Source organism: Passer montanus, unplaced genomic scaffold, assembly GCF_014805655.1.
Source record: "Passer montanus isolate IOZ18808 unplaced genomic scaffold, ASM1480565v1 scaffold32, whole genome shotgun sequence".
Taxonomy (NCBI): Eukaryota; Metazoa; Chordata; class Aves; order Passeriformes; family Passeridae; genus Passer; species Passer montanus.
The window spans coordinates 2889906-3029551 of NW_024367930.1; the positions used below are offsets into that span (position 1 = coordinate 2889906).

A 139646-nucleotide genomic window follows, 5' to 3' on the forward strand; every position below is an offset into this window, starting at 1 on the left:
TGGGGATTTTTTTGTTAGTTTGGCGTGTTTTGCTTATTTCTCAACTTGCTTGGTGATGGGAAATTCTCTACCTGATGGCACAGTCAAAATCTCTCGTTGTAGTCAGAGGAGAAGACGGCAGTGCCTTCATCTGTTCTGCACCCTCCTGAGTGTTTTTTTCCCTAAATGTCCTCTCCAGAACTTGTCAGACAGTGCTGGTGTGAAGCAGTGGCTTCTTCAGTGTGAGCAGCAAGTCTCTTCCTGGAATTCCTAAGCTGAGTGGCCTCAGCTATCTCATGAGCTTTGTAATGATAACTGTGAGGGTCCAAATCTACCTCATAAGTGAAGTCAAGGGTGCTGCTGCTGAGCTTCATCTTTGCTACTTCATCCTTCCTGATTTAGGCAATACCTTGTTGAGAATTGGGGGTGAAACTGAGGCAGTAAGTCTTCTCAAAGCTTTGAGAAGCTGACTTGCCCTGACTTTGGTCTGCCACTGTAAAACAAAGGTCAGATTCCTGGCAGTTTGTTTATTTATTTCAAATTCATAATACCAGCACACACAGGGCATAACACATGACTTCTCTGCAACAGCAACTCTTTTGCAAGATATTTATTTTAGGCTTCTGTTAAACACGTGAATAAACCAGCAAAAGAAAGAAATTACAACTACAACAATAATGAGGTAAATCTTAGAGAGAAAATTGTCTTGAGAGCACCCGCTTAAGTGAAACTGTCACTTGTAACAACTGTGTACATTCACAGCCACAGCAGGATGCAATCGATTAATGGCTCCTTTGGCTCAATGGGAGGTGGAGATGCAGCTGTCCCTGATTTTTAGCTTTCTTGCACACCAATGCTTCCCTCTGAAGAGTGGTAAACGGGAATATTCTGACCATCCCGCAGTTTCAAGGTGACATCCTGAAGGCACCAGCTGACATAAACCAAAGAAGATTTTTAACTTGTAGCAATCACTTTTAACATGGTCAAGTCAGTATAAAAACAGCTGGCTCAGAGAAACAAATAATTCCACACATTCAGTACTTTTAAAAATTCTCTCAAGTGTTTTAAAACTTTGTTTGTGAGCGCCAACTTCTGAAAGCTGTTCTCCCTAATATTGTGGCATAGCCCAGATTTAAAGATCTGGTATGCATGTTTCTATTTGTTGCAATTCAAATAAAAACCTGCCAGCTCTTCTTAGGACATTCCTTCCCTGACCCGGTGCCTTTTTTCCTCTCCATCCTGCGGGTGCATTCCTTGCTCCACTCCTCTCCAGCCTTGGAGCCAGACAGTGTTGCTAAGGAATTATTCTGGCTTGGAAGAGTTTGAACACTGTGTGATCGCTCAATGTGACTGCTGGAAAACCTGACAGGGTACGACAGTGGTTACTCTAAGAAGGAAAATTGCATTTGTTGGAGACTGAGGGGGAGCCTGTTCCTTCCTCTAAGCTCTGCTCCAAACCCACTTCTGAGAAACTGCTCATGCTGCTTTTCCAGCTGGAAAGGACTATTATTTTGGGGTACTAAAATAGGATTTTTTCAAATACTCCTGGCACTGGCCCAGCTCTGCTCTTGCTGGAGTCAGTGCTGAGTACATACAATTAGGTAATTAGGCTGCTGCACCTCTTTGCAATGGGTCTGCAGCAAGGCTCTGCTCAGCAGTCCTCTGCTCCCAACCCCAACCCAGCTCAAGCAACCAGGCTTGGGGGTGACCTGTTCATTCCCCACAGTGTGGCCTGGGGGCTCAACCCTTCTCTTGGTCACTTCAGGGCAGGCAAGAGGAATTTTGTCGTGCCTTGGCTGCCCTTGCCTCTGGGCACCCTCCCCATCCCTGCACTGCCTGCCTCTGAGTGAATGCCACTTCCTCCTGGACCAAACGAGCTCACAGACTCCAAATTTTCTTTTTTCAGTTGTCTTCTCTTTTACAAAATAAATAAAACACTAGGACAGTCTGCACACTCAGAGTGAGATGCATTGCAGTAGCTCTGGTGCCTCAGCTACTCTTGCACAGAGCACTCAAATCCTGGTGCTATTTAGCGCTGTCTGTATCAGTGTGAGAGCTGCCCCGGGAAAGCACCCATGAATTCTGCAGCATCCCACCAGGATGACCTGCTTACCTGCTCCTTACTCCCAGCCATTTTGCTGTTAGTTCCTCAGTGGAATGCAAGGGCACCAAGTCCTGTCTCAGCCCCAAGTTAAGCTATGCACAGGACCCTGCACCTGGGTGGATTTGGTGGAGTCTGACAGATTTATCTGCCACAAATCCTTTTACAAGCAGATGCCTTTTTCTTTTTTTCTTAGATTTGCAGAAATGTAAAAAGAGCTAACTTTAAAACAAAACTCCAAGAGATGTGTATGCACTGCTGTAGTTTTAACATTTTGCAATCTTCAGTTAACTTCACAGTAACTGTGAACGAGGGAATTGTCTGTAAGGAGGGGCTAAGGAGGAGTGAGGAGATCAGAGCTCAGGCAACAGGAAAGTGAGGTGTACAAGAAATGGGGCTGAGGACCCTTGGGGTTATGCCTGTTTATTAGGGAAGAGGCTAGGTCCAGTATTGAGTTTCTCAAGTCCCAGCCTAGTGCCTTTCTCTTCCTTCCCATACTTACTCAGAAGAGAAATCCAGTAAGTCATGCTCATCTAATTATTAATAGAAAACATCACCAAATGGCTGGGGGCAGCTGAGTAAAAGTTTTGTAGCTTTCAGTTTCTAAACAGAGCTAACAGAAATAACTAACAAGAGATTTGCATCTATCTAGTAAATCTTTTGAGTTCATGTAGTAATTATTTGCTCAGTTCCAGAAACCAGTTTACTGTTGACAAAGGAGGTTTTCAGGCTTCAGTATACTATGAAAATGTAAAGTCAATTCTATATGATATGGTATCAGAGTATACTTCTACTATAATGCATCTGTTCTAGCACCTTTTTTTAACTATAAGGATACTTCTTGGATATCTCAGAAAAACAAATCTTGTTTTTAGCTCATCTCATACAGCTGTGATATAATGTGTGATTCCCTTACTGCAATCTCTAATACCAGACCAGAATTAGGACTGCTGTTCAACAGCCTCTGCACCTCTATGGGGAGGTGGGGTGGGAGGGAGCCTCGCTTTACCTTGGCTCACAGTATTTGGATATGTACTGAGCTACAGTTTGCAGAACACACTTAACACAAAGAAATGGCTCATGTTCCTCTTCTATTCACATTCAGAAAGACGGATTCAGAATATTTCTCAGCTAACTTACATTTTTGTTCTAATGAAAATAATAACCTTTCACCAGGCCTTCAGATGGCAGTTTCTGTTCGATCTGTGTGCATGACCTCAGCATCACACATGACTAAAGCAAATACCCTGCTCTACTCTTTTCTCCTACCACTTCTTTCCCATTTCACCTGTAACCTCCCCAAGTACGCACCACTGACGGGAGTGGTCCATCTCCGAGTCAATGTAGAGGTAGCCTGCCGATTTTGTTCCAGAGACCGGTAACTTTATCTGCAAATGGAAAAGCACACTAAAGATTCAGCAAAGCTTATGAAACAGACATTTATTCCTTCTAGTCAAAGAGCTCACACCTTTTTAACTTTTAACACTATAATTTACTTTCTTACTGTGTTTCAGAATTGGACTGATCTATTCTAACAGCTAACACATGCGTGGCTACACAAGTATGTCTGCTCTGCCATGCATTAATCTCTCTCTGCCTAAAGAATGTACTGTGTTACAACTGCAACCCCTGGGGAAAACCACTGGCTCCCTGAAATATTTATGAGCAAACACCTTTCCTTACCAGAATGTATGGTCATCCAGAGGTGACCTGAACTGTCAGAGCTTCCCATAACCATTACAAGCCTATATGTTGAGATCCTCTGCATATCAGTCCCTTAACACACACTGAGGCAATGAGATATTCAGTGATTCTTTTTTTTCACTGTCACAAATTTTATCATTTATCTGTTTAACAAACAAAGCTGAAGCTGCAGCAGCAACCACGACCAATTGCACTGGGTTTAATATCTGAATAAAAGAAATGTTTCAGGTGTAGCATTTGCTGGTGATGATGCAAACACAGAGAAACTGCCAGGTGTTCACCAACAGACCCAGCAGCTGGGAATGTTGAGAAGTCATTAAATCAACCTGTGGTATAATGACGATTAACCAGTTTATTTCATGAGAACATTAATACTTAGGAGCATGAAAAAGTAGAGAAGAAAGTTGGTGATTTGTGTCTTGGGTGAGGTCAGTAGAAGGCAGGGTTTGACTTCACCCTGAGTCACCCAAGCGATCAGCATTCTTAAACAGTGACATAGGAAAACACCCGTGGGAAAGGTTATCTCCTCTTCAGTCAGTATATGACATTGTGTGGGGTTTTGCACGACTTTTTTCCTTAGATATGTTCCCTGGTGAAATCTATAAAACACGGAAAATGTTTTGCTCCAGGGTATCATGTAAGTGCAGCCTGGCTGAAGTGAAATCGAAATTAATTTTATGTGAGCTGGTCAAAGGTTGGGGTTTTTTAATCTTACCCTGATAGTCATATCCCTTCATTGTATTATCTGACCCATTCCTTAATGCACTTTCTTGGTCCCTGGCATTCATAACTACTCACCAGTAAAAACAAAATTATTCCAATGTGACGAGTACCGTAGTGAAGGACCTGGAGAGGTCGCTAGGGGCAATCGGTGTTAGCAAAACAAGTGAAGGGCAGCCAGTTGTGGGAGTAAAAACTCTGATGGAAAGTACTCTTGAGGCATCAATGCCAAGTGGAAGTGGACTTGTTTTTGCAAGGTTTTGCCTGGGCCCAGCCCTCAGCTGATACAAGGCAGCCTTGTGCAATACTTCAGCAGCCAGCACAGCATTCTCCAGTCACTGAGTAACCCTCACACTCAGTCTCAGGCTGGGGAGCTGTTCTCAATGACACAAGCTTACAGGTGCTCTTAAAAACCACACCATTTATGCTGTACCACAGCATAGCCTGTAAGAAGCTGTAAAACTGCTCTGAATAAAGCCCTAAAAACTAGCATGGGACATATCTGGGGGGTAAAGAAAGACAGGTGTTATTTTAAAGCTGCATCTGATACGTCTCTGAAAATGATTTTGTGGCTTACAGTGTGAGGGGGGAACTGATCGTCTTGAGACTTTCCTTGACATTGTGTGATGGGCCCATACAGCACAACATGGAGATGCTGCTCTTCTGTTTCTAGGCTAGTAGATTTACTCTCTGGAAATCCAATCCATTTCTAGATCAACCGGTATTCCATCCTGCTGCCTTCCAGTGCCCCCAGGTGACTCATGACCCGCTGAAAATCCCCTGGCTGATCTCTTGTCACCTGACATCTCAGGACGCCATCCTGTGACGCTGCCCGCCCAGAGTTACCCGCGCTCTTTCTGTGTCCACGCGATTGCTCCCATCTGTCAGGTGGATGTTGTGAACCTTAAGAGGGGGGGCACCCAGGGCTGCCAGGGCATCAGGATTGCTGTTCAGTTGCTCCAAAGCTTGCTGGTAATACTGCGTCCTGGCAAAACTTTCTAGTTTTGAGAGAAACAGGTTAGTGAGGAGACTGTTCACTTAAAATCAAAACATAAGCTTAAAAAAAAAAAAAGACATTTATCCAGACTACCACACCCTCCCTGAAATACAGTCCAAAACTATTAATTAGGAGAAATTTGGCTAAAGGAGGAAACACACCCTTACATCAGAGAAGAAAATGTTATTCAGCTCATTTAAATGAAGAAGGCTCTGAACATAGCCTGTTCCATTCTACAGGAATGATCTACAGCTCAGCTTACGGCTGTGTCTCCCCACTTTTCATGCATTTGTAGGTTATCTAAAAGGAAGAGGAAAAAAGGTACAAGGACGAATATCTGAAATGTTCTGATAAAAATTCTATTTTTTTTGTTTTTTTTCTATTTGAGGCACATAAAATACTTTAAGAATGGAGAATATCTTGGGAGACATTGAGAGGGGAACAGCTGCTGCTGTGGTACTCTAGCTGTGGTCTTGGTACAGCTTTCCAAGTGGCAGCCATGAAGTTACAACTCTGCTGACGGATGCCTTAGAAGGGAGGTGCTCAGGAGCACCACTCGAGTTACAGGTCAAGCAGCCACAACAGCACTGCACATGCATGCAGCAGTGCAGGCACATGCAGGACAGCTGCTGCTCTGTATGGCTGTGAAACGCTGTACCCTGGTTACAAATGGACAGGGCACAGCTGAGGAGCTGGACACTTCCTGACCCTCCTTATGGAGACAGAGCTTTCCTTATTAACAGCTTTATGGCTGTCTTGCTGGGGTTACTAGATCAGCTTAACTTACTCTTTCGACATCAAGAAGGGCAGAGTTAAGCTAAGAGTGTGTAATTGTTAAATACTACTCTGGCAACTTTGCCTTCACCTTTCAAAGGGTTTAAAACAAGGTTTAAGGTTTGTTTCTTGGTCTCTTAGCTGTCAGTATTAATCTTGGAGCATGAGGCAGAAAGGTGCTGCCCTCTCTCCCCAATTAAAGGCATCCCCTGTAAGCAGGGAGCATCCAGTTGGCATAGAAACAGCTTTGCTAGGCTGTCACCTGTGTTGGTCCTCCTGTGTCCCTCTGGTGCATGCTAAGAAGCTCCAGCTAAAGGGGCTGCAGCATGCCTGCCCCTTCAGTACCTATAAATCATGGCAAACAGCCACTCACACCATGTGAAAAGTATGTTGTGGTCATCCTGCAGGTTGGAGGAGAAATGGATTCTAATTTCCTGGTGCTCCTTCTCAGCTGTTCCTTGTTAGCATCTCATGCATTAGACATTAAATGCCCAACTAATCCATTTGTCCTCACATCTTTTGGTAGGGGAGCTGAAAGCATGCTGGAGTTGGCTGAGCAGACTGCTTCCACGAGAAGGGTGTGGAGGTGATGAGAGTAAGTAGAAATAGGATTACCTGAGTATTTGTACAAGCTTGCACAAAGACCACGTGCATGCAAACTTTCCTTCAGCCTAAAGGAAGGGAAGGGAAAGAATCCTTTCCCACTGCTCCCACAACTATGGAGGCCACTCGCTCCTCACTAGTCCATGTATGGGCCGGTTCTGTGCACCGGGCAGAAGGCACTGGGATAGCCCCAGGCATGAGCCAAAGGAGAAAGGCTCTAAGTGTGGCCCCTGTGTCTGTTTAGAGGATAGAGAAGGACACATTTGGCTGCAGAAAATGTCCTCTCAGCAGCCTGGCTGAGTTACCAGGCAGCTGCTCAGTGGCCACTGAAATCACAAGAGGGCCCGAAGTGGCCATTGCAATGTGCCACCTGACTGCACAGCCAAGGCATGTGGGGAACCAGCCCTGGGGCTTGCTGTGTAGCACAGGGGGTGACTAACAGTGCTGAAGCTGAAAATTAAAAAATGCTAATGTCCTTGTTAAAGCCAGATTCAATATTTTAAAGCATAAGGATCATATTTCTGTCATGTACTCCAGAGCTTGGGGGCATGAGCTGCCTAAAATTAAAGTCTGCTTTCCAGCCCTGTCTGATTTGTTATTAATATGTGTAAAATGAAGGGGAGGATTCAGAGCTTATCTGAGGGCTTGAGAAACAGGCTTGGCTACACTTTTTTCTGGCAGTATCCTCTGGTATCAGGGTAGGTGAAAAGTAATACCATTTGATAGCACCAACAAGGGAGAGGCATAGGGCCAAGAGGCCTATGGCACCCCCTGAGAGAGAGCCAAAGCTTATTTCTGCTCTGATGCTAACTATCTAAAAGCAGTTTTAGAAAAAATAAATGTATAATTTGGACTAATAATATGGATTCTTGGCCAAAGACACATAGCAACTAGAGATAAACAACTAGATATAAACAGCAACATCACCTGTCTAGCTTTTGTCTTTGTCCTGATCTTCTCAGTACTGACTGCTCTTACCTGTACTTCACTGGGGAGAATGCTCATGATTTCTTAGCACTTCACAGGTGTGCTGTGTTTAAGGGCCAGCACTATACAGAGATTTACAGATAAAACTGCTAGACTTTAACACCTTCTCACAGATGGTCCTCTTTTACTGCCCAGTTACAAAACCTCAATTAAGAAATGAAACCTGCATTACAGCAGGTGAAGCTTTCACTTCACCATCACCCTCAGGAAACCCCCAAAAACCAGACTTTCTTCTGACCACAACAGCCTGCTCCCTATGCAATATGTGCCTCTGGAAATGCACACAGCAGCTCTTGGGAGAGCAAAAGCCCTGAGGATGAAAAAAGTGGAGCCCACAGAGGCAGAACCCAGAAGCTCTTCCCTTAATTTCATCTGCTTTTCACAACTTGCATGCTGCTATTTTCCCCACTAGACAAAAGCCAGTGAAAGGGGCAGAGGAGAAATAAGGTTGCTAACAACACCAAGACTTACTTTGCATAAGATTATACATCACGATGCATCCCCCGCCGCTGAACAGTCCCATGAAAACAGCCATTTGCTGCAGTTTTCTCAGAGAAGCTGGCATTTTTACTCCCTGAAAAGAAAGAGAAGACAGTTGTTGTAAAAGAAGAAAGCCAAAGGGTTACTTCCCCCCTCCTCCTCTTTCCTAAAAGCCCTTTCCAACCAGGCCTGAATGAAAGCGTAGCGCACAGGCACCGAGCTTGCTGGGGCCCCACCATGCGCCCAGAAGGAAGAGTGGTGAGAACACAGCAAACCGGGAACCCAGCTGGGTTGAATGTGTTTATTCAACTTCTTTTAGTGATGCCACCACTTCACTAATTGCCGAGAAGAAAATGACCTCCCTGGCGTGGCCGGGGGCCAGTGCTGCGGCACTGCGGCGGGGGCTCCCGGTGCCCGAGTGTTTGCTCGCACACTGCGCGCATTCAGGCTCCGGGCACTGCATTTCTCTCTCGAGTAAACTCCTCTAAAGTAAACACGCTCGCGGCAGGGATGGATTTGGCCTTGAGTGGTAAGGGACAGAGCCAGGCCAGCACTGTGCCAGCAAAGATAATGGAGCCAGGGTGTGTGTATTCTCTTGTGTCAATTTTTTTCCCAAGCTGTGGATAAACAGGAAGTCTCTTCCAAGCTGTTTTCTTCCTTCCCGTAACCCCCCACCCTCCCAAACTTGCCCTTTTAATGAGTCATAATTTTGACACTTGAATGCATGACCCAGCAGAATAAGAAACACTTCCACAGTTTGTGTAAGAGGGGGACTGAAGAACTGAGCTAATGCTCCTGCCCACAGCAGGTTAGCAGGAGTCAAGCTGAGTTGTCAGTGGGGGCGTAGCACTATGCTTCAGGCTGTGGCAAGATAGGACTTGAACAAGCATCTAAGTACTGGCTTCTGCTCTTGATTCTCTTGGAGCTGGGATGGGAGGGAGGAATGGTCTTGACAGCAATTAAAAAAAAATAGCAGAAAGCCTTTCTTTTTCAATAGGCACCATAGGCATATGAGTAATTGGGGAAGCTGTATGGGATTTCTAATCCCAAAGGCTTCACACCCCAATACTTGTCACACGACACTGTGACTTAAGTGCTACGCTCAATGAGAGCTGATTAATAAACCAAGGCCCAAACCAAAATGTAACCAGAAATGTGACCTGGGCAAGACTGTTTGAGCCCTGTTGTGGAAACCACCTCTATAGGCATCCCTCAGGTATGTCTTAGTCAGGTATTGTTCAGCTGACAACCACAGTTGAGCAAGGGTGGAGACAAGTGTCAGAACTTCTTCCCGTGGTGGCCAGGTCAGGGTGATAGGGGCAGCCTCCCTCTGCTCACCTCTCTGCTGACATGTCCTCATGCTGACGCTTGCATGCTCTAAACTGAGGGAAACTCAGACTGCTCAGGGAAGAGGTCACAGCACCAAGCCTGTCTGAGCTCAAGAGAAGTATGGACAATGCTCTTGGGCACCTGGTATGATTTTTAGGGTGTTCTGTGCAGGGACAGAAATTGGACTCCATGATCATTGTGGGTCCCTTTTAACTCAACATATTCTATGATTCTACAAAACTGTGAATGCAATTCAGGTATAAATTTCATCTCCTGCCCTGTTGGCATTAGCACTCAGTTGTAATGCATGCTATTCCTAGGCTGAATGCTTTCCTTATTTCCTTGATTTTTAAGAACCCTTAGTATTTCAGTTTACTATTTAAATAATTTCAGATTTGTGGATGGCTAGTAGTGATGGCAACCCAGAGAGGCATGTGGCTGTTATACCTATTTTATGCCCCAAAATGCCATTAGTATTGTCAGCTATCATCTCTCTCACTCCTGATCTGTTTCTGTGATGAGTTTTTCTTCTCACTTCCCCTGGGGAACTTGAATGGCATGAGAAGTTACAGCAGAGGAAATGTGCAAGTGGTTTTACAAAGAAACAGCGTTAGTCATTTCACAAGGACAGTGAGAACTTCCTGCTCGCCTGCTTGTGTTTGCAACTTTCCTTAAATCCCCACAAAATCTGATTAATAACCAAGTTTCTTATAAGATTCATCTGGCCAGGAGGAGGCTCTGACACCAACACCACATAACAGGGATGGGGAAAAAAACTCCGTGGTAAATCTGGAGGAAGGATCAGATATAACAGTTTGTGACCTGAGGCATTTGTTTTTGCCCCTTTTAAAGTTGTGGCCAGGCAAAATGTGCTTTCTGTGATTAAATTCAGGGTAATTGAATGCAAATGTCTGGAGGTGGGGGGTGCTGCTGGCACTTCCCACCCTTACTCAGTTTGCTGAGTAAGGGTGGGAAGACAGGGAGCTCTTGCAGCAGCAAGGTTTTGACTGGGGCTCAGAGGACCTGCCTGGTAAACAGCGGAAATTAGAGGCTCTGCAAACTTGCTGTCAGTGGGTTTGAGGTTTGTTAGGTCTCACGGTCTGCTCACACCCCGACACGGGAAATGCATGGAAAGTAAGAAAAGCTTATTGCTGATCAGTCACATGCTCACACACACTCTCATCACCACCTCCGCTCCAGTCTGCAGTGTAGAGACGGTGCCATCTGGCAAGGGAGCTTGGCAGCTGAGCAGTGGTGATCCCATTAAGCATGCAGCACGCCTGGCTGCTCCTAAGGTGCTGCCCCTGCCCACAGCTGTCTTCTGCTGCTGCTCCTGCTGAGGCAGAGATGTGGAGAGCTGAGGTGCACCCAAGTTGTGCACCGAGGTCTGCATTGCTCATTTTCAGTCACAGTTGGAAGCCCATGGGCTGGACCACCCCACCCCTGTCTATCTTTTGATGCTCTGGTCCCACTTGTTTCTTAGCTGTTTTCCCAACCCAATCCTATAACAGCACACTGTGGGAAAAGGTTCAGAGCTACACATTTTAACAAGCCTCTCAATCCCACAATTCCATGCCAGCCTCCACAACCAAGGACAGAATTGACTTTGGAGCCTACAGCATGCCCCACAGAGGGGCTGCTGCTTCCTTTCCCAGCCATCGTGGTCCCTTGTGGAATGGATGTTTGAATATTGCAGCCTTGAGCATCCTTTGGCACACAGCTGCTAGTGACTTCAGAATGGTGACAGCTTGCAGAAGACCAAAACGTATTAAGGATCTGTTGTCTGCAAAGACTCGCCAGTTGGATTTCTGTCCTGTGGCCAACTGTGTTTGCTGCTCTGTTGGCTGCTCTGCTGAAGTGCCATGGGAGTGGCTCACTAAGGAAGGGAAGCAGAGTCATGCCCAAGGTGTGCCTCCTGTCCTGAGCCTTTATGAACATGACACACGGCTTGCAAACTGCAGGGGCTCTCCCAGGGAAGGACCAAACCCCCTCCACTTTGTTGGCCACAAAGGGATCAACTCTAAGTATTTGAGAGAATTTTATAGATACAACATGCAATTGCCTCCTAAGCAGGAAGTTCATGCTGCTATCTGTGGTGATCTCCCCTGAGAACTGTTATATCTCTAAAAGAGTACGCAAGTCAGTTGGGGGAAAACCAGACTTTTACACAGCCAGTAATGAAAAAAACACAATTTCCAAGCTATGCTGTTCTGCAAAGACATCTTTTCCTCCATGTTATTTGCAGTGGTAAGAAAGATTAAGTGGAGATTAGAACTCACAAAAACACTGAAGCCACAGTTATCAATAAGAGACCTTAAATTGTTGTAAGTAGTGTTCTCAAAACATAACTGTTAAAGAGCAAAACACCCTAATAATGGTGATGTTCACTTTGTGCCCTCAAAAATAGCAGGATATGGAGGAGAAGGCTTGAGTTTGAAGCTAAGTGGGACACAGACTGTTAACAAGATTTAACAAACTCCCAGGGTCACATGTGAAATGGTGAGTTACTGCAACAGTAAAGTCTGGTTTAAATTAGACTTTGTTTTCTTCACAGAGGATCTTCTAAAAATAGGCTGGCTTAAGAGAGTCTCCTTTATTTTGGCAAATTTGGGTTTTCTGTTTGGTCTCTGAAATTTGTGTGGCAGAAGTTTGTGTTGGGCACCTCCACCAAAGGTAGGTATTGGAGAAGAAGGGCATTTTCACCATAAACATCAATTTTGTTTACCCTGGAATTGAGCAAGGGAGCTGGGGCTAGGAGTAGGTTCTATGGGGAAGGCATTTCCTCCTCCTTCTCCTTGTCCTTGTCTTCCTCCTGGTGCTACAAAACTCCACCAGCATCTCCAGCCTCTTGGTGCTACTACAGACCAAACAGCAAACAGTAATACTGCTCTGAAGCAAGAGAGAAGCAACTTGATCAATGCAAACTCGGTGTGATCATGGCTGCCTGTCTCAATCTGGGCCACTGCCTACCCACCTGGCCAGGACAATATAGTGCCAGGCCACGTCCACAAGCAACTGTGAGCCTTTAAACCACCTTGAACAACTGCAGTCCTGAGGTGTTGGACTGACACACTAAATAGGTGCAGCAAAAGACTACTATTAAATTAAATTAAAATTTATCAGTGGACCTGAACACAGACCTGAGCATCTAACTTCAAGGCTGGAATTGCTGCTGACCCTTCTGCAGTAGAACTCTCCCTGGGCTGGTGGGTTTTTAATTGGCCTTGGACACAGCTTTTCAGCAAACCACCCAGGAAGTCACAGAAGATAAAGTGAATGTCAGGCAAACCACACACGAGCACACACTTGTATTTCATATTCTTGCTTTCTTGCCCATCCATTGATCTCCTAAGATCCATAAGGCAGGCATCTGGGTGCAAACCAATTTCTATACTAATAAGATACTAGGACAACATTTTAGACACATTTTTTTGACACTCACTGTCTACAACATCCCTTCATCATCAGTACTCTCACCAAAAACAGGACAGTACAGCAGAAGTGTTCTGACAGGATCTCAGCATATTATTTTTCCCTTCTTTTCTGGAAATAGCCTCAACATAATATTTACCTCATTTATGAGAGGTAAAAGCACAAATTTTTGACCCTGCCAGCATGTTCAGAAGCATCAAAGACTTTGCATGTACAGAGTGCCTTCAACAAGACCTCAGAAACTTGTAGTCTGCTTTTCTTCTTTTTCCCCCTTGGTTCAGATGCACCGAAAGCACATATTCTGGCATTTAGACAGGTACAACATCTTTTTAGACAGCTTTGAAATAGTCTCTTCCAGGATCTCCTTGTGAATCAATTCCTAGATTTGTGTAGCTGGTCCTGGTGAGAATGCTTTAAGGGGCCCACTCTACATATGAGAAAGACTACTGGCAAGAAAGCCAAGAAAGACTGTTAAGTTTATTTTCTGCCTTTGCTACTAACTAATTAACAATCAAGAGAAAGTAGTCAATAAAGTGATTAAGGACTCTAAACAGTCACCTCATTCTTGTACCACTTCTGCAGTACACACTACAAAGCAGCTGGTCTTCTCAGTCAGCACAAAACGTGCATGATGCCTTCAGATATCTGAGTTTCATTTCATTTTTCTCCTCTCTTGGGCACTCTTATTTTCATGTTTCTATTCTATTTACAGAATAAAATTTCTGTTCTGCTGTCACAGACAACTTCTCTTTGTGCTCTTAAGCTGCACTGTCTCATCTGGTTTGCTCACCTGCACTGCATTTCTCTTCCTCCTGCCCACCCACCTTCACCCCTCTATGTGCCCTCTTCCCTGAAGAATATTGCACCACCACCGTGGTGCTGAGCAGACAGAAGCAGTGGGGCCACCATTCCTATTCTCCAAGGAGTCCTATTGTCTCCTGCTGTCCCTCAGTTTATCTCTCTGTGAATAGAGCCTGTCCTCCTAATTGTGGGTAACAAAGGTGGGTGCCAAAATCCTTCACCGGTTTTCTCTAAGTTGGAAAGATGCTACAGCCTAGCTTTTTCAGTCGTTTTGAAGGCCAGGCCCATGTGCCAGCAGTTCAACATCCTGCTCCAGATCACTCTCCAACACAACTAGAGCTGCCCCTACTTTGTACTGAAATACAAGGGATATATCGCAGAAAAAAGGCACAAACAGGGCTTATTATTAGAGAACCAGGATAATTATACCTACAGTGTGACCCATTTTTGCTGCTATTGGAGGATGGCATTATAGGTTAATGCCTAATAATCTGTCATTAACATCTCTAATTGCATGTTTCTGTAATTGGACACCATGGAGTTGGGAAGAAGGTGTCAATGTTCATCTTTCACATTTTAGAGGTGAATTGCAAAGGATTTAAGAGTAAGAATTCGTAAGTAGGGTAAATGAAAAGTTGCATCCAAGGTGCAAGAAGAAAAGATCAGTGGTGTTTACAATGAGTGGTTTACCTGAGAAAGCTGTGGGACAGCTTCTTGGCTTCCTTGCTGCTGGGAGTGAGGTCATGAATTCTGCAATCCAAAGTTCAAAAGAATTGCTTTATGCTGTCCCTGTGCCTCTGCACAGCCTGCAACACAGGCCAGCTTCCAAATGGGCATGTTAAAACAAAAGAATCGTATAGAGTCCTTTGACTGCCTCATGCTGTCATGATGAGAGGGAATAACACTCTGTGCTTGGCAGAAAGGGACTGTCAAGCCAGTGAGATTCTCAGTTTGATGTGTGTTTCCCATATATAATTGCCTAGAATAAGCTCACTGAACCTGCAAGGTAAGGGAGCATGGAAGAGTACAAAATCATTTCTCATGGAAAGAGTTTGCAATTCTTTCTATGCAGTGGTAATTACTTCTGTTTCTTAGCAGTTTGTGGGCATTTATCTATGTCCAATACACTCATTATGCTGAAGACATTGACAAAATCTCAAAGCCAAAACCAATATCCAATCTAGCTTTAAGTCAACTTACTAAATCCTGATACGTGTGAAAGAATCAAAAAACACCACGAATCTGTGATAACTTTCTTGGCCAACAGGTGACATTTTATCTTGTAAAAGGAAAAGAAAATGGTCTCAGAACTTCACCCAAGTACTGCAGATGTCATTGGGCTAGGAACTCTATGTGGTTATGTTAAAAACCTGGAAGTTTACCAATCCAATTGTGATAAGGATTATGCTTGTTTGTAGTTTTTCTGACTTCAATAATATCATCCACATGCCCACATTAAACAGGCATGCAGTAGACAGTGATCTACAGGTACTGAATGCCAGGGGGTGCAGTCATAGGGGAAAAATTTTTAAAGCAGGAACATAGTGTACATCACATGATGCTTGCTCCCTTATTTGCCTCCAGGAATGGTGGGGTAAAAGATGTGATGTGGTCTGCTCTGCTGTGGTCAGCAAGAGCCTCATTTACAAAGCTTTTAAAAATATTGGTGGAAGTGGGAAGGTCTGCAGTCTTGTGCCCAAACACCTTGTTGATCTAATGCTTTTTATTATACGGTATTACAGCAGTACATACTTTTGGCACTTAACAAACACCCCACTCCTATTCTTACTTCCTACTGAAAACCAAAACTTTAAAAAAATGCTACCCTAATTCCTCTCAGATGGGGTAAGTTTATTTCAAGTGCTCTTTTTTACACCCTTGTTTTTATACAACATGGCCTCTCCTTCAGAAAAGAAGGACTCTACTCTTCTGAAAGTCAAGTCCCTTTTAAATGTGTGTGATCAACACTTACAGCCCAAAGCTTTAAAGAAAACTAATTACTTTCGAACATCTTGGACACCTGGATCAGTTCCAGAAGTTGGTCCTTGCCCATATGAACAGAACTGGTTCAGTATCAGCTAAATCTATTAACACAAATTAGGATCTGGGGAAAAGCTCACCTCAAAACTCGTGACTTTTTAATAAGCATTGGGGACCAAAATCAGCACAAGATCAGCTGGGATTCTGACCTAGAAACATTCTATTATCAGAAAGACAGAAAAGGGAAAAAATAATTATGATGGGAACCATAAAAGAAAGAAAAGAAGTTCCCATAGTACTTGAGGTTTTCTGTTCAGACAGATCCAGCTTGTTAACTTGTGCACAGAGCTGTGCAAGATGGAGAGTGCAAAAGGGAAAGAGAAGTGATGGAACCTGCCACACTGCACATGCAGCTTCTGGAGTCAGGTCTTTAACTTCATCTGGGGAGTAGCTACTGAATTATTCATCCACCCTTGGAAAAAGGAAAAGTTATATTGGATGATCACAAAATAGTTGGACATGAATCAAATTCCCTTCCAAATATGAGTCAGGACAAGAGGAATTTCAGAGAACAGCTGATTGCAATCCATATTTTTGTCTTCAGAATATGTGTGGGAAAGATTTTAAGGAATAAATATTTCTGTGTTTAATACTTTGAATATGATTTACTAAATCTTCAGTCCTTCAATAGCTCCTGTTAGGGAAGGCAGGGATTTTTTTTCATTTTGCAGAGCTGTGGCAGAAAAAGACTGAACAGCTTCACAGGAAGTCAGTACCAGGTCAGACACTTGATTCCCAGAGACCTGGGCTGTTCCCTGCCCATTCCCTCTCTAAGGCTAAAACATGCCAGACTAGACAGATTTGGCAGAACTCCAGAGCTCTTTCCTACAGCAAACCTACCTTTAGAGATATGGGGACAAACTTTCCTTTATGGAGCTACAGCACAGGGCTTTGTCCAGCAAGGAGGCGTGATTGTCCAAGAGCTGGACAAAAGCACAGACCACACCTTTTTGTACTGTTGATGGGTGAGATTTTTCAAAATGTTGTGTGCTTTATGTGTGCTCAATAGATGATACCTTTACAGGATCATTGCCTTAAAAAAGATCTTTGAAAATTCAGCATCTGCTTTATAGCATTTTAAAGACACTAGCAGCTTTCAAACAGGGCTGCTGACAACATACACTATTTCCTCAGAAAATGGTAATCTTCAAATACCTGTTGTGGGGTTTGTTGATTAAACACTAGATTACCAAAAGCTCAATACAATGAAATTTCACATATGTGGCATATGTGAGACACATAGGTGGGCTGTGATCCATTTCTATTTGTTTGCGTTTTATTTTCCCATCACATGCTACTCAGCTCTGTGGTGGTGGGAATAGGAACAATGATGGATACCACTTTTGTACAATATTACTCCTAGGGACCTCTGCTTACACAGAAAAAGCCCCTGCTTAATGTTACCTCCAACCTATCCATGATTTTTGCAGTTTGTATGATACCAGCACAAACAAAGCAGAAGACAGAGCTCCCGGGTTTCACAAGCAGCCCAGGGACCGACTCACTATCACTGTGGCTAAAACTATAAAATTCGGGTGTCTCAATTCACACATGCAAAAATAAGTGACTAAACACTTCCTGGTTCCAACTTTGCTGGAAGATATCAATATTTCATGGCTGTAAAGTGCTCTAACAGCCTAAAATGTAATTTTACTTAGGCATGCAATTGCCCATGTGCAGTACACATGTTAAGAGCACGACAGTGTGTTTCAGACAAAAACAATAAAATATTTTGTAGTCTGGCAGAGGGCATGTTGTAGGACCAGCAGAATAATTATAGCAGCTGCAGTTGGCACTTATTAGAAAATTAAAGAAGCTGTTAACAGGTCATTAATAATCTGTGACTACCTGCCTTAACAGTATTCAGTCAACAGGCACAAAGGTGAGGGGGTGGAGGAAACACTCACACCTTCCTCTAAGCCACTGTAGAAGACCAATACCCTCATTTATCATCACTTTGTAATCTGCTTGTTTACTTCCCTCCTGGCGTCTCTTCCCACTGGCTCTTCTCTCACTGCTGACTCTCACACCAAAGGACAGCAAGGCTCTTGGCCAGGGAAGACACCTGCAACAGCCAGTCCCAGGGGAAAGCCAGCCCACTCTGCAGTGTCTCAGCCTGGTAGCTGTCTCCCTGCTCTCAGAGCTGCCTGCAAACACCTCTCCTGAGTGTACTGTCCTACTTTTAAAGACTATTTTGTATGTAAGGTATCCCTGTCCACCTACAGCACATTAGGATTTGTTCTCTTGTGTCTTGGTCCTTGCCTCCCTTGTGTAGGCAGATGGCTGGAAGAGGGGGAAAAGCAACTTGTCCCCTGCTTCTTCAGACAAATACACACTCTCCAGAGCAGACAGATGCCCTAAAGTCAGATTGAGGGCATCAATTCATCTTTTGGGTTCAGCTGTAGAGTATAAAACATTTGCGGGCTCTGGTCTAATGCTTTTTGACATTGTCAGGCCCCCTTCAGTGAACCACTGCCTTGTAACCAACTTGACAGCAAGTATTGTTCTACATTTATTAATACTGTACATGTTATCTTCAAACTGACAGGTTCCAAGGCCAGGAATCAGCTGGGCTCAGCTCTGACTTAGAAAAAAAAAATTCAGACAATAGCACAGACCTCCTGCTGCTAAAGATGCCTTCACCATGCTGCTGCCACATGGTTTTATCCTTTCAATCTCAATTTTGCAGTAATTTTTCTTTTGCTTGAAGTCTTAAAATATGAAGTACCTGCTTCCCTGCACCCTCCTCTTCTTGGCTTCTTTAGGAAAAGATTTTGGTTTTGCTGTTTTGTTTTTGTTTTGTTTTTTTGGTTTTTTTCCCTGAGTCTTCTTTTAACTTATTCCTTCCTCTTTCATTTGGATGCAAACCTATATTGCAGAAACTTGAATCTACATAAAAGTTAATTAACTTCAGAAACTGTTTCTCCTCTCTTCTCCTTTCTGTTTTTTTGTTTGCTTATTTTTTTCTGGGTTTTTTTTGTGTGTGTGTGTGTTTTGTTGTTTTTTTTTTTTTTTAACTAAAGCCACTATAATTTTCTATTATTTTTTAAATGTTCAGCTTAATGGGTTACATTTACTTAGTCAATAAGCTGATGATGCCCATGACAGGACAAGAAGTGTTTAGCTAGCAGCAGGGATAAAAAAAAAAAATCAATAACTCCAAGCATTTGGCAGCTTTGTGGGCAGGAAATAATTTGTATTCTCTGGTTTAAATCAATGACCTTCTTTTCTTTGCTGTTCCAACAGGAAATTATAAACTCTGTGAACACTATTTGCATAGTGCCTTCTGCAATACACTTGTATATGCCTGGGAAAACAGTATGTTAACCCTAGCAGTGCTCCTCTGAGCTACCTATGAAAGAAACCAGGTACTTTAGCACAGAGCTTTTCAGCAGGCACTTGTATTCATTAGAAGCAGAAATAGTCTAGAGAAAGATGTAAAAAGAGCTTCTCCTCCACTTCCAACAGCACCACCCTGTTTGATAACAGCATTGTCTACTGCAAGTAGTACGAAAAAATGCCTTCTCTGGCATTTTTGGAAATTTTAACTTGGCAAGATGTTGTATTTTCAGACATAAACTTGCTACTTCTACGTTAAAGCTGCATTTGCCCCTCTGTACCTTGCCCATCAGGGTTACCTTAATGTGCAGGTATGATTTGAAAGTGCTGCATTTTTGCTTGAGTTCAGCATTACAAAGTTCATGGTTTTGAAAGTTTCAGCCTCCTTGGTGCTGTCCTTTTGCAATGTTCACTAAAGAAGAAAAACAAATAGCTCCCTTGTCTTGCCATGCTTATGGGAAGCTGTACTAGGAAGGTGATGATCCAAGAATATGATCCAGTGTTTAACCTGGTACTGAACTTGCCTTCCAACTTTTTCAACTGCCCTACCCTGCATTAAGTCCAGTTCAGATATTTTTTTAACAGCTAGGAGAGCTGGCATGCAAGAAGACAAGCTAGTCACAGGAGATGGAGGAGGTGTGTGACCCTTTTTACTGTGTGAACAGTGTGAACATAGTACAGCCCCGAAGTCTGGGATTCTTGCCTAGGGCCAGAGCTAAGCGATGCAGCACCAGCAACTGGCACTATGTAGGTCCTGGACTTAAGCACCCCTTGATGTGCTTAGCTTCATCCTGCGCAGGAGAATGATATGGTAAATCAGTCTGGGAAATGTGATTATAGCCCCAGAAACTACCAAGGTCTCAGTTGTCTGCACTGAAATCAAATGTCATAAAATTCAGGCATCCAGATTTCTCTTCTTTGCTTTTGTACATGACAAGTCCTTTCACAGTAGTTCTTAATGTTCCTCCTGTGCTCCCAAATCCCCTAGCAAAAAGTTGTAGTCATCAGGTGACACTTGATGTATATTTATTAGTTACATCACAGTTCCCTCTCTGAAACAAAAAGGATGGGAATGTTTCTCAGAGTGACTGGAATGGAATTAATATGCAATTCTTGCTCTCCTGTTTTGTTTCTATTAATTTGGCAGATGTGAAGTTGCCTATCCAGACCCTACAAGCATTCCACTCCTTCCCACTGCAAACTCTACATGCTTATTGGGGTCTCTTCCAGATCTCCTGGCTACTGGAACACTCTGCATTTCTGAAATTTGGTGCTCCTTACTGAAGGGAGCCAACCAAGAAAATGAGCTGCCTCCCTTTCTCCCTGGCAATAGACCAAAGCAGCATGACATGTCACAGCAGGGCTGAGGTCAGAAGGGATCTCTGGAGGTCACTTTGCCCAGTATCCCTGCTCAAATGTGGTTGCCTACAGGTGGTTGTCTAGGATAATGTTCAGACAGCTTTTGAGTATCTCCAAGGATGGGGACTCCACAACCTCCCTGGGCAACCTGTGCCAGCTCTTTGTCAACATCCTAGTGAATTCCCTGATGTTCAGACTGCATCTCTGCACAGCTTGTGCCCATCACCTCTGGTCCCATCCTTGGGCATTGCTGCACAGAACCTGGCTCCATCTTCTTCACGTATTGACATACACTGATGAGATCATGCTTGCGCCTCCTCTACCCTGAATAATTCCAGAAATAAATCACAGGATAAATTGGGTAGGTATTGCTCAATTTACTTTCCTCTATTAAGATGGTCATAAGCAAATTTTCCTTTCTCTTCCTGTTGTTTTCCCACTTTCCTTTTTTAACTCATGCATACATCTTCTAAAAGTCATGCTGTCACCTTTTTCCATTGAGTACCATGTACCGGGAATCTTCTTATATCCTAACAAGAAATGTTTAATCTGGAAAGGCATGCAAATAGAATAGCTCATGTGAGAAATATGAACTGGTTTGGTTAGTTTTAGGCTTTGGACTGATTTATGCTTCCATGTGAATAAAACATAATCAGAAACTGTGGAGTGATACCACTGTATATACAAAGAGGAGAACTGCTCCTGTTACTCATGGGAACGTATAAGCCATAATCTAATTTTTAGAGGTTGTGAAAGGTGTGCTAAGTGACTAATTCATTTCACTAATATCTGACAAGCCACTTTCATAATGGGAAAAATTGCCTTCCTAGATAATTTGGTTTTTAACAACTTATCATAGTTGTTATTCTCCTATGGGTGCATACTTTCCACTATGCAAAAAACTGGCATGGAATAAAAATGTCAATAAACTAAAAACCTGCATTTATCTTTAAAACAGAAGTTTATGGGTTGTTGGTTTTTTAATATGTGTAAACTATGGTCTTTGATATTTTTGCTCAGAAGATAACCACGTGTTTCATGTGGCTTCTGTTTACAAAAAGGAAAATGTATTTTCTGGGGAAAATAAACTAGATTACACTGCAGGAAAAGGAGGTTTAATGTTTCAATATTCAAGAATGCTCAGATGGAAATTCAGGTCCATAACCCTTTACTGAATTTAGGACATGGATTTTGCAGTTGTGTCTGTCCTTATATATACTGTTGTATTAATACTGAATTGCATGGGATTTGCTGTAGAAGTAAAAAGCAAGATTTTCTCTCTTTTGAGTCTAAAACCAGGTAATGACTTTGCTGACTTCAGTAGAATAATTCTATCCCTATTCCCACTATAAGCAGGGGCAAAGTCAGATTAGGAATGTATCTTGAAGTGAGTGTTCAGATGCATATTTAATCTTTGTTAAATGAAGCATTTGCAAAAATTGCACCATTCACTGCTCTTACTGTTTGCCTGCTAAATGCATTGTGAAACTGTTTGTGGTAGCTGTCTCAAATCTTTTTAAATTTAGTAGTGAGGACTCACAGCATCCAAAATGTTACTCTCCTCATGTGATGCCTCTTCAGTGTAAACTCAGTCCCATCTCCAAAATGGCAGAATTGGCTGACAGACCCACAGTGTACCAGTTTGGCTCCTCTGCCTAAATGTGGCACAGATGAGGGGCAATACCGCCTTTGCTGTCTTGGATATCTGGATCCATTGGACACACCCTCATTTGTTCTTTTCCATTTATGTTGGCCATTCCTTTCTAACAGACCATTCTCCTCCACCCAAGACAAGCAGCTAGGGGAGCAAATGATTGAAAAGGCTTGGAAACTCCTATAAGCATGGGATTTTCCCCTGGGCATGTTTTGTCTGAGTTGCTTTATGATGCAGAGGTCTTACTGGAAGAAAGAACTGGCCCTACAAGGTCTGGATACTTTGCTGAGAGATGAATACTGGTTAGCATACATAATTTCCAGTACTGCTGGGGAAAGTAAGAAGAAATCAGCCAATAATTTTGAGCTTATGCAACAAGCTGCACTCCTCTGACTGTGTTTTTTTTCCAGAATCTGCTTGTTAACTATGATGCGGTATGTGCCATTTGTGCTTTAGGGGACTAAGAGTCTAAGCCAGTTTATTGGTGAAAGCAACAACTTTCTCATTAAATGTTAATGGCAATGTTTTGATTAGTCCCAGGGTTCTGGGGGGGAATTAAGTCCTTCCTTCAATAACCAGCAGTTACAGATGCAGCAAGTGTTAATAACCTCATAGGAAGCAAACTAAGCAGGCATACATTCCATCACCCAGAAAATGGATCTCATGTAGCTTTTTGAGGGACTGTTCACACTTAAAACCAAAAAAGTGTTTGATTTTTAATACAGAGATTTAGGCTGTTTGCAGCACCCAAAGCTGCAGTCCCATGATGTTGTTTCCCATTTCTCTCAGACCTGATGTTTAATGTGCTCCCTTCCTTACAATTTAAAGCTTAAAATGTCATCTGGTTGAGGAGTGGAGAGGTGAAGAAATGCAAACAGGAGCAGCAACTGTTCTCACACTTTTAGCAACTGTGCTCAAATGTCAAAAGAATAAACATAAGGAATCATGAAAGATTTAAATAGCTTCATATCTGACATGAGCTTTTAAAGCCCCAAATGGACTTTTACAGGGAAACAAGAGTATGTATGTGGGTTTTGTGGGAATGGAAAAGGGCTTCACATGCGAGCGTGGCATGAGAGTTTTATCAATTGTTGGCCTAAAGGCTAACTGGAGCCTGGATTTCATCTCTGTGCCATATGAGAGCAGCCAGCTGCTCTGCTTCTCCTACCCCATCACTGCTGCCATCAAGTCTTAGCTGGGGGAAAGTTTCTGTTAAACTGAGCCCAGAAAATGACAGGGAAAATCCAAGTCGAGGCTTTTGACTGGTTTTCCCAGTAACCTTAAGAGATACTTTAGGGATACTGTATCCCAGTTGAAGGTATGGGTTTGTTTCTTTTTTTTTTCAGGTTACTTTTGAGAGGTCTCTTTAGATATATAGTAACCTTTCTGGAGACTGTGTTTTAGGAATAGTGGTTTTTTACTGTGATCAGTTAACAAGTATGATCCTTGCATTTTTTTACTTCAGTAAAAAAAAAGGTGAACTGAATAAAACCACTTATTCTCTTGAGTAACCGGTCAGCTTAGACGTCTGCTGCACTTTGCATTTTAGGAAATAAACTGAAGCTGCACAAAGAAATCTAGAACCTTTGTCATGGCCAAGAAGCATGTCTGTTTTTTGTAGTGGGAAGGGCTTTTCCAGTGGATCTACTGCAGTTTGCCAGCCTTAGCACTGCTGTAACTCAGGAAGCTCTTGACATGCAGTCCAACTTCAGCACAGCACTAGGGGGTACGAATAAGACATCATTTACTGTAGTTTTAGCACAACAGGGAGACATCTGGCAATATTAGTGACCTCTGCACATCATTGTGCTCTAGTAATTTTTTTCCCCTGGCTTCATTTTAAACAGTTGTATGATGGGCTGAAAACCATATTTTAAACTCAGTCATGCTTGATGCAGTCTTGACTTACCTTATTTGGATTGAAGGTCAGTATCTATGACTTGATTTTCAGGCAGCTGAGGAAGCAGGGAGTGCTACTTGTCCTGTAAAGCACTCAGTGTTAACAACAGGCCTTTTGGTGCCACTCCTCTAAAACTGTGGTTCAAGATTGCTATCACTCAGCCTCAAACTGGCTGGAAAGCTCTCCTGACAGCTCTTATCCAGACTCCACCTAAAACAAAAGAGAAAAATGCAGGAGTGGATATGTATCAGAGGCAGGGAAGAATATTCAAACATTCCTAAGGATTCAACATGGTCACTCAACCTCCCATTCCAAGACAGTCAGTCCTTCTGCCTTAGTTTCTTTACAACCAATTTACAGTAAAGAGAGAAGCTGACACATGATATTTTGACATGACAGCAGTGCCATCAAAAACACTAAGGATCTCCTGCAGCCTTCTCAAGCCTTATTCATAAAAACCTTATGAAAATAACCACACGCTCTTTTGCATGAAACCATGCCTGCTGGCTGCCTGAATGGTGCTAACAGTATTTGTAAAAGGCAGGTAACAGACCGTGTATGTCAGCCCTATAACTAAATATAATTTTCATAATAGACATTCTTCCTATACAGTTCTTTCTCTGTTGTAATGATGAATAAATCCACAACAGTCCATGAGCTGGGATTTCTTGTTTGGCAGTTTATCCAACTTTTATGAACTAACCTACCTGAAAATGGCACTCCTAATGACACTTTGTGTGTATCAGTCTTTGCACATGCGGTATTTTGCTCTATAATTACCACAAGGAACAAAATAGAGGAACCAGTGATTTTTAAGGTTCCAGTCTGCAATCAAGACCTTAAATTTTGTAAGCTGTGTAAGAAGTGGAATAGGAACACCTGATACACTCCAGATCTGGGCCTTTTGGAGTCTCCAAGGCTGACACAGAGCATAATTCCCTGCAGAGAAGATCTAGATGCTCTCCTATATCCAGCCACGTGCTGCCACAAAATTCTAATATTTTCATTATCTCTAAGGCCCTGTGTGTCTCTGTCAGGTCTGTGGTAACAGAGAGGGAGGTTCCCAAATTTTATGTATGCAGCTGTGGATACGCGCAGAACACATATGTTGAGAACAGTCATTTATGGAGGAAACCAGGGTGAAATATGAGCAAGTCAGTCAATAAAAAGTTGGGCAATTCTCAAGACAGCAGTTAAAAGATTGATAAACATTGGTAAAAGTCTATGAATGGGACTGAGCACTTGCTACAGAACTGTGTACCATGGCATCCCAACAGCAGCCTCTTGAGTACTGCCAGCCTGCATGGGTTAATCTTAGAGTATCACCAAGAACAGCCTCAACAGAAACGAGGCTTTCATTCAGTGGTCACTCAACCTTAATTAAAAGGACACTTTTCAATTAAACTTCAGTGACATCTTCTGAAAAGAAGTTTTACACCTACTATATTTCTTTTGGACAAAACAGTCTGCTCAGCTGTATTCCCAGCTGTACACTCTGTTTTTCCCAGCTTGCTGGCATCCACAGCTATTTAGAAAGAAACTTTGTTATGTCAACTGCTAGGATTTTCTACAGTACATATTACATCACCTTTCCTGAGAAACTTGTTTGAGCAGATCCCTTTTCTTACTTTCTTGTTTCATAATGTCCTTCACATTTCTCTTTCAATATTTGTTGTTCTCTCTGTGGAAGCTTAGTTGCTGGCATTTTAAGGAAAGGTTACATAGCAAAAAGGTCACTAATAGAGGTTTTTTTCTCCCTGCCCCATACTCCTAGAGAGAAGCTCTCTGTGTGTGGCACCTTTAGAGAAAGGTTTAGAGAAAGTTTTCCCTTAAGAAAAATCTACAGCATTCACTGCCAGTTTCAGAAGAAGGAAATAAATTTGGAGCATAAATTACCTTTAATTCTAAAGGTGAAGAAATAAGGAGAAGGGCAAGCAAGAGACAAAACCAAATTATGCTTATTTGGTATTAAAAGCAAACAAGTAAAGAGTGAGATCCCTAAATTTCATCCTCATCCCTGATACTTAGGTGACTGTGCCTCTGATCAATTTGCTATGCCTCTGCTTAATTCTTGTTGAGTCTTGGCCCGTATGAAACAGCCTTGGAAAGCAACACCCATACATCTTTCAAAATACCCTCAACATAAAGATGTACCAATTGAAGTTTGATCTGGAGAGAGCTGAAGGTATTGGGGGCCTTCAGTTCAGGTCCAAAGCCTTCAAAGTAGGCAAGGTAAGAACAAATTGTGCTAAGTCTGGGGACAGGATTTGGAATAAGCTGCGAATGAAGCATAGGGAAAAAGAAAAGATAGACATTTCTAACCTTAGGTGCATAAATTTGCGTGGCTTAATGCACATGCTCACTAGTGGGAATACACGCACACACACGTGTGCCGTGAGCTGGCACGGGAGCTGGCTGCTTGCTGGTTATTGATGCAGGCTCTTGTACAGCCCCTCCTTGCAGCACAGGGTGTGTGCAGGGGACACACACAGCCTGGTGTAGAGCTTCAGCTCAGAAACATGGTAAGGATGCTTATTTTGGCTACTGCTAAGTGGCTGAACATGAAGTTGGGAGGTATCTTTTATCCAAATGCAGCTCTTTCTTCTACAGTGGCTCCCACATGATCTTCTTGAATAGTTTGAGTTTTTCTATATAAACAATGGAGGAGGAAATCTGATTTCCAGCCTAGGAAAGGAAACACAGCTAAGTGAACACTGTTAGCAAGGGCAAGCATATTGTATCTGCCTGTTTGAGAACCCACTGAGTTGAACAAAATCTTTTCATCAGCTGCAATAGTCTTTATTACACTCCATTTGAATGATCTGTTTAGGATTAAACATCCTGAAAGATACACTGCTTTTAATACCAAAGCATTTTCCATTCCATTTGCTTCAATTTAGCGAAATGCGGAATGATCTGTGTCATGTTTGACATGAAGCGTAACTGAAGCACCCTGAATCCTGCAAAAATGCTTTGTGGACTACAGTGGACTTGTGTTTTTTAAGAGATCTCTGAAAAATCAAGATTAAAAAACACTAGCAAGCTATTTTGAACAACCAGGCATAAATTTAGTACAAATAAGCCCTCATCTTTACTGGAAAACCTTTAAAGAGGTCATAAAAACAAACAAACAAAACAATTCAAAACCACTGTGCTTCAACAGCAAAATCATCTAAAATTTAGCTTAATATTTTTAGGATCAAGAGCCTGGACAGATAACTAAAGCAAATGGATAATAAAATAGCCAAGCACTGGTATCCAGTTAATGTATCAGCATACTGATGATGGTATATAAACAATGCTAAAAGAACAGGAAAATTATTAAAGCAGAATACAATACTTCATTTACTGTTCTGCTGGAATTCCTGCTCAGGAAGTCACTAATACACATTTTTTATGAACACTAGAAGTGAGTACAGGCAGGAACTTGCCTGTTACCCAAATTAGTGTGACTAGTGCTGAATGAGTCTTTCACTAATCTTTTTTAGAGCCTGAACTTCACTTCCAGAAAGGCAAGATTATTTGCGAGGTTCCATTTTTCCACTTAAATGCAGAATCAGACACATAGAGTTCTTCCAAGAGGTCTTTGGGTTTTAATTTCTTCTGAGCAAAAAGAGTATCAGTGTAACAAAGCCCAAAGAACCTGCTTTGAACTTGGTTAGCCAACCTCCCAGTTGTATGTTGGTATGGGAATTTTATTCTCTTTTCTGGAAGAAAGGAAAGAAGAGGAGAAAAAAACCCCAAAGAAAATAAGTCCAAAGCAGTATTCTGTTCTTGTTCCAGCTGATCTGTTCAGGATCTTGTCCTTGGCCTTTGCAAGACCATGAAAGACTTCGGTGTATGAAAAACATCACCCTCCCATGGTACAGCGGGACCCCCATGCTCCTTTTTACAAACATCACTCACAAGACTACAAGTGCTTTCCCACATTTCCTGTCTTAGAAGTTTCAGGTGAAGAGACAGCTGCATCATGCCAACCTATTGGGAAACATTAGACATGAGGTGTGTCTTCCAAAAGGTCTGAATCAGGATTGCAGTGCCCAAATCAGATGCCTAAAGTAGGGAGGCGGTCTCAATCCAGACTATCCTTTCCCCTTCCTGAAATGCTGAAGTTGCTGATCTTCCCAACTTGCCTTTTCAGTTGCTAAGGATTTCTGTCAGAAAGAGGTAATACAGCAACTCAGTTTTTACAGCACCAAAAAATGCTGCAATGAGACATTCAGCTCATGGTACTGAGGAGCACTTCTGTCGCATACAGAAGCACTGTGTAGGACAGGCTGCTGTCACAGGTAAATCAGCTGGTTTAGTAACAGACTGAAAGCTATGGCTTCTACAGAGAAAAGGCAGACTCATGACAAACCAAGGGATGTGACATAGGAAGGGAACTTCTCCTTCCATTTTTACGTCTCCCTCCCTCCATATTTAATTCCTTGTCCTCCCACTCTATTGCAAAAATTAAAAATGGCCATGTTATAGCTACAGACCATGCCAAAGACTTGTCTTCTCTCTCTCTCTCTGTATGAGTTAATCATTCCCAGCAAGCTTTCTGGGGTGATGAGTCAGTAACACAAAGAAATTACAGATTAGATGTGATATTTATTTCCCTCTGCTTTTTTTTTAAGCACAGCTGTCCCCCCCACCTGAAAGAACGGAGGAAGCAGTAATCAAATGCTCTGTAGCTGGGAGCTCTAAGGATAACACCTCCAAACTCTGCAGCTTTCCATAAAAGGCTTGCAGTTTTGATATTTTTTTTTGCTGTATGTTTACTCAGCAACACTGTTTTAGAAGTTGCAACATTCATCTTTAAACATTAATTACTAAGGCATGATTGCTTCAAAAATCCACTGCCTGAGGCCAGGGCCTAGGAAGTGGAAAATGTAATTTCAGAAAGCGATGAGAACAAATGCTGAGCCTTTTAATTGCAGGTTGGTACAGATGACTAACAATAAAGCAAAGCTCATTTTGGACAAATTTGTTGTTCTGCACATCAAATTCAAAACTTAGCAGTGAGTTGCCTGGGGTTTGTTCTTTCCCCCTATTCACTTTGTAAAAGTCAAGAAACAGACGAATTTTGGAGGTACAGGAAGTACTTTTCTAAAAATTCAGTAAAAATTATTTACAAGAGAGAAAGAGAGAGCAGAAGAAAGCGAGGAAGAAAGCAAGAAAGAAAAGCAGGGTGAAAAGAAAGACTAAATGATGCATGCAAAGTCAGGCAACAGTCATTGGACAATTGCTGTGCTCTTTTGGAGCTTCATTTCAGGGTGAAGGCTGCAGTGATTCTCAGCATCTGTTTCCATCTCCCTCAGTTCTGCTGAAATTTACCTGGAATCACCAACAGTCTAACAATGGATCGGGCCTGCTTCATCATGTGTGGCAACACAAGATTAAATGCTGCTGTGACTCAACATTGCCACATCAGATGTCCCAGCCTGATGCCAACAGAACCACTGCAATAGCAATGGCATCTTCTCCGCCCTTCTGCCCTTGTTGCTGGCAGAATGGGGACAGCCCTGTGTGAGCACCTTTGCAGGGCATCAGAGGCACTTCTTTTCACACAGAGATAGAGAACTTGTTCATTCTAGCCCCACACTGCCACACCTGGGAAAACACATCTGATGGGAGATGTGACTCAAAGCTTGATGGATCTGAGGCTGGTTTCCTGCATGACCATAGGACAGACCCTACAAGTAGGCTCTGTGATGGTCCTAAAGTTGCATTTATGCACCAAAGTCTGGAGGCCAAAGAGACTAAAAATTGTGATAATCATCCGTTCTAATGCTCACGTTCCCTGGACAACTCCAGTTTGGTTTCTGGGTGCTCTCAGAAGCACTTCTGGCCTCATTGCACTGCACAGCTTGTGCCTGCCTCCCTGGGATTGAGAGATGTCATTGTCACTTCACTACCAAAAGGGCCTGAATCACTAGATATACCAAAAATCTGCCTAACCCCTCATGTTTCATCCAGAGAAGCGGAGAGGTGCCATTCATGATGATGAGCAATGCAGCCCACCTCCTCTCCCAGTTGCTCTTAACAGTTCCATACTGGAAGATGTTCCCCTGGGAAAATTTGTGACCTGGGAGATCTGCTTTCAACACACACTGAGTACATTCTCTTGCTCATTCAGTATGCACCTTTCTGTCAAATGGGGAACAAAAGACCTCCTTCACCTCATGGCTCTTCTCACCAGGCCTGTACTGCAGACCCTTATCCACAGGCCATTTCTGCAGGATGGCTCATGACCACACTGTTAAGAGTTTGGTCCCTACTGAGTGAACTGGCTGCAGCCACGCTTCACAGTGCTCAGCTCACATCTCTTCTCCTGACCCTGTAGTTAACAATTAGTATTTTCTGTTCATGGCCTTGGTGGGTTTTTTCAGTTTAAGTGTGAAGAGTACTAACTGGTGTATGTTGCAGGCAATCAGAGCAGTGCTGTGTCAAGAAACTATAATGCCAGAAAAAAAATTGTGCGCTCTAGAAAATGGATGGGTGAGGGTACAATTTACACTATTGCCTGACCTTGGATGATGACGAAACACTGTCCTCGCTGAAGGAAACACATTCGGTGTCTTTCACATCTATCCTATCTGTTTGAAGCAAAAATGGGAGTGCTCTACACAGCTGACAACATTCATATTTCCCATTGGGGATCCCAATGGATTTGTTCCAGAAGAGTGCTCTGACACTGATGGGTATCAGGCATACTGACTATGGGAAGTATGAATGACCAGCAAACCCACTGCTGGAGAAGAACAGCAGTGCACCAAGTTCAGCCACAGCATTTTTAAGCAATAGCTGTTCTACTTTGACAGGGTGCATGCAGTTCAGGAAAGGTGTCTCACTCTCCCAGACAGAGCACGAAGCACAACACCAAACCCAAGTGAAACACAGTGAGGTGGAGCAGCCCTCAGTTGGTGTGTAAATTGGTCAGTAAGGAAAGATGACACACATTTTCCACTGCTCTCTCAGACTTTCAGATAATCAAAATGAGTACTGCATTTGTAGGGTGATGTCTGGAAGTGTGCAGGAGAACACCAGGACTTGCAGTGTCTCCCGTCCTCCTCTCCTTTCCCAGAAATCCAGTGGCCAGTTTCAGCTCTGTTTTATCACAGGTATGACTTGGAGACTGAGATGAGTCTCCCATGGCTCTGCCCTTTTAAATGTCACTGCTGCTCTATGGAAACCCAGCTGCCACTATGTTTTCCTGACCGCTTCTAAAATGATTGTCAAGGACAGAAAATATTAATTAAAATTTAATTAATAAATTGAATACTGTGGGGTTAATTATAGCTATTTACAGGGAGTGTATGGGATTTGGAGGGCCTACCTTCTGGTGTTTTTGCACAAAGTGTTGACTCTTCCTTTAAGCTCTAATTAGCTAGCTTTTTTCTTTTTAATAGCCAGCCTTCAAATGACTGCTCACTAGCTCCCATTTTGTTCCTCATCAGCAGTCCTCCAGCACAGCTGCTACAGAAAGGAAGCAGCCCTGCAGTTTGCCTTGAAGGGAGCACGTGATAAAGAATCTATCAGAAGCTGTGTAAACTAACAAAATTAATTTAAAAAAAAAAAAAAAAAAAACCCAAAAAAAACCAAAAAAAAAACACAAAAAAAAAAACCTCAAACAAACAAACAAACCAAAAAAACCCCAAATAAACCCCCAACAACAACAAAAAAAACATGAGTCCCAATCCATAAACTACGGTAAACAGGGAAACTATATAAGAAACAAAGAACATGGGAAGCAATAAGAAGGAACTGCAACATCTGAAGCTGCTGCAAGGTCAAAAATGTTTTCTCTGTATGCAGCCCTCTTGTCCAGCTGCATATTCTGCCTTCCTGAATATGCAGAATGCCAAAAGCCATCAACAGTAGATAAGCACCTGGGAAAAAGCAAGCTGTTCCAGCACAATGTCGATTGTGAAACTTGAAATAATTTCTCCTCTGCTCCTTATTTTCAACCTACACATTTTCTCCCTAGAGGTAAAACCTTTTTAAAATTTAAATGGACCCTATTACCTGTACTTCTAGCTACTCAGTTTATACCTCTGAAGAAAAAGGGTCTTTTCAGGACACTGTTAAAGTGAAGGTACACAGTAACACACTGTGCCCAGATATGAGAGGAGTTTATTCCAGACAGTTTTTCAATCTCATGCCACTAGATGAAAACTAATAGTGCTTAAGGACCTGCACAGAAGACGACTTTGAAAGTTTGGGGATATTTTGGGTGTCGTTTTGTTGGGTTTTTTTGCAAAAGTGACCAGCATATTCAGTAGGCAGACCACTGTTTTCTCTCAATTATCTGTTCCTGCCTACTAAATGTTCACAACTGGACTGCTGCCACGGACGGGGCAGAGGGCAGTGGCTGGAAGATGAGGGCTGGCACAGGCACCGCAACCAGTAGCTGGCTTGGTGCCTGCCTTCTCCTTCCTACCACAGCAGTTGGCTCCAAGTGGTAGGCACAGGAGACTGGTTTGGGCTCCTGCTGAGGTGAGACAGGGTGAAGGGAAGAGGGAAGAAAATATGTTGGGTTTCTTTAATTTTGTAACCAAAAGCAATAATGCTAGTAAGAGAAAATGGGAATCGACTTACCAACATGGAGAGCAAGATAGCTCCAAAATTTCACATGGAACTGTGTGGTTTCTGAGGATGGAACACCATTGCCTAAATTAAGAAAGCTATCTTCCATCTCAAGAAAAGAAGCATAATAATCAGAATCACTTTCGCAGAAAAGCCTAACTTGTCTGACTCCTCAAGCATGCACGAAAATTTTATCTAGTCTCCTTCGTAGCAGAACAGCTTCACTAGCCAGGGATGCCGAGCTGAGAGCCCTCCAGCACCAAGGCATCTCCTCACCTCATGGTTTGGCTGAAGGTGTCAGATCATAGTGCAAAACCCCTGCTCCAGGTCTACCTTTCACATTCAGAGATTTCCCTAAAACAGAGAAAATAAAATATCATCTCTTCTAGTATTTAGAGTTGTGACACCTGAGAAATGGTAGCCAGCACGTGTAATAACACATCTGTTGCAAGACAGTTTTATTGTTGAAGTGGAGAAAAGCCTCTCTGGAAACACCATGCAGGGCTGGGGTTTTTTTTGGTGTTTTTTTTTTTTTTTTAACTAATTTTGTAATGAGGAGGTAAAGATCCAGCAGCTTAGAGCTTCAGCTCCTGCCAGCACTTAGCTGCTTATTCCAAGCCCCAAGATCCCAGTCGCACCGATGGCTGGTCACTCCTCAAGCCTGTCACCCGTGGGCTCAGAGGCCTGCAGCCAGGCAATGAGAGCACCGGCTTAGTTACAAGCTGAAAGGGCTGAGAGCCTTTAAGGAGGCCGAGACCCCGGATTAGCGAGGGTGTTTCCAAGCGGGGCGGCGGTGCCCGCCCGTCTGGGCCGGACGCGCAAGGGCGGCCGGCAGGCTCGGGCTGCCGCTGCCACCTTCTGGACACAGGCGCCATCCACCTTCCCCTCCGCGTGGAAGAGCACGACGGAAAGCGGCTTCATTTCACTCCCTAGTCCTGCTTTTGCGGGTTCCTCCCCGCCTCCCTTTGAACCCCTCAGTCATGTAGCACATAACTGAGGGGGAGCAGCCCCCACAGGGCAGCAGCAGAATCCAAGCCGGGTGCACGGTGCATCCAGCCTGCTGTGGAAAAGTATGTACCACAAGCTCACAAAAACGTTCCCGGTTTTAGCATTTTGTTTTCTTCAAGCACTTCTGTGAAACAGCCAAGCCTGGCAGAAGTAACACAAGACTCATTTAAGAAACACCTGTCCACTTTAGGGATGAAAAGCAGGGGTATGTAAGGGCACCCATGTAAATGCCAGAAGTGCCGTCTCAGGGGCTCAGAGTGTTTATTTGAGCAAGGACGAGCCTGTGGAGAGGGGTCTGACTTGCCTTGGGGGCTGGTTAGCTTTAGTGGCCATGTACGAGTGCAGATATGAAATCCTGCCATTTATGCCAACAGCAGTTGTGTTGTCGCAGAGAACTGTGGCCTTTAACATCCAAAACACAAACTGTTGCATGTGGTTACACCACAGGCATTTCTGAGAGCAAGGCTAAGGTTAGAGAGGCCACCTCATTCTGAAACAATCCAAAATTATATCTCACATGTACAGCAGCTGCAGTTCTTTCTATTTCTTATAGCTGCAGAGTGGGACTTGACTGCTGTCTTCCAAGAGGCAAATGGGATACATACACCCAACACAGTCCTCAAAACTGGCTTGCAGAATAAGCTTGGGAGCTGCTTTCAGTGCAGAGAAGATGTCTCCAAGGAATGGTTTAAAGAGCACAATTAGGAGTGGTAGGCCAGAAAAAAGCTGTGAGGTTGGAAAAAAATGTCTGAACCAGTAGAAAGCAAAGAGGAGCCAAAGAAGAAGCTATGGGGACAGTCAGGAAGCAGGCAGCAATAAAAAGCTGCAGGCTGCAGAGTGCAGTCTGCAGGGCACCACACTGAAGACCTGTTGTTTTGCCCCAAACTAAGATGGAACTTAAGAAATATGGACTTTGAACCTGTCAAATGCATGCAGCAGCTGCAAGCATGCAGCATGTAAAACAAAGGGCCTCAATTTAGTGGCAGCTTTTTTAGGGATTACTATAACATGAGACAGTGGCAGTAGAGGCAATGGGCCTTATGAAATGTACACATAATAAAATGTCATCTATAATGGGAACATGAACAATCTCAGTATTATATAAATGCTGCTGCACTTCTATATTGCAAATAACACACCTGTTTCCATTTCAGAGGATTGGGCTCAGAAGTAATGTGGAGTCGGGCTGAAGGACCCATAAAGCAAATGTGCAGCAACAGTAAGGCAATACATTTATTTCAGAATTAATTTCTTTTTAATTGAATTTATTCTTAAATATGCACATAGCAATATGATAAATACTACCTGTGTGGCAATTAAAGCCACACTGCAGATTTGATATTACCATGTTTCTGTAATGCATTCTAGTTTCAGATGCTGACCCATCCAGGTTGCCAGTTTTTACAGCTGGACTCTACCTGAGTTTAGATACTGCACAAAAGCCCCAAATAGATGTACTGTTTGTTTGTGCAATGGCTTCATTCAATTTCTTTTAATGTAGATTTATTAAATATAGCAATAAGCTATCTTCCACAATAGTGTAATCAGAGTAACTGATGATAACAGCAGTTTATTCATGTCAAGGCATCTAATTCCTACTGCTGTTAAGTCTCAGTTCCCATAGCCCTCCAGGACATGGAAGGATAAGGACAAATCCTGCCAGAAGTAAGTTTCAGGACAATCTGGGATTCTAAGCCCTGCAGAAAGGGATTTATAAATGCACTTCTCTCTAGGACTGCTATATACACTGTTGTATGATTTATAACAAAAGGCATCACCAAAGTACTTCCACTCTCATTGAACATCATCTCTATTTGTAAATTTTATAATTTCTGGTCTGTATAGATTTTTTAAGCATCTCTAGCATGCAAGCAGCTGTTTAATGCATTTCGACCCCAAAGCAGGGAATTTGCACAAGTGTTCCTACTAGAATGTTTGTCCTTTCGTGTCCATGCATTAGGGCTCTGTTTAAAATCTGTCCATGTCCCTAATCTCCCTGGGGAGATTTCTCTGAATATTCAATGCTAGTCCACAGTCTGTAACAAAAAGATGGAGGAAAAAAAAAAAAAGAGAGACAGAGAATAGTGTTTATGCATAAAATTCAAGAGCCTTTTCACATAAAAAAACATATGCACACACAAAAGCACCTCCACTACAGAGCCTGGCATTTCCACAGCAAAGATCTGACAGTGTGTTCAGTTTTTCAAGTTAACTAATTTACAATAAGGGCATCAGACATCTGAGCTCCAGATGCACTCATTCAGGCAGCCAAAGCCATAAATAAAATAGAAAAGAATCCTCTTACCCTAACACAGATTTTATAGAGATGTGTTGAAGGCTTAGCAGATGGGTTTTGCTGTCTCAGCTTTTACCTGTGTAACAAAATAAATGTTTAAAGCTGCTTACTGGCTTCTTCAATTCAAGACCTTTGCATTTGCTCCCATACGCTCCCATGAAGATACAGCTAATTTAAACAATAAGCAAAATCTTACTCACTGGGGACACTGATGGCAAAACTCCCATTGGCTCCAGCAGGCTCTGGGTGTTGCTCCACATAAATACAATTGGCTGAACTTGGCTAATAGCATAGCCAATACTATAATTGAATTTATATTCTTCAATCTACAGATTTGCCACCTTAATTCCACTCCTGCTTTCATCCTGTGGTCCAGTGGAAGAACAAAACCAATGACACAGCTACTGTCACCAAAACTGGGATTGCTGCAGCTTCAGCCCAGGCTGCCAATCAGCTCTCTCCCACGGAGAGGTGAGAAACTCTCTCTTGAATTAGGACAAGATATCAAAATATTTTGTCATACCCCTAACTTTGTTTTGCTCAATCTACATGGTGCTCTAACAGAGTAGAAAACTGGAATAACAAATTTGAAAAGATGGCATATCACATAGCAAGCATTTCTTAGTTTCAGAAAAGTTTGCAGTTGAGAGATATCATCATACTCATCTTCATCCTCATCCTCATCATTCAGTGTAGCTATTATAAACATCTGAGCATTCTTTTGCAGCCAGTGTGCTGTTTGGGCAGACAGCATGGAAATTTTAGTCCATTTCATCCCTGATGTTTGCACTGTTAATAATGGGATATACACACAGATACACAGATGAACACACATGTGTATACAGACATGCTAAGAGAAGAAAACACTTCTGACACTTCTTATAAGGAAATTAAATTGGTGAAGACAGATTTCTGAGCTCAGCACATGCTAGAAGTGCATCCTCAAAACTGTGTATTTGGCTGACTTTAGGAAACATTGTGCACTGTGAGCAACTGTGAACATCTGGGGATGGGGCAATGACAGGGAGAGGAATACACAGTCTGGGACCAAAGCCTGCAATAGGAGGAAGCAACAGGGTCAACTCCAGGTTTGAGAGGTGGAACAGCCAGTGCACAGAACAGTCACCAAGGAAGTTGCTGGACTAATGCATGGCTTGCATGGTGTCCATGGCTGGATACATCCTTCCAGAGCTATTTTTAAGAGGCAGCACTTGACTCAAGCAGTTCTTGCAAACTAGGCTCTGCTTGTCTCTCCGTGCCTTGGCTCAGCTCCTACCCACAGTCCCTATCCCTTTCTTCTTTCAGGACCACTCCCAGATAGTGCACCCCTGATTCCAGTCACAGCATTGCTTTATAATACAACTCAGGGAAAGACAGAGGAGGAAGAAGAGAGCAGATGATGATTGATAACTCACACTGAACTAGAGAATGTACTTAGACCAAGTTTGTTTCACCAACGGCAGTACTTTCCTGTTTGCTTTACCCCTTCCAGACTAGGCCATCCCAATTCCTTTTCTCCATTTAATGGTGACAATAACTAAGTATCCAGGAAGAAGCTGTGTCACCTATCATAAAAATACAGTACGCAGTAATCATAGGAGGCTACTGTTCAAGACAAAGCCATGACCTCCACATTTAAGAATTTGCTTGTCTGTAATTCTGAAGAACACATTTATTAGCAAAATCCTGTTTTTGTAAGCTGCAAATCAAGACACAGCTTCCTTCAGCATTTTACCAGATTTCTGAATCATGAGCCCTGTAATGCACAAGATTTTGCTTCAGAAATAAAATTGCTTGTTCAACTGCAGAACACTTCAGTTCTGTCTTTTTCTACAGCTACTGCTTAGTCTTAAACCAGAACTAAACAGCTCTGGAATTATACATGCACTTAAAGTCCTCTTAGTATCTACCAGACTCAGGATAAACACATAATGATGAGTTTCTAAGTCTGATATATCTGCTCAATTAGCAGCATTTTCAGTATCTGGCTACTCTGCAACACTTGGCAGCTAAGTAAAGCAGGTCTAGCACACAGTCAGACGTGGATTTTTTTTGTTCTGGGGGGTGGCAGTACCAGAAGTTTCCCAGCTATCCCTTATTTCAAAGCAGGAAAAAAACAACAATGGCCAGCTCTGTACCAAACCACAGGTCAACAGATTTCAATAGTCCAAGGTTAAAATTGGCCTCCAGCTAGCTGCACAGACTTATCCCATAGGTATTAAACAGGAAACTTTAAAACCTTAAAAATAGTTACAGTTATGTGACTTACCCTTGTAAAAGGATTTTTATCATGTACATTAAGACTAGAAGCTTTCCTCCTTTGAAATGTTTGTGTCTGACACTTTCCCTAAAGCACAGCAAGTCTGTGTTTTTCTCTCTTGCACAGGCTGTGGGTTGAGTTTTGTTTTGCTATTCTTTTTTCTTTCACAAATCAAGCTGTCAGCAGCACGGGAAGTAATTCTGTAACTGGGACACGTAAGAGTTCTGTTCTGAGACTGCAGCGCTGCCCCCACTAAAGTCACCCTTGGAAACAAGAGCACTTGAGACTATCTTAGCACACAGTGAAAGGCTTTTTGCTATGGTTTATTTAGCTGAAAAGGAAAAACATAATTCAAGGAAAAAGCTCCAGAGCTTAGAGATACTAAAAGTATGCAGTCTTTCCTGAGCTTCCGGCTACTGCAGAGCAGTGTGTTTGCATATCCATTTCTGTGGGGACAATGCTTTTGAGCTGGAAGATAAACCTAGTTTTCTTGGACTGATATAAAAGCTAAACAATAATACACACTCCTCTCCTACTACACAAACACTATCAAAACTAAGGGAGTCCAGTCCAATACCAAAGGGCCATGCTGTGCACAGCTGACTGCTACATTACTTACTTTAGCCTGCTATTAACTTCTTCCTCTGCTCCTTACTGACTGCCCCATCCCATAGCTCCTAGATGCTCTTCCACATGTCCAGGCTTCAACCCCAGCAGATCCATCCCATCTGCCCCCAGATGCCACATCTAGCCACCACAGCCCAGCTGGTCCAGTTTACCTAACCTCGATCTCCTGCGGGGCCCTGGAGCCTATCTCCACCATCAGATGCACTGTGCTTACCCAGCCCAGCCATGTAATCATCAGTGCAGCTGCACAGCCACCAACCTGCCAGCACACATGTGGCAGACCACTTCTTGGCAACTATTAATCACATATTGCATAAGAAACAGTCCCTTAATGCAGGCAAGTCTTTCCACTCCCAAATCATGTAAAAGACATAAAAGCTTTTGGCCATGCAGAAAAGTGAACAAAATGAGTGGTAATTAACTCTCATGACTACAAAGGCGAACAACTTCAGCACTTGCAAAGGGGATCAGAGGCAGCTGAGCTGAGAAGGAACTGTAGCAGAACAAGTATTTGCCTGGGAGCAAACACTGCCTGAGTGCTTATTTTAGAATGAATAGTCATGTTAGTTAACTAGAGCTAACTTTTGAACAAATAGCTCACGTTACAGCATACCGAGGTACACTAGATGCATCCTTTGATGTACTAACTGACAACTTACTACTGATTTTTTTCAGAAATTAAAAAAACCCCACAATTTATCCTTCATAGCTGATTCTGGGTTTTGGCACAGTCTTTTCACAGATTAATGGAAATGAACCTAAAATGGATTTAATCATTGCAGCATGAGATATTTTTCTTCAGCAAGAGCATGTGGTTTGCAAAGGAAAAAAAAAAAGAAGAACCAAACAAAGTTTTTCTGTAAAGTAACACATGTGACTGTTCCTCACTATCTCAGGACAGGCAAGTTTTGGTACACTACATGTCCTTGGTGCTTCTGACCTTTCAGGACAACTGCAGCCTCTAAGCAGTGAGGATTTGGTCTGCTGTTCAGCAGCATACTATGCAGCCTGACACACCCTTCATGCCAATTACTTAAAATACCAGTGTGGACAACTAATATGACTCCCACGGTTTTCAAGAAGTAGGGGAAGAGAGCTGGAATTTGGGGACTGATTTATAAAGCAGACAGAATTAATCCTAAAAATATTAAGTCAAATGTGTTCTGATCATTACCATGAAAATAAACACATCTCATCTGGAAACATGTGAATTCAGGAGTAAAAATTTCTTTTCTATAGGAACTACTTCACACTTGTCATAAACTTAAAGGATTTGACAGGGATTGAAGATTCACTTGTCAGCTGCTATGTCCTTTAATTAGCTTCCTAACATCCACACTGACTGAAGCAGTATGTTCCCAATTTAGCAAATCAGGCTCTGTCCACTGTAGATGTAGCTGTAGGTTTCACTGTAGCTCTGAAGACCTGAAAAAGAGCATTAAATGCAGTGATTCTTCTGCCCCCTAGTAGACATAACCTACTATATACATTTTCTTCCATCCTGGCTTCTGTGGAATGGACAACAAAAGTATTAACCTAAATTCCAGAAGCTGCATAAAGTGTGTCTGGCTCTTCACAATCTTTTGAGGAGAAATTCACATAACAAAACCCATAGCTCTGCTATGACCTGTTCTTGTATCTCCTATTTTATTTCAGGTCCACAGGAAACTTCACCACATACATTCATTCATAACTTCATATCCATACCAGAGTTAGGTATGGATAGCTTTGTTTGCAAAGCACTTGACAGAACTTTGGGGTTCACACACAACTCAGACCCCGACTGTTTAACGCAGCCAAAACTTCTTCACCCCTGTTTTGCACTCTCACCTGTAATGTGGAGATGATAAAATTCTTCAACCTTTCCAGCTAAATACTCTTCTACTTTTTACATGGTACACTCCTTAGGACAGAGGATCAACCACATACTCACCCAGAACCCAGCACAAATTACTCTTTAATTTAACTCTTTGAGATATCTGGGTAAGAATCAGCCCCTAAGATGTTAACCAGCTTTTGTTTAACAGCATTTTTAAAGTACAAACCAACTGTAAATCAGACCAGGCAGAATCTCACTTTGGGTCATTAGGTTTACCTCGTTTCTATCCTCCTGTCTTTCTATGCTCTGGGTGATTCCAGGCAAGTTTCTTGCTGCTCTCTTACACCTGTTTTTGCCGTCTTACACTTTTGGAGCCATGCAAGAAACTGTAATAACAATACTAACTGCTCAGCTTTGACAGGACACAGCTATTTTTACTGGATTACTTTTCTGGCACAGGATTTAAAGCACCAAATGATTTGACACCTGTAATTTTATACTTGGAATAACACAAGGTATTCATACTTCTTTTGTAATGTAAGATAAAAGCAAACTCTACATATGTTCTCATTCCAGTGCTGCTGTTGGACAGCTATTTGCCCAAGGAGAAAAAAGTACTGTTACATTACAGAATATGTGGAAAAGTAAAAGCTATGGAAAAGAAATCATTAAATAGCTAACTTATTCCCCCGCTAGCACTAGACTGTTCCCTGCAGCATGTTTCAGAGTGTTTTGTCCAGTCTGGTTTTACAAGTTTCACATTACTTTCATTTATATATTTAATATAGCATCAGGTTCAATGTGGCTTGGTGCTGCTTATTTTCCTTGTCTTTCAACTACAAGACTCAGCGCTAGACCAGCTGTTCATATAGACTCAGCTCCAAAACTACTGAAAAAATATCTGGACTCTTTCCACTGACTTCAACAGGCTTTGGATCAGGCTCAGGAAAAGACGATGAATACATTTCATGTAAGACTAAGCAGGTTACAATCAGCAAAGCAGAAAGAGGATTATCTGTGTACAATACACAGGCACGTTACCCTGCGTGCTGAAATGCCTGCCTAGCACACTTTCACTTTCATGGAGAGAAAGGGTCAGATTCCTTTCTGGTACTCTGCCATCAAGTCAAAGCTATCATGCAAGGAATGAGTGTGATCTGGAATCCACCCAGCTAACCTCATTATAACTGGGATTTTCCTAAACTAGAGGTGAGAAAATATATTTTCTAAAATTGCAAAACCAGTAAGCAAATCATAGAAAAATGGAATGGTCTGCATTGAAAAGGACCTTAAAGGTTGTCTAGTTACAATGCCTCCACTCACCCCCCATGGGCTTTTTGCTTTTCAGTGAAGTTTGGGTCTTTAGGGACTCTATGGAATGAGTATCAGGAAAAACACAATGGATCTTGTCTCTGTCAGGGAAGGATAAACTCTCTTTTACTTCAGAAACTAAAATAGGTCATATTTGGTTTAAGACTCACATATCTAGACCTTCACTTTCTGTAGCAGGCCCAGGGCCTGCAAGGCTTTCTTGGAGGCCTGAAGCCCAAGATAGGAGATGCCAAGTCAGCATGACTGGGCCTTAGAAGCCCCTCTTCCACCTTCAGACCCTTGCTTATCTCTCTGTAATACTATAGGTCACTTTCCCTTGACCCTTACTATTGTACAATTTCCAAAACCCCTGTACTCTATATAAACCCCTACTTCTGCCCAGTTCAGTAGAAGAGCTGTCACTGAGAACCTTCGTGGAAGACTCCAATAAAGAATTTCTTTGGAACCTCACATGGCCTTCTCCTCTCTCTCCCTGTGTCTGCTGTGGCACCTAGCAAGCTAAAGAGCTGAAACCACAAATGAGCTGATAATCAATAAGAGCTGATATCACTTGAGCTTGCTGAGGTTGCCTGCGCCTGGGAGCTGCTTGGGAACTCGGACAGGCTGTGCTGAGCAGGATTGAGCTATCCAGACCACTGCAGCCCACCAAGAATACCCTGGTGAAGCCGCCATTAACTTTCTGTCACCAAAACAGATGGACAATCCCAAATCAATTTGTGCATATTTTATGGAGCACTGATACTACAACATCTCCCCACTGTGTATGCTTTGAGAGCATGACTTCTGAAAGCTAGAACGCCTCTTATCAAGGATTATTCTACCAGGGATTTATTCTGAACAATACCTTCAAATGGAGATGGTGGTGAGCAGTTATTCTTCCCACCCTTTCTAAGTTCATAGTAAAATGCGTCAGTGTTAGGGATGTTCTCAGATGCCGAGAATGCTTTAATCAACCACTTTTTTTTCTGCTCCTTCTGTTCCCTAGGGACAGGGAACTTCATGGCAACGCGTTGTTGTACAATGTGTACAGTTATAACCTACACTAAAAGTATGCCATTAATGAACAAACACTGGGTGTGTGTGTGTCAAGCAGATGAGAATGTTCTTTTGATCTTCTGAGCTCCACCACTGTGGCAGACAGGTGTCTAAACTGCTTTATTAATGCACTGAAGTCTTCCATCATTTCCCAAACAATACTGAAGGAAAAACCAGAATTTCATCATAGTGTGAATTTATGTTCTAGTTCAAATCTAGCTAGAAGTAGGGGGAGAAAAATAAATTATTTCTTTAGCTCTTAATTTTCTAGGGGGTTGGGAGGAATTTTTAATGTGCTTGACACTCTGAGGCAGCCAACAGAAGCTTCTCAAATTTCTGTTTAATTTCAAAGCAGCTTCCACAAAACATGGGAAGTGTATTTAGGTAAAATTTTGAACTAATTCAACAGAGCAATATAATGGATTCAAAGAATTTTTGAGGATAACATAGAATCAGTAGAAGCATGTTTAAAAATCATAAAGGTTTATGGACACGATTATAGCAATGGTTTTAGCATCCAATATATGAACAGCAGTGAAAAACAACCCAACTGGTGTAAGGCCACTGAAACATATGGAAGAAAGTTTATATACAAATGCCTGTAGGAAAGCAATGTAGAAAATCCTTGATAACCCTTCCAAATATATTATTCTAATGTGGTGATGTGATGAAAAACTGAATCCACCCAAATTTTCCCAGACTGAATGGTATTTCCAAGGAGAAGAGAAAAAGAGTCAATGTAGGACCTCTATTCTGTAAAAGAAACAAACCAAATTACCCTTCATAGGCAGCTAAGCTGATCTATCAAGTCATTTGCAAAAGTGAGAGGTCAGGTCTCTCAATCTCTTTGCCATTCTCTCAGCTGCACTTGCACCATCTCAGTACTTCCCTGACCATAGAATCACAGAAATCATTTGGGTTGGAAGGGACTTCAAAGATCACCTAGTTCCAACCCCCCTGCCATGGCCAGGGATGCTACCCACTAGATCAGGATGCTCGAGCCCCATCCAATCTGGGCTTGAATACTTTCACAGATGGGGCATCTCTCTGGACAACCTGTTCAAATTTTTAACATACTCACAGTAAAGAATTTCTTCCTAATATCTAATGTAAACCTCCTCTCAGTTTAAAACTATCCCCCTTTGTCCTATCATCACAGGCCCTTGTAAAAAGTCTCTCTCCAGCTTTTTAAAGGTCCCCTTTAGGTACAGGAAAGCTGCTCTAAAGTCTCCCTGGAGTTTTATCTAGGCAGAACATCCCCAACTCTCTCAGCCTGTTGTCACAGGAGAGGTACTCCAGCCCTTTGAGCATCTTTATAGCCCTCCTCTGGATTTGTTCTAACAGGTCCATGTCCTTCTTATGTTGGACAAAGCATTTTACATAGGGCCTCATGACAACAGAGCAGAGGGGCAGAATCTCCACCCTGGCCCTGCTGGCCACACTGCTTTGGATGTAGCTCAGGACACAGTTGGATTTTTGGGCTGCAAGTGCACACTGGGTCATGTCCAGCTTCTTGTCCACCAACACCCCCAACTCCTTCTCCCCAGGGTTGCTCTCAATATATTTTCTGCCTGGCCTATTTGTGCTTGGGATTGCCCCAACCCATCTGCAACACCTTGCACTTGGCCTTGTTGGACTTCATGACATTCACAGAGGCTTACCTCTCAAGCCTGCCAAGTGTCATGGCTTCCCTCCACACCTCACAGCTTGGTATCAATAGCAAATTTGCTGATCCTTTACCTCATATCTGCCATTTAGTCAGCTATTTACCTCACTATGCCAGAGAAACCTACCCACCTTCCTGTTGTTTTTCTTCCAGGCTAATACGTCAAAGTGGCTAATGGAGAGATCCAACATGTTTCAGAACCAGGGCATGGTAAGCAGCAGAATTACCAAGACCAAGGACTCCTGAGAAGAGAAAAAGGAGTGGGGATTGTCTTTCTTCTGTGTGAACTGAAATTGTCTGAGGGTGTTTCATGGAAGAACTGTCTTATTGCAAGAACTTGTTATTAGAAGGGAAGTGGGAATTGACAGAAGTAGAACAAGTAAGGGTCCGGCTCTTTGGAGGAGTGTGTATACCAGGGTGCAAACTAGAATGGTAGAAATCCCACAGATCTACAGAGGATCTCATGGGTAGAAAAAACTGGATATATGCAGCAGCTGCAACACACAAGACTAGGAGATGCATAAAATTCATATGGAAATAACTATGTAGCTCCCCCGTGAAAGAGTGAGCCTGACTGCACAGCCATGCCTACATCAAGTCTGCTGTTTCTGATGTGTTGCACTTCATATGCACAGCTGGACAGCACAGCACGCACACAAAGCAGCTCCTGTGAGGGGCTTCATGTCCTGTAACTGCTGTGTGTGCTCACAGTGCTGACATCCAGAGTTCCCAGGCATGCAGCAACCAGCTCAGAAGAGTCTGCTCTCTTCAACCACCACACATCTGGAAAGCCCAGACAAATTTATGAAGCCCTCAAAATCTGCCTAAATATAATTTCCAGGTGCAAAGAGTAAATGTGCCTGGGAAAGGGAAGCCTGTAGCATCCAGGAAGTCCTTTGCTACCTGCACAAAAGCAAACATAGGACACCAAAAGTTTAGGAACACCTGTTCTAAAGAAGTGAAGGCAGGGCTGGAGCATAAGTCTCACATTCTTCCCGTCTTCTCTACTGACTTGATTTAGCACAATTACATTTGACAATGAATTTGAAAGGACATGCTTTCACATCATGGAAATACAAGAGACATCTTGAATTTCAGCTTCACAAATGTGCCTGTCACTGATGCCATTACAAAAGCTGCATAAGGAACTTACTTCAGGTCTAGACACCCAGGAAGAAAATAACTGTAAACGAGTAAGAGACTATTCACTAAGATGAGATTCCACCCTTCTCTCTCCTTTAAATGGCATTGGCTTACAAAATTAATTACTTACACGCCTCACAGAGACGCAGTATTTAATTAATATATGTTAACTGCTTTGCAATTCTGATGGAAGACATCATACTATTGTGCATAATGATTAATACAGTGTAAAAGTGATGGCATTTGGTGTTGCTCAAGCAGAATGCTGAAGGGATATCTAGTCAATTTCTGATTTAAAAAGGGGAATGGAGACAGAAAAGGTTTAGGAAAGCTATTTAAAACTCAGCCTAAAGAAAAAGGGAGAACTGGGAAGGAGAGGAACTAAAACATTTTTCAGAGGTATTTACTGTGTGATGTGCATTAACTCCTGCAAAACTGAAGTGTACGTGCCCACAGCAAAATCCTGGCTCAAATCAAGTACATGGAAAATGTTTCACTGACTTCAGTGAGGTGAAGATTGTTAGTTTTTGTCATAATTTCCAGCAGATGCATCCCATATGCAGGTCTGCAACTTTGCCCGGTTCCTTGTTTATAGTTTAGGTTCAGGAAATAACCTCATCAAGCTCAGGCATGCTCACCATGTAAAGGCAACTGCTCAGCTTTTAATCTTTCTACTACATCCTACACTTGGAGTAAACCTTTCCATACTCTTAATGAACTTGGACTTGAGCTACCTATTTATGTTGGTGGCAAAACTCCAATTAAATGGAAGCTCTGTGGAGATCACTGTAGATTTTGTAATAAATGTGGGAAGCAAACATCCTGTGTTTAACAGTGTATACCCCTGGAGTTAACTCATTTACTCAGAAACCTGTGGAATTTTGACTGCAAAAACATACCAAACCAAACAAAAAAATCCCCAAACTCTCAAAGTAACAGGAATTCAGGCAACTTATTTTTTTAAGCATTAGTCCTCATACCTAATAAGATTAATATTCAGAGAAACAAGTTCCTCACCACTTCTGGGTAAGGCAGAGTTAATTCAACTGAAAGCTTTGGACCTGTGAAACTCAAAGAAGAAAGGTTAAAAAGAGTAGTAAGGGAGAGGCGCCAAAATTTGAGAAGAGGTACCTGTGAGCTTCTAGTATTGAGAAGAGTAATTTTAAAGCAGAAGCCTACTACTACTTTAGACAGGAGACTAAGCGAAAATGTTCTAGGCTTCAAATTTTGATATATTTTTATGTCTGACAAGGATTGAAGACTGTTATGTGGCATATATGGGGCTCTTGGTAAGCTATTAGTTACCCTTTTCCAAGTGGTGTGTGATGGCTTCCATCTTCTTAATGTACTCCTATTCAGCACAGGAAATCTTAGAAGTACTATTTATTCTAAAGCACCTGTTAAGGTGGGCTCTCTAACCATGCTACGTGTAGAAATGTTGTGCTACAGCACTTGTAGAGCAGTTTTGTGTCTATGCAACTGCTAGACCAAATGTAATGATCAAGTTGCACATAGCAGCTCTCCCTTTCATTTGTGCTAGCATGCTATATGTTTTTAAATGTACTGCAGGCTCTGAAGCACGTAGGCTTGTAGTTTTCTCTCTCAGTGCTTGTACAGCTGTGTCCACAAGTGTATCTGTCCAGTAAAATCCAAGGAAATGTTCCTGGATGCCAGGATTAAGCTTAGATAGCTGCAGCTCTTAATAACTCACATGCAGCTCACATTGTAATTCTAAGTGCTGACAGTTGCTTTCCAGTCCTACTGGAATAAGCAACATCATTCTTCCATCTAAAACTCAGTAGTCAAAATGTGTTGGTGTATGAACTATATCATGATGCTGCTTTCAGGATCCTAAGAAGAGATGCTATTAAGGTGCCAAGGCAAAAATTCAAGCCTAAAGATTTTATTGACTAGAAGTTAAATGTGTGATAAGTCATGCAAAAACAGTGCTGTGTCACTTTTGTAAACAGGTAGGCTGTGTTTCCTTCCTCAGAATGCTCATCAGTAAGATACTTACTGGACAACCAGTACCACCAAGGCCACTGAAGGGATGCTAACCATGTATTTTGAAGAGGTTTTAATTTTGTGCAGGGGCCAGAAGAAAATTATACCAGAAATCAGAGTAAGCAAGGCTATATGTAAGACTTCGTGATGTCTGTATCATGCAGACAAGACATGAAGGATTTTCAAGATAATAGTATTCCTCATTTTTAGACCTCAAGAAAAACCACCCTCCTGTTAAGTAAGGTATTTCACGGCTTGTTTTCTTCACTGTGTGTCCATCTAAATTATCCTTGACTCTTTACCTGGCAAGGTCTGTATTTCCCCTACTGGCTTACACTTTTTCTCCCAGCAGGCTGAATAGCAGCCCAGCAGCAATCTCTAGTAAAACCACACCTGTATGGAAAGTATCTGAATTTTCTCTAAGCCTATCAAATGAATCATAATCACTCTTATCTCACATGCTTTCCAGACCAGGTTTTTGCAGTTCTCTAACGTTTTAACTTTTGTTTCTGTGCCTGGTTTTAATGTTAAAAAACTTCTTTCATGCTTCTCTCCTGCCATGACAGGACAAATCTAATTATTTTTATCTCTGGCAAGACTTGCATTCCTTCTACTTACTTACAACCTGCCAAACTGAACTATCTGTATCCATAAATGCCTCTGTACTCTGAGTTATCTTTTTATTTCAGCCTACCTCCCAGGTACCCAACATATATTTCCCAGCCTCAGGCAATGGATCCCTCATGTTACACCAAAATGAGTGTTGCTCAGATGACCGTGTCTTTTTGAGTAGTCCAGATCTTGGTGTATCACTCTGTTTACACCTTCAGTTTCTGGTGTTCACCAACACCACATAACCAGTTGCAGAGGCTCCTGTAGACTGCTAAAAGACTGAAAAGGAGTGGTGTGAAGTCTTTTGGGACTGTTTTAGACTTCTGTTGGATCTAATTTCCTTATGGATATTGCTACTTCTTATGGGTCTTCCTTCTGGAGGAGTTCAAGATGTCAATTTTAATTATTTTAATGCTAGACTGGATTCTTATAATTATTGCTGGCTATGTCTATAGCAGGAATACGCATGAGTCTGCAAATGAAAATACCCGATGCTGAGGATTGTGTTCCCACTATGGGTTCTGTGTGTGTGGTTGGTTTAGGTTAGTCCTTGCCTGCCCTCACGGACTTTACCACCATTGAGTTGTGGAGAGTGTTGAGCATTCACTGGTGGTGCAGCCTCTGAACTTCATGTTCAAGTCAAAGTGCAGTACATGGAAACAATCTGCTTCAAACCCACGCTCTTGGCTCTCACTCATTTCACATCATCAAAGCGAGAATCTGCACTAGTGCTGGTGCACAGATCAACACCTGTCAGACAGTCTGGGAGATTACTGTTGCCATTAATGAACTTAATCCACATCTGGAGAAGGCACACAGGGATGTGGAAGATTTCTATCTCTTTGTTAGTTAATGGGAGAAGCTTACAAAGCCAATCTTCAAAGCAGATACAGCTACAAATAGGAAAAAAAGAAAACATTCCCTCTTCACTTGCCTCCAGTTTGATCCATAAGAGGTCTAATGTCATGATGGCAGAATACATTTTGATGTAATGGATAATTGGGCTTACTGTGTTTATAGTGATCAAATTAACAGCAGGATTGACTTTTTATTTGGTGAAGGGAGGGGTAAGAAAGGCAGGGCAAAGACCCTATTACCTACTGTGTACCGAAGATATGTCGAGTACTTTCAGAGAGCTCTGGAAATGGGGCTATGTATTCTAGCTGGTGGTATGCTATGCAAACACTTAGTGAAAACACTTAAACACCAAGAAAAGCTAATTACTCTGCCCTGGAGGAAGGGGGTTGGGGTGGTTAAATTCAACTGCTATTACTGCTGTGCAGTTGTTAAAAATCCACCACTGCACCACAGCAGATTAAAGGGTTCTGTCACAACATTCTAATACCAGAAAAGATCCTCATAACATACTAAAAGACAAATGTCACAATAAAATACCTGGTGATGCTTTTTCAAGTTACTCACAACAGGGAAAAGACTGAACTATGCTGAACAGATAACTTGAAATTTTTCTAACATATTCCAATATTCTTGTGTATCAGGTAGCTTTTCAGAAGCATACTCTCAAGAACTTTCTATTCCTTACAATATGCTGAGTATAAAAAAGTAAAAACTGCATCTTCAAGAGGTTAGTTCCCACATTAGCCTGGTGGTCATTTAACTGCTCCTCCCAGAAACTGAGACATATTATAGCCTTTTTCTGCAACCTCCTCGGTTATGCAAAACCACAGCCCAAAACTGTAAACTGAGTCACTAACAGCAGTACAGAGAAATAGAAAAATCCAGCTAGTGCCTTTCTTCCCCCACTTCTCTCCCATTTGCTTGAATATGCAAGCATTTCAAGGCAGGTATTCACACACATCACTTGTTGAGTTCTCTTTTAGTGGCACTTGTACAGCTGGGACTTACGACAAGCAGAGAAGCCTGCACACAAAAGTTGTCTAGAGCTGATGCAGCCACCCTTCAGAACCGTGCCTAGAGCCTCCTCCTAACTCCCAGAACCACAAGTTGGGCTGCTACCAAACCGTGCTCCGAGGGCTGTGCTGCAGCCTGGGTAAGGCAGCACATGCAAATGGAGGAAGCTGCTGTGCGACAGCACTGCTCACACAGGGGAAGCTGGGCTGCTTAACAGAGAAGATGCAGTGCTGGCTAAAGCTCTAGAAGAAAAGCCAAGTGCTCTTCTAACAGCCACAGGGTGTGAGTGGGCCCATCTCTTTGTGTGAGCTCCAAATCTCAAGGTGCCTTCAGTGTAGTGAAAACAACCCCCAGCATCAGCTCTTCTTCCTGCTTGATTTTATGTTGTGGTCACAGCTGCAAAGGTAAGGATGTTATTTTGCTCCTCTGGCATTGAATCAAAACCCAGAAGTTTGTATTCAAAAAGTGGTCTAGAAAGTACTGTGATAGCAGACATGCAAAGCCTCTGACTTCTGGGGAATAACCAGCTTTGAAGTAAAATACATTCAGCAATAATCTATGCACACTTCATTAATTTCAGAAGTGCAACAGCAAAGTACTATTTAGAAAAAGCTGTAAGATAGTAATGAAGGCTTTGGGGTTTATTTTTATTTTTAATCCCAAAAGCTCCTTATCTCCCTTCTCCATGTTTTTTCATTCAATTTACAGTAGTCTAAGTTAAAACTCATCTAACAAAAAATGACACATTAAGTTTGGCTAACCTCCTCACCCCCTCTTGATGAGAATCCTTTCTTCCTTGGGGAGTAAATGCAACAACTTTACAACTGGTACCCTGCTTGTTTAAGATAACTTTCCTTTGCACTTTGTGTTTAATGGAATTTGGCTGATCTGGGATATTTCAGCACTAAAATAATTGAGATAGTGAGGGCAGCAATTTTGCCACGTCTTAAATAGCACAAGAACCTCTAGGCAGAAAGGCAGTATTTTGTTATCTTTCAACATGCACTCATCTTTCTCTACCACACCCCCAGTCAAGTTAGAGAACCCTTCACACAGGCTACTGCATGATATGAAACACCAGTTTACTGTTCAAATTTGAGTCAAAGCTTAGACTCAAAGAGTAGCTGCAGTTTAACACTGGATGATTTAAGTGCAGGTCTGAGGAGTTGTTGCTGGAATGGGGGAGCTCATGACACCCACCCTACTGCTGGGCTGTGCAGCTGCAGTGCATGCCGTGTCCAGAAAGCCTCGATGCATTGGAAAAACCAACTTTCAAAAAGCCAGCTGAACCCTAAGCCTGATGCAAGAGGTCTAGCACGATGTACAGTTGGGCGGGGGAACAGGGCCACCTTGCTGTCGCAGCCTGCTATTACTCCAGTCTTTGAGACTGTAGTACGGATTTCTGAAATTTGTTTCTGCACTTCAATTCATCAAAAAAATTGGCTCTAAAAGAAGAAACACAGGCCACTCTTCAAGTTACATGCTCTCTTCTTGCATTTAAAGAGTTCGTGTGAATGAGCAGAAAGAAAACAACTAGGCTGGAAAGCCGGAGCAACCAGCCTCACCGATAAGAAGGGATAGGGAAAATCATGTTTGCTTCAGTGATCAGAGCAGACTTAAACAGGGAAGTTTCAATTTTCATAAAGAATCAGAGTAATCCCTTTCCTTTGCAGTGTTTGAACATTAAACCTGCTCAAGACAACCTGCGTGCTTCACCAGCTATACCTGCATAACAAAGTAAATCTGACTGTAGATTCCTTACTGTGTGGATGAGTCACTGCAACCAACCTGCTTTATGTTCACCCTGCATCTTCACATTTCCGCTGGCTGTGCTCCTGCCACCGAGCTCCCCACAGTACAGGGCACCGTGGGCCCGGGCCTGTTTTAAACAACCAGAGATCTTTTCTGCCGCAGTTCTGATTACTGTCTGCATATCAGGCTTTCTTTGTAGCTTGCCTGACAAATCTGCCTCGCACTCCTCTTCTGAAGGCGGCCGAGAAGTGTCTTAAGTGCAAGTACCATTAACAGGGTCCGAGAGGAAACGTGCTCAGGCTCTCGGGGTCACTGAGCAAGCCCCCGCCCGCCTCACGGCTTAGCTGCCCGCGCCGCGATGCCACCGCTCAATGCCCCACATCTGATCCCCGCCGTCCTTGTGGGCGCCCGCCGCTCCCCGCAGTCGCCGCGGAGCTGCGGTGCTCGGGGCCCCGACGGGACTTCCCGGTACAAACCCACCCCCTCCCGCGCCTCTTCCCGCCCCCCCGTGGCCCCGACCGCCCCCCGGGGCCATTTTGCGCCGGGCCGAGCCCGCCGGCAGGGGCGGCGAGGCTCTCGTGGGTGCGGCGGTGCCGACGGGAGCGGCGGCCGGGCCCGCCCCGGCCGTGCCCCAGTCTCGGCTCCCGTCCCCACTCACGGCAGCCGCGGTCAGCGTCGGGCTCACGCGGGCGCCGCGGGCGCCGCCATTGTTGCGGTGCCGGCGGGGCGCGGCAGGGGGCGATGGCGGGAGGCGCTGCGAACGGCGGCGGGGAGGGCGGGGACGGTGCTGCGGGAACTCCTGACTCGGAAAGGACCCGCAGGGATCATCGAGTCCGACTCCTGTCTCTGCACAGGACAGCCCAAACAGTCCATATACCTGAGAGCGTTGTCCAGACGCTCCTTGAATTGTGCCAAGCTTGGCTGTGACCACTTCCCTGGGGAGCCTGTTCCAGTGCTCAGCCACCCTCTGGGGGAAGAACTTTATTCTTAAATCCAACCTAAACTGCTCCTGATACAATTCCAGGCCAGTCCCTCGGGTCGTGTCACCAGAGAAAAGACATCAGTGCCTGTCCTTCCTCTTCCCTTGACGAGGAAATTATAGACATTGATGAGGTCTCCCCTCAGTCTCCTCCAGGTTGGACAGAACCAAGTGACCTCAGGCACTTCTTGTATGGCTTCCCCTCACAACCCTTCGCCATCTTGCTTGCCCTCCTTTGGACACTCTTTAATAGCTTAATATTTTTGTTATATTGTGGTATAATGTCGTGGCAGTGCTGGGGCTGCCTGTGTCTCAAGCAGCATTTTACATGGGTCCCTCTGATCAATGGCAGGCTTGAGGGGTTTCTCAGTCTGTGCCTCACCCGAGGTGCCAGATGTCCCACAGCCGTGGCTTTGGCTGCAGAATGTGTTGTGGGAAGCCTGTGCAGAAACAGGTGCAGTCCCCAGCCAGCATTGCTGCACAGGCTTCCCCACAAATCACATCCCCTCAGCTCTGTGCTGGTCATCCAGACCACACCTGAGCTTGCTGCCCAGGATCCATTTTCTTTTGTGGTGCTTTATTATTATTTTTTCCAGGACAAGGGACACCATAAAACCACTCTTGTGCAGTCAAAATTGAAAAAAACAACAGTGTCTGTCCAGCAATCCCCAAAGAAAATTCTGGATCTAATCTGGCCATCTGATTCCACACAGTGATATTAATATTTAATTTAACCACTGCTGTCTTTAGCTCATCTTCTTCATTCCAGATTTATCCCCCTCCATTATTCTGCGTAAGCTGATGTCCCTTTTGGAGTTTAATTAAGCAAGCTATCCAGCGCTGTCTCTGAGCTCAGCACTTAGGCTCTGGTGTTTGTAAAGTGTGTGTGTGTTAGCAGTGCTGGATTACATGATCCCAAGCCTTGGCTCATGGTTTTGATTCATCTGAAATTAAATTATGAGTGTACCAATAACATCAGAGTGTGTTCTGCTGCTGTTCCTTAGTGCATCCTACCTGCTTTGATATTTATTGTACACGTTTCCTGGCTGAGTTGAGTCAGGCATTATTGTCAGTGCTCTTGCCAAGCCAGTTTGTTCTGTTATCCAAGTAGCTTCCAGCTTCTTATTTACACCTTTTGCCTTACTGTTGTGATTTAGTGGAATGCTATCTGCTATTTCATTCTCCAAAATAAAATTGTTTCTTCCCATGGCAAGCTTCTAGCAGTTTCCAGTCAACTTCTACCATCAGGAGCTGATTACATTATTGCATTGCTTTGTTGTTCCTGCAAAAAATTGAAAAGGGAGAGGTTTCTATATTGTAGCTGAATTAATTAATATATCTGCTTGCTAGGACTTGTAACACTGATGGAATTGTGGAAGGTGAGAGTAGGGAGAAACAGTATGGAAAGACAATCAGGAGAACAAAAGGACATGCAGATATGACCAAAAAAGAGACAATGAGATATACAGAACAAAAAAGGAGTGAATGGCCCAGCCTCTTACACACTCCTAAGAAGCCCTGTTAAGAGACTGTTTTGTATGCAAAACCGTGAGGTTTTTTTAATTCTTTCTCTCATCCTGCCTTTCCGCTACTGTCCCTTTTTTGTGGAAATCAGTTGCTGCCTTTACTTTCAGGGTGGTCTGACTCCTACATATCTAATTACTCTCTGAAAAATCTACTTCATACATTTCTGACCTGAAGAAAGATTTTGGGCCAGAAACTTGTCTTCAGTTCCCAGCTGTGCCTGTGTTGGCCTACCTACCCCTGCTGGCCCTTTTTCCTGGTAATTTTGCAATGATGAAAGCAGTGCAATACCCATCCAATATTGGTGAAGCTTTATTGGTACTGAAAGGTACTTATTATTTATAGATACCCCTTCTGCTATTTCTCCTCTGCTACTTCCACATGGAAAGAGAGACAGCCATTGTAAGACACCAGTATTACTATGGCCATGCTGGGGACTATTTGCTGTTGCTTCTTTCTGGGCTGGCAATTTCCCCTGCACACCTGTCACCACCCTAGGGGCCCAAGTCATGCTAGCCACTCATCTCACAGCCACAAAAGACTCTGGCCCCAGAGCACGAATGCCCCAGAGGGTGGCACCGGGCTGGCCACATGTCCCTGGCCAGCTGCCTCAGCCATGAGGGATGCAGAGCTGCAGGAGCCCACAGCTCTCTGCTGGGCTGCACACCAGAGCTCCCAGCTCCAGCTGGCAGGGCTTCAGCGCCTGCCCTGTGCCCTCTTGCCCCGACGGCCATGCCAGGCCCCGCTAGCTGCCCTGATGGTGGCAGTCCTGGCCCCCAGTGCTCTCCAAGGGCTTCTCCTGGAGCACCTTCCTGCAGCCTTTCAGTCCCTGCATGAGGCTCAGCGAGACTTGCAGAGGGGCTGCTTACAAGGGCCTGGAGGGACAGCACCAGGGGCAGAAGCTTCCCACTGACAGAGGGTGGGGTTAGGCTGGAGATGTGGAAGAAATTCTGGCCCCTGAGGCTGGTGAGGTGCTGGGCCATGCTGCCCACAGAAGTTGTGGCTGCCCCATCCCTGGCAGTGTTCCAGACCAGGTTGGATGGAGCTTGGAGCAACTTGGCCTGGTGGAAGGTGTCCCTGCCCTTGGCAGTAGGGTTGTAACAAGATGATTTCTAAGGACCCTTCCAAGCTGAGCCATTCTGTGATTCTGGGATCAGAGGGGCCAGGGACACCTGGGCTTAACTGCTGGTTAGAACCAATTCAGCAGTGTAAGTTTGGTTGAGTTCATGGAGACTGTTCACAAGCCCAGATTCCCAGTGTGTGACTTTTTCCAATACTATAGATCTGGCTGAGATCAAGGAAGTCTTGCATGCTCCAGATTCTGCAAGACTGCATTTTATTGAAAGAACAGCACAGCAGTTTCTTGTTTGCCAGTCATACGTACACTAACTGTGGAGCATTAATATGTGTCCAAACAGATATACATACTAACATGATATACATATTAAATTTATATTGTTCTATTATCATATTTATATTGTGATTATTTTTAATTATATAACACTGTACATATTTAATTATAATTTATTCTGTGTAATTATATAGGAATTAGATATAATGGTTATTTCATTTCCTTTTTATGTATTAAAATATTGTTTTGTATTAAATACAATATATGTATAATATATATTTTATAAATATATCTGTGTAATAAAAATCTTGCCTCTTATAAATGCAGTAACTACAGAGTATTAATACATATCACAGGTAGTGACATTATATATGTGCTATTTATTTTAATAAAATAACATTATAATTTATAAGCTATCACTGTAATATATATCTATTAAAACACAGCTGTTAATAAAAATATTGGTAGTTATATATACACACTGTAGTTATATATACATATATCTATCTCTCTGTGTATTCCATTCATTCCTGTCTTTGTCATGGCACTAAAAGCTGGTTCTCTGCCACCAGCTGCAAGCCCCACATGCATTCAAAGGAGAGCAACAAGGCTGGTGAAGGGCTGAGAACACAAGCCCTAAGACAAATGGAGCTGGAGTTGTTTAGCCTGGAGAAATGGAGACTCAGAGACAACCTTATCACTCTACAACTTCCTGAAAGGTTGTTGTAGTCAGGTGGAAGTTGGTCTCTCTCTCCAGGCAGCAACTGACAGAATGAGAGGATACAGTCTTAAGCTATGCCAAGGGAAATTTAGGTTGCATGTTAGGAAAAAGTTTTTTACTGAAAGTGTGATAAAGTACTGGAATCATCTGCCCAGAGGAGGTGGTGGAGTCACCATCCCTGGATGTGTTTAAAAAAAGATGGAATATGCCACTCAGTGTCATGGTATAGCTGAGGTAGTGTGAGGGCATGGTTTGGACTCGATGATCTTAAATGTCTCTTCAAACCTAGTGATTCTGTGATTCTCGGATTCTGTGATTCTATGGGCCCTGCTAACAGTGGCCATAGGCCAGCACTCTTGCCAGGCGATGGCGCAGATCAAAGTAGGCTTGCATCGCCTGGGAGTGGGCAGCTGGATCCTGCGCCAGGCTGTGGAAGAGGTTGAGTGGCTTAGCCCTTTGTACATCTGGGGGCAGCCTGATCTCCTCTGGAAGCCTCTGGTTGCCCACAATAAAATGCTTCAGGTGTTTCTCTTCCAAAGATAAGCGCAGCTGCTCCAGAGCATCCGACAGCTGAAGCAGGAAGTGTCTCCTGTGCCACCGTGACACTGGTACTGTGTGCAGCAGGTGCATGATGATGGTCTTGATGGTATGGATGGTAAAGTCCTTGCGTGCAAGAACACAGGCAAGAAGCTGCAGGCATTTAAGGTGCGAGCTGTCCTGCGGGGTCTGCCTGGCCATGTGCCTGAAGAACTTTGTCTCTGCCACGGCGTAGGTCTCAGGCCACATTGTGTTTGGGGTCTGGGCCCCTCGATGCCGGCTGCTGATATAGATGTCTGAGATGTATCGTTGCACTCCGAACAGCACCTTAACCTGGAAACTTTCTTGGCCATTGGTCAGCCTGAGGTTGCAGGAGCGTTTGGAGGGCAGCAGCACTAAATGCCAACTGCGTGACTGGGGCAAGCGCTGCCAGGTTGCTCCCACCAGTGCGCGGAACCAGTGGACAGTTTTCTTCACGTCGAGGTAGGAGCCGGTGCACAGCGTGTCTAGGAGGATGGGCTGCCCAGTCCTCCTCCTAATCACATCAGGGTGGTGCTGGAAGCACAGCATGTTCATACCCTGGTACTCCCTCGGGCACCTGCACTCCAGCTCCACACGGACACGGAAGTTCCTGCCAGGCTTCTGCTGGTCAGTGTCACGCTCCAGGTGGAAGATGTGGCCTAGGGGAGGAGTCAGGGGTACAAGTACCTGGTACAAAATTTCCTCCTCACGGGCAGTCCAGCCTTCAAAGGCACTGCCAAAACCAATGGCTTCTTGCAGCACCGGGTAGAAAGTTCCACTCAAGCTACGCTTGAGGACCGTTGTGAAATTGTTTATCAGGGCCATTGTCCTGTTGCAGCCTGTCTGCAGGTCTTGTACAGGCCACTGTATGCGCTCCTCTAGAAGCCATCTCAGATCATATGACCATGTCTCGTCCTCTTCCTCTTCCTCGTTTTCTTTCTCCTCCTCGCCACTGATCTCTGCCTCACAACTTCTTTTCCTCCACATGAACCATACAGCCAAGAGAAGAACCAACAGCCCAGCAAATGGCCAGACCCGCCAGGGCTGCAAGGCAGACCAGGGCAGGTCCCTCCAGGATGCACCACTCTGCATCAGCACGAACTGCTCCACCTCCTGCTCCAGCCAAATCCTCTCCTGTTCCTGGAACTTCGCACGCAGCTCCATTTGCAGACGCATCACCTCATCCAAAACATCATCCATGGGCTGCGGGTACTGGACTACACTTAGCAAGAACAACAACCACAATACCCAGGAATCCATGGTCTGCAGGAGGATGGAGAGAAGGCTTTGAGGGGAGGAGGGAGGGAGGCAGCTGGCAGTGGGGGCAGCAGGGATGGGAATTCCAGTGTTATGAGGGCAGGAAGGAAGGGCCCCAGAGAGCTGGGGGCAGGAAGTCCTGTCCCACTGCCCCAGCAGCAGCAGCAGCACTGTACCATGACCAAGGCTCTCCCATGAGGGGCTATCCCTGCATACAGAGGGAGAACCTGGGCCCTTGTCCCCAGCACGGCCTTCCCATCACATGTGCACTCACCGCTTGCCCAAGCAATACAGGCCCAGTCTTACATGCTGGGGCCTTTTCTAGCTGCCCCCATTGTGACACATCCCCATGATGTCACAGGTACCACAGCACATCACATCACAACGCAGCCAACTCCACTCTTTGTCCCCACCCCAGCTCAGCCACTCAGAATGGCCCCGATGTACTGGTTAGGGCTGCTTTTGAGTGAACCTTCTTCAAAGAACTTCCCTTGTTCTTTCTTTTGTCTTTCTTACCAGCTGCCTCCATTGGCAGTCTCATAGATATCCATGTTGGAAGGCACCCTTGGGGATCATTGAGTCTAAGCCTTGACTCCACACTGGTTGAGCTACCCTTAAATCTTTGCATCATTGAGGTTGAAAAAGTCCCTGAAGATCACACAGTTCAACTGCAAACTTAACACTGCCTATTCTACCAATCAATCAGGTCCCCAAATGCCATATGCACATGACTTCTAAACCTTTCTGAGGGTGGTGACTCAGCCCATTGCCCTAGGTAGCATGTTCCCAAGCTTGATATCCTTTTTGCTGAAGGAATATTTCCTAGAGATCCAATCTAAATCTCCTGTGGTGCAGCTTGAGATAATTTCCTCTGGTCATATTGTTTGTTCCCCGGGCCAATATAATAAACCCCACTTAGCTACAACTTCCCTTCAGGGACCATCTGCATCTGTCAAGTGCAGATGGTTGAGCTGTGAAACCAGCTCCTCCCAGAGGAGAGAAAGGTGCTACTTTTACACTGTGGTTCCCATGATCAAATGCCAGTGGGAAAAAATGGGTTATGGTGGTCAGAAGTTTCAGGCTGCCAGGAAATGTTTCCATGCAAGGAGAACCTTTCTGCCAACTGAGGGAATCCATACCCTTCCAAGCAGAAGGAAAAATCATAACTGTCCTTGTAGAAAATGTGAAGGTTTGGAGTGAAAGTCCAAAGTGCTGGAATGCTGAAAGTCCAAAGTGCCAGGATATCCTTGTGAATTTCACTAACCTGCAAGGCCAGACTGTGAAGATAGGATCCTGGAAGCCAAGAAATGCCCTCTTGCTCTGGGGCCTTCCATGCACTGGCAGTACAAGTGAGAGCCCTTCCTCAGCCTTTGCCTTCAGGAAGGCCCTGGTTTGGGCAAAGCCTGAATTCCCCAGCTCTCCTGCTAATGACCCCAGGCTCACCAAGGCTGGTTGGTCTCAGCCCAGGCAAGAGCAGAAAGAAGCCCTTGCCTGGCTTCGTAGTGCCCTGAAACGAGCAACGACAAGAAGTGTGCAGAGAAGAGGCCATCAGCGCTGCACAGCAGCTTCTCTCAGCTGTAAAACACAGAAGATTTAAACACTAAAGTTATGGTTTGGGGTTTGAGTTGTGTTTTGTTTGGAGCCTTTTCCCCCACAGGAAATCCTGTTGAATTTTCCATGGTGCATACCTGGATTTGAATGGTCCATTCTCGGTGCTGCCTATATCAAACTCAGAATTGTTCCTTTGCCCCTCTCTTTCCTCTGTTATGAAACACCATTTCCAGGGGTTGATGGGTAACACCATTTCTCTTTTCTCATCTTGTGCTCAGGAACTGGGAGAGCCGCTGATCCCCCACCCCTGCCCCAGCCTGACCCTAAAATGTTTCTGCAGTAGGATAATGTGGTCATGTTGCCAGTGGCTCAGCTGCCAGCACCAGTGGCAGAGCCCAAATCTCATTCCACCATTGCAAGAGTTCTCCGCCCCTCATCTTGTTCAGATGTGGAGCTCATTTAAATGTTGGGGTTTTTATCTAGCTGCCTGAACAAATAATCCTATGGCAAAGGGAGCTTGAGGCTGTATTTTAGGGATCAAGCAGCAGGTAGAGACAAGACTGGTTTAAAGTAACCTAACTAAGGTAATGTAACTACAGGTGTCATGGAAAGAGGCAGTTGCCTCTATTTAGCTGTGTGTTGTGCCACTTCCATTAGTTTTGGGACCTAATTCAATTGGAAAGAAGGTGGGGTTTTCTTTTTTTTTAATTGACAAGATTAATTATGAGAGTGAACAGGTCCCACATCCTGTAGATCACGTGGCTGTACAAATAGGAGCATGGTTACTGAATCCAAGAGTTACATCTGCCTCTAATCACTCCCATATGCATTCATTTGCATGTTCTGCTACGCCTTACAGTTTCCTATCACGTGGTAATTGATTCATTACTTTGTGTTAAGCATACAGTCACGTGCTGTATGCACACATTAACTGTCCCATATGTTGAACTCATTATGTATATGTTTAAATATTGTATCTCCTGGTCTGCCAGTCCTCCTTTATGCAACACCACACATATGTTGGAGACCTTCAGACTTTAAACTTCCTGCTCGTTAGTTCTGTGTATGATTTGTCAGTTACTTTTTGGAGCTCCTCCTTATTTCAGTTGTGCAACAACTGTAATTAAAGCTGCTGAGGCATAATAAGTGCTTTAGCACTTATTAGAGGGGATGGAAAGAGTTATTCAAAACAACCAATGTCATCACAAACCCTATGTACAGTTGAAGTTATGTCAGACCACAGAAGTTTTGCAATAGTTAAAACTTCATAACTTGCTCAGAAAATGTCACTCTGGCAAAACAAAATGTAGCAGGGAGGGGGCTGAGTTCCTGTAATCTTTCTGCTGAGGAAGTTCACAGGTCAGAAATGAGAAAATATGGAAAGAAGGGTGTGTCACTCTCAAAATCCCAACCTGCAGAATTTTAGAATAAAGACTTTAAAGAATCCAGGGATGCACTGGAGTTTTAATTTCTACAGGAAGAAGATGGGCTTCTTTTTGTATGAATACTTTACACAGCACACTCTAAGATTTACCAGAAACAAGTTGACTTGAACACACTTGTGTGCAAAACAAAATAAAAAGGTTCTCCAGAGGTATTTCTACTGTATGTTTTGAGATGACAGGGTACAGAATTTTATCCTTTGTACCTGTAGTCCCAATGTAACACAGTTTTAAGTTCTACTATATGAATGCCCACCATCAACATGGTGTAGACAGATCTGTGGAATTCAGACCAGCCTCATTTCATACATTGTTCATTGTAGGAACTACTGGCCTGGGGAGAAATAGCTGTACCCTCACTGGCTTTTATCTTCCAAGCCCCAAAAGGAGCAGCTGAAAGTCGTGTTGCATGTAGATAAGAAATAGCCAGTAAAGAGGCTGGGAGTAAGATCTGAGTAAAAGGTGTCTCTCCTAGGAAAAGCTAGTGCTTATGCACAGTATGTTGTGTGCCAGGAAGCAATCCCACTAGAAAAGGAGGCAAATAGTCTTGAGTAAGAGCTTGTCAAACACCTGACCTGGGCTATCCTAGCGGCTGCTCTCTGCATGACTCCTGCTTGGGCAAAGCCAGGCACAGAGTGATTTCTTTCCCACTTGGCACTCTTGAAATTCCCAATTTCCTGAGCGCAGATTCGTCCTCTAGCGTAAACCCTACGGCTGCAGCTGGGCAGACACAAGCACTGCTGATGTACCAGTGTCTGCAAACCACTGCACAAGTGGGCTCTGGGTGTCTGGCTGTTGCCCCTAACATGGACTCCTTACCTGGTGTGCAATGCCAATTCACGCACAGAGGAGAGGAATCTCTATTTCTTTATTCTAGTTTGTGCAGAGTAAGGAGTTAGGTGGTAACCCACAAAACACTAGCTCCCTAGTCACCAAAACTTTACATAATTTATATGTTTTAGCAACAAAAGTATCAGTATTCATTGGCTAGAAGTTGCATAGCTCTCTCATTAATTAGTATGATATCTTCTTAGCTCAGTTTGGTCAGAGCATGGTGCTGATAACACCAGGGTTGTAGGCTCAATCCTCATATGGGTCATTCACTTCAGAATTGGACCTCTTGATCCTTGTGGGTCCCTTCCAATTCTGAATATTCTGTAATTCTAGTGGTTAAGTGTTCCTCTTGCTTATGTTAATTACTCCACATGTTCAGTCTCCTCCTCCTCTTGAGTCAGTGGGTTTCTAGACTTAGTGGCCTGTGAGTCAGTGTTTTCACTCTCCCCCTGCCAATATCACCTTTCACCCAGTTGGCACTTCAGACTGATGAGTTGCCACTGTTTATTCTTCCTTCTGGCCCTATCTTGGGCGTTCTGCCAAGCATCCTTGTGATCTGTTAGTTCACTATTCCATTGTGACCGTTTTCAATACATATATAATCCTAAGTTCCTTTTTTCCTACTCTTTCTCAATGGCTGCAGCTACTGAGGCATATTAAGTGTATAAACAGGGTTTATTGATAGGTAGTTAATCAGTCTGGAAACCCAACATCACAGGGACCACTGCGCCTAACCGGGGACGGGTCTTGCCCTTGCTAGCCCCATGCAGCTTTCTGGGTGTTCCCGAGAGGAAGCTCCCAGCCTCAGCGCCTGCACCAGCTGCCTCTGGCTTCAGCCCGCCCCGGCAGTGCCTTATTGGATTCCCGGCCGAGGGGGTGTTGCCGCCGCGACAGCGACAGGGCGTGCGGGCGCTGATATGCCGGGGCTGCGGAGCGTTGTATAAGAAGGAGCTGCAGGGAGCGGAAGAGAATTAAACGGAACCACGTTTCTCCTCTGTGAGCTGGAGAGGTTAGTGGCTGTTACTTAATCCCTGCTACCTGTAATTAGGATTTGGAAGCAGAGCTTTCGTTTTCTGCTCCTCGCCTCCGCAGGATTGCTCGTCACCGGCGGTTCCCCCTCGGTTGTGGACGATTGGGGGAGTCCTGCAAGTCACGTTGTCCTAGCTGCTCCAAAGACACCCTCCACACCAAAGGGGACGGGGAAGCAGAGGGAAAGGAAAAAAGGGGAAAACCCTTTGTTTGGAATAATGTCCAGGTTGCAGTGAAGCAGAGTACTAGCCTGTAAATTATGTGGAAGTAGCCAAGTAGCATCTTCGAGTGGCCAGGGCACTGCATGGTGAGAGTGTGAGAGGTCATATAAAGCCTTTCCTGCAAACTGGACTTCTTTTTAGAAGTGCTGAGGTTCCTTCCAGTCCTGTGAAAATCCACGTTTACTGTAGCTATTTGATGCTCCCTTCTGAAACAGCAGACCGTCAAGCCGGCTGTACCTCAGTTTACCCATGTGTAAAGTGAGAATGAGAATATTTTCGTTTCATAAAGGGACATGGTGGGACCATATTTCAGACAGCTTTTGGTGGGAGAAAGGTGATTCTTATGTTCTGAGATATAGTACAGACTCTGCATAAAACACATTGACAAGTACTTTATGTTCTAGTCACAGCTATCACTTATCTCTATGTAAAAAAATGAAAAAAGATGCATCAAGGGCTCAATCTACACACAGTCAGAAGACAAGCTCAGCCTTTATATAACTCTTGGCATCCTGCTGAAATTTTGTGTTGGAGCTTGTTAAAAACCCCCAAGCAACCAGTGTTAATTAGGGCAACAGTTTAATTAGCTGATTTTACCCCATTTTTTTTTTTTTAAATTCCTTGTATTGATTTGCCAAATCAACTTTTGTGGAATAAAGATAGTCTTTCAGCTGCTGGATCTATGGTTACAGATGTGAACACAGAATGATATTGTGCAAAAAATCAACAACAGAGTGTTTCAACATCTTTCTGTCATTTGTGTCAATAAATGAGAAAATGAAGACAAATATGTTTCAATAATGTGAATCTAACTTGAAGTTTAATCTTAATAATATAAAGAGCAATGGGTTAATATTTTAAATTATTTTCAGCATATATGATAAGGTTTTACTAAAAACTATCACAGGCAGTGCATACCACTTAGAGAGTAATTATTAATACTTAAATATTATTAGTGTAATAATAATTTATAGTAAAATACTTTACATTGTCTTACTACTGGATCAGGAAACTTCCCTCATTCTCAAATGCTGATTTTTCTGGACTCGTCTCCTTGGGTTTACATCCACATGGTCAAGAACTTTTTTTGCTGATAGAAATCTCTCAAAGAGTGAACTGAGTTAGTGTTTGTGAAGTGCTGGAGTTTTATTCAATGAAGTATGGTTTGTGTTATTCTTAAAGGACTGGCAGTGCTTATTTTGTCAAGCTAGAAAGGAGACTTAACTTGTGTTGTTTTCAACTTCTTATTCTTAGTGACCTCATTATTTTCCCAGTTCTGCTAACTGGATGTTTCAACACCCATTCCTCACCCCGCAAACCCAATGAGCCAAAAAGACCACCACATTAAGGTCTAAGCAACTTCATTTTAAATGTCAAAGGGCAGACTTGTTTTTTTTTTCTTTTGTCATGAAGAATATCTGCTGTATCCACAGACTCTGAAAACTAAGCTCAGCAGAAGAACAGGACCGCTTTGCTTGCTGGACTAAAAATTAACTGGCATTGTCAAAACTACTGAAGATAAATGGAAAAATTAACGGTCCAGTTTTCAAATTAAAATAGTAATCTATCTTGCACCATGGTGTCAGGACTTCTGTAAGATGCAGGACTAGAATGCACATTGGCATTTTTGCTTTTTAATGATGACTCTAAAGTCACTCGAGTATGATCCACCTTGTAATGTTGTACTCTTATGTTGTGCAGATTAGTTGCAGGGAGCTTCTGAGTGTTTGCCATTATCACTGCTGTGGTCTATTGAAGCTGTCTCTGCACTGCCATCCTTAACTAGGTAAGCAACAGGAGATAAGCCTAAACAAAGTTGAGAAGAAGTGGAAAAACTTAACAGAGTTTGGATGGATGTGGTAGTGGGACAATAATGCCCTGAGAAAGGAGTTGCTGTGTTTTACACAGCAGTACAGCAACATCAATGTATGCAGGACTGTGGTTACATTTCTCCTCAAATTTTCAGGCAACCACAGATTTTTCTGAAACTTGAAGGTAGAGCTCAGTGTGTTAAAATAATATACTTTATGCTCATAGTGCAGCTTATCAAGTGAGGCATTAAAAAGGTTTCTTCACTGAGTGGGGAAGCAGTGGGGCTTAGGAGAGAAAAACAGTCTGAAAGCCAAGGCACTCTTGCAGTTTAATCCTGTAGTAAAAAAAAACAACCCAAAAACCAAAACCAAAACCAAAACAAAAAATCAACAAAACCCGACTCTGGATAATCCATACTCTGTTGTAACTTAGCAGAACAAAGGTTGCTGAGCAGCTGTCTCATGCCTCTGGAACTGGCCTTGAACCTTGACAAGTATTCTCTTGCCAAAGTGTGGGACTTACATCTTAAAACTTTATAAAATGGGTGCAACTATAATAAAAAGATAAATATACATATGACTTGTTTCTTCTCTAATCTCTAAGCAAAAAGAGCTTTGGTTTCTTGTCTAACTGAATTTATGTGTTCCTTAGACTAATGTTTGCAACTGAGACAGAGATCTACTGTGGTAGTTAGAAAACATTGCAGAAAACCCACCTGACTGGGAAAGATAATGAAATGCATTTGCTAATCCTGTTCCTCCAGATGAGTACAACCCACCACTTTAACAACATGAGTTGAACAATTAGCATAAAATAGATTTCTACCTTTTTTTAAAGTATTTTTTTCCTTATCATGAAAAAAGAGTTAAAAAGAGCCTGTTTGTGGCAGCTAATGTTCCTGTTATATAAATACTAAGTTAAAGGCTAAACAACACTGGCTAATAAAATGAGAAGTTCTCATGGCTCGAATAGTGTTTACTGTGTTTATTAACTTTCTCTTTCAGTGAAATGTGTAGGTACAAAGTCATCTTTATCATCTAGTCATTATCTCTGTTTTGTGAATGAGAGGACAGAAAAGCTGTCAGAAAAACACGGATTATTGAATAGTCCCCAAATAACAAAGGAAGTAGTAGTACAGGATGTGAGGGGTAAGTTGAGACCACAGTCATTCTAGTTAAAACGTCACGGGTGATTCTTTGCTATGCTATAAGCGATACAGCTTTGTGACCCTTTCTGTTGCTAGGGAAAGCAGACCTTAGTCGGTGTTTACTGTCTTTTGCAGGCTCTGACACGGATTAGCAACAGACTGGTTAGTCTGTTATTTGGTTATTTGATGAGCATAGCGATCTTGGTGGCTTGCTCATACTTGTCTTTGGAGTAATTAGCTGATTTTTCTCATGCAGCACAATTGTGTGCAACTGGAACTGGGATCAACATGTTAGTAGAGATCTCTCTGTGCTTAGTGTTTGGTCTTGGTGATAGGAGATACAAACGTATGTGAAGGATTGAGGTGGGGGGGCGTTGCGGTTTGTTTGTTTTGGTTTTGCTTTTGCCATTAAACCAAATTCATAATATCTTAATGGAGATGGCAGATTAATTTCTGGTTTTCGTCTTCCTCCAAAGCTTTGATTCTTTAGTAGCAAAAATCTGTGAAGTACTCAGATACTCAGATTGGAACATGGATAAGGAGGAATTCAGTACTATTGGTAATTCACTGTTAAGTGATGAGGCTATAAACCAGGGTGGTACACTTCTGGCATTGGAGGGCATCATGGGCTTAGTCTACTTTCATTCTTGTTCAGTGTAAGACAGAGGTAGGCCTGTTTTTGGTGAGTACGGAGTACTTGGATTTGCAGCCCTGGAGTGCAGTATCTGTTAAAAACAGTCCCAAGGCATCTGAGATGTGTCAGGTTTGTCATCCAGAAGTCAGGATAACCAATTCCAGCAGGGTTTCTTTGCCCTAGGAAATGTGTTTTTCATTTGGAATTTTTTTAAGTCTATTTTACGTTTTACTTACTTGCTTAGAGAAGTGACATAGCTGTCCATGCATTTAGCCCAATATTTGCCAATTAATATGTACTGCCTGTTCTTATATGCCTGGCATCTGAAATTAGACCTTAAGGCTGAGGGCTCTTGAATAAATATTTTCAAAATAAGTAGGTTGTTTGCCTGACTCTACTTACTATTTAAAAATAATAGTCTTCTGTGACATGCTTCCAACCCAGTCCTTTTTGAATAGGTCCTGGCAACAGCCTGACCTAGTAATATTCACAATAGAGATATAATGAAGATATAGCAAAAGAACCATGAAAATAGCTGTATTATATGATAATATAAAGGGAGCTCAAAGTGTCTGGTCATTTGTTTTAGTGTACATAAGAGCTTCTTTTTTCCTCTTGCCCTGCAAGCAGGGGATGTGGCCATGTAATTTTCTGGCTGCTCTGAGCCCAGTTTTTCTGATAAGGCTTCATAAGAAAGGGTACCGCTTTCAAGGACACAGCCTTAATTCCTTGGTGTCTTTGAAGAAGTCTGAATTTTACACCAGGGAGATGTATGTATGAGGCACCTTTTTTCCTTTTTTTTTTTTTTTTTTTTTTTTTTTTTTTTGTGTTCATGTACTCAGGCAGAGAGAGCATCCTTCAGAAACAACTGCTGTTCTGCTGCATGTTAAACCATCCCTGTTGCTTGGGATAGCCGGACCTTCCCACCATCAAATGGCCTGTAATATCAGAAACAAAACTTTCCTCTCTTTAAGCACAGGAGGGAAAGTCCTCCTATCCTAGGTGCTCTTAAGTTATCAACTCCTAAGGAAGTATGAAGGTGCAGATAACCCCAGAGTTCAAGTTTCTTTTGGTTAAATGAGTACTAAATGAGATGCCAGCTCTTTATCTTTTGCCCATGGGATCTCATACAGCCATACTGGCAGATGGCCTTTTTCATCAAGAGAATCATTATGAGCAGGAAGAACAGGTGAAGTTGCCAAGTCACTCTCCATCATATTTGGAAAGTCATGGCAATCAGGTGAAGGCTGCAGTGACTGGAAAAAGGGAAACATCACACTCGTGGCAGGGGGGCTGGACTAGATGATCTTTAAAGATTCCTTTCAACCCAAACCATTTTGCTGTTCTAAGTAAAAGAAGTGCAGAGTACATTCCTTTACTGCATGCTCATGATAATTATTTTTATTATACAGTTCCTGCATGATCTTATTTTAGCTTATATGCCTATCTAGAATAAACTTTCCTATTCCAGACTGCAGAACAAATCCATCAGGAGGAAAAGCCATCCAGCCTTATAGCAAGTGTAGTCAAATGACTTGTGATCCCTAAGTTTGACTCAAGCTGTTATTTGGCCCCACTGTTACATTCTTTGTCCAACTCAGTTTGATCCTAAACAAAACCAGTGGGATGGATTATGGCAGACAGTTGTCATTCACATTTTCTGAGCTGCTGAGGTTCTGCCTTTATGTACTCAGGTCTGACCATGAGAGGGGAGAACACAGATTTAGTATCTAATGTCTAAGATGGGCATCTGTAAAAGAGTGACAGCTTACAGATGCCCCCCTGTACTGTTAGTGTTTATCATATTAATGTAGGGTGCCTTCATTTTCCATTTCTAATGATAAATAAAGAAATTTTGTGTTTAAAACCGGTTTTGTGGAGGGGCCGCAGTCATGCCTGAGATGTGGATGGTGGCTTAAATAATAAATATTATGCTCACAGTCTTCTTTCCCAGAAGCTCAAGATGCTTTATTGAGTTTAATTAGCAGAAGGTAAGGAGGAAAGAAGGGATTTAGACAGACATTTTAAAAAGGAGCAAAGCTTAATAAAGTTATGAACAGGGTTGCTGTGACATTTTGGAATTGCATTTATGTTACTACTGGCAGCACAGGATGGTGGTAGCTCAGTAAAGCCACTCTTCAGAACTCAGTGGCCTGTTTGGGTGTTTAAAGAAGTGGTGCAGTTAAGGACATGAACTTGAGGTGGGGACAAAGCTCTTCTCTTACAAGAATAACTGTTAAATCATTTCACCAGAATGATTTTATTGAAGGTCTTTATTGAAGAAAAAAAACGAGATGGGTACAGTCTAGTAAAATCAGGGAAAAAAGAGGGAAATGTTTGCATTATGTTTCAGACGGAAGCACTCATTCCTGGCAGTCTTTTACTTCCATGATCCGATTCTTTTTCTGCCTCTTTTAAAAGGTGTATTTCCCTCTTCCAGTGCCCAGAGTATTGTCTGCTCCTGAACCTTCGCAAGAGCTGTTTTAGTTATTTCTAAATTAGGTGCTTGCACAGATCCTGCCTGTGAAAGGATATTATCCATTTTATAACAGCCACAGTTGTTATAAAGCAATAGTCCACATTGATTTAACAGAGGAAAGAAGAGTGATACTGGGTTCTCTTATCCCAGTTACATGGCCATGCTGGTTCTGAGTAAGTTGTGTATTTAAAATACTCCTCTGAACAGACAGCTTCACTAAAACCTTCTAGCTCACATCTTTAAAGGCAGACTGTAAGGAAATAAAGAAGGCAGGGGTGGTGTTTAAGTCTATCAACCAATTATAGTTATTTTTACACAGATTTTTGGAGAGTCTTTGAAGTTGCCAGCAACTTCACTGGTCCCAAACTGATGAGATTTAACAAAGCTATGATGCTGTTAATATCCTGGCACAATCCATCCTGGACCCTTCTTCAGCTAGTGGCAGTGTGTGTACTCAATCATCAAGTCAGTTAATAATTTTTTGAGTTTTGTATTAATTTTGAATTCAACTTCAGCAACTGAAATGTATGTTTATCTTTCTTTAGACATGTTTTAAATATAGGTAGCTTTGGAGCAGCTTTGGCTAAGTAGAATCTTCTACTTTGCTTGAAGTTGGACCAATTTGATGACAGTTTTTTGGGGTCCTTTTGGAGACTTTATGGAACAATAAATCTGGCGGTGGTGAATCTGTAAAGAGGCAAACAGTTGTAAATAGGAACCAATTTGTAGGTCGTTCTTTTGCTTGTTTATTAACCCTGAGCATGTCAGGTTCTACCTTGGCATGCTTAAAGGTTCAGGTTTTGGCATGCTCAGAGCTGACTGACTGTAGAGTCAAATGAAAATGAATGGTATTTTAGCTATCTTCTTGGCATATAAAACTACCTCTCTTCTTGCAGGAATTGCAGGGTTTGATGTGGGCAAACCTAGGCATTGGGAGATGGGGTTTGCTTTTGCATTGCATTCAGTTATACACAAGTAAAGCATTGTTCTTCCTAAAACACTTCACATGGAACCTAATGTGCGGTTGCTGTACTGTGGGAAGTATGCTTTTAGAGGTTTTCTGTAACCTTCATGAAATTTTTTTAAACTTTTTAATCAAGTTTTCGGTAAGATACCAAATACCCCCTCTAGTAGCTGATAACCTTGGAAAAGGTGTTTGCTTTCTTAGGACAAATTTAACAGATAAGTAGCACCTTGTGCTAAAGCACATTGAATTGCAGACTAACTCTTTATGAGAGAGAGGCTGGCCTTTGAGATTCTTAAGTGTTGTGTTGCCCATTAAGATGAAAAATACTGAGCTCTAAAGTTAGGAGGGAGTAACTGCAATCATTAGTCTTAATTCAAAACCTTCTGGTTTTCCCTTCTCTCAAGAAATTTATGACATGGATAGATTTCCAAAACGTAATGGGAATGGAGAACAACCGTTGCATTTTGCAGATCCTACTGCGTGGCAGATTGATAAAATGACAGAGGTGATAGGGCATCATTTTTAAGATTACAACATCATGCAAAAGTGTATCTATTTCATAACTTATCTCAATCTAGTTATTAATGAAAAAACAATTTTATATCACCCTGTATTTTAGAAGGGTGAACACTTTTTCTTTTTTTCTGGGCTAGGGGATGAGAAAACTAAAAAAAGTACACTTGTCTGACTAGCTAAATTCTGTGTTTATATTGTTTTCTTTGAAGAGAGTATGAGGCAGGCCTTCAGTGTTATGAGTTGCTGTCATGCTAGCAATGCAGGCAGAGGGTTTCATCAGCCATGGTAAGCAGTATCTTTATAGTGACTGCGGTGTGTAGTAGGAGTGCTTTTTTCATTTGGGGAATTCTCAAAATAGGTCAGCCTGTTAGAGATCTGAGATGCAGTGACCTTTCGTGGACCGGAAGATAGGTATCATCTATTGGGTTGAGTCCATAAGGATATTAAAAGAACATGCTTGTAGCTGGATGTGTTTTGTTCTTGTGCATACTAACATTACAGTCAACAGCAAGAGATCTTTCTTAATGGGCTTGTAGGAGTATTCTCATTGAGATCAATGGGATTACTTATGATTAAAGCTAGGCAAGCATATAATTTGGGTTTCAGATTAATTTAACAACAAGAGAAGGAAAAGAAGAAACCTATAGTTTTGTTGTTTGTTGTAGGGCATTGTTTTATATAGATATTTCAGTGCAAACTTTAGTTATAATAATATTTTCTAGATGTCTGATCTGTGTAGGATTTCCTGTCATGAAGAAGAGAGGTTGTAATAGTACCTACCTCTCACTTTGCACCTATTGTCAGTAGGTCTGAGAGTGCTTTACAGAAGAAAGAGGTTTTCACTGTTCTGGAACTGGGGACTGATAGGAAAGGGGGTGTGATTTGCTTGCCTTGGGTCAACCAGTGAACTTCTGTGAGAAAGTAAGAATACAGCCTGGAAATGCAGTTTTCCTGCTTCTGCCCAGCCGAACTCTGCATTCTTTATGTCCCCTGAAGAAGAAGGAGCTTGTAGAAAGGACTGCAGTAAATGGCAGGAAAATGCAGGAGCAGATGTAGAAAGTGAGAAAATATTTCAGAACATTTTTCTGTATTTGTTCATCATAATTTTCAGTTGTGTTGTAGCAAAAGGTTGGAAGCCTCTTCTGACGTCAGATTTTATCTGCAAAGCACTTGTCAGTCTATCAAGTGAGGTGGAGAAGCCTCTTCTCTCAGTAGGTGACACAGCAAAAACCAAATGAGCAACATAAGCGAGGGAAGGGAATGGGCTGAAATTCTTGGTATGTCTCATGGGCTGTCTTGTCACCTACACCTCTTGTGATTAGCTCTGAGCAGTTTTCCCAGAAATGAAGGTATGGGAAAGTAGTTCTCAAAATTTATTTAAAAAAAACAACCCAAAAAAACCAAACAAAAAAAAAACCCACAAGAAGCTCTCAATTTTAAATAGTGTTAAGAGTAAGCACAAAATAGCAGTTCCTTGGTATGAAATAGGTATTTAAGGAGAATCTCAGTACTTAGTGTTCAGACACTTAGCTCTGCAGAGACTACTCTGGGGGCTTTATTGCTCTGCAGGGAAGCTAGGGGACATGGTTCATAGTCCCCAGGGACCTGGCAGGGTTCAGCTTCGTGATAGCTTTAGTGTTTATGCAGATGTTAAGTTAAAAATGTAGTGAAGGATATTTCATGCTTTTCTCCCCACTTTTTTTACTTAGTACCATTTTTAGCTTTATTCAGGGTTATTTTCTCAGGCACAGATCAGTAGTATAGCAATACTGTTTTTTGGTCACCTGGAAAATTAGAATCTGTGAATCACTGATAGCTCCAAACCACTCCATTCTCCTGAATGGACTTCACTGCAAAGTAATTGACTTGCTGCTTGTTAAAATTCTTCTCTCTCTCTGTGTCAAATTCACTTTCAAAAACTGTTATAGATCATTAAAGCCTGAAAGAAATTTTGGGGACATTTTGGCTCTCTTTGCTTTAGGCATATGCTAATTAGCCATATAAAAGCAGTTCTTTGCTTAAAAAGTACCAGTGATGAGGCTGCAGTTATATGCAATTGTTTATTTACCCACCAGAAGTTTCACAAGACATTCTGCAATTCAGTCTAGAGCAGTTCCTGGAAAAGTAACAGTTCAATTTTTTTAAAGGAGATATTTTTATAAAATAAAAACAGGAGACCTTCATGTCTATCTCGAATTAATTTTTCAGGTGCCCCTAAGCAGGCTCAGTACTTTCTTGGGTAGTTTCAAACTTAACAGTGTAGGTATATTGAAATGTAATTTGAGTTTCAAACAAAATGAATCTGACTGAAGGTAAGTCCCAGAGATATGTAGAGAAGCTATTTTAAAAGTGTTTTTCCTCTTCAGACTAGCAACCAAACCTGAATCACAACGGGTGACTACAGGCAAGAGAACAGAACAAAATGGTCATCCTTAGCCATGCATGTACATCACAGACCTGCTGTTTCAATCCTCTGCAATGTGGAATATGTCACATATTAAAACCAGATCTTCTGATTTTTTCAGTACTTCTCATGGTTTTATCTTAGCCATGCATGTACATCACAGACCTTCTGTTTCAATTCTCCACAGTGTGGAATATGTCACATTAAAACCAGCTCTTCTGATTTTTTCAGTACTTCTCATGGTTTTATATTAGTTTTATGAGATGATTTTGTTTCAAATATGGAATTTCAGGCTCTGGAAAGCAGCCATGTGATGGGTGTAAGGACGACTGCAGACTCTGGGGTTAGCAAAACTCTGTTTAAATAAAAGTTTTCCTCCTGCTCAGGTATAAATGCTGGAGACAGCATATCTGGTACAACTGCAGTTCTTTATTATCAACCATCTGCTGAATAGAGTAAAGGTGCTTGTTTGGCAGTTTAACACAGCATCTGTCCATATATCAGTGTAACTATATCAACTTCAACTTTGGCAGTCAGCTGGAAAACCATAATTTAATTGGTAAACCTGCATATAAATGTAAAATAATGCAGGCAGATAGTCCAAGTGGTATTTAAAAGCCAGGAAGAAAAGTCCCCTCTGGCTGTTTCCAAAGTACAGTGGTGCCAGTTAAGATGAGAGATTGTTTTCTGCTGGCAAACCTCTGTGAGCATTGGTGCCTTGAAGTTATAACTCACTCAACAGAGTTGGTGTGCCTGTCAGAAGGATGTGGCCTGGGTTGTGATAGCCAGAGAGATGGGTGGGAGAGATGGAGAGGTGTTGGCAGGGCAGATATTTAAGTCCATAACAAACAACTCTCAAGGAAAATCTACATGGTTGCTCTACTATTTCCATAGTAGAGGTGGTGCTGCTGTTTTCCTCTGAAATGTGGAGAATGTAGATGGTCTTGGCAGGTTTTTGAGAAAATTTCAGATTCTCATTTTATATTCAATTAATGTTTTGAAGAGAAGTGATGAAGAGCACTGGGAGTTACCTTTCTGGCTATCTTTTTCTTGCAGAAGACTTTACTTTTCTCTCTAGGTTGCAGTAAAAGTAGAGCAAAAATAATCCATCATGCTAACTGAATTCAAACAATAAATTTTTTTGCTTTTTTATTTAAGATCTTCAATTGGGAGCCTGTGCAGCGTCTCCTTCCAGGAGGTACTTCAGCATATACAGAAGTTAAAGTGCATAACTGGTTTCCTGCAGAAAAAAAGGTATTTATGCCTTCAAATAGGCTGCTAAATTGGAGTATTTGTGAGTTTTTCCTTGGTAAAAGGAAACCGTAACAACATTAACAGAATCCACTCTGTTTAGCTTCTGCTTTCTTTTTTAGCTCTGGGCAGATGTTTCATGCTAAGGGTAGACAATGAGAGCAAGACGTGGTGACACAGGTTGTAGCATGTACCAACACCCTGAGTACAGCATCCGCCAGGTCTCTGGGTGTTTGAAATCAGAAAGTTAGGGCTGGGAGAAACCTCGGATTTTCATCTTGATGATTTTACAGTGACTGCTGTTGTCTATCTGGTATTTCGGTCTAAACTTCTGTTGAGGAAGGTTCCGCAGCCCTCATCTCAGGGCTCTGCTGCAGTAAGAGAGGAAATATTTTGCATGATGTCTAAACAATAATTTCATCTGAAGGGAGTGCTGGAAAACTTATTCAGTCTGCTACCAAAAATCAGTAAAAATAGAAAATCCTCAACGCCAGTAGCATCATGAAGCCGGCATTCTTTGTTTGGCCAGATGCACACGGGAATATCTCCTCCAAAAATCATGCATGCTGAATACAGAAGAGGTCCTGTTTATATACTATATTTTACATATATATTCATTGATTTTCCCAGAATAAACATACATGTGATAATAATTTCCCAGAAATCATTAACACATTTTCCCTCCCCTTTACATATGTGTTCTTTTGTCCTGGGGTCTCTTTGGTGGTCGCTGGTGGTCCTGGACAACAGTATTTTCAGATTAAATACTTATCTGTGAGGCTTTGCTACTCTTAAGATGCATGTAGCCCTTGAAGCAGTATGCTTTAAAACACCAGGCTGAGATTGCTTCAGGAAAGCCTTCTGCATCACTGTTATGTTATTACCTGTGACATTAACTATAAAATATTTTGATTTCTGATGTGAGTCACTCATTCATATTTCTGGGAACGAGAGTTTGTAAACTGCAGGGAAAATGTAGGAGGCTTACTGAAATTCTTTATATATCATGGGAGAAGGTGCTTGTACTCATTCTGTAGCATCTAGACATGCCATGAGAAATTTTCTTGAAGGGGAGATAATTCCTAAGTTCTGCCTTTTAGCTTGCTTCTGCACTACTTTGCATGGACTTAGTGATATTGCACAAAACAGAGGTAAGCCTCACTTCCCTCAGGCTTATCTCAGTGAGTGTTGGCTCACTCAGTGAGTTTTCAGATGTTGGGTCCCACTTGTGATTGCACCAGGGAGGGACGCTGATGCTGGGTGATGGATTTCTTTGGACTTACTCTATTGTTTGCTTTGCTGCTAAATTTTGCAATAATATTTGGGGGGGCGGGTTTGTTTCTGGGGTTTTTTTTGGGTTTTGGGTGGTTTTTTTTGTTTGTTTGTTTTTTTGTTAATTGATTATGCAGGAAATACACAGCAGAAGCACAGAAAGCTCAACAGCAGAGGGGTGATGGTGCGATGATATATTGGTGTAGAATAAATTATCCTCTTCAACTATTTGCCTTTCTCAGCTCTTTTTCTGTGTCATGCAGAGCTCATCTCCCTTGGTAAGAGGAACCACTTGTGCTGGCTGCCAGTGGGGAAGAGCTTCTACAGCAGTTGGTGGCAGCCACCATCCCCCTTGCCCCAGTTCAGAGGGGACCTGTGGTGAGCCTGGCAGGGCTGCCTGCAACCCAGCCAGGGTGGGTGCTGCTGTGATGTGAGAGGCATTCCTTAGTCACTGCATGTGAGCATGAAAGACATCCCCTAATCTTCTCATCAGCTCTCTTTGCTTTCATACAGCCAATTAGGAAAGGGTGGAGAAAATGCTTTTGGATCCTGTTGCATCACTTACAATATGACCTTTTTCAGTATGACAGGAACCAAAGTTCATCAGCCGTCAAAATGCCTCTGAAATCTTTTTTATTTAAGCTTTAACAGAGGTCACTGATTTTAAGAAAAAAGGTGTGAAAAGCAGGCAGAGCAGTTTGTGATTTGGGTTTCCTACTTCATCATTTTTGTACTTGAAAGATTATTGTGGCTGTTATCCTCTTGTAAACGTTTGAAAGAAGAAATAAACTTTTATATATTTATCTGGGCTCTCAGATGAGAATTCTCTGGTTTGTAACAGTTCTGAAAAACACCTAATTTACTTTTCTCCCTGAGCAGCTGCAGATTTTGGTGTGTGAGCAAAATAAAGGTAATAAAAAGCCGCAGCAGGGATGCAAACACAGCAGTTTTTCTCTTACCTACTTGTGTAAGCAAAGGTTCCAGAACATACATTTAATAGCTGTCTCTTTTGGTGTATTAGCCACTGAACCCTTGACCTGGACCAAATGGCTGGTTGCTATGGCAACAGGTTGCACAGTAACAGGTTTTGTTCTTAGGTTGAAATCATCTTGCTTCTCTTAAATGTTAGTTTTGAGGAGATCAGAAGAAACTAGGAAATTCTTTTTTCAAAGGAGAGGCAAAAATATTGATGTTCAGCTACCAGAGCATCTGCAGAGAGACATTCTTTGTTCCCTGAAGAAAGTAGTCAGCTCCCCAATTTTCTCCAGCTCACCAGCAAAAAAAAAAAAAAAAAAAAAAAAAAAAAAGTAGTTCTTGGAAACAACATGAGTGTAGGAGGTTCAGGGGAATTTGTTTCCCACTGAAGGCAATGGGAAAATATTAACAGCTTAACACTTCACTAACCTTGAAAATTTCTGAACTTAAAAGTAAGCTCCTGATCAGCTCTTTTCAAGCTGGACTTGTGAGGGATGGGAAAGATTGATGTCTCGAGATGTCATGGGCTGCATGTGTGTGGAGGGAGGGGCAGTGCCCTGCCCTGTACACCCCCACCCTAGAGCCTGTATCCCAGCCTGGCAGTGGCTGCCAGTCCCCGGCACACCAGAGGCAATGCTCCACCCCACCTCTGGAGCCCCTAGCCCTGAGTGGCCAAATGACCAGAAGTCCCACCTGGGGGAAGGGCCCAGGAAGACCAAGGGGTATTTAAGGCCCAACACAAGGCAGTCAGATGTCTTGACTGTACTGCCTCTTGGAATGTCTGTCTGTACACTGCTGGAACCCAGGAGCTGGTAGCTATGTTTGTTTTTTTCTATCTTTTCTGATTTTCTTTCTTTCTTGCTCTCTCTTCTAATTCCCACTTCTTGGACCTTTGAGTAACTTTAAATTGAACTGTCTTTAAGTTTACAAAGTTGAATGAGCCAAGTTAATGCTTTAAAAAGTATTACCTGTTTGATTGAATGTTGCCCTAAACTTGCCAAATTTGTCTGATTTTCTAAAGTTGCCAGTAAAATCTTTTTTGTTGTTTTGGCCTCTTGAGAATATCTTCTTGGTATTTCTCCTGTGCATCTAACTCAGAGTACATGAACAACCATAAGCCCTTTTAAAAGTGTCATTGATCGTGGTTGTTTGGAGCCTTACAATACTAAAAAAGTTCTTGCTGTGACAGTGGTCAAACTGTGGCAGGGGCATGGGAGGTTGAAGGATTGCCAGCCATGGGGACAGTCAGCTGAATGGGGTTTGGAAGTAGACCTTCTGGGGCTACTTCCAGCTGAGGTCATTCTACAAGTCTGTTTTTCTCTTTGGCCACAGAGAAAAGCAAATGTGATGGAGAGCCCAGACCGGGACTCTCACTGTGGGTGGTACTGAAAATGAGTTTTATGGTTACATTGTCCTTCTTTACCCTCCCCCTCGCTCCATGCCTCATCCCTACCCACTTCTCTTCCCTGGCGAATAATGTCATCATGCGATACCTCAAATACTTGGTAATAAAATGTCACTGTAATTCCCCTAGAGAACTCTTTGATATATCACTAATTTATTTTCTTACACTAAACATTCTGCTCTGTGTTTTACCTTTGTATCTTTTTTGGCATATGTAAAATGAGTGGCATTCAGCACCGTAGGCAGGAGCTTAAAGTAAAACAAAATACAGACATGGCATGTGATTGGAGAGGGGATCTTTTTTCCTTTGTGCCAGCAGCTGTCAACCTCTTGCACTGCCAAAACAGTCACTTATGGCTTTGCTGCTGCACTGTGATCCTGTCAGACAAGAGGCACAAGGAGGGTTAAGTGGGGTTGTCCATTTACCCATCTCAATCTCAGAAAGATGTGAAGGGCTGCAGCCAAGTAGTGTAAACAATCTAAAGAGTTCACTCAAACACAGGGATTGGCAGTGGCAGGAAGAAGACTGAAGCAAGAAACAGAGATTGAAGAGATGCTTTCATGAGATGGAAGGAACAAAAAATGAAGAGGGTCTGATCTGACATGACTAATTTTAGGCCATTTTCCTGTAAAACTTCAATTAATTTACAAAGTGTTGCTAGTCCTCAGAGTGCTGGAACAGTGCAGGTTGGAAAGGTTTCATCAGTTGTCAAGTACTTCCACAGATCAACAGCAAATCATAAAACCAACAGAAGAATTTATTGCCAGAGGCCCAGCAGCTGAGCCAGTGAGTGCAATACCTGTCTCACCCTCTATATTATGCAGTTGTGTCAGCAATTGCATTTGGGAGATGTAAATCTTAAAGAGATGCCTGCTTGTCATTAAAGAGATGCCAGAGCTTTTTTTGGGCATGAAAATGTCAAGCAAGCATCTTGGTCAAATTCAGTGGTTGGTTACATCTTGGCATTGTAGGGTGTGCTGGTGGTTATGTGGGGAACGCAAAGATGCTCCCTGCTTCCTGTCCCAAAGTATTACAGCTATGCTGCTGAGCACTGGGACTGTGTGTGTGGCACTGTGCTGCAGACACCCAGGAAATCAGCAGGGTTTATATAAAGCTCTGCTGGGTTTGCAGAACCTTTTGGCTCCTTTCCAGCTTGGAAGTGGCAATATAAATAGAGGAATGTCTCACTTTTGAAGTCTGCCTTCTATTCATGGAAATGAAGAACTTTGCTGGAGCTGTGATTTAATAGCTGTTAAATACAAATCTCAAGACCAGTCTTATGACATGCTGAGCTGCTGGATCCCATTTCAATGGGATGTGAGTGAGCTCAGTAGCCTATAGCATCACATCTCTGTTAGCTGGTTGCTGACACCTGAATAAGGTTTGGTGCTATGAAAGCAGAGTTCAAGAGTATCTATTCTCACGCCTTCCCTCCCAGTTGCGCCTGTCCCTGTTACAAGGAAAAAAAAAAAGTTGCCTTTTTTTTTCTTTTGGACAGATTAGCAAAATGTTTGGGACAGTGGTGGTTGGAGTTGGAATTGCTGGATTAGCACGAATCCGAGACTTGATGAATCCAATGCCTTCCAGCCCTTCTGAGCACCTGAAACTCTTTGGATTTGTATCCAGGTTAGAATTTCATCTTAGCATGTCTAATGTGTATATTGCAATGCTTTTTCTTCTTTCTCAAGCCAAAAAGGGAAAGTTCGTGCAAATATGCCTGTCATTCTGAGTGGCAGCTCAGAAGTGAGCACAGAAAGCTTTGCAAGAGGGAACAAATAAGTTACCCTAGTGAGATATCTTTCAGAAATTACTAAAATAAAAACTGAGAGATGTTCTTGCTGTAGAATCTTTGTGATAAAAAGAAATTGTCTGAGTGAAATTTCTTGTAGAATTAAGGTAGTGCAGACAATAGGTGCGCTAATGATCTTGTGTCTGCCTGACACTTCTAGAAATGTTTTTTAAAAAAGTTTTACAGAGTTTTAAAAAGTTTTTTTGCAAAAACATGTTTTAATGCCCCCAGTACTCCAACTTCAAAATAAAATTCTAGTATTTTTTTTAAACCAGATATTGAACCTGTGGATATCTAAAGAAAATTCCATGATTTGCTACATGCAATAAGATTGCTTTTTATCCTTATGCTTCTTAAAGAACAAGAGTTTTTCTCACTAGTTTGGAGCTGTGGAAATTTAGAGTGGACCTTCCTCTGGGCATTCCTGAGATATCTAAAGAAAATCCCATGATTTGCTACATGCAATAAGGTTGCTTTTTATCCTTCTTATGCTTCTTAAAGAACAAGAGTTTTTCTCACTAGTTTGGAGCTGTGGAAATTTAGAGTGGACCTTCCTCTGGGCATTCCTGCTGGACTGTCTGACCCATTACAATGGAGCATAAAAGTTTGAAATAGGCAGTACCTTCAATGTATGTCAGATTGTGAATGTATTTTTCCAGCTCTATTTAAAGTGTGCAGGGTTGCTGGAGACAGAAAGGACTGATCAGGTCACACACTTTATCTTCCTGCCAAATACACTTTTGGTTCTCTGATGCCTCTGCCAGTGGCACAGGTAACCTTGAAGAGCACTAAAGACAGGGTTTCCACCACTTTTTTTTGAGAAACAATGCTCTTGAAATGCATGATTCACAGTAATCTTCCTTGGATCCCCATTACACACAATCACCACCTGTCTTTGCTCTCAAGTCCTGCTTGTGGCCTGCCTTCCTGCCCTTTGTCACCTATCCTAACACTGTCAAGGTGCCTGCTCCAGCCAGTAGAAATGCAAACGGCTTTTGGAGCGATTGTGGTTTTCATTTTCAGCTGGAGCTGTGCTTAGCTTACTGCCCAAGAGAGCTTTCCCCTTAGCACTGACATGCTGTGTGTGTTGCAAGGTGAGCCATCACAGCCAAGCATCTGTTTTGTCCTTCTCCTGCTTGTCTGTACTTGCAGTTGTGTCCATCCCTGCCATCTCGAGCGCTTTTGTCCACATTGTCCAGGATGGTGGGGAGAAGTTCTCCCACAGGAGCACTGTCCTCTTGCAAGTCACTCTTTTACAACATCTGTTTGGTAATAGTGCTTATTAAAAACCAAAACACCAAACAACAAAAGGACTTAACAGTTCAATAGCAGGCCGGTTTCTGGACTGATACCACCACCTGTACACTGGTCCGGTTTTTTTTTGGTTCTCTTCTCCATTCCACTTTTGTCTGTAAGTGCTCATACTCTTCCTAGGTAAGGAACTGGTTGTTATACCCTGGTTGAACTCAGTGGTCCATGGGAGCAATTTTTAAGTACTGCTGTGCAACATGTGGTTGGGAAGAATGGACCATGACAATTATACTCTGGTTGTGTTTATGCTAAATATACAGGAGAAGTTTTGGCAATATTAATGAGGCTAAGCAGATTAGCCTAGAAGATGCTCTGAGAAACAAAGACATCCATGCAGCCTTCATCAGCACAGAGAACAAAAGCCATGAAGAAACCATCAGGTATTTTGGGGGGAATTTCCCCCTGCTCTTTTCCCCCTTTCCCCTGTATTTTAAGAGCACAGAGGAGCTGTGTAAAGCTGTTGCAGGAGAAGATATGAACACTGAGGAAAGACTGCCAGACTAAAGGCCTGAAATGAATGATAGTGAGTTCCCTAGAGCACCAATAAGCCCTGGAAGAGAGTAGGATGTAAGATGCATTAATTTCCCAAGTAATTCCATTTCCGCACCTCTAGGCCTGCGTTTGATGGACAGGCAGCTTAAAACAGGATTTAAAGCCTTTCCTCACAGATTATATTGTGGAAGGGTAGTCCAGTGCCCCACTCCTGCTGCTTACATGTCTCTAAGTCAGAAATTGCAGTGCTCAACACTGTAGCATTTTAGCAACTTGATGTAGGTGAGTGAGAGAATTCTGTGGCAAAAGAAGAATTAAAACCCCTCTCCCCTGCTGTTTAAGTGCATGATGTACCAACCACACCATCCTTCTTAGGAAAGGTGCCCTTTATTCCTGTTACTCCATGTTGTGCATCTCTCCATGTGAAGCTGCCTGTGGGAATGAAAAACAGCTTGCATGGTGAGATATTGGGATAATATTCTTTTTAATGATCTTTTATCTTTTATCCCTTTCAGAATGTTCTTAGAAGCTGGGAAACATGTCCTTGTTGAGTACCCCATGGCTTTGTCTGCTAAGGCAGCCCACGAGCTCTGGGAGATGGCTGAGCAGAAAGGTAACACATTTGTTCTCAAGAGTGTCTTACCTGTTGGGTAGCACCAAAGGCACAGAACTCAAAGGCAATTCTCCAGCCTGCTTTAGTCATCACATGCAAGGGAGTATGACCGTCTCAGAGATGTGCCAGTCTAGGATGCAAGACTTGTGCCAACAGGGGAGCAAACACACAAATGTCAATTCTAAGAGTAAGGTATGTTTGTCCTCACAAAAGCTCTAGCCTCTATTTGTGACACTTAGAATGCAGTTAAAGAGGAAAACTTCTGTCACTGTGATAGTTAAGCACTTGATGAGTGCAGCTATCGGACTTGTGCAATTCCCTGTCCTCTCTCCCCCTGGAAATGAAATTGCAGACAGCTCTCCTAGCTTCTAGCATTTGTGATGTGCTGGCCACACAGAGCTGCTCATGCTACTGTAGGCCAGCAAGGCATTCCTGTCTGAAAGACAGCTTGGCTATAAGCAAAATCTCTTTATTTCCACAAAGTGTGTGGTCCCATCCCAGTGGTACAAAGGGTCAGAAGCTGGCAGTTCAGCTGGGGCCAGTGGGGATGAATGGGGCTGCAAGGGGAAGAGCAGTGCTGGGCAGAGGCAGAATGCGAATCATTTGAACAAGGTGTACTTCTTATGCCACTGCTTCTTGAAGATCTCCTTTGTGACTTGTGTCATGAAACACCTGGAGGTGTAGGATTTCTGCTTTGCTGTTTCCCTGTACCAACACCAGTTACTGCCTTGTTGCTCACCAAATGGTTTCCCATTGAGCAGAATTTATCGCTCTTTTCTTGAAGCAGCAGCAGTTACTGTCAGCAGCCTACAACGATTGTCCTGGAAATCTTCCAGGAAAACACATACTGAATGAAGGGCACATTTAACTTGTATTGGATAACCTCTGTTTCAAAGTAGCCCAATTCATTGCAATTGGAGGGAGGTATTCCATAACATATTGTTCCAATCTGAGCATTATGCTATTTTTACCCCTTCCTTTTTCTTTCCTACTGCCTTGGGAGGAAAAATGCAGAACAAGGAAATGTGAGGGGAAAGAGGCCAAGAATTAATCCATCCATTATTCTGAAGACTCATGTTACAGCCTTAGCTGGGTACTGGGTTTCATTAGGGAGTTTCTGTTAAACATAGTGGCTGCTGTTCCTGCAGTGTGTGTATTTGTTGACTCCTGAACATCCGTAACCCAAATTGGTGCTTCAGCTCAGGGCCCATGTTTCCATGTTTGATTTTCTTCCTGACATCACTTTGTGAGCCATGCATGAATATTTCTGCCTGAGTTCCCACTGGTGGCTAGTGAAGCCTTTACTGTTTAGACATGGCTTTGATTCACACAGAAAAGTTTTATTTAATCTGTCCTGGGTTTTTTTGGGGTTTTTGGGGTTTTTTTTGTTTGTTTGTTTGTTTTTGTTTGTTTTTGTTTTGTTTTGTTTTGGGTTTTTTTGTGATTTTGTTTTGTTTTGTTATTTTAATGGCAGGTAAAGTACTCCATGTGGAGCACATTGAACTTCTTACTGAAGAGTACAAGCAGCTGAAAAAAGAAGTGGCTGGGAAAGACCTGGTGAAGGGAACATTGCATTTCACAGGTCAGTAGCTCTGAAGAAATCAAAAGTCTGTCTGGATTTGCTCCCCAGGGGTGCCAGTGCTTCCAGGCTTCATTCAGTCCTTTCACACAAGACAGTCTGAGTAGAGACACAGGTATTGGTTCTGGATAATTCCCTTGCTGAATCCACATACACCCTTCTGTCCTCAACATGTCCTGAAGGGTTTGCTGTATATGTACTTTGTGCAGCCCTCTCTGCCACAGCTTGTCAACTGATCCATTTCGACATTAAATGTGTTTATTGACTTTCCTACTCAGTCCATACACTGACCTTTCTACACCCTGATCTTTAAGCCTGCAACACTGAAGTTTCTTCATTGTTTGCTATGCAGAAGGCATTATTCTACTTCCTGTTCCTCAAGAGTTTCTATTCCACCAGGTAGTGTCCTTGATGAAAACAAGTCAGGATTCCCAGCTTTCAGTGGAATTGCTCGTCTGACGTGGCTAATTGACCTCTTTGGAGACCTCACTGTTACCTCTGCCACCAGAGAGAAGCAGAAGGATAAGGATTATTCCAGAATGACTGTTCACTTTCAGACGGCAAACAAGAAGTGAGTAATGTCTATGGCAGCACGTGAGCCTCATCATCTGCAGGACTTCTGCCTGCAGGAGTTCTCTTCTCCTCTTGTAGAAACAGAATGGGAGAGGCTGGCATGAAAGTGTACATGTCTTTTAAAGATGCATTTTGTAATATTGGGGTTTATTTGTCTTTTATTATGTGGTAACAATATCCTTCCTATCAGCTAGGATATTTTTAATAGCCTTGCTAAAAAGTGATCTATTATAATGATGAAGTAAGTTCCCAGTATTGCATTCTGTCACTTGACTACTCAGCTTGGTTCAGAGAGTGGTGGAAACTCTCAGGTTTGGTCATTCTGGAGCATCTATGCAGAGTTCATGTCCTTTCAATAAGTTGAAGTTACTTACAATGTCAGTTTAAAGCACCAAGATACAGTTTGAAAATTACCTCATATGAAAAGGTAGAGAGAAATTATCCGATGGTGATGGAACTCCTTGATCATTTTTTTTTTATTATTGCAGATATGCTGATAGACCTCTTAAAAAGCCCAAACCTAACCCAGTATTTTAGATAAATGTGTAGTTAAAGTAGTAACCAGAAGGACCAGCTATTTGAGCAGTGAATAATCAGGGCTCCTTTAAACTCTTAACTTCACCACAGGTTAAGTTAAGAGTTCAAATGGTTAAGCATTTCATCAGCCACTCTAGAAACCCCATTGCAGTTTATCATGGGATTATCATCTTGTTTTAGCAATCTTCCTCTCTCTTTAAATAAAACAGCATTTCCAATTCCTTTTGAAATGCACTTGTGAGAGGACAGAACTCTGTATACAAGCTCTGTTTACCCTCTTAGCAATTTGCTAGTAACATAAGTAGCTGCGAAGATCTGGATAGGGTGAGATTTTGAACTAATTCCAGCAGATGGAACTAGTGGGTGGTTTAAACATTTCCCTGGCTGTCCTGTCTCCTGGCTAGTCCTTAGCTGCTATGTATGATATTTGCTGGATACAAAACTGATTCTGGATTACTTTTTTTTCCCTGCTCCTCAGCACTAACCAATATTTGCTTCTCTTGGCAACTACTATATGTATGGATCAGTGTTTTCTCACCATAAGTGTTTTAATAACTTTGGGGTCAGTCAGTTTTATGCCTCTGGGATAATTTAGGGTGGGTGGAAAATCACATAGCGTTCCTGTATTGTGTTCAGTGCTGGGGCCATATTTCCTGCTGACCTTCCCCCACTGACGTCAAGGGAGTTACTGCAGGAGAGAATTTGGCCCACTCTCTGTCAAGTGAAGTTATGGCCCAGCAGTAATGGTGGTGGCATTACAGATCTAATTTGCCCAACCTTATTTTGCTGAAGGATGGGAAAGGTCTGTACCTTTCATGAGAGCTCTCCCATCCTTTTTTGAAAGACATGAATACAGTAACCTTGAGAAATCAGGTTAATTCATCCTATTTTCTGCCTTGGAAAATACAGCAGGTGCAGAATGCAGGAGCCTGTGTTCTGCTTGTTAAGCAGGGATTTGTGTAAAGGGTATAGTCTGTCTCCACTGCACAGCCCACCCTCGCTGCGTGTCTGGCTCTGGGTGGATTTTGGAGGTGTATGTTAATGCCTTCACCCAGCTATTTGAGAGATGACCTCTGCCTCTGTTGTGTGTCCAAGACAGCTGAGCTGACAGCCTCTCTGTGATACAACATTGAGCAATCCAGGAAGAGCCAAACCTCTACTGACAGCACGTCTGGTTTGGGACTGCAGTTCCTGTCCCAGGATTACAAAGCTTGGATTCAGTAAATGTCAGAAATCAATTTTTAGTGCAAGCTGGAGACATAATGATTTGGGCAGCATTTGTTTTAATGTTAATTAGGGATAGGGTCCAATTATCTAATTCTCATCCAAGCTAAGGGAGCCTCTCATTGATTTAATGATAAATTAAAAATATTGGCATTTTCAAAGAGTTACAAGGAAAATATTTAAAAGAAGTTCAAGACATTTCTTAAACATATACTGACAAGAAATGATTGAAGTTATGTTTTTGTGGAGAGCTAAGCTTTCAGAGTCTAATAAAATATCTTCAAATTGAACATTCATAGAAAATGATGTAATAGATGCTTTCTGCAGAAGTCGCTGCATACAATTTTAAGCTGAGTGGACCCAGAATTCTTTCAAGCATGAAACCAGCTTAATTCTTCTGGCAGTACAAAGAGTGTTTGCTTCATATTGGTTTGTTGAGCTATTGCAGTCCAGTGAGATCCACTCATTATTTGAGGAAAAAGGGAATTAGAAAAGCAAAAAGTCTTTTTTAATGTAGCTGAGAAAATGCTATCAGTTTACAATTTGGAAAGACAAAATGGCCATAGAAAGTCAGGGTGTTTTCTTCACGGCAGACCTGTTTGCTTTACAGTCAGTATAAAGGTGGTTTGTTAGTGCTTGATTAAATTTTCTTTTTCTTTAACTACCCAACATATGTAACCTGACTTTATTCAGATATCAAAATGTTGGATTTGTTGCAACAATAATAAGTAAGTAACTCTACTAACACTTCTAAATAACTAAGTGTATCTGTAGCTAGATAATACTTTGATACAAATCTTTAATGAAAGTGGGTAAATTGTCTATGAAAAAAGCTACAGCCCTTCACAATTTTCTGACATAAAATACAAATCTGTTTCTTAAGCTACAAAATTGCTTAAATAACGTGTGAGCTTGCAACATACTTATCTTTATAGCAAATCAGGAGGCTTATTTCAGAGTAGAAGTTGTTATTAATTAAAAATGAATACATTTTGATTACCAATTAAGTAGAATCGACCTCTGTTTGGGAATCTGACTAAAAACCCAATTGCAGAAGAAGATAAATCTATTACTAAATCGAGCATTTTCCTCCTCGCTGATCTAAATCAGTCATTCTATTCACTTTGAATAAATTCTGCCTGCTCTGTGTGTTTGTGCTTCTGGTTCAGTGGCTTCCCAACCTAGAGCAGAAGGCATACACTTGAGCCTGATCACTGGTGTGCATCTGCTCTAGATCACCCCAGGGAGGTGATCCTGCACTGACAGGGCCTGGTTTGGATCATATCAAGAGCTCCTTGCTATTACATGATGGAAATCTTTGCCTGTGCCTGCCCAGTGGTTTCTTCGTGCCTACCCACCTGAGATAAAGCAGCTTTGAGTAACAGTGGCCTGAACCCTCTGTGACTCTTTACTATCCTAGGAATATAAAACCAGCTCTGTCAAGTCAGAGCAAAGCCCAGCTTGCTCAGCAACCTGCCTCTGACCCAGAGGCCTTTACCTCAGGGAAGTAGGATGGGAACACTGAAAACACTGAGCAATATGCCCCCAAACACCCTTCTGGCTTGCAGTAAGATGTAGTCCTGTGTCTTCCTAAAACACATGGTGCCTTTGCATTTATTTGTTTTCTGAGATTTTTTTTGGTGCATTCTTGCAGGCTGTGATTTGGGTATTTTTCCCCCTCCAGTTGTTTCATTCTGTTCAATCATGTTCATCTGGCCATGCTTAATTTGTAGGGGAAGTGGTGGACATGTGGAAGTACAGGTGAGCAAAGAATAATCGATACGATGATGCAAGTATAGAAACTGAATCCTAGAGTGTAAAAGATGAGAGGTGCAGGAACATTAAGCTGAGCACTCTGCAGAATGTGTTCAGGGCAGATTGACAAGGACTTTCTTTCCAGGTCTAATGATACTGAAGATTTAATGGGCAGTACGTGGAGACAGAATTTATTCTTCCAGGCTATTGATGCCTTCATAATTTGTGAGTGGCAGACTAAAGTAGGCCATAAAGGACTGTGGAAGGGTCATCAATAACCAAGTAAGAAAAATAATGTGCATCCTCTAAACACAGGCAATAGTGAGTGCTGATGAATGAGTGGCAGAAAGGCAATGGTACGGTTCAGGCAGTTGACAAAAGACCAGGAAGGGAGCATTGTGACTGTGGCTGATGTTGAGGGCCATTCCTCAAAGGCATTGCAGTGTTGGGTCAAGGAGTCTGTTAAGACCCCTGAAGTGGCACAGCATGTCCCATGGCTCCTTTCCTCTCAGCCAAGATGGGAAGTTTGGAAGGAAGGTGTGAGCTTTGCAAGTCAATAGCAAGACCACCAGGCTTGATTTGGAGACCATGCTGTCATGTTGGTGTAAGACAGGACTCTGCTCTGATTAAGAAAGGCCTGCTTGAGAGTCAGTGTAGGTATAATTCTGAGGATCAGCGCAGTGCTCCTGGTGATGAGAATGGAGCATTTTAAAGTTCAGAGAGTATGGATGCTTGTGTCTGTGTCAGTGAATTTGTTCACTGGGGTTCAGCTCACTTAGTAGCACCTGGGTCATCATTATGTACCCGTGTGACTTAAATCTGTTCTTGCTGGAGGAATGACTAGACATTGAGGGCCTTTTGAGTTTAGCTGTGACTGAATTATGTACAAAATTTTTAACTGCACTTTTCATCCAAGTCCACAAACTTCCCTCTTCCTTATGACGTGGCTTGATGTTGCTTGCTTCACTTTGTGCATGGGGAAAACAAAGCTGGACAGAGCTTAGATGGTGTGCTGAAAGTAGTCATGGCATGAAACAGCAGCAGAGTTAAGACTATTATCTGCTGTTGAGCTGTATAACCACAAGGCATGTTGGTCAGGACACATTGCCTAAATATGCAATAATTGATATTCAAAAATGGTGCATGTATTAGGGCATTTTCTGCAAATACTGAGAAAACAACCCAAACAAATTAGAATTGTTGATTCAATTTCTTAATTAATACTTTTTCACTGCTCCTTCACACTAGACCCTTGACTTGGATTGAAGAAAGAGGACCAGGGATGAGACGTGAAAAGAAAATCAACTTCTGTTTCACAAGTGGTTGCCTGGAGAACCTCCCTGAAGCCCCAAGGTCTTCTGTGGGCCTTTTCATGCAGGATCAGAACCTCTTTGCCAAGAAACTGCTGGGCCAAGTCTCCAAGGAGGAGCTGGCTGCTGAAAAATGGCGAATTTTGCGGTGTCTTGACCTTGCAGAGGTGATCCAACAGTACTGTGAAGAGCCAGAGAAAATCTATTCCTGAGACTGCTCCTAGGGAAGGAAGAACACGGCAGACAGAAAAGCTGTAGGGCTAGAGCTCACTGTTGTTATCAAGCAGCTGCTATTTCTGTTTAATTGCCTTCTTTTTGACTACTTGTGATTCCTGGGCTCTCCAGGTGTTCTGGAAGAGTCTGGGCTATACCCTGTGCCTTCTGGTTTGCACCAGACCAAAGCAATTCCCCTGCTCTGATGCATCCCTGTCCTTTCAGGTAGTTAGAAACCTAGCAACAGCAAGCTTTCCTGTGATTCAGCTGGGAATATCCCTGACAGTAGATCCTGCAGGACTGTAAATACTATATATAATTCTATCTCCCAGGGTCCGTCCCCCCATTCCAGATATGTCTGGAAATGAACATGTCTCAATAGTATTCAGGTACTATTTTTGAGAATGAAGTTCCAGTTCCATTTTCCACCTCTTCACTTGAAATACAGAACTTGTGCCATCACAGTCTTGACCTTTTCTTCCAATTGCCCTGAATAGTTCTGTGTGTTTGCTCTAATTAGTAGTCTTGTCTGTTAGGTATTGGTGTGGGGAGTGGGGTGGTTTGTGTGTTTTTTGGGTTTTTGGGGGGTGGCTAGTTTTCACACTAGAGGTCAACTATGGTCAAATTAAATCTGTATTGGTATCAAACCAGAATAGAAGAAGAGTCTTGTCTCTTGATAGGGAGATGTTGATTTCATTCAGTTTCTCTGGTGCCCTATGCCAACATAGAAATCTGTTCCCAGCAGATATGAGAAACATGCATTGAACTAATGCATTGTCTGCCTGCTCTCTACTGAACCTAAATATTTTTGGTTTTGTATTGGAAGCTGCATATTATTCTTCTTCATTTGTGTTCTAATTCAGCGTGGGAGTGAATAATAGCAAAAAATAATAAATGTCTTGCATTTAAGAAAAGAAAATCATTAATGCACTCCTGGAAACAGAGAAATTCATTAGGAATAGTGATAAATTTAGAATAGCATTGTAGAAAACAGCAATTTGCAAATATATCCATGTGTTTATGTCATGGTTCAACCCCAGCTGGCAACTAAGCACCAGGCAGCTGCTTGCTTATTGTACCTCAGTGGGATGGGGGAGAGAATCAGAAAGGTAACAGTGAGGGGGGAAAAAAGGTGGATTGAGATAATGACAGTTTAACAGATAAAGCAAAATCTGCACGTGCAAGCAGAGCAAAACAGGGAATTCATTCACTGCTTCTGATGGGCAGGCAGGTGTTCAGCCACTCCCAGGAAATCAGAGCTACATCACACAAGACAGCTACTTGGGAAAACAAGCTCCTTCACTCTGAATGTCCCCCCTTCATTCTCCTTCCCCAGCATTGTATACCATATGGTATGGAATATTGCTTTGTGGTCAGCTGTCCTGGCTGTGTCCACTCCCAAATTCTTGAACACCCCCAGCCTACTTGCTGGTAGGATGGGGTGAGAAGCAGGAGAGGCCTTGAGGCTGTGCAAACACAGCTTAGCAATAACTAAAACATCCCTGCGTTATCAACAGTTTCCAGCAAAATCCAAAACACGGCCCCATAGTAGCTACTCTGAATCAAATTAGCTCTACCCCAGCCAAACCAGCCCAGGTTATAGCATATGACACCCGTGGGAATGGGTTTTTAGCATTTTTACTGTAGTCACAGGATCACATATGAAAACATTATCGCTTCCCTAAAGAAGCATTTTAGTTTTAGAAGCCTAAGCACTGCACAATGCTATTAACAATTCCTCTGGTTGCCTTTTAGTTTCTAATTACAGCATCTGCTGGTGCTGTATTAATACAGAAGCCAACTTCAGTCTGTGCAATTGTTCTTTCAAACCAAAATAGTATTTCTTTTTCTATTTTATCATTTGGGCAGTTTTTTAATAAGGGAGCATATATGTTGTGAATGTATACGTAATTGCAGCCAGTCAATATTGACAATTAAAAGTTTTCCTTTGGGTAAATGTTCATTCAGGAGTTGGATACAATTCAGTCTGCTTGAAACAAAAAAGAAAAATCTGTACAATTTTCTCCCAAATCAGTCACATTTTAGCAATGACTGGAGCTTGATGTGTGAATGAATTCTGCATGTGACATTTGCTTAAATCTACCCTATCTGTCAAAATCAGTGAAAATTCTCATGCTGCCTTCAGTGGATTGAGACCCATGTGAGTTGGCAGCAGATTTCTGCAGGCAGATCTGTGCTTGTCCACCCAAGTGGATACCTTACTGAGCATTCACAGGGACTTCATGCCCATGGCATGGGCAGATCTGATGCTCTGTGAGGGGGAAAAGTAGATTTTTGGCAAAAGACAAACAGTTCATCTGGGGTTAGAATGGATTAGAATCCTCTGTGTGTGTCTGCTAGGTATGACAGCCAGTGAAAGCTCCTGTTCCTTGATGACCTCCTGATCTGTGAATATGGGGTGAATGCCACTTGCTTACATGCTAATTCATAATGGGTAGTTAGGGAGCGAGGGAAAAGGGAAAGGAGATTCACACATCTCTAGGCATCAGAATTAGTCAGCACATCTCCCTGAGCATGCTCTGCAATTGCTGGCGAGAGCAGTATTTCCCTAGGAAACAAATTCATGGGAGCTGTGTAGAGCAGCAGTATAATATTTGCAGTGAATTGTCCTCTGGAGAAGCTTGCTTCTCTAGAGAGCACCTGGGGAAAGTAGCTGGTTAATTTGAGCTAGGGAAGGCAGGTGCCTAGAGCTTGGATATCCCACACTCTCCTTCATTCCCCTCCCATTCCTTCCAGCTGACCTGCCTACCTACTACTGTCTGTCCTGCTCCTGGGAGCCTGCATCATTTAAATGGCTTTTCCTTCTGCCTTGTGAATTTGCCTATTCACCATGATCATTTGTATATGGGAGCTGCTGGAAGTCTAGTTCCAAATGTATGTATTGTTTAACCAGATGTTAAACTCACCAATAAAATACTGGAGCTTGTAATCATTCTTTTTTGTTCCCTTTGTCCTTCATTAGCAGTTCCCATTGCCTGTGCTGAAAGTGGCTCTGTTGCAAATGTTTTTTTTTCCTCTTTTCACTCCTCAAGGCCTGTGAAATCCTGCTTTAGAATATTATCAGACTGTGATAATATTCTAAAGACCTCAGCTGCCTCCTTCTCCTGTTTCAAAGTTCTGAATACAGGTGTGGGAGGATTTGTGACCTTACCTCACCTTGTGAGCTCTCCCACAAAATCCCTGAACCCAGGCAGTTTTAGAGATACAGAGGTATGGAAAGGCCAGTGTAAGATGTGACATGAGCAGTTATTATATTCCATTCTTTAGATATAGCTGATTTTCTACCACTTCTGCTGCAAATTACTGTACTCCTGTGGCACACTAGGAATTCCTTTGCAGCAACCTTGTTAACTGTTTGATGCTATGAGTTTTCCTGGAAAATGTTATGATGCACAATGCTCCCACATGGAGATGTTCCTTTCCTGCCAGAGGCTGGACATTGACTCTGGCAGATGAGAGGTGTGGAATCACTAACTGCAGCAAGCTAGCTGAAACCTGGAAAAAGTGGTTTGATCCAAAGCCCTTCTCAGAGGGCTAGAGGTCATGGGAATGGAAAATTTCCAAAAAGCAAAGAAACTAGATATTGCTATGAGAAGCTGGAAAGCTGTGCAAGAAGTCTGGCTGAGATGGAGACATGAGTATCATTCTGGGATCAACCTGAGAGCTTGTTCTGTGGGTCCTGGGAACAGGGTCTAATTTACCTTTGTGATTATCAGGAACAGTATGGGAACATGGGAGATGGGATCAGGGGGAAGGCAAAGAGTATCAGGGGACCCCACAGGAGCTGCTTGGGCTGGAATTCTTTATGAGGAGGATGTCATTGGAACTTCCCCCTCAGCAGATCAGAGAGACAAGGAAGGGGGAAGGCAAGGGTTGGCAGCTGTGCAGACTGGGGCTGCTTTTCAAATGGTCCTATTGCATCAAAACAAGCTTTTTGAAATGAATAGCATGTTCAGAATGCCATCTCACTAAAACTGAGTTGGGATTGCAGCTCCTCCAGCAGTTTGCAGAGGGGTCATGGTGGTAAACACCAAACTGTACATCTCTTTTCAGGTGTCATTCCAGATGTTTGATCCCTTCAGGATGGCAGTATGAACCAGGGCCTTGGACATCCTCACAGTTTGTGAGTGATGCACCAAAGCGAAACTGGCAGCACTCTGTGCTGATGTAATTCATGCAGTAGCACTTACTGCTCCCTGAGGCATGTGGTGTGCTCTGTGCAACAGTAATAAAACACAACAGCAGGAAGCTAAGGATCTCCAGTAAAATAATAACTCCAGTTTTTGACAGAGATAGAGAGGTATTTGGTTAGCCTTAAGTGCTGTAAGCTGCTATTTGTAGAGGCTGAATTAAATAAGGTTACAGGACTCTGTTGAGAAACCCATGAGAATTTTCGTTTAAAGAAGGGATGCAGCAGAGGTATTACCAGTAGCAGACTTCATCCCTAGTCCAGAAGAGCCCAGCCCTGAGACAGAAGATGTCCATGCAGTACAATTTGGTTCAATGCAAAACACTGGAGCCAGCTCTGGCCGAGCTACCTCTGTTACCACAGGGCTTGCTTGCAATGTAATTTCGTCTGACCAGATGTGCACAGCTTCTCAGCAGAGCTGGCTGGCCCAAGTGGAGCACTGGGTAACTCATCATGCTAGGGAAACAAACCCAGAGCTCAGCCTGAAGCGCCCCTTTGGCTCCTGGCTTTAGCAGCATCCACAGTAACTTCTTCCAGTTTACACTTACCTTTTGGGCTGCAAAGGGAACTGAAACGCAGTGTCCAACCCGTGCTTTCTGCTTTCTTGCTGACCCAACCTGATTAAAACAGACAGCTTTTCTCTCACCCTTGAACATGGCATAAGTGACAGGCTGCTACATTGTGATGGCAACAAAGCTGCAAGGACCATTGTGGTGTCACCAGTTACAAAGCCCCCAGGTTTAGTGCTTGTCTTCCACATCTTGGCAATAAACACACCTTACTGGTGCCCAGCTGCATGCAGGCCAATAAGCAGAGAAATTTCAAACTAATAATTTAAATAGAATTACTGTCATCAGAAGCTCTGAATAGTAGCCTGCAGAAATGCATGCTAGAACTTATAAAAATAAATGTGTCCTGATCTAATAAAAATCACTTCATCTACATTACTACTTCAAAAAACTTCTCTAAAACTTCTTACTCAGGGAATCTTAGATCATGTAGTGTGTGAGCTGACTTTCTGATTTATCTGCTGCTGCTGTTACGACCTGCTTTCTGGAGTTCCTATTTACCACACCTGGTGTATTGTGCCATCCTGCCTGACCTCCAGTGAGTCATCCCTTTTCCCTGATAAAAGCCAACCTATAAAGAATCCAGTAATGTGTCTCTAAAACAGCTAGATTGCCTCAAGACAGTGAATAAGTCATTAATGAATTAGGGCTTTCTGAAGTTCTGTGCATGGGTGTTGAGTAACAAATAAGTAAAAATAATTTTAAAATGCTAAGTTAATCGTTAGCAGAAAGTCAAGATGAGCTTGACAGATTAACAATAATAATAACAGTAATAATAACAGTAACAACAACAATAATAATGATAATAATAACAATAATATTGTCTGAAATAATGTTCCTTTGTGAATATTCTGTCTTTTGGGAGTTCTAAAACACCTCAGAAACAGACAGGATAAAGCTCTGTATTAGTAGAAAGCAGTGAGTGAACCATTAGCTCTTTTTTTTCCTTACATAATTCAAATGTTGTCTGCAATTCAAATATAGTTCTAATTAAAATAGTCTCTTCCAATAATTTGGGAAGCAGTGCTCTGGCAGCATTTGGGTTTTTTATTTGATGCCAGGATTTATTGCTGGTGTCCCAGTCTGAGTAGGCAGCAGTATCCTCCTCCTGTGTGACACTTCAAGGGGCTGTTTATAGCTGTTGTCTCTCTCTTCCTCTCACCTACATCAAGAGCTCCTCCACCTTTTAGAAACTATACAATTCCCTTGTAAGTTGTCATCTCTCCTTTATTCTGGCCCTTATTATAAGCAATGCTTGTAGATAACATGGCTTTGCAAAGACTTGGTGAGTTTTTAAATTTATCAGTATCCCTCTTCTCAGTTCCCTCTGATGTGAGTTTTCATTTTATGAATTCCACCACTGGTGGATTTGTTGTTGAGTTCAGCAGTTTTAAGTCTTTTCTTTCTAGTACTGAAACAAAACACACATTTATTATAGAAAAGGCCTGGATGGTGACATTATCCTGCCCTTAATATTGCATTTTTGCATATAGGGACTGTTTTAATTACTAATTTTGTTCACATAGACAATGTTCGTATTTAGACTATTTTTTTTACTATACTGAAACCTATTTGTCTCCAGACTTCAAATGTTGTAGAAATTTCTTTAAGAACTGTTAAGATGGACAATTACAAATTACTTATCATCATCTTTATCTTATTTTGACCTATGGTAAAATCCAAACTATCTATGTTCCTGTTCTATTTGTATGGCTTGATCTTGCCTGCTAGTCCAACTGCATTGAACCCAGGCAGGATGGGTTTCTCTGTGGGTCTTTGTGCACACCTTGCCTCTCACCAGGCTTTGCACAGTGCAATCCACCTCTGCTGCAAACCTGCTGTGTTCTAACGTTTGCTTCTCTTGTAATATCACACCCTGCTGTTGTACCCTCACCTCTCTGGGCTCCTGAGACTGTTACTCATATCTGCTTTATTACAGGTACCTGTTTTATTACATGACCATGTAGGTCATAACTGCACACGAGAGCACTCCTGCGAGCTGTTTATATCTTGTTTCTCTGTATTAAATTATCAGCCATTAGAGCTTTCTCTACATTTGCTTTTGAGCCTGATTTTATTAGGAGCTCATCTTTCAGTCTGTCATCCCAGCCTGCCAAGGCACAGTCATTGTCAGCTGTAGCCAGGTTACATGCTCATGAATCACTTTGGAATGTCCTTGATTTCACTCATCAGAGTGAAAATAATGGGCTTTGTATACAGCTCAAACAGTGGACTCAAGCCTTTTTTTTCCATTCAATGCCTTATTTTTTGTTGCTTCCAAATCCTTTTGCAGGCACAATACTCTCAGAAATTCAGCCCTGTGCATGGCAGAGCTATGGTATTTTAGGGTGCAATTTGGCACACATTTATTTGGGCAGGACCACCAAGCACCCACTGCTTGTCCCTGCCAAGCTGCCTCTATGCAACCGTGGTGCTTCCATCTTCTACTGCTTTACCAGCTGAGGTTCCTCCAGGTGTGCTGTGCTGCTGCCATTGCTGTTTCCAGTATTTGCCCTTTTCCAGAATTTGAAGGTGTGCCCCTGAGGTGATTAGCAAGAGGATCGACAGAGGGCTGTAAAGAAAGGAACAGGCAGTAGTAATTCTCCACCAAAATCTGGCCAACAGTGGGAGGGATGAAGCCTATTGTGGAGGGAGGAGAGAGAAGGCTGAGCAATCACTCTCAGTCATTGTTTCACCAGTACCCTCACAACAAGGTAAAAAGGTGGACTCAGCTATGCAGCCTCACATTCCAAGCTTCTCTTTGATGTCCCTCCAGAAGTGGTTTCAAAGGGGCCAACTGTCCATGAGGATGGTTGACACCAGTCACAAAGGGAAACCTGGTAGAGGAAGGCTCCCTTTGTCTCCTACCTTGTACACATCTTCCTCAAACATACCTTGCTTTCTTTTGAATTGTAGCAAAGAGCCACGTTCCTTTCAGCAGCTATTTTAAGAGGCTCCTTCTTGCCAGGCCACATCACCATCTGGGTTTTGGAAAGGAGGTAAGATAGGAGAGCAGCACAAAGTAAGGTCCAGCACCATGCCTGCCTTTTAGTGCTCTGTGTGGGAACTGTGCCTCACTGTGAGAGCAAGGAGAGTGATGGAGGAAACCCACCCAGGAGCAGGGTTTCACCTGAACACTTTTTCTGCCCTCTTTTTCTGCCTGCTAAATTCCTATCGTGTGGTCTGCAGTAGTAAGGGCTTGTCCCCTGGCTTTGGAAATCCTGGAGTGCAGAACTTGGGAATTTCCACATGGGGTGAAGCTCTGGGCACAGTATAGGATTGGACGGTCACAGTCAGTTTCACTTCTTCTTATCACCCTTTGAACAGCAGGATTTGTACCTTCACTTTCTCATAGCTCTGCTAGTCACCTTCTGAAGGAAGCAGTGATGCCTTGACTGCATGGGTCTGGACAGCTGTTGCCTCAGGAAAGTCCTACGTTCTACCAGCTCCCTTGGGGAAGCATTGCAGTTTGATCTGTAGCATCACAAATATGACAAAGTAGTGAATGTAAGCCTCACTATTTTCTCACTCTATTGTACGCAGACCTCTCTCTCTCTTCACAAGTATTTTGTACAGATTGAAGTTGCCAGCCCCAGTACAAAGGTGAAATTGGTGGTTCTGGAGAACAGATATATAGGAAAAGGAAAAAAAAGTGAAAATGAAACAATTCCAATAAAGAAAAGGTAGGGGAATTTTTACCTCTACTCTTAGTCACATCAGTAAGATACTCTGCAAGGTTCATCTATCCTCTGCATATGCAGCTGAAAGGATTTTTTTTCTGCATTCATATTCAGTTTGCAACAGATTATAAGAAGTCACTCACAATGCTCTGATCCTTGAGTATGTTCAGGCTTGTTTATTAGGCAGAAAACTGCAGTAAATCATAGTCAGGTAGCTGTTACTGGCAGTGTAATATCTTGCTATTAATGCAGCTCTGATCTCTTGGAAATTCAGGACACAAACAACAACTCAGGCTCAGTCCTGTGAACATATCCCACTGATTCTTAATGCATTAAATAATCACAGTTTAATCTGCCTGTCTGATTTTGGCTATTCATGTCAGGGAACAGATTTGTTTTAAACGATGTCTTGCAGCTATTTTCTTTTTGACTGTTCAGTTTATTCAGACTAAAGCAGTTTTCACATAGTGAAAGCCTCACATAGGAATCCTTAACTATGCAAAAAGAATACAAAGGGTAACAACATCAAAATGTACTGCATCTCACCCACTTCTTCAAAATGCAAAACAACAGAGACCCTCTTGAGCTGGTATTTGTCTAGCTGAGCTCCTTCTAAGACCCTCTCAGAGAAGCGGTGCCATTAACCTGTCACAGGAAAAGAGAAAAACAAAGCTGGAGGGACATTGTTGATTGGAGGTACAACAAAATTGGTCCCAGCAGCATCAAGGAGTGGGATTTATTCACGGGAGGTGTTCAGTGGTAACGTGTGGATGCAGAAGTGGAACCATGCCATTTGTCTGGCTGTCACAAAATAAACACACAGCGAATAAAGGCCAACCTGAGCATGTCTGGGGCAGAGCTGGCAAGAGCATAATTCCATTTTGTGGCGCCAGAATGGATTTTTTTCCAGACCGGGAGAAAGCAGAATTTCTGACCAATTTTTGCAGACTTGGAAAGTGAGTTTGAATAGTGATTGAGATCTCTAAACTGCAAAGTAACACTTTGCCTCATTTACAACAGATTTGGTTTTTTCTTCTTTTTCTCAGATCACTCTAAGTCAGGCAGAACAAACATCTTACAGGACAGGATTTTTGCCTTTCAATGTAGACTTTATGACTGTCAGGAAATATTCTTATTAAATGAAACAGAAAATAGAGAAAAAAGCTCTATTTGGAAATTGAAAAGTACTTTTCTGGGATTGAGCAACACCATGTGAGATGTCAATTTTTCAAGCCAGCTCATTTTATGAGTTTCAGGGGTGGCAGACAAAAATAGTTAAATTACTAAAGTCAAATTTTAAATTGAAAAAAAACCCAAACATAACAAAAACTTAGAATTTAAATTTGGTTAAAATTGCATTTGAAATTAAAATGCAATGCCTGTAGTTTATGTAAGTAAAATAGAATAATATGATAAAATAAACAAAAAAGCAATGCATATTTTCCACCTAAGTTTAAGATAACGTTGCTGAAACTGGGGAGAGTTCTTGGCAAAATGACTAGGGCCAGAATTTTCTGAATTAGTAAAATAGATTTCTATGGCCCTAACTTTTCACAGGATGCTTTTTTCATTTTACTGTGTTTCAGTACAGTTTCCTCCAAACAGTGACTAAGCAGTAACTAACAAGCAGAAATGCTTGCTTGATTCTTTACATGTGGGCTTACAAACAAAGTTTTATGTTACTGCTCTTATAAATTAGAATAGCCCCTGTGCCATCCAAAGCAAATCACAAGTGAAATACTGATAACTCAGCAAATAAAAAATGCCATTTTTTCTAAAATAATAAAGTACTATCAATGGGAATCTGAGTTATATACACTATAGGTATATGAACATTCCTTATATTCAATCTTCCAGACTAACAGACAATAAGTAAAAGTGAAATGTAAGTTTACACAAAAGTTATTTGTGTTCTTGTCAGTGGTTCTTCATTGATGCAGTTCAATTCTGGTTTCAAAAGCAGGTACAAAGTGCATATTCAACAGGTTTAAAACCTGGTATTTACATTGAAGTGATTTGCCTTACTGAATTAAATCCAAATGTTCAGATATCAATATCTGATACTTTCAGATATCAATATTGGTATCAAATTTTGCCGTGATGGGTGAGGAGCTGAGTGTGGAGCTGGACAGTGTGGTGTTTACATGTCTGGCTTTGACTGCTGTTGTGGTCCAGGTTTATGCAGTGGGAAAATGTAGAGAGTAAGTGAAGGGTTTAATTTTGTAGACTGGGAAACTGCAGTTATTATTCTTTTTCTGGAGGAGTTGCTTTCTTGAAGTATGACAGCTTTCCTGTTGCTTACCTGATAGAGGAGAGGAGGAGCCAAGCAATGAGCATGGCCAAGATGTGGAGAAGGCATGCGCTCCTAAAAGGCTTCACAGGCTCCTTCTGGTTCTGATGGTAATCAAGAGAAATGGTAGCTAGAATCTGGCAGAGGAAAGGGGTGCAAAACCATTTTCCTGCCTTTCTCACCCAGCAAAGCAAATTGGAAAGAAGGGGTCTATTCATCTTGTTTTGGAAATTTGCAATATGTGCTTTTAGACATAGATACGACCTATGTATTCACTCATGACTAAAGATAAATATCCTCTTAACCGTACATTTATATTCTGTTAAGTGGCTGTGGCATCAAGGATTTCTAACTTTCCTGCCCTTCTGTTTCTCTGAGATCAAGTTGACTTCTTTCATTCAGACATCTGCCTCTCTTAACCCCATCTGCCAAGTACTTCCCTCCTGGCCTGTCACTGCTTGACATCACCCCATGGTTGTGCCCAGCTGTGCCTTCCCCTGTGGCTAACATGGGCCAGCTGTCACAGACTCTTTTCCATCCTAACACCCAGCAGCCAGCAGAGAACTTGGGAGATGAAGAAAAGGTTTGCATTCTCAGTCAGTCAGGTCAAGGCCAGGACATGTTTGGGTGCTCTCCTCTGAACACTTGTTTAGTGAAGGAGCATTTCTTGTGCCAAAGCTGCACTGAAGGGAAGGACAGAAAGCAAATCCTGTGGGACCTGTGAGAAAAAGATTTCCTCTGTAGATTTGGGCTGGCTGGAGCTATGCAATACCTTCTAAATGGCTTATAATGTTAGATTTGGTAGATGTAGGAGTGGTGCTGGCTTACCTGTAGTTCCTCATAGTTGTGGTTTTGTGTTGGGTTAAGTAAGGAAGCCTCAGCTACAATTATTTTGTGTGGGAGGAGTCCCTGGTTTTGAAGCAAGACTCAGTGTGGGGGCTCACATTAGGATCTTCGGGATGTTCACTTATGAGCACACTTTTCCTGAGGAATGGAATTAGGACAGGAAACCTGAAGAATTACCTAAATACTATAAACTTCTTATGTAGTGTGGTACTCAGGTGAATTTCTGTGAAAAAGTTGTTTCTGAAAATTGAAGTCCTAAAAATGTTAAAATTTTCCTAAATGTCAAAGCTGTTTTGCGTAAAACAAGCATATGTAACATTTGTAAAACAAAGGGAAAAAATAGAAGAATCAACATCTATAATATTATTTGAAATACAAATCTGCCACTGATTTCACTCCCTGAGTGCAGCAGTTCACTGTGCATTCCAAGAAGGTTCAGCCAGAACAAGGATTAAATTCATTATCTTTATTAATGCTTATTTTGTTATACAGAAGCAAGGGAGGAGGAAAGGGCAGAATGGATGCTCCTTCTTTGTGTGGGAAAAAGGCCATCTGAAAATTAGCTCTGCTTCCAAGCTGGGAGCAGGCTCTTCTCCCCAGGGAAGTGTTCCTCCATCTGCATTGCTACTCTGAATCAGCAGGGCTTCAGAGAAACTGGAAGAGCATGTGGCTGGGGAGAGAGTAGAAGAACAAGAAGCAACTTGATGGTGCCTTAGGGACAATGCAATATTCAGCAGCAAAGACCAGAAGGGAACTAATCTCCCCTTGAAGAAGGTTTTATGTCTGATACTATCAGCATGCCACTAGAAATGATGATCAAGAGCACTTCCAAAGCTAGGGAAACCTAGATGGTGCTAAGTTACTTGGGAGAAGAGATGTGTGTAATGTTACTTAAACCTCCTCACCTCCTGAGCTGTACTATTTCAGCCTTAGGCAATGTCAGAATTTAGGTATGGTAGCCATGTTTCCTGCCTGCTGAATTAATTTGAGTTCACTGTATCAACCTCATTGGGAATGCAGCCCATGGACTGAACCTCCTTCCTCAGAGACACGGTCATGGTTCATCTTGACCCTGGCTGGCTGTAAAGGTGACATCTCAAAGCTCCATGCAAAACAAGAACATCATGGATTGGAAAACTCAATTTTTTGCACTTGTCACATGAAAAGAAAGTTTTTCTTGCAGTCCAGCATGCTTCCCCTGCAATGTGTAAGTCTGAAATTGTTTATCCTATTTCAGGTTATATGCAAATCCAGGAAACATCCTGGGTTTGGAATAGCAATTGCTAGTGTTAGGTGCTGTGGGCACCACGTTCTACTCTGACACTTCAAACAGGTAATACCTGTATATTTTACAACTGGATTAAACCTCTTTGTTGAATGGAAACAACCTAGGAATGCTAGTAGAACAGAATAGTCTGGTTTAATCCACTGAATTAGGTTTATTTTTACCAGATTATTTTTAAACTTGTGAATCCAGTTTCTTTTGAATATAGATGGCATATCCTCCAAACATCATTCATGTCTTAAACTGGCATACTGCCTCATCTTGCTGGCATCATTTTGCTTGTTATCATTGTCTTACAATAAAATTCAGAGTCTATTGACTCAGTTTGTGCAAGTTCCTTTGTAATTGCTGTAGCAATATGTAAGTTCAAGTTGGACTGACTTTTAGTATCCCTCTTTGTTTATTGAAGCACAAAGTTAAAGTTTGCAGAAGGGAATGGGAGATGAAACAAGACCAACAAAACACATGAAACATTCAGTGCTAGAACATACAGGGTTTCTAAATCAAAAGGAAAAGTGCTGCAAAATGCTGTACTGAGCTGATATTACCATCAGAATACCTTCCTCTTCTGTTGGTTGTGCCCTATAGCTCTCTGTTAGTGTCAGTAGAGCAAGTCCCCTGATATGGTCACTTGTTTGTTAAATGAGCTGTCCAAGAGTGGGCAGGGATAAAATAGTGCCAGTGGAACTGTGACTCAGCCTTTGAGAAACTATGGTCAATGCCTTTTTGAGACTGATGGAGTGGATGCTTCTGAATATGAGCTACTGAATGTCCTGGCTGGCCTTGCACACCAAAGGGCTTGAAAAGAACTGAGCATGAGTGAGGAAAGGGCTCAGTGAACTAAGTAAAAGATGAGTTTTGCAGGTGGATTTAGGATTTTGACAGAGAGAAAAACATCTGTGGAGAAAGCTGGTGAAAGCAGTCCTTAGAGGATATCTCAGAGCAGATAAGATGAATCTCAGAGAAGAATCTCTAGATTCTCAAAAGGGGAATCTAGAGCTGGGTTTGGAAGAGAAGAGGGAGCCTGAGAGAGGGAAAGTATGGGTGACATGGTTGGGTAGGAGAGTGAAATATTGTGTGGAGAGCAGGGATGAGTGGTGTTCCTCAGAGGCCAAACATTGGGACTGTATAACACCTTTGTCAGTGACATGTACAGCGGGATCAAGCACACCTTCAGCAAGTTTGCTGATGACACTGAGCTGTGTGCTGCAGTCAACACACTGGAGGGAGGGAATAATGCCATCCAGAGGGACCTGGACCTGAGAAATGGACCTGTGTGAACTTCGTGAACTACAGGGCCAAGTGCTAGATCCTACACCTGGCTTGGGCAATCCCAAGCACAAATAGGCTGGGCAGAAAATGAATTGAGAGCAGCCCTGGGAGAAGGAGATGGGGGAGTTGGTTGACAAAAAGCTGGACATGACCCAATGTGCACTTGCAGCCCAGCTGCAGAAATCCAGCTTTGTCCTGGGCTGCATCCAAAGCAGCATGGCCAGGGAGGTTATTTTGTTCTTTTACTCTTGTGAAAGGAACCCCACTCTGAATGCTGCATCCACCTCTAGGTCCCACAATGTGAGAAGGACATGGACCTGCTGGAGCACATCCAAAGTAGGGCCACAAAACTCAGAGGGCTGGAATCTCTCTCCTCTGAGCACAGGCTGACAGAGCTGGGGTTGTTCAGCCTGAAGAAGAGAAGGGTCTGAGGAGGCCTTGGAGCAGCCTTCCTGTGCCTAAAGGGAGCTGAAAGATAGATGGAGAGAGACTTTTTACAAGGGCCTGTACTGGCAGGACAAGGGGCAGCGGCTTTAGATGAGACATAAGGAAGAAATTATTTTCTGTGAGGGGGGTGAATCACTGGAACAGGCTGCAGAGAGAAGCTGTAGATACCCAGGAATTGTTCAAGGCCAGGCTGGGTGGGTCCTTGAGTGACCTCATCTAATGGAAGATGTCCCTGCCTGTGGTGATCATTGTGATCCCTCCCAGTCCAAATTGTTCTGTGATTTTACCCAGGAAATAGAAGAAACAAATAATTTTAAGATGGAAAAACTGAAGTTGGAATGATTTGCATAAAAATAGCAGTCAGTTAAAAATGGGAAAGAATATGTGTTTTGGTGGGAATTGGGAAAAAGCAAATCTGTCATCCTCAAAAGAAGAAACTTTTACAGGGAAAGGAAGAGAGAGTCTTGTGGGAAGAATAGGAAATATAATGGGCTTGGAAGTATTGATGAGAGATGGAGTTTTAGGGAATTAAAACAGGGAAAGGAGGAAGGGGCTTTCATCTCAGAGGCAAAATGGGCTTGCAGAATACAAGGACTAGATATAAATGTTGCAGCAGAGACAGGATCATCCAGGGAGCAGAAAGGTGCGAAGACATAAAATGAAGAGCAAAGTAGCAGAGTTCAGAGGAGGATGAGTTTTTAGGGGAGAGAACAGGATACACTCCTTTTAATAGGACTTCTGTTCTCTTCCAGCATCCTAATGATACCTGTTTTCTTGTTATCTTCATTGTTTATCCATGTTTCTGTTTTTGCTATTTGCTCCATCCATCCATCCATCCATCCATCCATCCATCCATCCATCCATCCATCCTCACTCATGAGAAAGAAGTTCAGAAAGTACCTTCCCTGTGTAATGTTGCCCTCAGGTAGAATTCAGCAGATATTTTGACTTCTGGTAAGTTGTGGATGAAGTACTCTGTTTTCCTATTGGCCGTAGTGTTTTGTTTACTTCCTGGGAAATGTCTCTTTCTCTTCCCTTGAGACAGGTGCTTCTCTTCCAAACAACACTGGATTCTTGATTTTTTTTCCCCCAGCATCTCTTTACAACATTTACAAAGAGCCAGAAGTCCTTCTCTGTTGGGGGAAGCCTCATCAGTCACTAGCAAGTTCAATAAAAAGAGACCACTTGTGTACAATGATCAATAGATCTGAATGGAATTGTAGTAAGTGAGAGGAAACTGTGTATCATGAAAGAAGGGGGAAAGGCTGGAGAAAACCACTGAGTGAGAATGCCACTTACACTGGAAAACCCTCCTACATCTTTTGCTAGAAAAACCTTGGTAATGCAAAGTTATCATAACTGACCAAAGTTAATGGGACCTACTCTGGTGCTGAAAGGGTTAGACATGACTATTGTTGACGTAGGAATGGATTTTGCAAGAGTTTGTAAAGTTAGCAGGATACAAGGAGGTCAAGACTGATGATACCAGAGGGACACATACTGTGCTATTTGCATCCAGTTTTCAAACTGGCCTCTTAATGATCTCGAAAATATGAACTAGAGATATTGGGAACAGGAGGTAAGAGATGTGGGAGACTAGGTCTTCTGGAAAGATGCGTGGGTAAGTATTCGGCAGCACCAGGCATTGAATCCTTCTGAAAATTTATTATGTAAATGAATCAGAAGGATTTGAAAGAGGTTTGGAATTCCCTACATCTTTTGCATATGCATGTGCCCATGTGTATGTTTGAGTGTGGATTGGCAGTTTGGGGCTTTTTTTGGTTGGGTTTTTTTTTTGTTTTGTTTTGGGAGGTTTTTGGTTTGTTTTTTTTTTTGTTAGTTTGTTTTTTGTTTTGTTTTGTTTTTTTTTTTAAATAGAACATTGACAAGAAAAGACCACAGCTTCAGTTGTTCATGGTTTGACAGATGCTAACTATGGCTATAGCAGAGCAAAAGGAGGCCTTAGAAGTGGATTTGAAATGTTCACCATAAAGATAAAGAGATAAAGGTGAAAATCAGAAACTCAAGCCAAAGATCACAGAAATGAAAGCTGATACATGATACAGCTTCTGATATCCTGGCAGGAACAGCTGAGAAACACTGTAACTTATCAAAGAAGGAGGTGGGTAATTTGGGGCTGCTGGAGAGCATGTGGAGGGTGGAAAATTCATAGAAATTGTTACAAGGTAGAAGTCCTAGAAAGAAAGGAATTCACCCAGGAAACTGATGCTGGTCAAGCAATAACTCCTTCAGGAGTCTGTCAGAACTGCCATCATTATTTTCCTGCTCTGATCTTTGGTAAGATCAGAGAGGGACAAATGTGACTATATAGGGACGGCATGGGTACTGTCACGAGGCCATGGAGTTTGTTGTGGAGTGTTTAAAGGCAGTGCAGAGAAAATACTGACTTTCTGATTTCACTAGAAGGGCAGGATTCAGGTCAGGATTCAGGTCGTGTCTGGGAAATAATCTATCCACAGCCACTCTTGCATTCAGAATCTACTGACACAGGAATGGATTTGTATCACATCACAGTGGCTGTCCTGCAGATACTCCATAATAATGACAGCTCCTGAGAAATGATGGAGAAAACTGTAATAATGTCTCCTTGATAATGCCAAAGAAGAACCTAAGGATGCTGCTGAGCTTGGTGGAGATTGAATTGTTGTGGGAAAGCAATGTATGTTGTACTGCCCAACCCAAATCTAGAAGTAGGTACAAAATTTTCAACACATTTTTTCCTCCTCATGAGCATTTTGTCCCAGAATGTCCCAGCAGGTTCAAGTACAAAATATAATGGCTAAAGTTGTCCAGAAAATGCAGAGCAAATGTGATTTTTCATCAAAAAAAGGAATAAACCAGAAGTCACCCTACATATAGAGGAGAAAAAACAGGCTGATGTATCACTTCATTAAACTATTTATTAATAAATTGTTTATTTTAATTCTTGAAAATTGATCAATGAACTATTAATTTATTAATATAGGTTTTGTACAATAAAAATGTTTCTTGGCAGTTAAAAATTGGAGAATTTAAAAACTGGAAGTCAGTAGATGCATTATACCTGATTAAACCTTTTATCTTTCCATAGGGAAAAGCCTCAGCAGCCTCAGTATCCTTTCTTACAGCAAGATTTTTTTTTCAAGATGAAGTAGTTCCAGTAATGTTTGAAGCTTATGAAGAAGAAAATCAGGTAACAGATGGAAAAATACTTGCACGTGCTTACACTTGAAGTTAAAATCAGAAAGGAAATAAAATATTCTCTCCACACCTAAGCATCCTTGCCTAATAAAAAATAAGGAAAATCCATCTGCCAACTAATGGGATGTTGAGTCAGATTCAGAATAGGTGTTTGTAAGTCAAATGAAATGAGAGATAAAATTAGTTAATGAAATGTCACCAAAGCAACACAGATGGGTACAAAATACCTGCCAGGCTTACACAGCACTACTGTGTGCTCCAAGGAGGGGAACGCAGGATTGTTAGTACCCACCTGAGTTTCATGTTGGTGTTATGGACTATCTGATTGGTGTCTATCATCAGCATGCATTTATTTGACTGTAGCTGAACAAAATGTTAACAAAAAAATGTTAACAAAATGTTAACAAAATGTGAATGTTAACAAGGAATGTCCTTCAAAAATGTTGACAACAGCTACTGTATAACATTTTTAAGGTATTTTTTAAGATGTGTGCAGAAGTGATTGTGTTCTCTTGTAGCCCATCCTACTGCAGCTCTTAAGTTCATCCACCAGCTGAGCCAGAAAAGTATTAGAGGCTTTGATCTACTTCCAGTCTGCTGCAAGCATGACAGAAGAGCACCTTCCTTCATCAATGCCTTGAAGCAACAGCAACTTGATGTGGAAGTTTTCTTCCAGATGACAAATGTTGACTGAATAGAGCAGGGGGATTTAGCAATGGAATATTTTTTAAGTAACTTGGAGCATCAGAACATGTTTAATAATATGCAGTTTTGCAGGTTATGTATAATGTGAAAATCTGACAAATTTCAAGTTTCCATGACAGCTTTGTCATAGAAACTGTACACTTTCATATGGAAATGGTGACAGAAGTGATGTGTGAGTTTTAAGTAATCAGTAGAAAAGATGGCACTAGGGACAGGGAGACAATTTGGCAACCAAAAGGGAAAATGTTACGAAATGGAGGGAAAGAGAGGACAGGGTTACAGAAAACACTGCTGGAGAGCATTTGGAGAGAAATTTACATAGAGAGGCATCATCAGCCTTGGGTCTCCTCCATGCTGTCTGTCTCACGTGTTCCAAGGGGAAAGAGTGCCTCAAGATAACCTCTTTGCTCCTCTGGGAGAGGCAGAAGCTGCTTTGTGACTCCTTGGTGGTTCACCATTAATGGGAGAAACATGAAAAAACATGACCTGGTCAGTCAAAAGTCTGACCAAAGATCAGTAATTCCTGCTAGTTTGTACACTAGCAGCTACCAGTGAAGGAACCAAGGCAAATGTAACAATTCAGGGTATGTTTTCTACCCTGGCAACATGGACTTGCTTCTTTTCCTGGGTTTATGGCTCTGAGAAATAAATTTCAGGCCACTCTTGATTTCTATTTAATGCTATTTGTGTGAAGACTGTCTCTGGAGTCTTGTATTAGTTTAACAGATGGAGCCAGGGCAGAGATTCATACTGTGATGCTTATTTATTAATACAGCTTTTCCTGAGACAGGGAAAAAATATGTTTTTGTAGGAAACCTTTTCTCCTTTTCCTGGAATGGAAAAAGAATGACATCTGGACCTCTCCTATTCAGCTTGGGATACATATTTTCCCCAGATATGTATTTCTGAATCTCATGAAGATCTGGTTGCTTAGAAGTAGCTCCAGTAGCCAGCTTCTTTTTCCCACAGAAATCTATTTGAATAAAACAGCACTTTTGTTCTATGTCAGTGCCCTGTTTCTTTTTTGATCTCAAGAAACTACTGCTCTTGTTTATCTATCCAAAAAATATAGAAAAACACAGAAGAGTGAAAAATTTATCAGGAGCAGTTTTTGCTCAATGGGTGCAAATTTGACTTTGTTGTCTGTGAGAAAGGGGTTTGAAGTAGGTGGAGGAAGATTTAGGCAAATTATTCAAATTATGATGTTTATTTCTTAATGTCTGTTTTAAGAGAGGCAGAATAAAGGAACATTGCCAGAGCTACTGTGAACTCACCCTTCCACTCATCAGACCCTGTGAAAAAGATGGAAATGTCCTCTTTGGCTCTTTTTTCCCCCAGGCAGCCAACCCTCCCCCTTCTGACTGGTATTCTGCATCAGTGAGGTTTAAAATAAGCCAGAGGGGTAAAGGCCCAGAGTCAGGGGACACTGAAAGGGTAGGGAATAGGGAAAGAAGGACAACACAGAGACTGCATTTATGGGTAAAAATCAGATGAAAGGCAAACCTGGAAATTTTTGATATTTTGCTCCCCTTGGGGCCTAATTTACCAGCTTGGTACCACGGCAGAAAGAAAATGATTAATCAGGAGCATGGTATCTAACAGATTCCATGAAGCACAAATCCTGGGCTAATGACTAAACCAGGAACTTGACTTTGCAAAGAGCACTAACAGCCTTTTTACCAGCCCCCAAAATGTTTGGCCTGTAGAATAGTAGAATTTTGGCATTCAAGGCCAAGTGTACTAGCAGGCTTCAGACACAGAACAGCCCTCACTGCCTTATGCTTTGCATCCTCATTTTAGAGGCATGGCTCTGAATCTCCTCTTAAGCCTGCAGGAGTTCAGATCCTGATGCATAAAAACCCATTTAAAAAAAAACAGTTTTAAGGTTGGCAGATGACAGTTATTGAATTGGCATGTAGAAAACAAAGGTGCTGCATTGTGGAAGCCCAGCTGGTTCCATCTCACTGCACTTTACAACAGAAATTAATGGAAATATTTTCATTACTACTAAAAACTGGTGACTAGTTCTGCTTTGTTAGTTGTTCCAGCCAGCCATTGTGTGTACACAGGGAGCAGAGTGCTCCTTGGATTGCTGCTGACTTCAGATGCTACTTAAATGACCCTCTTGTCCCAGTTTGATTGTTCCTTTCCTTTTTTTTTTTTTTTCCTGGGGAGAAGGGAAGGGGAATCAGGGGAACTGCACAATGCAAGAAAACCAGCAGCTTTTTCTCTTTCTCTCTTTTCTATCACATGCAATATTTCACAAGTGCATTTTTTCTGCTCTGAATGTGTTCAATAGCTGAGTCTTCAAAATACAAAAATCAGAATCAGAAATCAGAAAACATTTTTGAAAAGTCAACTTTTGAATGCAAAGAAATGCTGAGGTATTTCCTTGCTTTCACCTATGTAATGTTGTATTTCAAAGTGTGGCAAAGTGTTTTGAAATCAGCAGTGGTCTAGAAAATCTGTGAGGCTTATACTGGGCTGATGAGAGAATCAGAACAACATCCTGAATGCCAGGGAATCATGTAAAGATCCATAGCTTTCTGTGCACCTCCAAAGATGCCAGGCAGGAAAGGGCTGATCTCAGTGGCCTCTCTCTGTGCTCCTCTGTGAGACAGCTAAAGCACAAGTCTTGAACCCTCAGCTGAGCAAAGTGTCATTTGGACAATCTCAGGTCAGCATGCGAAGACTTCATTAGTCTGTGCAGCTGGAGATTTGCTTCTGTCTGTCTCAAACTATGCCCTTTCCTGGTGTTAGTTAAGGTGATCCTGGACCCCTTAGAGTGGTGGTACTTCTTCAGGTTTTAAACAAAATACTCTTGACTCTATCAGCAGGATATACTGTCAGATATTCAGGGGACTGCAGGAAAAGGACATAAGTCAGAGGAGGGAGCAACATGCATAATACAAATAATAAATTATTTAGACCAAAAGAACAAATCTGGTGTGGTAATCTTTGAAGAACACATAAGAAGATCTCTGTTGAGACCACAGGAGGGTTGGAAGAGCAGTGGGCTTGCTAAGCCCTGACCTAGCTCTGCATCAGATCTCTCCAGGACACTGCCCCAGCTGCAGTTAGCTGGGGAGAACTGGTGGTTGCACCATCCAAGAAATACACCTGGTGGTCCAGGACAATCTGTGAGGACAACGGCCATTGCTAAGGGATGTAGTGAGGAAAAGCCTATGGCATACCAATTGTTTGTCCTCCTCTCATGCACTGCAGTATCTCATTGTAATTGCTTATTCTACAGGAAAATGTTATAATACCGCGGATGCGCAGCATCCAGAAACCTGCTGGTATTGATGACAAACAGAATCCATGTAGAAACAAGTGGCTTTGAGAAGAGGAACAATACCTGTCTTGTGCCTACTCTCAGCAACATAGATTTTGTCTGAAAGCCTGGCATTCTTCCATGCTCAGCAGCCCTTAATTCTTTTAGAATAATTTTCTCCACTTTTCTCGGATATGAATATAAATGGCATTTCTTGCTTCAGGGCATTGGGACAGCTCCACATCAATTCAACACACAAATACATTGTAAACAGTATGTCTCCCAGAGCTCTTGTGTGGAAGTTCCTCTTGGTTGCACCTGGCTTTTCACTGTTTTATGTTAGGAGGGTTGAGAGAGAAGTGTGTGTGCCCTTAGCAAGATGAGGACCATGCAAAGTGCCTGGCAATTCATATAGCAGCACTCTTGCAAGATTTCCACTACCTCCAAGAATTATCACAAAAGATGGTTTGCTAGGTGTTCTTTTATCATAGTTTTGGGAAAAAACCCTAATGCCTTTATTAGGTTTTAACAAGAATCGGTTTTGTTTTCTATCAACACAAGCCTAAGGATTAAATCAACAAAAAGCAACAGAAGTCTTTTAAGGGCCTCCTTAATTATTTCCACCAATTTGAAAAATAAGCCAGCAAACAAAAGGCCTAAAATGAGGAAAGTTGTGAGAAAAAGCACTGACTGTATTGCATGTTCTGCAAGTATTCTTTACAGGAAAAAAAAAAAGAGAGAGAGAAAATAAGGTACCAACTCTCCTGATCAATACAAACTGTTAAAACTGCCCTATTTTTCTCTTTCAGCTCCTTTCAAAGGCAATTGTTTTCTTCACTTTCACAGTTGATTTCCTTATCTAAGCTATCTTTTGGATTCTTTTATATAACAGCAAGATAAAAATATCCCAGTATTCAAACCTGTTGTAGAGCATGATGTTACGTGTCAGATAACATGTAACTGAACAGCCACTAAGCCTTCCCTTCTTCATCTTAGACTTTTTGTTGAACTGAAGGTGTCATTATTGGCTGGATAATTGTCCAGTGTCAAATACAAGTTGTTCTATGAGCAGCAAAGCTAATGAAGCCTGCTTTACCACAATGTTTGTGCCTTTTGTTCCTTAATTCCCTCTTATGCATGCAATGTTCATTGTAAAATGCTTCCCACAGGAGAGGCCAAGTGTGCTGTGTTCTTCAGTTTCTTTAGCCCAATGCTTTTCTCCAAAACTTGTAGCACTCCAGATAGGTATGAAGTGATTTTCTCTCCTTTTCAAATGTGACAGAAATGGCTCAATGGCCTACAAAAGCATTGTGGTTGCCAGGAAACACTGGGCAGAGGCTCATCCCCAGACTAGCAGTTCCTTATCAAATTAGCACTACTGTTGTTGCAAAGTGTTTTCCTGGCACACCCGAGATGCATTCTGCTTAGGCAGAGAGCTGGGTGTGCCCTGATATTTGCTTGATGGCCAATTATTTTTGTCCTGAATAACTATGTGAGTTTTCTTTCACACCAGCAAGGATTACATAGGATGACATACTTGTTAGCCCAGATTCACCTTTTTTTTTCTTCCTAATACAGAATTAAAACTATATGCAGTGTTAAAGCTGCTCTCATGATTTTAGCAGATGTGAGTTTCAGTATTAAGAAGATCTGAGTTTTAAATTCATCTAAAAACATGAACAATATGTTAATTTGGGAAAAATACCAGCTGACTGGAAATAAAAAAAAAAAGAAGAAAAAATGAATCTCCTGGATAATTTAGAGTCTAGGGTTTTTTAAGCTAGAGAGAATTAACATGTTTTGAATTTCTTTTTCTGGGTTTTGATGCTTTTAAGAAGACTTGCCAGGAGCTCTTCGTTTGAGAACGCACAAGCAGTTGCCCTTTCATTTCTTCTAATTGTGAGTGCTGAAGGTTTACTTGGAGAAACTGTGCAGCTGCCAATGCCATAGCCAGTGACAGGGCTGCTGGGTTCTTCTGTGGCCTCAGGCATGAGGAACACCTGCAGATTTTGGAGCAGGAGAAAGGGACTGCATTGCTCTGACGGGCACAGTGAAGGCCTTATCTCATGCAGGGCTAGCACAGTGGTGCTCAGCTTCTTCAGGCTGAGTTTTAGGATCCAGCTGTGAAGGAAGAGCTGAGGTTTTAAATAGCAGCCTGGTGCAGTCCTGGCTTCTCTAGCAGCCTGGCACCTGGCTGCAGCAAAGGGAATTTGGCCACATCACTTATATGCTGCTGATATACAGTGAACTCATTTAAAGCCAGAGGAGAAATTCTGCTTAAAGAGCCTGAGACAAAAGATGGTGGCCTTCATATGATTTGACTGAAGCAGAAAATATTTTTTTTTAAATGATAGTGTCTTTTATAAACAAGAGTGCCTGTAGGTCCCCTGGGATTTTGATGAACAACATCTACAATTTGTTCCATTGGAGGCCCCCTGAGAAGAAGTTTGAGGTGCATTGACCAGGTGATAAATGCAAGACAGGTATATAGAAATGATCAGTTTACAGGATGCAGAAATCCAAACATTTCTCCTAAAGTTAGAATAAAAGGAAATACTTAATTCTGCAGTCACTAGCTTGGCTTTCCTGTCTGGGAATAAATCCCAGGTCTTCCCAGCAGTCAGGAGGGAGCTGCTGCCAGGGGTGAGGAGGCTGCAGAGGCAGACATGAAAACATGGAAACCAAGCTTGCTAGTGCTGGAAGGGGTGAGCAATGTAAAATGTTCACAAACAGAAAATCACTGGGTCAGGCCTGACTTCTGCCAAGAATCAGAGCCCTGTGTGAGGAAAAAAACCTTTGCTAAACCTCTCCCTTGGATAGTTAACTCTGAGCCACACATTAGACAGGTGAACCATTGGGTTATAGATCATATAAGCATGCTAGCTAAATCTTCAGTGCCACCCTGGAAAATAGTGCTCTGAAGACCACTATGAAGAAAGCAACAATGTGTGCAGTAATCAATATCCTGAAGATTGAACTCTATACAGTGTTGTGTTGTGTTGTGTTGGTGAGAGGCTATCATGTTTAGAAATAGAAACTTTTGGATTATTGGAATTACTTTCTACTGTGTATGCGACCAAGATGCTACACTAATCAGACTTTTTTCCTCAAAAATAAGCCTCTCTAAAGATTTTATCCTAACCGTGAAAATAGTGGTTTGGACCAGGGGTAAGTTTGTGCTGGAGAGGTGGGGTCTGCTCTTGCTTTGGCATCATGTGTGCCTCTGTGCAAGCACACTCGAGCCAGTGAGTGCATTGCAGCAATGGCAGAGGGACCCTCACTGGTGGGGAGCAAGGCATGGGAAGTGATACAGGACATTCTGCTTGCATCTGCTCACCTAGCACGTATAAACAAACAGGGCTCCCTGCCTGCAGTATGAAGACCTTGACAGAAACCATAATGCTCCACTGTTTTACAGTGGAACTACAACTGAATTGTGGCTGTGAGTTGAACATATTTACTTACTAAAAATATATTAATGCCTTTTATTTTTAGGACCTTGACTCCCCATGCTGCTTCCTTCTCTGTTTTATCAATTTTCTTTAATTCTTGCTTTATTTTTGCCTCTCCTTATTTTGCCTCTCCTTATTTTTTGCACTTCTTTCTGGTGTGCTTTCCATCACAACTTCCAGAACAGATTTCACCAGTATTGTTCCCCTTTCTCTATTTTAGAGGATAAAAAAATTAAATCCTATTTCACATAGTGTTTGTATTTGAGACCTGCTGTAGAAAGCACAAAGAGAAGATACTCAACCCACAGGGAAGGTACTGTTTAGTGCCCATGACCAGCATGTGTTACTGTGCTGGAGACACTTACCATGTTCTCTGAAGATGTTTTATTTTCTATAGTATTCTCACTTGGTAACAGCATGCTATTTTGAAATAATTTCAGGTTCTTCTTGTTGCACTATGTAACAGGAGCAAAAATAGTTTTCAACCATTTAGAAACTACAAAAGGTTATAATAAATGTGGATCTATGCTCCCAAATGTAAATACAAATCTTAATCATTCAAATACTTACCTTAGTAGTGTGAAATTTATCAAAGAAATGTTTTCCTTCTCTTGTGTATATTTTAATTCAAGCTGTGGACTTAAATATACTTTTTAATTAATTACAAAAATTCTGTAAGATTTTCTTTCAGCCTTATGGTCTCCTTAGTATAACATACCTAATTAACAGCCAGTTGCAGGATGAAAGTAAACTCCTTCATGCACAAGTTCATTTGGAAGCAGAGTCTGATCTGCTACATTTTTATCTTATTGACAAAAGAATCACCAGGAGTCAGGATGCTCTTAGACTACAGAGTGCATTTGTTATGCTGGCAGCCAAAGGAAACATGTTAGTTGTAAATGGAGATGTTACCTGACAAACTGCTAACATAATAAATACAGAACTTTTCATAAATGTATTACCATTTATGAAATTATTTATCTAAAGTTGTTTGTTCCTTATGGTTCCTAAAAGAAAATACAACATTTTGTATTAAAGAGTGTAGGTAGAAATCCTGGAGAAGAGATCTTCCAAGCATTTGGATTGATTGGCATTGGTCCTTTTGAAGTTAAATCTGGCAGGATGGCGAGGGAGCAGTGTTTTGAAAAGTCCATCTGACATCACATACTGTCACTATAGGAAGAGAGGATTTTAATTCATCTGTTTTTATTGAGTAAAAAAGATTATTAAAAGAAAAAGAATTTAAAAAAACATTGCTTATAAGGTTGAAACGCTTATATGATTATCCCACTAGGCATAATGTAATAATAGGATTGGTTACCAGAAATACTTTCTCTTTTAATGCAAGCAAAACACCTGTCAAGTTCTTTTAGCATCTTATACAAACACTAATGAAATTTTCAATAAGAAGACAAGGAGAATTAAGAGGATAAAATATATATGTAATGTAGGTAGTGCTTGTTTCACAGTGGGAGAAGCTGGAAGAAGAGGAGGTGAGGTGGGAATATTTTGTATTTGGGGTTAGAGAGAGGCAGATATCTATTGACTGAATGTGGTGTGATTATAACTGATTGATTAAAAGCTGTGAGTGTGGATCTGGCATGCAGATGGAGGAAAACCCTCTTAGAGAAGATGCAGACAAAGAAAGAGCTGTTATTTGGACTGGAAAATATAGGCTTCTCAAGCTCTAGACACTTTTTTGTCAACAACAGTGAGTTTGGTGTGCAACAAAGTATAATAATAAAGTCTAATATTTGATGTGCCTGCTACAGGTTTTAGCATAGCAGCCCAAGATTAATGTCTCAAACAACATGAAACTCAGATTAGTTCTGACAAGCTTACCAAACTGCCTGCCAGCAGCCAGGTGAGGTTTTTTATAATTACTTTATTGGGGTTTTTTTAAGGATGATGACATTTGGAGTTTGGACAAAAATACTTGGAACTGAGAGACCATTAAGTGTCCTGTATAGAAAAGGAAGCTGTCACTGGCAGAAGGTGTGGAGACAGCTCTGATTGAGGCTACACACAGAAGGCTTCAGCACTCAAACGTCAAAAGCTTCATGAAGGGCTCTGCAAGGATTTCAAATACAAAAAAAAGTTGGTTTAAGATATTCTAACAGCTACAGAAGAGTGGAAGAAACCATGCTATTTAGGAGTTGGAGCTTTGCACTGAAGAGCTTTGATAGCACTTTTAGGAAAAGCTGCAGTGTGGAGCAGCTGGATCAAGTTTGGGATTGACCCTGTTTACTACTCAGCCAAGACACGAAAACAGAGCTGCTTGACAGAAGAGTGCTTCTTGGCTAAGAAGGTACAGCATTGCTCCCTGGAGCCATATGTGCACAAAGAGGGACAGTATGTCTCTGTGTCATAAACACGAGGATTCACAGTATGGTGCTCAAAATGGAGGCAGATGTAGCAGCAGCAGAGCTCTTGACTTTCAAGGATCCAGAAGGCAGTGGACAAAGGACCTAGGTCAAGCTTAAAGTAAATGAGCATGATTTTACAGCACCAGAGTAAAAAGCAAAGCTTAAGCAGCCTTTCTGTTAGGGTAACTTATCCAAGGGTATTTAGAGGTAAAGGTAATGAGATAGAAATTGGATTCAAAAAAATATGCTGGACATGAGGAACATTGAAAAGAAAAATGTTGAGCTGTACTTAGTGCAGCCACATACAGATAAACTAATTTCTGAATTCCTCAAATCTGAGTTTGAGGTATATGTGCCACAAAAGTCTGGCAAAAAGTATTTGGATAAATTGTAAAAGCAGAGCATAATTGCATCTGTGGCATTTATGAAAAGGTCTGCACTGATTGCAGGTGCTCCAAAGAGTGATGGCAGCTTAAGGTATTGTGGGTGCAATAAAACCACTGTAAATCCAGCTGAAATGAATCAATATCTTCTTCCTAAATCCATTCATTTGTAGAAGCTGGTGGCTGGGCAGAGCTTACTAAACTGTGCTCACTTTGTGTGTTTTCAGAGTGAGAATTGGAACTGAATACATTTCTAAGAGTGAATGTACATGAGAGACTATTTCAGTGTGAGCAATTACCCTATAGCATGGTCAGGGCATTTCCTCATATCTAAGAGTAATGTCTTCATGACTTCCAGTATAACATTGCTGCCTGGTGTTTTATGGCATAGGAGTAAAGGAGTCTGACTTTTATAAAATTGAGATGGAAGTCCTGCATTTTGCCTCACCTCAGGAAAATATAAAGTGTGTGTGGATAGAAAAGGAAAATACAATGCTTGAAGAAGAAGTGCTGTTGCAGAAAAGAGTAAGCAATTGTACCAGGTGCTGGATGTTGGATACTCTTTCTGGCCAGAAATGGCACATATTATAAAGAAAGTTTTCCTGTAAAATTAGCTGAAGCAGTACCGGTTAGGAGTTGCCAGCACAGTTGCTTTTGCTTGAAGGTCTACAAAATACCTTTGAAGTGTGGCAGATATTTATACAGCATGGGATATTTAAATGGGCCTCACGTTGGATAACAAAGTACTTGTTGGATAACAAAGTACATGCTCTGAGAAGGGCATTATACAAAGGCAATAGGAATCCATCACTCCCAGAAACTATTCCAGCAAAGAGATGCTTATACAGTGGGAAAGGGTTTTATTTCCTTCAAGTAGACTTAGCAAAGGACTCAAGGTGAAAATGGCAAATAGAAAAGAAGAAGGAAAAAAAAATACTCATAGTCTGGATCTCCCCTCATTTTGCTGCATAGAGCAGATAGTGCTGATACATGACTGGAAGGAGGGAGAGAGAGGTAGTAAGCTGGTATGGTAGAGCAGATACTGGGATGGGTGACATATTTAGAAGTGGAGAAAAGGAGAGATAAGAAAGAGGCAGTTTAATAACTGCCTGCAGATAAAACCAGAGGATAGTTACAGAATATGCACACTGACATTATTGAAAAATGGTCACAAGCTTTCATAAGCTGCAAGAGGGAACAAGGCTGTGGCACTGGGAAGTAATAAGCATGAAGGGATGAGAAGGCATGTTTGCAATCACCTTGGGAGCCAGAGAAAGCAGCCTCATGCTTATCACATCTCCCAGCGCAGCTCCAGGGATTTCTGTGCTTAGCACAAGCACACTGGGCAGGCAGGGCTCTGGTTGGGAATACATCCCCTCTGCCTTCCTAAGGAAGGCCCTACGGTGTATGGAAGTGCAGGTGGGATGCAGATGTGTGTCTTGAAAGGGGAAATATGGCCAGCCACTCTGCCAGGCAGTGCCATGCAGAAGGAATGAGTTTGAGGCCTTCCTAAGGGCGGCTGTGGGACCTGGCATTCCCCAAAAGCTGCAGCTCTTTTCACATAGTATGGATGCAAGGAGGACTTGAACATAGACATTGTGTGTATATTTTTCATTTTAGATGCAGAACTAGATGAAGAGAGGGATACTTTAAAGTAATGGCCTCAATAAAAAAGCAATAATAAGCAGTTGAAAGAGCAGTTTCTCCTCTGACCAAGTGCCCCACAGTAGTTCTGTACAGCTCACCTGCAGGGTTTTGCAGGCAGTAATGGTTTCTTGAGAGATGATCGCCAGCAAATGCTGTGTTAAGCCCCAGACTGCTTGCTCTGCTCTTGCATTTTGGCAGCAGCCTTTCTGCTAGATGAATGATTTGCAGAACAGTTTTGTGGACTGGATTTGTGAGGATGATCTGGTTTAAAAAAAATAGCTGAGGGGGAAAAGAAAGTTATTTTTAACCCAAATCGGTTCATTATTCATGCTTAACAGGAGAGCTTTACCCAGCCAGGAATGCACATGCAGGCAGGAAGCACGCTGCAGAGCAGGGTATGGTCTCAGCTGCTTCAGGTGAGGCTGTGGGGCCTGGGTTTTAGCCTCTGCTGGAGCTCAGCCTCTGCAAACATGGCAGGTTTCACTCTGCTCCAGGGCTTTGATTTTTACAACTCATTGTTCTGGATTTGAACTGGAAAAGGTAGCTGTTTAATGCTGCATTAAACAGCTGCTTTTCCAGGAAAAGTACTCCCACTTTTATTTTTTAAGAAAAATCCTTCCTTCCTTCCTTCCTTCAGGGTATGGTCTCAGCTGCTTCAGGTGAGGCTGTGGGGCCTGGGTTTTAGCCTCTGCTGGAGCTCAGCCTCTGCAAACATGGCAGGTTTCACTCTGCTCCAGGGCTTTGATTTTTACAACTCATTGTTCTGGATTTGAACTGGAAAAGGTAGCTGTTTAATGCTGCATTAAACAGCTGCTTTTCCAGGAAAAGTACTCCCACTTTTATTTTTTAAGAAAAATCCTTCCTTCCTTTCCTCCCTTCCTCCCTCCCTCCCTCCCTCCCTCCCCAAGGAGCAGAAGGTAATGGCTTTCTGCATTCTGACCCGCTCACAGCTGCCTGGGGTAGGCTGGGCTCAAGGCTTATTGGGTGAACAGCAGAAAGATCATGCAAAAGTAAAATGCTGGCTTTGAAATCAATAATTATCACCTTTCTTTATAATTTAGGGTGTCACCATTGTGCTACACCAACTCCTTGTAGCAGCGGGATGACCAAGCACAACAGAGACAGTGCCCAGCTTGGAAGGAAGCAATGAAAATGATGGATTTGCTACCACAAAGGCACTAACCAAGGCAGGCTGAGGCATCTTGACCAGGGTCAGTCATTCTCCTGCCCATGGATGTCTTGTAGGAGCTGAGAAAGCAGCCCATGTTTCTCAAGCCTTGCTGCAGCTCCTGAAGTACATAAATTACTTTCTCCTCTTCTTTCCTTTTCTTTTATCCTGTGAGATTACTGAACTGAGAGTCTGCCTTCTCATAATGAGGCCAGAGTACACTGGAATTATCTGCAGGCATCAGTTAATAAATAGCAGAATTAAAGGCAAGGAGCTGGCAGGGGCGATGCGTGTCAGGCCAGCACAGGGCAGCAGTGCCTTTCTGGAGCAGGGCAGGATGAGCAGGGGCAGGAGGGTGCAGCTCCTCTGCATGCCTACTGCAATTAAACTAAATTGCCTGACTCTCTTATCCTCCCCCCTGCCTCAAAAAGCCAGGGTATAAATTGCTGTCAGGATGTGGCTGCTAATGAGATGGAGCTGCACACTGTCCCCTCTGCTGTGCTGCAGGAGGGTGAAGTGAGAGAGGATGGGTGCATCCATGTGGACAACAGTCTCACAACTGACTCTAAGGGAAAGCCATCAGTTCTTATTTATTACTTGACCAGCTGTAGCAAGCCATTAAACAGTTAACACTCATCATCTCAGGAGGAGATAGGACCAATGTAAACAGAAACCTTATTTATTCGGTATTCCTTTTTTTATTATTATTTCATGCAGAACTTTTAAGGTCGCTTATCAGTAAGGTTGCCCAACATTTTCCTTTGGGAAAATCTGCCTTCCTCCCTTCCTCCCTTCCTCCCTTCCTCCCTTCCTCCCTTCCTCCCTTCCTCCCTTCCTCCCTTCCTCCCTTCCTCCCTTCCTCCCTTCCTCCCTTCCTCCCTTCCTCCCTTCCTCCCTTCCTCCCTTCCTCCCTTCCTCCCTTCCTCCCTTCCTCCCTTCCTCCCTTCCTCCCTTCCTCCCTTCCTCCCTTCCTCCCTCCCTCCCTCCCCAAGGAGCAGAAGGTAATGGCTTTCTGCATTCTGACCCGCTCACAGCTGCCTGGGGTAGGCTGGGCTCAAGGCTTATTGGGTGAACAGCAGAAAGATCATGCAAAAGTAAAATGCTGGCTTTGAAATCAATAATTATCACCTTTCTTTATAATTTAGGGTGTCACCATTGTGCTACACCAACTCCTTGTAGCAGCGGGATGACCAAGCACAACAGAGACAGTGCCCAGCTTGGAAGGAAGCAATGAAAATGATGGATTTGCTACCACAAAGGCACTAACCAAGGCAGGCTGAGGCATCTTGACCAGGGTCAGTCATTCTCCTGCCCATGGATGTCTTGTAGGAGCTGAGAAAGCAGCCCATGTTTCTCAAGCCTTGCTGCAGCTCCTGAAGTACATAAATTACTTTCTCCTCTTCTTTCCTTTTCTTTTATCCTGTGAGATTACTGAACTGAGAGTCTGCCTTCTCATAATGAGGCCAGAGTACACTGGAATTATCTGCAGGCATCAGTTAATAAATAGCAGAATTAAAGGCAAGGAGCTGGCAGGGGCGATGCGTGTCAGGCCGGCACAGGGCAGCAGTGCCTTTCTGGAGCAGGGCAGGATGAGCAGGGGCAGGAGGGTGCAGCTCCTCTGCATGCCTACTGCAATTAAACTAAATTGCCTGACTCTCTTATCCTCCCCCCTGCCTCAAAAAGCCAGGGTATAAATTGCTGTCAGGATGTGGCTGCTAATGAGATGGAGCTGCACACTGTCCCCTCTGCTGTGCTGCAGGAGGGTGAAGTGAGAGAGGATGGGTGCATCCATGTGGACAACAGTCAGTCTCACAACTGACTCTAAGGGAAAGCCATCAGTTCTTATTTATTACTTGACCAGCTGTAGCAAGCCATTAAACAGTTAACACTCATCATCTCAGGAGGAGATAGGACCAATGTAAACAGAAACCTTATTTATTCGGTATTCCTTTTTTTATTATTATTTCATGCAGAACTTTTAAGGTCGCTTATCAGTAAGGTTGCCCAACATTTTCCTTTGGGAAAATCTGTTTGCAATTGCTTCTAGCAATTCTTAACCATTTGGACTGTAATTTTCCACACCAGATACTTGGCTCAGACCAAGTAGGTTTGGAATATTTCCAAGACATTGTGGTTTATGGGGTTTTTGTCCCTTTTTTTTGTTTTCTGTTGAGGCATTACCTGGGGAACACATTCTTTTGTCCATGCTAAAATTTAAAATTTTAAAATGTGTTGAAGTAAGAAGGTAATATTTGCTGTCCCATGGTGATCTGCAAGATCTGGCAATATTATAAAACTATAGAAAAAGATATTTTAAAAAATCAGAGCTGAGCACCGTCCTTCCCCTGCCAGCTCAAGGGTAATGGGATGTTGTGCTCCGAGAGTAATTGAGCAAATAATTATGTGCTGTTTGTTTGCTGAGTCTGCGGTTCAGTTTTCAGGACAAAGCTTGAGGATTTCTGTGTTTCTACACGTGTTCGTGTGGCAAAAGTGAGACCAGCTTATTAGATTCAGCTCCCAATGCAATAAGGAAATATTTTCCTTCAAATAAGAACTGCAGGGTTTGGCCTTTGAGTGTGTAACTCAAACCTCTCTGTCTGTAATACAAGATTGTATTTATTTTTGACAGACCTTGGGCAGGAAATAAAGAAATGGAAATCACCTTTCACTCTTCCAGAAAAACACAGCAATCAGACAAAAATAAATTCCTATAGAACGTCACATGTCCAGGTATTCCTCTAGTTGCAATCTTGTGACATTAGCAATGCAAGTAAAAATCTTGTGTTTTCTTCTGTGTGGATCAAGGAACCTAGAAACAGTGACAGTGTATTTATTTTTTTATGGTTGCTGAACCTCTATTAAGAGGTATTATTCACGGTGTTTGATTTTTCTGCCTTTACATCCTCACATCCCCATGGTTACTGTTTGATTAAACTTTGATCAAAGAAAAGACATATTATGTTGTTAGTTATTTGACCCTGTGTGGAAAGGGCTCTGTGGGTAAATAAATCAATTCTAATTCATACAGGCACAAATTCTGAAATAATTTCAAGTAAAATTCCCACTCATAGAGGAAAAATTAAAGTAGTTTTTAGCAGACTATGCATGATATTGTCTTTTATTTTGTTCCTGGTAAAAACTTGTCATTGCTTGTTTGTTCATCTTTTGACTAGAGCTGCCTGCTTGAAAAATGAAAGAACACTCAAGGCTGAAAAAAACCCCTTGCATTCAATGTTAGTGACATTAGGCAATCGATGCTTGATTAGAAAATCAAAGCCACTTCCTTTCCTTCTTTGAAAATGTTTGCTTATTTGCATCTGTTCAGACTGAACATCAAAGGTGGGATAGGTTGGTTATGACCCTGCAATGCTGAGCAACTTCAGTGTGCTGGAACGGAGAGAAGTGACACCCTCTGGCAACAGCAGGGCGTGTGAGCAGCCCTGTACCCTTCATGTGCCCATACATACACACAGTCCACATTGGGCATCTCAGCTTGGACCAGCTGAGAAATGCTCAGATGGATTTGAGCATCAGCAGCATATTTTTCTGATCCATGAGGAGCCAGCTCAGGTTCAGTGTTTTGCACTGTTTGCAAGGCTTCATCGAGCAGCAGCGCATGTGTCCAGCATCGCCAAGTACAGGGTCAGGGAGAGATTCCCTGGGGGCTTGGCCTCTGAAGAGACCTGTTTGAGTGTTTGACTGTGCCTTTAAGAGTACATCTTACCGTGGGATGTGGCTGGTTCTTTTCTGTGAAGGGATGAGTGGGCCAGTTTCAGACCAGCCTAGGGAGTGACAAAGGGATTGCGTGTAGTTTAACAGGCAAATGTAGCTGGAGACAGGCTGTGGAGCTCAGTGTGGGAGTCATGACAAGTTTGGTTTTAGAAGCCTGGGATATTCATCACAGTATTTTCACTGGCAAGAGGAGAGGAAACTCCTGTAAAAGTAAGGTGTATGGGGCCCCATTACAGTCAACGCTGTAAGCACAGGGCAGTGCCAAGCTGGGTGGAAAAGAGGGATTCTCATTTGTTTAATGGTGCCTGAGAACGCTAGAAAGAAGTGTTAAAATTGGTTAAAACCAGGAAGCTGGCACTCAGAAAAAGCAGAAATAAGAAATTGAGGTAAATGCTTCTACTGTGACAAAATTAGTCACAGTCAGGAGGATTGCTTGAAATATAAAGTAATCCTAGAATAAGCATCACAAGTAATTAGGGAAAAGTCCTTCAAAATAATGTGGAAAATGGGACAGAGACAGAAAGTAAGGTCTTGCTTAAGCTGAGTCAGCTAACAAACTTGATAGCAACCTGGCTAGAACTTGGAGCCATGAAATGCACAGGAGTTTTGGAGTTTTTTACACACAGATTAATGTGACAATACTAGGAGAACTAGAAACAAACAACCTATTTATCTGCAAGGGGAAAGAGTGAGTGGGGATTTTGAGTCTGCTTATAAAAAGGAAATTGAACTAGGACTGGAGGCCTGTGTTAAATCAGAAAGAACATTTGACAAAGAGTCGATCTGGACTTCATTAAAAGTGAAAAATGTACAAGATAGAAATGCACTTGAGAACCATAGGGTTTGTGGCAATTTATGATAGCTCCCTCGGTCCTTACACAAATCAGGAAACAAATGCTTTATTCACTTTTACATAACAAGCTGAGATTCATTAATCATCTTCTCCAACAGCAATAGAAGACAAAAGTATGTTGGAGGTGTCTCAGATGAATTATAGCTGAAATTTGCCATGAATTCAAACACAAGCAAGTTGTTAAGATATGATTTTGATACGGACAGGTGACTCTCAATCTTTCTCCTCTGCTCCTCTGTCCAGATCAGCTGTGGATTATTTCCCAGGGATGATGGACAATGGCATTTAATTGCTTAAGAACTAACTTGTGGGATGACTCAAAAAATTAATCAAGCAGGACCAAGCCCTCTAGCACCTTCAAACTATAAATTTTTTACACCACATGGGGTATAGTATCTACTTGTCCACATGGTGAATTTCTCTCTTCATGCAACCAGAGGTAGGGCATTAGGAGGAAGAATACTGCAGCCTTTAAAAGGGGGAAAGCCCCCATCAAGAGGCCACTTTAGGCTAACTCCAGAATACAAACTGAAGTGAGTGGAACTTCATAATGCTCAGCTAAGGACAGAAATCTATCCGTTTCTATCAGTTCAGTAAGAAATCTATCAGTTTCTATCAGTTCTATCACTGATTCTTATTGAACCATTAAAGTCATGCTTTTTCCTCTCTTTCTCCTTTTCCCACATCTAAGGGCATAAACTTGCTGAATTAAGTGCTGCTCAGTCAAAAGTGTGTCAGAAAGATGCTTGGATTATCTGTGTAGCTACTCACCAGTTCTGGTCATCAGGAACTGAAAAAGGAAGAATAGGATTTAATTTTAGAGACTTCTTTGACTATGTTAGAAACTTTTTGAAATTTATGTAACTGCAAAGTACATCATTAAGCCTCTAAGCTTTCCACCCAGGTGTCATGCAGTTCACTTGCAGATTCTTACCAGATGGATTTGCAAGTATTTCTTGTTGGTTAGCCAAAGGAAAATGACTGAACAAGTCAGTTAATAAAAATGGCTTAGGCTGATTGTGCTCTTCCTTTCACATCATTGCTGGAAAAATGGGGGAGAGAGAACAACTGAGAAACAGGCATTAAATGATTGTCAATGAGAAGTTAAAATAAAGATAATGAAAATTCTTGGTAATTACTATCCTCTACTCCAAGAGTTTGATGGTTATATGCACCTGGAACTACAAAATATGTACATTCAAAATACACTTACAAGGGCTACTCCTGGCTCTCTGGAGCATGGCCTCCTCCTGCTTCATTGCTCTTCCACTTTTCTCCATCCTCCTAGGAAACTTTTGCAAGTTCCTCCACTTCTCTCTGCCATAGCCTGATCCACCCATGCTTTGACACTGCACTTGGGTCTCTGCTTCTTTCCAGCATCCAGAAAAGATTTTGGTTCTTCCTTCCAAACTCAACACTTGTATATGCTGCTAAAAATACAAGAATGATCCTTAAGGGGACATTGCCAACAGCTCCACAGCAAAATCAAGATGCTTTCTTTCTACCTATATCCTAGCTCATGCTACAGCTGGGAGTAGGATTAGTTATATTTACAAATGGTGAAAAAAAGTAATGGAGTTCTTCTGAAAATGAGATCATACACGTGAGACCTGGGACAGTAAAAGTTGCATATCATCCATGATCAGTAAAGGGAGACTTTCCACCATTAGAAAAAAAATGCAAAAATGCACAAATTGCACCAACTCACAGCATATACACATAGGGCTCACATCCTATCACAGGACCTTTGCAAGTATTACAAAAACATTGTAATGGGTTACAAAAAAAGGGGAACCCAGAATTTACCACAGTGAAAAAAAGCTTCTTGAGAAAGTTTTCATTTTAGCTTACCCACAGTGAAAACTACTGGGCAAAGATTTTAGAGCAAAAAAACCCCCAAAACTTAACAGACTGTGGGAAATCTCAATGCAAGACCTCAAACATTTCCAGAGAATGGAAAATGTTTCAGCTTCCTGCAAATGAAAACTGATAATGTAGTGATGGCAGCTCAGGTTGAAAGTAGGCATGATAATAAGGAATTCTTTCTGCGAATCCTGAAAGAAACCTTGAAAGAAACCCTGAAAATAGTGGATATGGATGAAGAACCCAGAAAGGCATCTCTTCTCAGTTATCTGAAGCAAGGTTATATGTAACTGCTGTACCGTACTGGGTAGTGATAACACAGATATGTTCTGGACTGTGGAACTACAGCCATTTATTCCCACCTTGGCTGAAACACAGGCTGGTAAAATCACAAAAAGTTGCAGGATATTAGTTCTGAAAGATAATTAAGATTTGAGGTAACTTTTCTAACAGACAAACATCAAGTAATGAGTTTGTACAAGGTTTTTAAATTAAATTTCTTCCCTGTTTTTCAACATAATTTGATTAGAGGAAAGATGTATTTTGGTAAATTTATGGTTGAGCTGAGTGTGAGTCTTGAAAAAGCAAGAAATTAGGTTTAGTGACTCAGGAGATCCCTTTTAGATTAATGGTTGTAGCCCATACACACTGGTAAACCATGGCATATAAATAGATAAATGACTTCTGGTTGATGTATGGAGCCATGCTAAACCTGACAGTGCACTGTCTTGAGAGCTCCTTCATTTGGGGGGATGATGCACCCTGAAGACCTGTAAGGGCAGATAGCAGTTCTGCTGATGTTTGAAGTGTAAGAGCTGCAGCTTATCTGCCTCATTTGGGGCTAATGTGGGGTGCTGTATCTAGAGGTGGCAATGGACACCTTAGATCCAGAGGCAATGGTTGCTCCTTTAGGCCAAACAAGTCCCTTCGTGCAGAAAAAACAGCAGGGGCTGGGAGAATACTGGCTAAAAGCTGACCTAACCAATGCTGCCTGGGGCTGAGGGTCGGTGGCTGCAGGTGAGTGTGATGGAGAACAAAGGGCAAGGAAGGTGTGACCTTGAGAGCGAGCAGAAAGAATTTCTTGGTCTCAGCACTGATGGAGTGATAATCAGTGGTGAGACCAAGCACACTAGAGGAGGCAACTTTTTCTGCTTTGCTCTGGAAAGCAATCTTTGCATGCAGGGTTGCAATAATACTAGATTGAGAATACTTCTGCCTGGTGTCAGGTAGAAATCTCTTCCTTCAGATACATCCCTGTGACACCCATAGGGAGTGGCTAACCACATTCAGGTGAAATGAGGCAATAGTGCTTTCCATGTGTACCCAGACTACAAAACTGTATATTTTTTGATGTCTCTGTTTCTTTGTTAGAGATGAAAATCCAAAAAGCGTGATACATACTATGTGTGGCTGCCAGGACAGTGAGAAATTTTCCCTGCGATGTCCCTCATGTGGTTTCCACATAATTTTTCTGGAGTGTGTCCCCCTCACAGAGACAATACAATTGCAGGAGCTGAATACCTTATGAAGCCTCAGCAGAGCACCAAACATCTTTGTAATTACTTCGCTGCATACACAATAATTACTGAAAAGAAGAATGAAAGCCTAAATGAAGTACAGAATCCCTTGCAAAAATGCCACCTGGTAAAACAGTGTTGCCATCTCCTTTTCCTGTTGACCTGTCCTTTCATCTCAGCATTAAATGCCCACTTCCTTTAAAGAGCTTTTTATCCTAACCAACTCTTGTAATTCACAAAGCTTCTTGAAATTAATTTTTGTTGACTGCCTGCAACAGAAAGCTTTAATGTTTCATTCCTTATAACTGAGTAAGTTTTCTGTACTCTGCCTGTGTTGCTTCAAGCAATCAGGCAATGGTCACCTGCCCTGACAATGCTAAATTGGCATCTCCAGCCAGAAACAAAACAGACTCCATGAGTTTTGGTGTAAGAAGTGTGAAGAATAGTCACAGTAAGACATGGTCTGTAAGGGAGAGTGCATTTCAGTAAACACAAACAGGGAGAATTTTGCCTCATTTATCTGCAGACTGAGAAAGCTGCTTGATATTCTCCCTCCTCAGCAACAAATGACAGCACAAAAAGTGATCATGTTATTAATTCAGATGAATAGCACCACACATCCCTGCATTATATAATTATTTCATTAAAGTGAAGGATCAGTTTAAAACATCATTAAAATCTAACCAGCCGAAAATAATATGATTCCACTGACATTTGATTTAATTAAAATCTGAAAGTTAGGAATATTGCAATAAGTGTTAGCTCCAGAGAGAAGAAGAAGCATCAGGTACCTTACTTTGTGCTTCTCAGAGAGCAGGGGGTACCAGAAGGAGCCAGGAGTTCTTGGGGATCCCAACTCGGTAAAGATCAGCAAAGCCATCATTAGAGGTGGGCTTCATACAGTTTTTCTAAGCATCCTCGAGTCAGTCAAGCAGGCTTTCCAGATTATCAGAATAAATATTACTCGTTCAATTCAGTCTCAAGAGTCAAAGAACAAAATTGATTCTCTGAACTGCGAGAAAAAACGGCTCCAAGCCAAGCCCGCTGAAACCAAGACAAAGATCCCCTGCTGAGTTCAATAGCTTGCTGGATCTCACCCAATGCAAGTAATTCCCTTTTTCTTTCTAAAGTGAGTTTCTTTTTCCTGTGGCAGCTTCATACAATATTTCCATTGTGGCTAGCCTTATTCAAACACTGTTCATCTCTTACTTACAAGTTCAGATTTGTATTGTTTCTAATACTTAATAATTTACTTAATAATTTTGCATACTTTTCTCCATGGTTTCAGAGAGTGAACTGACCTAGTTAAAATTAAGGGTTGCCAGCATAAATTAGATTAGGATGGTCTAGTGATCTGAAAAATGCTGTAACATCCTGCGCTTGTCTTAGTTTCCTTCAGTAAGAATGGCTGGGTGTAAAGACAGTTATTAGAGTTACTTGGTTTACACTGTTTAAATTGGAGGTCTGATGATATCCTATTAGGATGTAACAAGACCAAATTATCAGCTACTTCAACTAGAAATATAATTATTATTTTTTCTTTTTAGCTATCAGATTTCACATTTCATTTTAAATGCGTATGAATCTAGTTAGTAATAAAGTAATATTGCTTACTGACAGCAAGGATATTTCTACCTTCTTAAGACTGTTTATACTGGAAACTCTCAAGCCTGAGATAAAAAAGTCTTATCCCAAGTTTTGGGTCTCTGTCAGTGAGCTATGAGTACAGCAGACATCCGAAGAATGATTAATGTTACCAGCCTCATCTCCCTAAAATATCTTAAGTCTGATTCTTTCTAGGCACAGTGCAAACACTTTGATGCTGAGCTACTGCTGGAATACCATCTGGCTCAGACTTCTCATGCTTGCCCTTAAACCTGTGGGGGTATTTTGTACAGTGAAAAGCAGACTAATGTCCCTAAGAAGGATATTGTCTCCTGTCAGTCCTATTGTTCCTGTAAGTACCTCTCATCACTACTAAAAAAGGACAAGAGGATAATGGATATTCATCCTGAATGGAGCCCAGAAGCACTTCACCCTGGGAGCTGCATCACTCTTTGCAGGCAGAATCCCTGCAAACTGTCAAAGCCAGGCCTATTAACAATAATGCACAGATAATAATTAGTAAATAATTGATGTTGACATTGCCATTTGATGCTGTGCTGTGTGCATGGTAAGCTGAGTGGTTGGCTCCTCTGGTAAAAGCTGCATTGCTCTTTGGCCTGTTGATATCCAGCTGTCTGTCACTCCAATATCTAATGGATGGGTGTGCAGTGATTGTTGTGCTGAGCTGCAGAATGCCAACACTTCTCTGATATGTGGGAGCAATTCCCCACAACTCTGTATCAGACCATAACTCTTTCTTATCAAGCCAATTTTTAACACAGCTGCAGCTCAAAGAGACTCTCTTTTGTATCCATTTTTCAATGTGTAAACTGCTATTGTTTTAAACCTATTTTCTGGTCTTTTGCGTACTTTGCTATTTGTTACTAAGAATTCAATCTATTGCTCAAAAATGCACCTCAGAATGGTTTTTGCATTGATTGTGGGATGGTTTTGTTATTTTTGGGGCTATGGCTGCATTATAGATGTCATCTTAAAGGTATATTGGGACACTTCAGATGTGTTATTTTGTTCATTTCTGGTGTATGGTCAGCTGCTGTTTTGAAAAGAGAGTAGGGAGAAAGGGATGGGATAAGTGAGGATAGAAAGGCTTGTGACAATGAACAGGGAAATAGTTTTCCTTGCTTTTTCTTTTGAAGCAACCGATCTTTGTTTATACCATTTCTGTGTGGCTGCAAAAGAAAGTTTCTGCTTCTCCATGCATTATGTATGTATCATCTTGGGTTTCTGCCTCAAGTGTCCCATGAATTTATGCTCCTGGGACATCTCTGTGTGAATACCATGTAGTTCTTACTATCAGAGAAAAGCACTGATGAGATACTCATCCCTCTTAGTATGTGGCATTGTGGAAGAGTGGTTGCTATGGAGCACCCGGTAAGACTATCAGCTTCCCTTGGCTTTTGGAAAGACCATTTTGTTTTCATGCCCCTATCCTAGCAGTGCTATTTATCCCCACCATGTTCTGTCCCAAATGCTCCAGAGCTTGGTTTCTAGAGATGAACACAAATTTCCTCTTCTTCAATACAGCAGGTCTAGAAAAATCCAAGTCTTCTTCCCTAAAACATAAAGACACCCTGAAGCATGCCCATAGAGGGGTTTCTCAAGCTGGGCTAGCTGGAAAAGGAAGCATTACAAGAGATGAGTATGGGAGCACAAACAGATTTCAGTGAAGGGACTTGAAATTCACCGAGGGTCAGGCAAATGTGCGCTAACACAAGGCAAGTTGTGCTGTTGAAAAATCTAACATAGATGAAAATAGAACAGCTTGAAAGTTATTTAACAATGCAGAGCACACTGCAGCGGTTCAGAACAGCCAGAAAGGAGTGTCTGAGATAATAAATGCTGTAGTGGAGTTTAGGTAGGTGTGAGATGTTTGTCCGTGCTGAATAGCATTAGCAGCTTGTTAAGGCCAAGTGAAAAATAAATCACTGACTTGAACAGACTTTACTGTTTACTAGGTCCTTACATTTAGATTTACACAGTGAACCAGACTGCCAGAGTGCATCTTGAGTTAGTGAGCTGGTGATCCTCAGCTGAAGGAATTATCTTGATTTATGTGATAAGCAGTGTGCATTCTTAAAGAAAACCAAGGTAGTTTCCTCATGCAGGGCCTTACAAGGTTCAGTGCCTGCACACACACTCTCTTTTGCACTTTTGCCAGGAAGGAATTCTTGGCTCCGGTCCTCAAGTTTCCTGAAGAAGGTATAACAGATGGGTTGGAGTTATTTATTCCTTTTAAGGGTGAAAAAATCATACTATCTAGTATTGCCACTGAAGAGATCTTAGACCTACTGAATCTATAATCCTTAGGGCTTCTTTCTTCACTCTTGACATGGAAATCACTTCACTATTCATATTCCAGAAAACCAAAAACCTTCTTGTCCACAGCCTCTCAGGATCCATTTAGACAGCGAGATCTATTCAGATGCCAGCACTCATATCAGTACTGCGTTTTGTGCTTGAATGGTTTAGCACTATGAAACTTAAATCTGAGACGAGTGCTTGAAACCTCTGCCCAAGGGACAAAGCCTACATTCAACCTCCTGTATTCCAGATTTGCCTTCCTTGACTCATCATCTCTCCTGAAAATTTCCTTGCCTGTCAGTTTATTACCTCATACAAGCATATGGTAGATAACCCGGTACAGAGTTTAAAGAACATGAGTCACGACTCTGCTATACCTCATGCTGTCTATGTCAGCCAGCTTTGCATAAATTTTTATAAGCTATGCCATCAAGACTGCTTTACAACTTTGGCTGGTAGTTAGATTTTGTATTATTGAAGGGCTCAGGGTCACCTCCTGGGCCCTGGGCATGCTTGCAGACCATCAATCAAGTGAGAAGGGATGGTTACTCACCACCAGCAACTTTTTGTCTTCTGTTTTAGTCCCTGAGGAATTTTCAGGAGGACGGGATGTTGGTTTTGTATGTAACTGTGGCAGTGGAGCTGACAGAATTAGAAGTAGTAAGATGTGCTTGATTCCCCTCTTTTGGTTTTGTATGTAACTGTGGCAGTGGAGCTGACAGAATTAGAAGTAGTAAAACATGGGAGCATTTGGGCATGGAGATGGCACTGGGGGTACCAGTAAGACAAGTATTTCCTGCCTAGCCATGGTAAGTATGTGTGTGTGCGTGTGTATGTGTGACCGTAGATGGAAACAGCACATCTCCAAGAAGGTTAGGGAAAGGTAAAATAAGCTTTCTTTTAATAATGGCCCTCATGAGGCTCTCTACAGTTGCTACACCAGACTAAGTGAACAACATCATTGCACAGTTATTTTAACAACCCTTGTATTTTCCATCACTGAAAATTATTTGTTTTACAGGTCAGACGCCCTATTAGTATTAGGATTTCTTGTCATTCAGACATCAATTGCATTTTATCCCTTGTGATTTCTAGAATATATTTTGTGTTGATTTTTTTTCCAGTACAGCAACAGCTTAATCCTCTTGCTATCTCATTACAATATGAGAAAATTGAGATTGCTTGGAGGACATTAGTTAATAAACCCGTTGCCTGTAATTCCCAGACCGTTGATGCATTTTTCCATCTTTATTTAACGGGATGCTGTTTTTCACATTGAAATATCCAGGCTCTTTTTCTAGTGAAGAAATGCTGCAGATAAATTCACACTGAAGGGGAAAAAATCCATCCAGAAATGGTTGCTATTTTAAATGAAGAAAGAAAGCCCTTATGAGGCAACTTCATCTTTTTGTTTTACTTAAAACTGAAATCTAAAACCTGATTCTTCACTCGCACTAGTTTTATATTTGTCTCATTGACTTCAGTGGAATTAATACTAATTTACACTGGTATGAGAAAAATTGGATTTCTGAGGTTTCACTATTCCAGACTGTAACCAATGACCTCGTAGAGCTTTTAATTTTCTAGCTAGGGCGATGCCGTAAGAGTTGAGAGGTTATTTTTTGCACAGACCGGCAACAAGACAAAGCAAAAATAAAGTGCTTCAGACTATCTCATTCCAGGGGTCTTGTCCTCATGGGCCACAGGGGATGGCTTTACATTTCCATTAAGCCACCATATTCTTGGAGCTGCATTTCCCAGGCATTTTCTCCAGAGTGCTAAAAGAATTCACTGTCAGTGTCCAGATGCACAACATACTCCTGACAGTGATCAGTTCTTGTTCTTAGTCTCTGCCAACATCCCTTTCCTCTCCTCATCCCTTTTATTTCAACACTCAGGGAGAATAACCATGTTTTTAAAGCAAGTGGCTTCTCTGCAGAAGAAATTAGTGGTGAGCAATGCAGGAAGCAAGCAAGCACTGATGGGGACATGTAGACATCCAGCCAGACCATCCTTTTTTCCATTTGTAGTTTACTCTGCAGCTTGATAAAGACTCTGGAACAAAAAGCAGCTTGGTATATTACATATTTTCATATAAATTATAGCTGGCTATTCCACTTCGGTGATGGCACCCATAATGGGAGAAGCACAACCTCCTCTTCCCCTACTCTGCCTCCAGAGCAGGCTCTCACATTCCCAAGGGAAGACACAAAGTGCATTTATCTGCCCCATACCACTAATTCTCTAGGGCTTGGAGGCCATCAGTGGTACACATATCACCACTTGGAATCTCTGTGTCAGTTCTTTTCCATCCTTGTGCACCACCACCCTGCTTATGCCCACACCACCCTGTTGTGCCATGTATTCCGCTCCACAGTCCCACCCTGCTCTGTCTCATCCTCTTGTGGCTTTCAGATCCTCCTGACAAAATCTTACTTATTTTCTGTCTCTGATTGTGCCTGGCCAAAGACAGATTTCTTCATTGATCTTCCTGTCTCCTATATGTGCAATTCAGCCCTGTCCTCCTCTCCTGGCAGGTTTGATCAGCTGCCCAGAAGATCTTTTTCTTCAGTTTTCTTACAAACTGTCTGCAAGCAGGTTGGAAAGTTACTGCTCTAATCTGACAGTGTTTGGTACTCACCAGGCTCAGGTCTGAGGCACACTACACCTAGATTCAACAGCATGTGTTTAGACTTCCAACTATCCGCTGAAATCAATAACATGAGCCCAAATAGGAATTCAAAGCCTAAATGTTTCATTGGCGATGAGCTTTGGTGCTGTAACGATACTCTGAATGAACTTAACCTTCCGTAATCCTTCCAGCAAGCACGTTTGCCATCTCACCGTGGACTGCAAACAAAGAGTTTGCATTTACAAATGATCCATCTTCCAGGAAAAACATAATCCCTCTCAGCTCCTGAGTTCTCTAACACAAAGCATTAATATCTTTGCTGAGGGGATAAAACTCCATTCTTTATTGAGAAAACTGAACAAAACCACATTTGATCTGATTGACACAGCTATTCTGGTTGAATTGGGTAGTATGTTTAATCAATAAGCTTTGCTCTTCAGAATACTAATGCTTATCTTGTAGTTGCTGCTTCTCAAAATACTGTTTGCTATAGAATTATTTTTTTAATATGATGGACAAATATCCAACTCGATCAAGAAAGCCTGAAAGACACAGTGTGTGACAGTGGGGCCGTTCCTTGGGAGCCCAGGTAGAATAGCTTATAGAGAACCACTCCACCTTCATTTCTTAGCATATCTGTTAAATGTGTTATATTTTCTTTCAAGTGGACCTAGACTTCCAGTGTAGTAGTGACTATGGCTACCGTGAACTTCTATTTGGAGGTCTCAAAGCATAATCCAGTAAGCAGCCATTCTGTTTCAGTTCAGTGAGGTGTACTTAATGTCATTAGTTATGGAAAAGTGACTTCTACATGCAGTTTTCAGATATTAATGAAGATCAATGAATGTAATAGAATCCTAAAATACAAATCAGGCACTTTTTTTAATCAGTGCTACATAGCTCAGTAATATCCTTCCACACAAAAAATAAGTTGTAGGAGGTACAAACTCTTACATTACCACTGGAAAGAGGGCTACTATATCTGGATCATCTCTCTAAACCTCCACAGACTCTTACTGAAACATAATTATTGAAGATAGAGGCCCTGGTATCAATATGCGACTGAATTTGGAGCAGGTTGTTGAAATTTCAACAAGTCCTGAGTCATACTCCCTTTAAAGTTTCATTTAAAGTCAATCACAATGATTAATTACTGGTGCAAGTGATGAAAAAAAAATAACCTTTATTCTGGGAAGTGGGACTATAATTTAATTATTATTCTGCCAAAAGACTACACCTTTGTGTAAGCAGCTTGGTAGTTAGAAAACAATGGTGTTTTGTTTTGTTTTGTTTTGTTTTGTTTTTTTCCTTTAAACACACCCTGGATAAACAAATTGCTTTGAACAAGACACAAAAATGGCAGAAATATAATGCTGTGTTTGTTTTGGCTGGCTATTGCTGCATTCATGAATATTTTTCCTACCTTTTTTTAAATGAATAATGCTAGTGTAGGTTCTCAACAGATACCAGTTATGATTTTTGAAGGCTTTAGACATTTACTGAATATTTTATGCACTTTAAAAGGGCTTTCTTTAACTTACTGATAAAGGCTATTGCCATTTACATAATCATAAAAAATCTCCAAACCCTCAAAATACATTTAAGGTGATCCTACACTTAAAATAGAGAGTTTGGAAAACAGCTAAGGACTTGGCTAACTTTTAACAGCACCTATGAAGAAGGTAGTGAAATATTTTAAATACAAAATTGTAGAGGTACATAATTATTTACAGTTCATACAGGGAAGCAAATGATGTATTTGTTGGTTCATAATAAAGTGGTTATCTGCTTCACACACAGCCCTTGTGGAATTGAGTATTTCTCAATAGTATTGGAATCAACACAACTGTTTCAACAGAAACAAGGAAGTGCTCAATACAACCAGTTTATTTTTTACTTATTTACAAATATTCAAGTGTTCAAAATAAATAAGGTCTACAAAAGACATGCATCTATATGCACTGTGAGTGCCCCCTAGGAATTTTTATACCTGTTACTCAGTTTGAAAAATTGACAAAGGAGTGGCAGTATCAAAAAATAATGTACACTCTTACATTTCAGGAAAGAGAGGGAGCTGATTAAAAGAAATATGTTAATATTGGCAACCACTGCTGAGAGAATTATGGCAATATCATTGAGGAACACCTAAGATTCCACAGAGAAGCAGCATATTATGAATATTTCAGTACAAGCCTCAATCAGGTAAAATAATGCTTTGTTACTGTTACTGCTCCTGAAACTATTTTATTCCATTTAAAATATATAGATATTTGTTTCTATACAGAGATTCTGGAAGCTCTGGAGTTTTAAGCTTTTTTGAACACAGTAACTGAAGAGAGACTAGAATCTTCATATCACTCAGGATGTGAAATGGGCTGTTTTTTTTAGCTAGGCACCTTGCCTCCCACAAAAGCCTTATCTTGTTTCTCTGTTGTGTCAAGCTGCCTCGCCATCAAGCTGCAGCACGGCGGAGGAAATGTGTTCATTTCTCGCCTAGACAAGCTCTAAGGGGCTCTGCTGCAACTCGCACTTCTGTAGAGAAAATGCCACATGCTGAGCCAAGCTCATTTGTATTTGAACTCCATTGAAGCTAATGGGCTTTCCCTGGGGATGAAGATGGTTTCTTGGAGCTAGGTATAAATGAAAAAAGACATCACTAAGGGGAGCTGAGTTATGATTGAAACAGAACATGAAACTGTTTATTTTGAGGTCAGGAGATGTTTTCCCTTTTCCAGCTTATGTTGGCCTGGAAAGAATTTTAAAGCATGGAACATCCATACCTTTATCTAGGCTGGATAATAAACTATGCACTGGGAAGCACATGCTTCCACATTGGGCAGCTTCCTCTTCCTCCAGCCCCCCTACTACTTCAATCTCACTCTTGCTAATCTTAGCAGAAATCTTTTTTTGAGGAAAAAAATTCCAACACTTTATTAGTTCTCAGACTAAAGTCAGTAGTGATATATGTGTTAATTATTAACTGAAATGCATTTTAGAGCTTGCTCTTGCTCAGGCACATTTGATAGTGGGCCATCAGCTGAAAATTTTGGCAGCGTCAGCCTTCAAGAGTGGTAGTGTCTTAGGCTGCAAGACGCCAGACTTCTTTCCCAAGTTTTATTTATGCCTTAGTACTTTCTCAGTTCTCCCAGAATTTGTGCTGTCAGGATTTCTGCCTGTCTCCGGGCTGCCAGAGCACCCTGGAAAACACAGCAGTGGCACAGAGCACTTGTGCTCAGCACTGACATTCAGATTCATTTGGTGTCCCTAAACATCTTTATGCTCTTCTTCATCTTCTCTATGAAGAGTCATTGAGTGTCTCCAAAACACTGTCTCCTGGGTCATGCAACACAGAAATTAGGAATGGGAAGGGAGTTTAGGATAAGCCATACATCAGGACAGAGCTCTGAAAACCATCCTTTTCAAACTTCTATAAATTGGAGCCTTTTTGAAGTGATGCCTGACTTTGAATTGTTATGTTGAGACAATATAAGCCGATCCCTCTGAGGTGATACCCAGTGTAGAATGTGTCTTTCTCAATATGCCAGATATAAGAAAGTGCAACTTTTCAACTCAGATTGTACAGACCTGTGTGTATAATTGCCTTATTCAGACTTCACTGTTGGACAAAGCAATGGCCATGACATTTCCTTAGGGACTTTCGAGCAAATTGAACTAGAGATGTAAGCATTCATCTGAAAAAGTCATCTCACAGCTTCTGATTGGTTGGCATCAAACAGAGACAAAAATAGGTATCAAAAAGAGTGGCTCTCAAAAAAGGACTTGAGCAGGCTGCCTCTGAGTTTGCAATGTCATACAGTGTGCAGGAACCTGTACACAGTTACTTCTTACTTAGAGCATGTGACCCAGGCCTGAGAGCACGTATGACTAATGGTGCCAGCTGGAAGACACTTGTAAACCCACCCAAGTTCGCTGTATGGAAAAAAATAGCCAGTTGATGATGTTTTGCTGCAATGTGGCATCAGAAAATGGCAAGTTTCCTGCTTGAATACTATGATGACAGGGAAGTGGTGAACAAAGGAGTTGTGAGTTGTGAGGATGTGCAAGTAGTTTTTTAATAGATAACCCACAAAAGGACAGGGGGAGGTGTATCTTCTTCAGAAATGCTACTTGGAAAGGTTTGCCATTCAAAGGGAAATGGGGCAGTTCTCCCCCTTATCTATTTTGATTTTCCCCTGAGGAGTAAGTTGCTAGCTTACCTACAAAGCAAGAGCAAGAGACCTCTAATCCTCCTAAACTCGGAGAAGAGCTGTGCCTTCCTCCAACTGCATACAGTGTCCAGCTATGGTAAGGGTGCAATGGGCTTGGAAAAGGATGCTCAAAGCACCAGACAAGACGATCATGCTGAAGGAAATACCCAAGGCATAACTCCACCAGCCACCTGC

At 42.1% G+C, this 139646-nt stretch overlaps 3 protein-coding genes and 1 long non-coding RNA gene across 11 annotated transcripts; 2 read left to right on the plus strand and 2 right to left on the minus strand.

Moving 5' to 3' along the window:
* Nucleotides 1-574: 574 nt before the first annotated feature.
* On the minus strand, nt 575-52982 carry LOC120505047 (cytochrome c oxidase assembly factor 1 homolog). Of its 2 annotated transcripts, none has more exons than XM_039715210.1 (6): nt 52858-52982; nt 24209-24409; nt 8337-8439; nt 5351-5502; nt 3392-3468; nt 575-910 (listed from the first exon to the last, which is right to left on the minus strand). In XM_039715210.1, exons 3-6 carry the CDS (start codon nt 8428-8430, stop codon nt 814-816), a joined length of 420 nt encoding a protein of 139 aa, XP_039571144.1. In that variant the 5' UTR covers nt 8431-8439; nt 24209-24409; nt 52858-52982; the 3' UTR covers nt 575-813. The 2 variants fall into 2 exon arrangements, with proteins under 2 accessions (XP_039571144.1, XP_039571145.1); XM_039715211.1 differs by lacking the exon at nt 52858-52982 and adding an exon at nt 31524-31540.
* A 4122-nt stretch (nt 52983-57104) lies between these two features.
* LOC120504973 (inositol 1,4,5-trisphosphate receptor-interacting protein-like 1) lies at nt 57105-58592 on the minus strand. Its single transcript, XM_039714970.1, has one exon. It carries the CDS (start codon nt 58590-58592, stop codon nt 57105-57107), a length of 1488 nt encoding a protein of 495 aa, XP_039570904.1.
* Nucleotides 58593-63272: 4680 nt separating this feature from the next.
* On the plus strand, nt 63273-92880 carry BLVRA (biliverdin reductase A). 6 transcript variants are annotated; one of them, XM_039715005.1, is made up of 9 exons: nt 63299-63425; nt 65368-65452; nt 74784-74878; nt 80025-80154; nt 81889-82008; nt 82636-82733; nt 84208-84315; nt 84712-84883; nt 89650-92880. In XM_039715005.1, exons 4-9 carry the CDS (start codon nt 80036-80038, stop codon nt 89921-89923), a joined length of 891 nt encoding a protein of 296 aa, XP_039570939.1. In that variant the 5' UTR covers nt 63299-63425; nt 65368-65452; nt 74784-74878; nt 80025-80035; the 3' UTR covers nt 89924-92880. The 6 variants fall into 6 exon arrangements, with proteins under 6 accessions (XP_039570938.1, XP_039570937.1, XP_039570939.1 ...); XM_039715004.1 differs by lacking the exon at nt 65368-65452 and having other exon boundaries at nt 63273-63425; XM_039715007.1 differs by lacking the exon at nt 74784-74878 and having other exon boundaries at nt 80027-80154.
* Nucleotides 92881-98633: 5753 nt separating this feature from the next.
* LOC120505063 lies at nt 98634-109411 on the plus strand. Of its 2 annotated transcripts, XR_005628165.1 has the most exons (4): nt 98634-105477; nt 105569-106645; nt 107615-107716; nt 108243-109411. It is a non-coding gene; the product is annotated as an uncharacterized LOC120505063 (long non-coding RNA). The 2 variants fall into 2 exon arrangements; XR_005628164.1 differs by having other exon boundaries at nt 98634-106645.
* The last annotated feature ends 30235 nt before the right edge of the window (nt 109412-139646 follow it).

Coding starts and splice junctions, on each gene's coding strand:
- LOC120505047 (XM_039715210.1), bottom strand. CDS start 8,430: ATGCCAGCTTCTCTGAGAAAACTGCAGCAAATGGCTGTTTTCATGGGA. Junction 5,503..8,336: donor GATGTATAATCTTATGCAAA/GTAAGTCTTGGT, acceptor TCTCAAAACTAG/AAAGTTTTGCCAGGACGCAG. Junction 911..3,391: donor ATGGACCACTCCCGTCAGTG/GTGCGTACTTGG, acceptor GGTTTATGTCAG/CTGGTGCCTTCAGGATGTCA.
- LOC120504973 (XM_039714970.1), bottom strand. CDS start 58,592: ATGGATTCCTGGGTATTGTGGTTGTTGTTCTTGCTAAGTGTAGTCCAG.
- BLVRA (XM_039715004.1), top strand. CDS start 80,036: ATGTTTGGGACAGTGGTGGTTGGAGTTGGAATTGCTGGATTAGCACGA. Junction 84,316..84,711: donor GGGAACATTGCATTTCACAG/GTCAGTAGCTCT, acceptor CTATTCCACCAG/GTAGTGTCCTTGATGAAAAC. Junction 84,884..89,649: donor TTTCAGACGGCAAACAAGAA/GTGAGTAATGTC, acceptor CCTTCACACTAG/ACCCTTGACTTGGATTGAAG.